This window comes from Hyla sarda, chromosome 3, assembly GCF_029499605.1.
Source record: "Hyla sarda isolate aHylSar1 chromosome 3, aHylSar1.hap1, whole genome shotgun sequence".
NCBI lineage: Eukaryota > Metazoa > Chordata > Amphibia > Anura > Hylidae > Hyla > Hyla sarda.
In genome coordinates, this window is record NC_079191.1 from 67,629,054 (window position 1) to 67,773,232 (window position 144,179).

Below are 144,179 nucleotides of genomic sequence, written 5' to 3' on the forward strand. Positions count from 1 at the left end.
CCTTGTGACTTCACACCCGCCCCTTCAACGAAAGGGGGCGGGCGTGATGTCACGAGGGGGCGGCCTTGAACACGGAAGCCCGCACACAGCGTTCGGAGTAATAAACTGCCGGACACTGCGAGCGGAGCTCCGGAAGGTAGGGCAGTGGAGAACCTCTTTAATAATAGAATAGGAATCCTTGTGTGTACCTGGTATCTACATAACACCTATGGTTGATGAGGCATTTATGATTACCCATGTTATAGATGCTTTGTATATCCTATTAAATCCAACCATTTTTGCTTCCATGAGAATATTGGTATATTTTGCAAATTAGAAGCAAAAAGCTTGATTGTAAAATACTGGATTGTGCTTGTGTTTGACTTATTCAGCACCACAGGGGTTAATGGAGCTGACATGTTATTAGATTCCTATCATTGTATGTCATCTTCGCTGCTTGTTTCTCACAGTAAGGTGCTTATTTTATCTTCTAATTCTCCCCACTTCAGCTTGAATGTAGAAAGTGGGTGTGTTAGGGATCTGTCTAAAGGCTGATAATACAGATAATCCAATGATTTCATTACTCTGCATTTTGACAGATATCTGCAAAATAAAGAGACCTCCGTGCTGCCTATAGAAGGGAACAACATATTAAATATAGATGCTAAAAGCTGTACAAGTTCTGCAACCCCAAGCAGTGACACCCAGTTTTCTTCATGTACCAACTAAAAATACTTACAGATTTGTCATATTGGTTATAAATAAATAGAATACTGGTTAGCACAGGGACTTGTGTATACTGGGTACCAGCTAAGCAGCAGCACTCAATGTCAGGCAGCACCTGCAAAAGGACATACAATAAAAGTGTACATAAAAACTTACAATCCAAACGTAATATCGCCATATAAATAGTTCTACCTCATTTTGTATATCTCTGCAAATGTTGAATGTGTTCACAGCTTATAATGGGCCTGACCAGAAGGCCACACAAAATATTGACACTTTGAGGGGCATTTATCCAATGTGAACTTGCTTTTTGCTCACTTAAAGGGGAACTCCCGTGGAAAACTTTTTTTTTTTTTTAATCAACTGGTGCCAGAAAGTTAAACAGATGTGTAAATCACTTCTATTAAAAAATCTTAATCCTTCCAGTACTTTTTAGGGGCTGTATACTAAAGAGAAATCCAAAAAAGAAATGCATTTCCTCTGATGTCATGACCACAGTGCTCTCTGCTGACCTCTGCTGTCCATTTTAGGAACTGTCCAGAGCAGCATATGTTTGCTATGGGGATTTTCTCCTGGTCTGGACACTTCCTAAAATGGACAGCAGAGGTCAGCAGAGAGCACTGTAGTCATGACATCAGAGGAAATGCATTTCTTTTTTGGTTTTCTCTTTAGTATACAATTGTATCAAAAGTCGCACGGACCTTAATACAATTGTCGCATGGAGTAATATAGGGCAGGGTTAAAAATGCCCTGTGATTTCTTCTATTTCTGCACTGTAAGACGTTTTTGCGACTGCACAAAGTAATCTAAAACAGATCACTTTGTGGTCATAAAAATTAAACAGTCTAAATGAAATGTAGCAGGAAAAGTTGCACGGGACAACCTGCAACAAATTTAGACGAAAAAAGCCGTCTAAATTGTTTGATAAATTCCCCTCTTTGAACCCAATTTGGACATTTCACTCACTTTTGTTTCCAAGGTTTAGACATGTTTAATGGTTGCGTGTTGAGTTATTTTGAGGGGACATGACGTTAAAGTGGTACTACAGTACTAGACATCTTATCCCCTATTCACAGGATATGGGTAAGATGCCTGATATGGCGGGGGGGGGGGGGGGGGTCTATTTGCCAAGACCTGTACGGTCTCCCGCCCGACACCCTGAAGTTCCAAACATCTATGTTCGGATCACTGGCTGTGCAAATTTACGGTGAGGCCATGATCGACAAGCCCCCTCCATTCATGTCTATGGGAGAGACGGAGATACAGCATTCGTGTATCTTCATAGAGACATATATGGGGGAGGTGTATTGATCACAGCTTCGGGCTGTGTTGTAGAAAGTAATCCGGCACAGAGCGGAGATCACTCCATGCATGCGAATTACCGGGGTGCTGGGTAAGAGATTGCAGGGGGTCCCAGCGGCCGGAAAAAGATGTCTAGAACCAGAGTACCCATTTAAACATTGTCATACAGGCTGTGTGTGGTGAGGGTGGAGTGAGGGCAGATGGAATTACCCTAGGGGCAGATGGTAATAACCCCTTGTGTTCGTGACGCCTGGGCTTGGTTTATCCTCTACACCACCAGAAGGTATACCGCTGGATCCTGGGCTAGGCACGGGGGCAAATAATGACTCTGATGCCAAGTTACGGAACAACGGCCGCCTTACTGAATCAGACAGGTGAAGCAGTTTTAACAGCTTGGCTAGGCCCAAGGAGTTTACCAGTGACTTCAGAGACCACAGGACTTGTTTGGACTTATAGTGGACTTGGGCAATTTGATTCATGGCCATGCTGACTTGAGACAGGTTGACTTGGACTGACGTGACTGAGACTGACTATGACAGACTTCATCTCGTTTGTAGCTTACCAGGTTTTGACTTTCACCTGTGGGGTAGTAGACTTATGGATTTGTGGCTTTGTGGTAAACTTTAGGCCTCCTTAGGACACCAGACACTCTCTCAGTACTTGACCTCACTGTAGCTCAGCAAAGACTCAAAGAGAAAGAGGAAGCTCCAACCAGGGCTTATATGGAGGAGATTCTGGAGGAGTCCCTTAGGTCTGTAGGTCACATGGTCACTGGTACCTTCCCTGGTTACAATCACGTGACAATAATATTTAAAGGTATGCAACAATAAATGTACATTACACTATATAACATAGGCACTTAAGATGATACATAAGACACAAGTACAGGGGGGGGGGGGGGCAGAGGTCACTGACATGGAGTCTGCCTGACAGGGCAGCAAGGGTATAAGAGCGCAACTCCTGTACTGGGCCACCACAAACTCCCCCTCTTAACAACAGCCGTCCTCTGCCCCTAATCCTGGAGGGCGGACAACATGGAGTGGCCACTGAGGCCTAATGATTGCAATGAACACTTCCAGGGGCATTTTACAAATGTCCTTCTCAGGGCTGGTAAACAAACAAACTGGGGAAGAGTCCATGTGGCATTGCTCTTAATCTCCTTACATGCTCAATTGAAACAGGTGAGATTTTTAGGACTTGCAACTGCATACTAGAGAATAAGGATGAGTTCAGATCGGGCAGCCGGAGGCTTTCTACCCATATGCCTTTGCTAATGGGGCCCTTTGGCTACAGCTACTTCTCCCCATAATATTATGTAAATAGTAAATATACATTTTCTGACAACACTTGACAATATTACCTATACACAGTAGCTCTGCCACTGTACGTGTTACTTAGACTTCCAGGAGAACTTTCTGGCCACAAGAGTACCCTGTACACAATGGACTGGAAAATGGTTAGACATTAGGCATTACATGACTTTTTATGGACTGACTATTTAGACTGGTTAGCTACAGTCCTGACTAGACATGACATTTGACTAGTTTAGATACACAAAATGCAATTTACACTACCGACTTATCTGTACAGGAAATGACACTAGAATTATGTATTCTATATCTATTTATTGATAACTTTTATACAAATGTACTACTACTCCCTGTACCTGGCTGGTAACTGTCCCTGTGTGGACCTTTGGGATCTTTTAGGATCCTTTGGAATCTTCCACTTCTGGAGAATCTGGAGTCACCGGAACTTCAGGAACTTCAACAGGCTCTCCTTCAGCGAACTCAGGAGCTGGAATCTGTTCAGGACTTGCTGGCATTTGTACTGGAGAAGTAAGGATTGGTTCTCTGGAAACAGGTGTATAAGCGGGAGCCAACGGAGACAGTGCAGGGATTGGTGTGTTGACTAACGTTGATTGGATTAGTCCCTGGGTTGGAGGCAAACAGAAGAATGCTGGCTGACTTGGTGAGAACATAGGGAAATCCATGGGTGGGTAGATCCCTGACATCTGGGGGAGGCAGTGACGGAACTACTGGCAAATTTTCTTTAAGACGGATCTTGATGCGATTTCGGTGGACAACTTGTGGCTCACACCCAGGCTTCTGAACTTCGTACACATTGAACTCGGGACCGTATAGAGTTCTGTCTCCCAGATGGAATCTAATAGCTGTGTACTGTATTTTTGTAAATCTCCAGTAACTTGGGCAATAGCCTGGGCCATTCTTCTTATCTTGACACAGAGGCGGCTTGCAGCATATGGATAAAGAATTTGTTGATGAGCTCACAGAGTTCATTCCCCTGAGGGGGATAGGCGGTGGTTCGGAGTTTCTTACAGCCGTGGAATTGACATAGCTCTTGGAAGAGTTGGGCCTCAAAGGCTGTTCCACGGTCAGTTAGGACAGACTTAGGACATCCAAGGGTTTGTACCCATCTAGAGTAGAACATCTGGGCCATTATTTTGGCTGTGAGATCTTTGACAGGTACCACGACAAACCACTTGGAGTAATGATCCACATGGTGAGAGCATAGGTATACCCGGACCAGGTAGGAGACAATTTCACATGGTCTAGTGCGACCAACTGATTGGGTCTGTCACTATGGATGCAATAGAGGGGTGCTCTTGCTACAGATTTTACAGACAGAACATTCACTGCACCATTTCCTAATGTTGCTCCGCATTCTAATCCAATAGAATCTTCACCTGATGGTGGCTTCAGTATTATGGGCTCCAAAGTGTCCCGACTGGTCATGATATGCTTGAGGACCATCATCACATCTCTTCGGAGAACCAGAATCTGATAAAATTGTTCACCAGAGACCAGATCCAAAGAATTTCGGTACAAATTGTGCACAAATTGTCGCTTCCTCTGTCGCCACAGACATTTCAACTCGTAGTCACACTGGGCCCGGCGTAGACAGGTGTGTACCTTTTTCCCCAGAAGGTAGTCAAGCAGATCCCCCATAACTCGACTTTCATCTTGAAAGTCTTCCAGGTGTACAGGTCTTCTCAAACCTTTTTGGATCTGGGTTCACCGTCCACGAGGGCGGTCACAACATTCTGGTTCACAAACCAGGGCTCTGGGGGGGTTAGCACTGGATCCATCAGTAACTTGAGCTGCATGCTGTCGGACCACCAGACGTTCTTTCACAATGTCTTTTGACTCTAGGAGGTACAACTGAGTCACTGGAGTGTATTTGGGTAAGACAGTGGCAGAATCAGACAGGTTTACTAACCGCATCGGGACTCTCCCGCTGGTGACAGTGACGAGACTTCTCGCAGCTCGGAAGAGAGGATGATCTTCCAATTACATAGGTTCCAGCAGGGCCTGATAGTCCCTATTCTTGACTCCAGGACATGCTCGACACCAGATGATGGTCTCCGTGTTGGGTTGTAAAGTCACCGACCTGATGTCTTGAGCTTGTACTCACAAATTTCACCTTGCTTGTTGGCAAAGAGCTGCTCCACCTGTAGAACTTTCAAGTGGTGCTGCGCAGCCCGCTGGTCTGAAGGGGACATATGGGGAAGAGAGGCATGCAAAAATATCTCAGTGAAACAGTTTTTCATAATGTTCATCCCCAATATTAACTTAGCAGACCCCTTATCTGTCACATTAGTTACAATCACTCCCTGCCCGGTAAGTACATGCTCTCCCAACTGAATGGTTGGCTCCCAGTATCCATTTCTGGGGATTGGTTGCCCATTACCTGCAACTACTCTGAAATTAACATCATCAGGCTCACACAATACACTAGCATCCCAATGTTGGTAGAAAACACTTTTAGACATGATAGACACTTGTGACCCTGTATCTATTAACGCCTCTAAAGGTACACCTTCCACAATAACTTTCACACAGGGGCAGAAGGCGACATAAAGTGAGAGTCCTGATTTATGTCATTCAGGGGTTGGAACTGGTGACTGTTTTCCTGAGGGCCGGTCCTCGACCTCAGGGTGAATACGTTTAAATCACTTGGATAGCCATTCTTTTAAAGGGGTACTCCGGTGGAAAACTTTTTTTTTTTAAATGAACTAGTGCCAGAAAATTAAACAGATTTGTAAATTACTTCTATATAAAAAATCTTAACCCCTTAAGGAACAGAGCGTTTTTTGAACATCTGACCACTGTCACTTTAAACATTAATAACTCTGGAATGCTTTTAGTTATCATTCTGATTCCGAGATAGTTTTTTCGTGACATATTCTACTTTAACATGGTGGTAAATTTTTGTGGCAACTTGCATCCTTTCTTGGTAAAAAAATCCCCAAATTTTATGAAAAAATTGAACATTTTGCATTTTTCTAACTTTGAGGCTCTCTGCTTGTAAGGAAAATGGATATTCCAAATAAAATTTTTATTCACATTTCCAGTATGTGTACTTTATGTTTGCATCATAAAATTGACAAGTTTTTACTTTTGGAAGACACCAGAGGGCTTCAAAGTTCAGCAGCAATTTTCCAATTTTTCACAAAATTTTCAAACTCACTATTTTTCAGGGACCATTTCAGGTTTGAAGTGGATTTGAAGTGTCTTCATATTAGAAATACCCCATAAAATACCCCATTATTAAAACTGCACCCCCAAAGTATTAAAAATGACATTCAGTCAGCGTTTTAATCCTTTAGGTGTTTCACAGGAATAGCAGCAAAGTGAAGGAGAAAATTAACAATCTTCATTTTTTAACACTTGCATGTTCTTGTAGACCCAATTTTTGAATTTTTCCAAGGGACAAAAGGAGAAAATGTATACTTGTATTTGTAGCCCAATTTCTCTCGAGTAAGCACATACCTCATATGTCTATGTAAAGTGTTCGGCGGGCGCAGTAGAGGGCTCAGAAGCGAAGGAGCGACAAGGGGATTTTGGAGAGTACGTTTTTCTGAAATGGTTTTTGGGGGGCATGTTGCATTTAGGAAGCCCCTATGGTGCCAGAACAACAAAAAAAAACACATGGCATACCATTTTGGAAACTAGACCTCTTGAGGAACATAACAAGGAATAAAGTGAGCCTTAATACCCCACAGGGGTTTCACGACTTTTGCATATACATTTTTTTTAAATTTTTTTCACAAAAATTTGTTTTTCCCCCCAAATTTCACATTTTTGCAAGGGTTAATAGCAGAAAATACCCCCCCAAAATTTGTAACCCCATCTCTTCTGAGTATGGAGGTACCCTATAAGTTGACCTGAAGTGCACTATGGGCGAACTACAATGCTCAGAAGAGAAGGAGTCATATTTGGCTTTTTGACAGCAAATTTTGCTCGGGGGGCATGTCGCATTTAGGAAGCCCCTATGGTGCCAGAACAGCAAAGAAAAAACACATGACATACCATTTTGGAAACTAGACCCCTTGAGGAACGTAACAAGGAATAAAGTGAGCCTTAATACCCCACAGGGGTTTCACGACTTTTGCATATGAAAAAAAAATATTTTTTTTCACTAAAATGTGTTTCCCCCCAAATTTCACATTTTTGCAAGGGTTAATAGCAGAAAATACCCCCCAAATTTTGTAACCCCATCTCTTCTGAGTATGGAGGTACCCCATAAGTTGACCTGAAGTGCACTACGGGCGAACTACAATGCTCAGAAGAAAAGGAGTCATATTTGGCTTTTTGAGAGCAAATTTTGCTCGGGGGGCATGTCGCATTTAGGAAGCCCCTATGGTGCCAGAACAGCAACCCCCCCCCACATGGCATACCATTTTGGAAACTAGACCCCTTGAGGAACGTAACAAGGAATAAAGTGAGCCTTAATACCCCACAGGGTTTCACGACTTTTGCATATGTAAAAAAAATATATTTTTTTTCACTAAATTGTGTTTCCCCCAAAATTTCCCATTTTTGCAAGGGTTAATAGCAGAAAATACCCCCCCTAAAATTTGTAACCCCATCCCTTCTGAGTATGGAAGTACCCCATAAGTGGACGTCAAATGCACTACGGGAGCGCTACAATGCTCACAAGAGAAGGAGTCACATTTGCAAATTTTGCTGAAATGGGGGGGGGGGGGGACGACATGTCGCATTTAGGAAGCGCCTATGGTGCCAGGACAGCAAAAAAAAAAAAAAACACATGGCATACCATTAATACCCCACAGGGGTTTCCCGACTTTTGCATATGTAAAAAAAAATTCGCAAAAATGTGGGTTTTCCCCAAAATTTTACATTTTTACAAGGTTTAATAGCAGAAAAGACCCCCCACAATTTGTAAATACATTTCTTTGGAGTAAGGACATACCTGATTTTTGGATGATTTTGGCTCCGCTGGTGCACACCAGGTCTTGGTATAGGCATGAGGTCAGTAAGGGGCCTTGAGCTTTTGATAGCAGAGGATGTGGGACTCCCCTCAAGGAGCATTAATGGGGGGAGCACTAAGCCTTAAATAGGGGATCACTATGAAGGACTACGGTCCGTAACTGGGGTATACAGGTGGGGTACAGAGGCCCGTAATATGGGGTACAGTGGGCCAGAAAATTATAAATTATAATAAAAAAGGATATCTTCCCAGAATGATGACCCAGAGCATAGCCAAAACTAAAAAAAATATGCCCACCCCAAACCCTATGCTCCGAGTCATCATTCTGGGAATGTGATGTGTGTGTGGCTGTCCCAAACCTGTTGCCTCAAATGCCCACCCGCTCAGGTGGAGAGAGCGCTGCGCATTTGAGGCAACATAAAAAAGTCCCGATGATAGTGACTCAGTGACCTATGACCCATTTTTGAAAAAACACCCCCAGAGGTCTTATCAGGTATTTATTTTTCAGTTTTTTTGGGGCAATTTAGTGGTTTTAGGAGGTTGACAATTTGGAATGTACTCTGGACTTGGTACATTGGTCAAATTATGGAAAATTTAACTGAAAAGGGAAAATTTGGTACTCCATGGAAGTGTGATACTCCCTGAAGCAGCCTGTGCAGAGGCCCGGATTATCTGGGCAAGTGTCGCACTGATACGTGGTGTCCTTCCATATCCCCCTCCTGCTACACACTCTGCATCTTTTCTGGGTTCGTCCCTTCTTTCCATTGTGGGGGATCACACCTGGAAAGTGCTGGCCTGGTACGATCCTGGGGCCTATAACTCCAGACCCATGGGAAGTCCGGCCTGATCTTTCCCGGTCGCCAAAGATCAGGAACCTTAGGACTTCTTCTTGGTACTGGAGGAATGTCCCTGTGTTGCCAGTGTACTGGGATAGTACAAAAGCGTTTTAAATGGCAACCTGTACCAAGTACACCACAACTTTTTTGTACCATGCCCGTGTTTTCTGCATGGCGTTATATGGCTTAAGGACTTGATCTGAGAGATCAACTCCCCCCATATACCGATTGTAGTCCAGAATACAATCGGGCTTGAGGACCGATCCCGCGGTACCTCGCACAGGGACAAGGGTGCTGCCGTTCCCATGAATAGTGGTGAGCATAAAGACATCCCTCTTATCCTTATACTTCACCAACAACAGGTTATCATGGGTCAGGGCACGGGAATCACCCTTGGGGATAGGCGTCTGGACCAAATTTAGAGGGAGGCCTCTCTGGTTCTTCCGCACGGTCCCACAAGCGGACGTGGATCTGGCGGAAAGGGATTTGAACAGAGGGATGCTGATATAAAAGTTATCCACGTATACGTGGAAACCCTTATCCAGCAATGGGTGCACAAGGTCCCAAACGAGTTTCCCGCTAACACCCAGAGTGGGGGGACATTCTGGGGGTTCAATACGGGAATCTCGTGCCTCATACACTATAAACTTGTAAGTGTACCCGGAGGTACTCTCACAAAGTTTATAGAGCTTCACGCCATACCGCGCCCGCTTCGCGGGAATATACTGGTGGAAGATGAGTCTCCCCTTAAAACTGATGAGAGGCTAATCTACTGAGAGGTCCCTGAGCGGTACGTAGGCCTTCAAAAATTTGGCCCCAAAGTGATCGATGACCGGCCTCACTTTGTAAAGCCGATCATGGGCGGGATCACCTCGGGGCGGACATGCCGCATTATCTGCATAATGCAGGCATTTCCGAATGGCCTCGAACCGCCTCCGTGTCATCGCCATACTGTAAAGCGAGGTCTGGTAGAGGACGTCCCGCTCCAGTAATGCCGAGCACTTGGTTTTTAGTCCAGGCCCATATGCAGCTAGAGACTCCAAAATGTTCTCATTTCCGCTGCATCAATGGAGCGCCATTCATTGGGCCTGGCCAAAAGCAAATCGGGGTGGTGGGCAATGAACTGCTGGGCATACAAGTTTGTTTGCTCCACCAAGTGATTGACCAGGCTGTCACTGAAAAAAAACTTTAAAAAGTCCAGATCAGTGAACCCAGCCGTGTCAATCCGGATTCCTGACAAACTCAGGAATCCGTGGCTGATAACCCTCAGGGGGCTCCAGACAGGGTCACCGGAAGGGGGCTCCGGTGCACTTGTCTGGGGGGCCGGACTCCTATTACGACCGCATTGCGGTACTAGTGTCGGCCACTGGGTCACGCTCATGGGGGGGTGTGGCCTCGCCTGGCGGCGCCTCCGCCGCTGTGCAGGGGGCTCATCATCACTGCTAGATGATGAGGAGGGCGATGAAGAACACAAAAATGTAGGATCTTCCTTGTCGTCACTGGCAGATTCGAAGTCGGAGGCTAAAAAAGCGTAAGCCTCCGCTGCCGAAAATGCCCGGCGGGCCAACGCCTTTTTTCTACGGTGGCGGGGGGGAGGGCAGTGGCAGAGGGGAGGGGGTGTGTGCGGGGGGGGGGGGGTGGGCGCAAAAGTATGTAGTGTGTGTTACTTGGTGTAAAAAGTGTAATAACAGTAATAGAAAAAGCTGCGACCAAAAAAAAAAAGGATGGCTTACGCAGCTCCCCGAACCCCTATTAGGACCCGGGGTTGGGGATCAGACCCTAATAGGACCCTTGGGGACCTATTAGGGGGTCGGGGGGGAGTTTTTTTTTAAAACTTTTTTTTTACTTTTTTTACTTTATTAACTCCTACTTGTCCCTGCAATCCACTGTCCCTATTCTAAGGCTCCTGAGGGGGCTCCGGAGCTCTGAGGGGGGATCCACGGTCTTCTCCTCACTGCTGCACCCTCTGACTGAACACAGAGAGCGGGTGCAGCAGCGGGATGGGACCGTTAACTCCTCCTCTGCTGCACTGCTATTGGCTGGACGATCGCCAGCCAATAGTAGCGTTGCTGGGGAGGTGACAGTATTGTCACCTCTCCCCAGCAACGGCAGGTGATTGGCGGTGTATCGTACACCGCCGATCACCATCTAGTTCCGGGTCATCGGGTCACCACTGGCCCGAATGACCGGAATCACCGCAGATCGCCCGCGCAATTTTGCGGATGATCTACGGCGATCGCTGATATGTGGGGGTCCCTGGACCCCCCTCGGCGTTTGCCTCGGACGCCTGCTGAACGATTTCAGCAGAAGTCCGGTTTCGCAACCCTCCCGGGGCGCGGCGGGATGCGAAATTCCCACAGACGTATGAGTACGTGCCTGGTCCTTAAGACCCAGGGCGCAGGGATGTACTCATATGTGCTTAGTCCTTAAGGGGTTAATCCTTCCAGTACTTATTAGCTGCTGAATACTACAGAGGATTTTTTTCTTTTTGGAACACAGAGCTCTCTGCTGAATCACGAGCACAGCGCTCTCTGCTGACATCTCTGTCCATTTTAGGAATTGTCCAGAGTAGGAAAAAGTCCCCATAGCAAACATATGCTGCTCTGGACAGTTACTAAAATGGACAGAGATGTCAGCAGAGAGCACTGTGCTCGTGATGACAGCAGAGAGCAATGTTTTCCAAAAAGAAAATAATTTCCTCTGTAGTATTTCGCAGCTAATAACTACAGGAAGGATTAAGATTTTTTTAATGGAAGCAATTTACAAATCTGTTTAACTTTCTGGCATCAGCTGATTTAAAAAAAAAAAAAAATTTCCACCGGAGTACCCCTTTAGAGGCAGGAAATGACATGTGGGGGTTTTGGACTGCCAACATTCTCAATTGGGCCTTGTCCCACTTGTTATGGGCTCCGTCAATAAATCTATCCATTAACACTTTGTTGCCCTGCTCGGGAGTTATACCATCTACATTCTGGACAATCTCTAGGGCATTCTGTAGGACTAAAGCATACGCTCTCAAGATCTCACCTTGCTTCTGTCGCCTTTCATACAGCCAGAGACATACCTCTGATGGAGAATGTGACTCAAATACCTGGTACAGTCCTTCAAAGATCTGTTCCACAGTCGCCTTCTCAGATGCTGGCCAGGTGCGGACTTCCTCTAGTGCTAGTCCCTGAAGTTGTCCTGTTAGCAGTTGCACCTGTTGGTTAGGAGGGAAAGAGTAAAAAACATACAAACTCTGTTAGAAATCCCTCAGGGTGAAGGGGTCTCCATTGTAGATGGGAAGGACAGGATTCACTGTGAATACCGATGCTGTCGCTGGAACACCAGGATTGTTGATGCTTCAGGGGCCGGAGCAGGTGATGACCTTGCCGCTGCAGATGAAGGGGCACTGGCACCCGGTTGGAATGTGGTGCTGGGTTCAGACATCCTGTTGATTTTTGAGTGTACTGTCGCTTTAAGAAGAATGAGGTTTCAGGTTAAGAGAACTGATGAAGTGCTGCAGCGGCTCCGGTTTGAATGATGGGGGGGTACTACAGTTGGCACTCCCCTTCTATTTTGCAGGTACCCTGTGATGAGCAGCCTTGTGACCAGACTTGCGGACAATTCAGGAGACAGTAATAATAAATTCCGACACCGGAGACTTTGTACTGGTGCTCGGCGGTGTTTGCAGAGCCTACGATGCAGCGTGGACATTGTAGGTGACAGTTGGAGACGAACGCAGCAGCTGGAACCTCCAATATGGCTGTGCCCAGGGAACATCCTGTTTAGGTCCGGTCAGAAAAATCTTCCCCTGTGCAACATAGGGAGGCTCTTTGGTTCCTCCTCACTGGATTGAAGAGGCATCAGCGCTGGGGGCAAAGCTGCGACCGCTCACGCACGTGGCAGACACTGGACTAGATTAACTCTTACAGGTACAGACTTTACACAGTTCAAAATGGAAGATAACAGACTTTTCTTCACCTCCCCCTCTATTTCATAAGTGATAAACACTTTTCACTGACAAAGTCCTATACACTTTCTGGCGGAAGTTTCTTTCGCATTTGCGTGCGAATTATCGGCAATACTGGACCGGGGGGTTCTTTTTGCATAAGGCGCACACCCGTATCCTGTTGGTGATGCCAAAAGTTGTGGTGAGGGTGTGATGAAGGCAGATGGATTTACCATAGGGGCAGATGGCATTAACCCCTTGTGTTCGTGACGCCAGGGCATGGTTTATTCTCTACACCACCCGAAGGTATAAAGCTGGATCCTGGATAGAAGAAAATATTTTCAAAAAATGTGAGGAGTGTACTCACTTATGGGAGATACTGTATATATAATGTGAGGGGTGGACTCACTTATGGGAGATACTGTATATAATGTGAGGGGTGGACTCACTACTAATGTGAGATACTGTATATTCAATGTGAGGGGTGGACTCACTTAAGGGAGATAGTGTATATATAATGTGAGGGGGGGACTCACTTATGGGAGATACTGTATATATAATGTGAGGGGTGGACTCACTTATGGGAGATACTGTATATATAATATGAGGGGGGACTCACTTATGGGAGATACTGTATATATAATGTGAGGGGTGGACTGACTTATAGGAGATACTGTATATAATGTGAGGGGTGGCCTCACTAATGTGAGATACTGTATATATAATGTGAGGGGTAGGCTCACTTATGGGAGATACTGTATATAATGTGAGGGTTGAACTTACTTATGGGAGGTACTGTATATAATGTGAGGGGTGGAATCACTTATGGGAGATACTGTATATATAATGGGAGGGGTGGACTCACTTATGGGACATACTGTATATATAATGTGAGGGGTGGACTCACTTATGGGAGATACTGTATATATAATGTGAGGGGTGGACTCACTTATGGGAGATACTGTATATAATGTGAGGGGTGGACTCACTTATGGGATATACTGTATATATAATGTGAGGGGTGGCCTCACTTATGGGAGATACTGTATATATAATGTGAGGGGTGGACTCACTTATGGGAGATACTGCATATAATATGAGGGGTGGACTCACTTATGGGAGATACTGTATATAATGTGAGGGGTGGACTCACTTATGGGAGATACTGTATATATAATGTGAGGGGTGGACTCACTTATGGGAGATACTGTATATATAATGTGAGGGGTGGTCTCACTTATGGGAGATGCTGTATATATAATGTGAGGGGTGGACTCACTTATGAGAGATACTATATATAATGTGAGGGGTGGACTCACTTATGGGAAATGCTGTATATATAATGTGAGGGGTGGACTCACTTATGGGAGATACTATATATAATGTGAGGGGTGGACTTCACTTATGGGAGATACTGTATATATAATGTGAGGGGTGGACTCACTTATGGGAGATACTGCATATAATATGAGGGGTGGACTCACTTATGGGAGATACTGTATATATAATGTGAGGGGTGGACTCACTTATGGGAGATACTGTATATATAATGTGAGGGGTGGACTCACTTATGAGAGATACTATATATAATGTGAGGGGTGGACTTCACTTATGTGAGATACTGTATATATAATGTGAGGGGTGGAGTCACTTATGGGATATACTGTATATATAATGTGAGGGGTGGACTCACTTATAGGAGATACTGTATATATAATGTGAGGGGTGGACTCACTTATGGGAGATACTGTATATATAATGTGAGGGGTGGACTCACTTATGAGACATACTATATATAATGTGAGGGGTGGACTCACTTATGGGAGATACGGTATATATAATGTGAGGGGTGGACTCACTTATGGGATATACTGTATATATAATGTGAGGGGTGGACTCACTTATGGGAGATACTGTATATAATATGAGGGGTGGACTCACTTATGGGAGATACTGTATATGTAATGTGAGGGGTGGTCTCACTTATGGGAGATGCTGTATATATAATGTGAGGGGTGGACTCACTTATGAGAGATACTATATATAATGTGAGGGGTGGACTCACATATGGGAGATACTGTATATAATGTGAGGGGTGGACTCACTTATGGGAGATACTGTATATATAATGTGAGGGGTGGACTCACTTATGGGATATACTGTATATATAATGTGAGGGGTGGACTCACTTATGGGAGATACTGTATATAATATGAGGGGTGGACTCACTTATGGGAGATACTGTATATGTAATGTGAGGGGTGGTCTCACTTATGGGAGATGCTGTATATATAATGTGAGGGGTGGACTCACTTATGAGAGATACTATATATAATGTGAGGGGTGGACTTCACTTATGTGAGATACTGTATATAATGTGAGGGGTGGAGTCACTTATAGGAGATACTGTATATAATGTGAGGGGTGGTCTCACTTATGGGAGATGCTGTATATATAATGTGAGGGGTGGACTCACTTATGGGAGATACTGTATATATAATGTGAGGGGTGGACTCACTTATGGGAGATACTGTATATATAATGTGAGGGGTGGACTCACTTATGGGAGATGCTGTATATATAATGTGAGGGGTGGACTCACTTATGGGAGATACTATATATAATGTGAGGGGTGGACTTCACTTATGGGATATACTGTATATATAATGTGAGGGGTGGACTCACTTATGGGATATACTGTATATAATGTGAGGGGTGGACTCACTTATAGGAGATACTGTATATATAATGTGAGGGGTGGACTCACTTATGGGAGATACTGTATATAATGTGAGGGGTGGACTCACTTATGGGAGATACTGTATATAATGTGAGGGGTGGACTCACTTATGGGAGATACTGTATATATAATGTGAGGGGTGGACTCACTTATGGGATATACTGTATATATAATGTGAGGGGTGGACTCACTTATGGGAGATACTGTATATAATGTGAGGGGTGGACTCACTTATGGGAGACACTGTATATAATGTGAGGGGTGGACTCACTTATGGGAGACACTGTATATAATGTGAGGGGTGGACTCACTTATGGGAGATACTATATAAATAATGTGAGAGGGGGACTAACTTATGTGAGATACTGTATATAATGTGAGGGGTGGACTCACTTATAGGAGATACTGTATATATATTGTGAGGGGTGGACTCACTTATGGGAGATATTGTATATATAATGTGAGGGATGGACTCACTTATGGGAGATACTGTATATAATGTGAGGGGTGGACTCACTTATGGGAGATATTGTATATATAATGTGAGGGATGGACTCACTTATGGGAGATACTGTATATATAATGTGAGGGGGGACTCACTTATGGGATATACTGTATATATAATGTGAGGGGTGGACTCACTTATGGGAGATACTGTATATATAATGTGAGGGGTGGACTCACTTATGGGAGATACTGTATATATAATGTGAGGGGTGGACTCACTTATGGGATATACTGTATATAATGTGAGGGGTGGAGTCACTTATGGGAGATACTGTATATATAATGTGAGGGGTGGACTCACTTATGGGAGATACTGTATATATAATGTGAGGGGTGGACTCACTTATGGGAGATACTGTATATATAATGTGAGGGGTGGACTCACTTATGGGAGATACTGTATATAATGTGAGGGGTGGACTCACTTATGGGATATACTGTATATAATGTGAGGGGTGGAGTCACTTATGGGAGATACTGTATATAATGTGAGGGGTGGAGTCACTTATGGGATATACTGTATATATAATGTGAGGGGTGGAGTCACTTATGGGAGATACTGTATATAATGTGAGGGGTGGACTCACTTATAAGGGATATACTATATATATAATGTGAGAGGGGGACTAACTTATGTGAGATGTTGTATATAATGTGAGGGGTGGACTCCCTTATGGGAGATACTGTATATAATGTGAGGGGTGGACTCACTTATGGGATATACTGTATATAATGTGAGGGGTGGACTCACTTATGGGAGATACTGTATATATAATGTAAGGGGTGGACTCACATATGGGAGATACTGTATATATAATGTGAGGGGTGGACTCACTTATAAGGGATATACTATATATATAATGTGAGAGGGGGACTAACTTATGTGAGATGTTGTATATAATGTGAGGGTGTGATGCGAGAATATGACTTTCTTCTAGATCCAGGACACAGATGAACTGTTCTTTTTTAATAGATCTTCTAAAGTTGAAAGCTTCAATTAGGAAAAAAAAACTCCTAATCCTAGAATATCCCTGACTGCTCATTATGGTTATGTTCACTGAGCTGTGCCCGTTATAGGGTTGGCATAAGAGACAGGAGGTTGAAATGCCTGTTTATTTATTGACTTTATTTTGGGCGCTTGGGAATATGGAATGTTCTAAAATAACAAATGTTTTCAATGATTTATGGCTTCTGCAGTTCAGAAAACTGAAAACAATGAAGAGTTCACAGTTTAGCTGTGTACAAGGAATCTGCTTTCAAAGAGTTCTGCAGGATTAGAAAAACATGGCTGCTCCCTTCTAGAAACAGCACCACACCTGTCCATGGTCCACGGGTGGGTTCAGTCACAAGTAAGTTATAGATAAATGCAATGTAGCTAAATTAGTAACACACAAACATATGTACTGTTCATGTCCTTTACTGAGCGAACTGAGTAAACACCCACAGTGCAGGATGAAAAGTAAGCCAGCCCATGAATTTAGTAACCTGTAGATTCCTCTTTATCATCAACTACCTCCACTAAGGGGGAGATTTATCAAAACCTTGCAAAAGAAAAGTGGTGCAATTGCCTACAGCAACCAATCAGATTTTAAGAAAGACCTTTATAAAATGAAAGAAGTGATCTCATTGGCCGCTTTGGGAAACTGCACCACTTTTCCTCTGCACAGGTTTTGATAAATTTCCCCCTATGTGTTGTCTTTTTCTGCAAATAAAATTGCACAAAGTTTAGGGGTAATTTTAGAGCAATTCTGCAAATCTGTTTTAATTCATCAATATTTCTAGGGTGTCTTCCCCCTCCAGGTTTTGCCACAAGACTCTGTCTAACCACGGCCAGATAAAGAGGATTGGCTGAGGATTTTGATGGGCCTACAAGTGGCCATGACCCAACAGCTGGGTTGCAGCCATTTGTGGGTTGCAGTGCGACTTAGTTTTCTAACATTATCTGCAACACGTACAATACCCAGAATGACATAGGTAGGTAGCCAGGTAAGTAGCTTGCTAGGTAGGTTGTTAGGCAGCTAGGTAGATAGCCAGACAGCTAGGTAGGTATGCAGCTAGGTAGGTAGCACTCACATCCCCTGCACACAATGCCCGTGGCACGGACCTCTCCAGTTCCAGCAGGTGATCACTACCGCCCGATGCTGTCCTGCCTGCAGGAGATGGGGCTGACTGTAGAGAAGGGAGCACTAGGAAGGCTCCATTCTGCCTGCCACTTCCCCATTGTGCTGCCTGTGTCCAAAAATGAAATGCTGCCCCCGCCCCCTGCTATAAGATAAAACCAACCAAAATACCCCCACATCCATTATTTTATATCATTAAATAGACTAGTAACACTTGGGTCCCCCGGACCAAATAAAGCAAGGCCCCCCTGTGAGACTCTACTCCTGCTCCACTTATCTGCCCTGCCCCTATTCCACTCAATATATATATATATATATATATATATATATATATATATGCAGGGTGTGATGAGGGCAGATGTTGTTACCCTAGGGGCAGATGGCATTAACCCCTTGTATTCATGATGCCTGGGCGTGGTATAGCATAAAACCACCCGAAGGTATATGCTGGATCTTGGGCTAGGCATGGGTGCTCGGGAGCTATACCATCTAGTTTTTGGACAGTCTCTAGGGCATTCTGTAGGGCTACGGCATATGCTCTTAAGGTCTCACCTGGCTTCATACAGCCAGAGATGTACCTCTAATGGAGAATGTGACTCAAATACCTGATACAGTCCTTCAAAAGTCTGCTCTACAGTTGCCTTCTCGGAGGCTGGCCAGGTGTGCACTTCCTCTAGCACTGGTCCCTGGAGTTGTCCTCTGAGCAATTGCACCTGTTGATTAGGAGGGAAAGAGTAAAAGACAAACAAACTCTGGATCCTCTCTTTGAAATCCCTCAGGGTGAAGGGGTCTAAATTGTAGGTAGGGAGAACAGGGTTCCCCAGGAATACCGGTGCAGACGTTGGAACGCCAGGACTGTTGATGCTGAGCTGGCAAGATCCTGGCTGCTGGGGCAGGTGATGACCTCGCTGCTGGAGATGAAGAGGCGCCGTCGCCTGGTTGATCTGAGAGCTGGGTTCTGACATCTTGTTGAATTTTGAGTGCGATATCGCTTTAAGAAGAATAAGGTGCTTTTCCCATTAAGATTATTGCTAAAGTGCTGCAGCAGCTTGTAATGGATGCCTCCTCTCTATTTTGCAGGCACCCGGTTGTAATCCGTCTTGCAACCAGACTTGCAGGTATTAATGTCTTAATGCTAGCAGGTACTGACACCGGAGACTTAATACTGACAATTGTTGGTGTTTGCAGAGTCTGCAATGCAGTGGGTGCTTAACGGCAGAGCCGGACGCAGCAGCCGAAACCTACAATATGGCTGCGCCCCGGGAACTTCCTGTTTTGGTCCGATCAGCAAAATCTTCCCCTGTGCAACACATGGCGGCTCTTTGGTTCCTCCTTGCTTGGTTGAAGAGGCATCACTGCTGGGGACTGACGGGGCGGAGCAGCGACCGCTCGCAGGCGCGGGAAGCACCGGACCAACTTAACCCTTTCAGGTACTACCTCTGTGTAGTTTTCTTCACCTCCTCCTCTTTTTCACAAACGCCACGAGTAAACCACTTTTCATTTGCAAAGTCCCATACACTTTCTGGCACAGACTTAAAATCGCATGGGCATGTGGTTTTTGCAGACAATATTGGACACAGTTCAGACTAGGGGAGGACTTGTGGCATAAGGCGCACACCCGTGTCCTGTTCGTGACACCAAAAGTTGTGGTAGCGGGCTGTGATGAAGGCAGATGTCGTTACCCTAGGGGCAGATGGCATAGACCTTGTATTCGTGACGCCAGGGAGTGGTTTAACCTAAAACCACCTGAAGCTATACAGCTGGATCCTGGGCTAGGCACGGGGCGATAAAGACTCCGACGCCAAGTTACGGACAACGGTAGCTTTACTGAGGGTAGACAGTTGGTAAAGTCTATACTGTTCAGCCAGGGCCCAAGGAGGTGAAAAGTGACGCAGAGACCTTAAGGGCTTGCTGGGACTTGTAGTAGGACTGGACAATTGAATGTAGACCCAGGGCCGCCATCAGGGGGTACAGCCAGTACCCCAGTAAGGGGCCCAGGCACCAAGGGGGACCCGGGGCCCTAGGGCTGCTACATGCTGGGACCGGTGCTGGACTTCATTATGTATGGTGGCCGTGTCAGGGGACTTTATAATGTATGGGGGCCATGTCAGGGGACTTTATTATGTATGGGGGCCATGTCAGGGGGCTTTATTATGTATGGGGCCATGTCAGGGGGCTTTATTATGTATGGGGTCTATGTCAGGGGCTTAAATATGTATGGGGGCCATGTCAGGGGGCTTTATCATGTATGGGGGCCATGTCAGGGGCTTTATTATGTATGGGGGCCATGTCAGGGGCTTTATTATGTATGGGGGCCATGTCAGGGGCTTTATTATGTATGGGGGCAATGTCAGGGGGCTTTATTATGTATGGGGACCATGTCAGGGGACTTTTTATGCATGGGGCCATGTCAGTGGCTTTATTATTTATGGGGCCATGTCAGGGGCTTTATTATGTATGGGGCCATGTCAGGGGGCTTTATTATGTATGGGGGCCATGATGGGGGCTTTATTATGTATAGGGGCCATGTCAGGGGACTTTTTATGTATGGGGCCATGTCAGTGGCTTTATTATGTATGGGGGCCATGATGGGGGCTTAATTATGTATAGGGGCCATGTCAGGAGACTTTATTATGTATGGGATCCATGTCAGGGGGCTTTATTATTTATGGGGGTCATGTCAGGGGGCAAGTGAGTAGGTAGGTAGGCAGCCAGGTGGGTAAGTGAGTAGGTAGACAGTCAGCTAGGTTGTTATGCAGTCAGGTGGGTAGGTATACAGCCTATTAGTTAGGCAGGTAGGTAGGGAGCCAGGGGAGTAGGTAGGCAGCCAGGTGGGTAGGTAGACAGCAAGTAGGTAGGTAGCCAGGTCCCCCACCCTCAGCCCCAGCACAACCTAACAAACATAGATAGTTACCTAGTCCCACACAGTTCAGCCTGGAGGCGTCTTTCCTGCTCTGCTCAGCTGCGTCCTCTCTCCTCCACAGGCGCCAATGATGTCATCGGCACCTGCATCAGGGCACGGCCTGCTTGACTGGCATGCAGCTTTCAACTATAGGCGGGTGCATACAGTTGAAAGTGGAACTCGCTCGTCTGGGGATCAGGGACAGATGCCCTGGATTCCCATTAGCGAACGAGTGCAGGCAGAATAAATAAAAATATTTTTTTTTTTAGTCTGACTGGACCTATTTTAATGTAGGGGTCTGGAGCTACAGCTACATTCGCCCTTACGTTAATCGGGTCCTGTGTCTAACTATGAATTAATGTACAATACAGTACTTTTATATGCTGCTTTTCTGAGGTATTCTGAAACTTCTTTGCTTTGAGGCATAGGTAACACTAACCAATATTTCTTTCTTAACCCCGGACCAAGCCCATTTTCACCTTAAGGACCAGGCCAATTTTTATTTTTGCGTATTCGTTTTTTCCTCCTCGCCTTCTAAAATCCATAACTCTTTTATATTTCCATCTACAGACCCATATAAGGGCTTGTTTTTTGCGTGACCAATTGTACTTTGTAATGAAACCTCTCATTTTACCATAAAATGTACGGCGAACCCCCCAAAAAAAAAATTTAGGGAGGAAATTTTAATAAAACCCAAATTTTGAGCATTTTGGAGGGTTTCGTTTTCACACTGTACAATTTATGGTAAAAATGACATGTGTTCATTATTCTGTGGATCAATACAATTAAAATGATACCCATGGCTAGATACTTTTATATTTTTGTACCGCTTTAAAAAAAAACTAAAACTTTTTGTACAAAATTAGTGTTACGCCGAGCGCTCCGGGTCCCCGCTCCTCCCCGGAGCGCTCGCAGCGTTCTCTCATTCGCAGCGCCCCGGTCAGACCTGCTGACCGGGTGCGCTGCGATATTACTCCCAGCCGGGATGCGATTCGCGATGCGGGACGCGCCCGCTCGCGATGCGCATCTCGGCTCCCGTACCTGACCCGTTCCCCGTCTGTGTTGTCCCGGCGCGCGCGGCCCCGCTCCTTAGGGCGCGCGCGCGCCGGGTCTCTGCCATTTAAAGGGCCGCTGCGCCACTGATTGGCGCAGCAGGCCTAATCAGCATTCTCACCTGTGCACTCCCTACTTATACCTCACTTCCCCTGCACTCCCTCGCCGGATCTTGTTGCCATTGTGCCAGTGAAAGCGTTCCCTTGTGTGTTCCTAGCCTGTGTTCCAGACCTCCTGCCGTTGCCCCTGACTACGATCCTTGCTGCCTGCCCTGACCTTCTGCTACGTCCGACCTTGCTCTTGTCTTCTCCCTTGTACCGCGCCTATCTTTAGCAGTCAGAGAGGTTGAGCCGTTGCTGGTGGATACGACCTGGTTGCTACCGACGCTGCAAGACCATCCCGCTTTGAGGCGGGCTCTGGTGAATACCAGTAGCAACTTAGAAACGGTCCACCAGCACGGTCCACGCCAATCCTTCTCTGGCACAGAGGATCCACCTCCAGCCAGCCGAGTCGTGACAGTAGATCCGGCCATGGATCCCGCTGAAGTCCCACTGCCAGTTGTCGCCGACCTCACCACGGTGCAGTCGCAACAGATAGCGCAACAAGGTCACCAGCTGTCTCAACTGACCGTGATGCTACAGCAGCTATTACCACAGCTCCAGCAACAATCTCCTCCGCCAGCTCCTGCACCTCCTCCGCAGCGAGTGGCCGCTTCCGGCTTACGATTATCCTTGCCGGATAAATTTGATGGGGACTCTAAGTTTTGCCGTGGCTTTCTTTCGCAATGTTCCCTGCACTTGGAGATGATGTTGGACCAGTTTCCAACTGAAAGGTCTAAGGTGGCTTTCGTAGTCAGCCTTCTGTCTGGGAAAGCTCTGTCATGGGCCACACCGCTCTGGGACCGCAATGATCCTGTCACTGCCTCTGTACACTCCTTCTTCACGGAGATCCGAAGTGTCTTTGAGGAACCTGCCCGAGCCTCTTCTGCTGAGACTGCCCTGCTGAACCTGGTCCAGGGTAATTCTTCTGTTGGCGAGTACGCCATCCAATTCCGTACTCTTGCCTCCGAATTATCCTGGAATAATGAGGCCCTCTGCGCGACCTTTAAAAAAGGCCTATCCAGCAACATTAAAGATGTGCTGGCCGCACGAGAAATTCCTGCTAACCTGCATGAACTTATTCATCTTGCCACCCGCATTGACATGCGTTTTTCCGAAAGGCGTCAGGAGCTCCACCAGGATATGGACTTTGTTCGCACGAGGCGGTTTCTCTCCCCGGCTCCTCTCTCCTCTGGTCCTCTGCAATCCGTTCCTGTGCCTCCCGCCGTGGAGGCTATGCAAGTTGACCGGTCTCGCTTGACACCTCAAGAGAGGACACGACGCCGCATGGAGAACCTATGCCTGTACTGTGCCGGTACCGAACACTTCTTGAAAGATTGTCCTATCCGTCCTCCCCGCCTGGAAAGACGTATGCTGACTCCACACAAAGATGAGACAGTTCTTGATGTCTACTCTGCTTCTCCACGCCTTACTGTGCCTGTGCGGATATCTTCCTCTACCTTCTCCTTCTCTGCTACGGCCTTCTTGGATTCCGGATCTGCAGGAAATTTTATTTTGGCCTCTCTCATCAACAGGTTCAACATCCCGGTGACCAGTCTCGCCAATTCTGTTAACAATGAAAGATTGGACTGTACCGTGCGTTACCGCACGGAACCTATCCTAATGTGCATCGGACCTCATCACGAAAAAATTGAATTTTTGGTCCTCTCCAACTGCACTTCTGAAATTCTTCTTGGATTACCGTGGCTTCAACGCCATTCCCCAACCCTTGATTGGTCCACAGGAGAAATCAAGAACTGGGGTACTTCTTGTCACAAGGACTGTCTTAAATCGGTGCCCAGTACTCCTTGCCGTGACCCTGTGGTTCCCCCTGTATCCGGTCTTCCTAAGGCTTATATGGACTATTCTGACGTTTTCTGCAAAAAGCAAGCTGAGACTTTGCCTCCTCACAGGCCTTATGACTGTCCTATTGACCTCCTCCCGGGTACTACCCCACCCCGGGGCAGAATCTATCCTCTTTCTGCTCCAGAGACTCTTGCCATGTCGGAGTACATCCAGGAGAATTTAAAAAAGGGGTTTATCCGCAAGTCCTCCTCTCCTGCCGGAGCTGGATTTTTTTTTGTGTCCAAAAAAGATGGCTCCCTACGTCCTTGTATTGATTACCGCGGACTTAATAAAATCACGGTAAAAAAACGCTACCCCTTACCTCTTATCTCGGAACTCTTTGATCGCTTACAAGGTGCCCACATCTTTACCAAACTGGACTTAAGAGGTGCTTATAATGTCATCCGCATCAGGGAGGGGGACGAATGGAAGACCGCATTTAACACCAGAGATGGACACTTTGAGTATCTGGTCATGCCCTTTGGCCTATGCAACGCCCCTGCCGTCTTCCAAGACTTTGTTAATGAAATTTTTCGTGATCTCCTATATTCCTGTGTTGTGGTTTATCTGGACGATATTCAGATTTTTTCTGCCAACTTAGAAGAACACCGCCAGCATGTCCGCATGGTTCTTCAGAGACTTCGTGACAATCAACTTTATGCCAAAATGGAGAAATGTCTCTTTGAATGTCAATCTCTTCCTTTCCTAGGATACTTGTTCTCTGGCCAGGGACTACAAATGGACCCAGATAAACTCTCTGCCGTCTTAGATTGGCCACGCCCCTCCGGACTCCGTGCTATCCAACGTTTTTTGGGGTTCGCCAATTATTACAGACAGTTTATTCCACACTTTTCCACTATTGTGGCTCCTATCGTGGCTTTAACCAAGAAAAATGCCAATCCCAAGTCCTGGTCCCCCCAAGCGGAAGACGCATTTAAACATCTCAAGTCTGCCTTTTCTTCCGCTCCCGTGCTCTCCAGACCTGACCCATCGAAACCATTCCTATTGGAGGTAGATGCCTCCTCAGTGGGAGCTGGAGCTGTCCTTCTACAAACAAATTCTTCCGGGCATGCTGTGACTTGTGTTTTTTTTTCTAGGACCTTCTCCCCGGCGGAGAGAAACTATTCCTTCGGGGATCGAGAACTACTGGCCATTAAATTGGAGCTTGAGGAATGGAGGCACCTGCTGGAGGGATTAAAATTTCCAGTTATCATATACACTGATCACAAGAATCTCTCCTACCTCCAGTCTGCCCAACGACTGAACCCTCGCCAGGCTAGGTGGTCGTTGTTCTTTGCCTGTTTTAACTTTGAAATCCATTTTCGCCCTGCTGACAAGAACATTAGGGCCGATGCCCTCTCTCGTTCTTCTGATGCCTCTGAAGTAGAGGTCTCTCCGCAACACATCATTCCTCCGGACTGTCTGATCTCCACTTCTCCAGCTTCCATCAGGCAAACTCCTCCAGGGAAGACCTTCGTTTCTCCACGCCAGCGTCTCGGGATTCTCAAATGGGGACACTCCTCCCACCTCGCAGGCCATGTGGGCATCAAAAAATCCTTGCAACTCATCTCTCGATTTTATTGGTGGCCGACTCTGGAGACTGATGTTATTGATTTCGTGCGGGCCTGTACTGTCTGTGCCCGGGATAAGACTCCTCGCCAGAAGCCTGCTGGTCTCCTTCATCCTCTGCCTGTTCCTGAACAGCCTTGGTCACAGATTGGTATGGACTTTATTACGGACTTGCCCTCATCCCGTGGCAACACAGTTGTTTGGGTGGTCGTTGATCGATTTTCCAAGATGGCACATTTTATTCCTCTTCCTGGTCTTCCTTCAGCGCCTCAGTTGGCAAAGCAATTTTTTGTACACATTTTTCGCCTTCATGGTTTGCCCACGCATATCGTCTCAGATAGAGGCGTCCAATTCGTGTCTAAATTCTGGAGGGCCCTCTGTAAACAGCTCAAGATTAAACTTCTCTTCTTCTTATCATCCCCAATCCAATGGGCAAGTAGAAAGAGTTAATCAGGTCCTGGGTGACTATTTACGGCATTTTGTTTCCTCCCGCCAGGATGACTGGGCAGATCTTCTACCATGGGCCGAATTCTCATACAACTTCAGAGTCTCCGAATCTTCTGCCAAGTCCCCATTTTTCGTGGTGTACGGCCGTCACCCTCTTCCCCCCCTCCCTACTCCCTTGCCCTCTGGTTTGCTCGCTGTGGATGAAGTGACTCGTGATCTTTCCACCATATGGAAAGAGACCCAAAATTCTCTTTTACAGGCTTCATCCCGGATGAAAAGATTTGCTGATAAAAAAAGAAGAACTCCCCCCATTTTTGCTCCCGGAGACAAGGTATGGCTCTCCGCTAAATATGTCCGCTTTCGTGTCCCCAGTTACAAACTGGGACCACGCTATCTTGGTCCTTTCAAAATCAAGTGCCAGATCAACCCTGTCTCTTACAAACTCCTTCTTCCTCCTTCTCTCCGTATTCCCAATGCCTTCCATGTCTCTCTCCTTAAACCACTCATCCTTAACCGCTTCTCTCCCAAAGTTGTTTCTCCCACTCCAGTTTCCGGATCTTCTGACGTCTTTTCTGTGAAGGAGATTCTAGCATCCAAAACGGTCAGAGGTAAAAGATTCTTCTTGGTCGACTGGGAGAATTGCGGCCCTGAGGAGAGATCCTGGGAACCTGAGGACAACATCCTGGACAAGAGTCTTGTCCTCAGGTTCTCAGGCTCCAAAAAGAGGGGGAGACCCAAGGGGGGGGGGTACTGTTACGCCGAGCGCTCCGGGTCCCCGCTCCTCCCCGGAGCGCTCGCAGCGTTCTCTCATTCGCAGCGCCCCGGTCAGACCTGCTGACCGGGTGCGCTGCGATATTACTCCCAGCCGGGATGCGATTCGCGATGCGGGACGCGCCCGCTCGCGATGCGCATCTCGGCTCCAGTACCTGACCCGTTCCCCATCTGTGTTGTCCCGGCGCGCGCGGCCCCGCTCCTTAGGGCGCGCGCGCGCCGGGTCTCTGCCATTTAAAGGGCTGCTGCGCCACTGATTGGCGCAGCAGGCCTAATCAGTATTCTCACCTGTGCACTCCCTACTTATACCTCACTTCCCCTGCACTCCCTCGCCGGATCTTGTTGCCATTGTGCCAGTGAAAGCGTTCCCTTGTGTGTTCCTAGCCTGTGTTCCAGACCTCCTGCCGTTGCCCCTGACTACGATCCTTGCTGCCTGCCCTGACCTTCTGCTACGTCCGACCTTGCTCTTGTCTTCTCCCTTGTACCGCGCCTATCTTCAGCAGTCAGAGAGGTTGAGCCGTTGCTGGTGGATACGACCTGGTTGCTACCGCCGCTGCAAGACCATCCCGCTTTGCGGCGGGCTCTGGTGAATACCAGTAGCAACTTAGAACCGGTCCACCAGCACGGTCCACGCCAATCCCTCTCTGGCACAGAGGATCCACCTCCAGCCAGCCGAGTCGTGACAATTAGTAATCTAAAATCGCCCTATTTTGACCACCTATAACTTTTTCATTTTTTGAGGGCTCTTTTTTTGCGCCGTCATATGTACTTTTTATCGATACCACATTTGCATATATAAAACTTTTAGATAATTTTTTATTAAAAAAATTTGGAATAAAATGTGACAAAAAAAGCAGCATTTTTGGGCTTTTCTTATTTTTTTACGTTTACGCCGTTCACCGTACAGGATCATTAACATTATATTTTGATAGTTTGGACATTTGTGTATGCAGCGACACCAAATATGTTTATTAAAAAAAAACTTACGCTTTTTGGGGGTAAAATGGGAAAAACTGACAATTTTCATTTTTATTGGGGGAGGGGATTTTTCACTTTTTTTAAACTCTTTCTATTTCCCCATAGCGGACTATCTATAGCAATCATCTGATTGCAGAAGACACGGGGAGACGGCCGGAGGCAGGTGAGGTGACCACCGTCCGCCATTACGGATGCTCGGATCGCCGCTGCAGCGCTGCGGGCGATCCGATCATCTATATTAACATGCGCATTGCCACAGATACCGTGATCTGTACTGATCACAGCATCTGAGGGGTTAATGGCGGACATCCGCGCGATTGCGGATGTCTGCCATTACCGGCGGGTAACAGGCTGCTGATAGCAGCCGGAACCTGTCGTGTATGATGCGAGCACCGCTCCGATGCTCGCGGTCATTCACAGGATGAAAATGTTTGTCCTGGTGCCCAAAGTACCGCCAAACCAGGACGTACATTTACGTCCGTGGTTGTTAAGGGGTTAAAGGAGTTGTCCTACTTGTATGACTTATCCCTAATCCATAGGATAGGGGATCAATGTATCATCATGGAAGACCGATTGTTGGTACCAAATACAGTTCTTGGCCATCTCAATGAATGATACAGTGATGCACATCTGTTCTGATAGAGACAATGGCCCATATTTCTCAATCAGCCTGAAACCCTATGTCTGGTTTTTCCCATACCAACCAATCATAGCTCAACGTTTACTTTACAAGAGCTTGTTAAAGGAGTACTCTGGAGCAAAATATTTGTTGCACATTGTAAAGCTAGCCCAAAGTTATATAATATCCTAAATTACCTCCGTTGCGCTAACTGCACGCTTATACGACTTTTCGGAAAACCGGAAGTGCAGCCAGTATCTCACAATTATGAATTTCGTTCCCCAGTATTCACCCTGCCGCGGCCATCTTCGTTACGAAACGTCATCACTGTAAAGGTCCTCCCCCGCTCCCATATTTTACATATTCATATATTTCTCGTTTGCGACAGCCGTCATTGGCTGGACTGCGCAAACGACTCTGAATGCCTCCCGCCTATCACATGAAGGTGAGCGCGCCGGCGCACTCAGCATTTCCCCGGGACCGAACATGTGACCACTCCTGGCCAATTATATCCCGGTTAGTTACGCTGCCGTAACTAACAGGGATATTCTTCAAACAAGTTACACATGATTTCAATGTGTAAAGTTTCAAAGGGGCGGGTTTAATATAATTACTAGGGAGGGGAAAGGATGAGGTAGAGGAGGGGGTGAGAAGGACTGAAGCACGGAGGGACTGGAAGCTGGAGCAAGGCAGCATTGGGGATGACGATTTTTACGTCATCCTCCACACCACCATAACCCGGAAGAACCGAGAAATTTGCGGCGCTGCAGCGGGAAAACGGCCAGACCGACTTCTGAAAGAAGGACATTGATAGAATGGTACAGCCGCGGGGAGCATTTTGGGCTAAAAGAATTGTGCACCATAGTACTCCTTTAAGATATAAAAGTTTTTGAGATTGAGCAGTGAAGTCCCAGCAGTTGGACTACGTGGGATCATACACATATCCCCAAACACATCTGACCACCTATGCATCTTCACTAAGCCCTAAGGAAGCTATGGTGAGAGCTAAAATAGCGACTTCCTTAGAATTGAAAAGAGACCGTCACACACACATCTGAGCACCTATGCACCACTGTGTGACTGGTTAGTGTGGTGGCTCAGTACGGGATGGTGTTTTCCCATACCCTTCTCCTGCCCTGTCAGGCAGAGTTCCTTTATGCCCCCAGGGCCCCCTGCGGTATTATCCCCTATGCACATATCTTATTTGTTAAAAGTGTAATGCTTCTTTAAAGGGGTACTCCGGTGAAAATCTTTTTTCTTTTAAATCAACTGGTGGCAGAAAGTTAAACATATTTGTAAATTACTTCTATTAAAAAATCTTAATCCTTCCTGTACTTCTTAGCTGCTGAATACTACAGAGGAAATTCTTTTTTTTTTTTGGAATGCTCTCTGATGACATCACGACCACAGTTCTCTCTGCTGACGTTATTATAATAATAATGCTTTATTTATTGTTGCCCTTAGTGGGATTTGAACCCAAGTCCCCAGCACTGCAAGGCAGCAGTGCTAACCACTGAGCCACCATGCTGCCCTTAGCATACATCTGCTATGCATGGTTGTTAAAATGGACAGAGATGTCAGCAGAGAGCACTGTGTTCGTGATGTCATCAGTGTTCCAAAAAGAAAGGAATTTCCTCTGTAGCATTCAGCAGCTAATAAGTACTGGAAGGATTAAGATTTCTTTTTTTCTTTTTTTCTTTCTTTCTTTTCTCTTTTTTCTTTCCATTTTAATTTTTGTTTTTTATTTTTACTCACTTAGCACTGTACATTTTTTATTCAAAATCACTAATATTTCTCTCTTTGTATTCATTCTTTCCTTTTCTTTCTCCTTTTTTCACTACTTCTTGAGGACTGGTTATATAATTATTTCTTATTATATATTTCCTTTTGTCGATTACTGGGTCTTTTGGGGTTTTTAGACCTACCAGTTAACCTCGGAGTAGATGGTAGATTGAGCTGCACTGCCTCTTTGTCATAATTTGCAAATATGTTTAACTTTCTGCCACCAGTTGATTTAAAAGAAAAAAGGTTTTCACCGGAGTACCCCTTTAATTACTGTGACCATGTGCTTGTTACCCAGGAGGCACTAGTGACCAGGTGACTAGTGACCTATAAAAACCAGGGGTGCAGCTACAATATTTCTCTTCCGGCATTCTTGCTTCTGCTGAGGTCCAGTGCAGTCATCTCAGTGTGTGTGTCCAGAGCATTGGAGGCCTCAAGCCTAAAGTCTGCAGCCTCAAGTCAGCTCAAGTAAGCTCAAAGTCATCTTCATGTCAATTGTCAAGTCAGTCAAGTCAAGTCTTCTATATAGTCACCGTAGCCTGCACTAAAGTGTCTCTACATACTGAAAATCCCAGCAAGCCTGCGAGGTCCCCCTGTGTCACTGCAGTGAGGACAAGCATGGCTCTGTGCACTGAGGATAAGCAGGGCTCTGTGCACTGAGGACAAGCAGGGCTCTGTACACTGAGGACAAGCAGGTTTCTGCAGTGAGGACAAGCAGGGCTCTGTACACTGAGGACAAGCAGGGCTCTGTACACTGAGGACAAGCAGGGCTCTGTACACTGAGGACAAGCTGGGCTCTGTACACTGAGGACAAGCAGGGCTTTGTACAGCACACACGGCAGGCTGATTGACAAGCCAGGAGCCTGCACAGAGCCCTGCTTGTGAACCCACGCTTCCTGTATTTTGAATCCTCACAGAGATACACGGACAACAGCTGCTTATACATCTAATGCTATTATCTACATCATATAAAAAGTTTTAGCAAAAAACAGGTACACTTTGACACTGTGCCACTTGGTCATAAAGAACCAATATGCTCAAATAATACGGTATGAAAGTGTGTGTGGTGTTCCAGCTCCTGCTACTGATCACTATATCAAAGTGATCTTATAAAGCACTCAGTCATTGTAGCCGCTGCCCCACCCGCAGATAGCATTACTAATCCCTCCACAGAGCTCTACACGCCTCATTTCCTCTCTTTCCCTCGATCAGCCTCTTTTTACAGATTTTCTCTGGAACAGTAACCTGGAGGACATAGTGATGAAGACATAATGTTAAAGGGGTTCTCCAGCATAAGGTGATTTTAGTACGTACCTGTCAGACAGTAATGGACATGCTTAGGAAGGATTTGCGCTTGTTTTGGGGATAAATGGCTATATTGTGAGATCACCATAACACTGTGGCTATCTTTTTGTGAACTAGTATTTCCTGTTTGACGTTTCTTTTTTTGACTACAAATCCCACAATTCCATTTTCCTCCCTCCCACACATCAGCCATCCCACTCATTGAAACATAAATGAGCTGCATCCATTCAAATCAGTGTGGTTTTCAATCAGGGTGCCTACAGCTGTTGCATTAGTTGCAGATTGATCCCTCCACCCATTGAAGCAGACAGGCTCTCTGTCATCAGCTGACATGAGTCAGGTCTCGGCCGCTTTGCAAGCTGGGAAAAATCTGAGACAATAGTATTTTTGTATGCTGTTAAAAATAAATATTGGAATGAAAATCACAGAAGAATTGGGAGAAAACCGTCACACACAGGAACAAACACTATTATGAACTACACTAACTTTACAGCACCTGTAGCATAGTCAAATAAAAAAAAATCCTGGAATACCCCTTTAAAGGGGTACTCCACCCCTAGACATCTTATCCCCTATCCAAAGGATAGGGGATAAGATGTCTGATCGCGGAGCTCCCGCCGCTGGGGACCTCCTGCAATATAGCATGCAGCACCCACCATATCTGCTTCTGGTAATGCTGGAAGTTCTGGCTCCCAACCACGGGGACGGAAGATTGTGACGTCACGACTCCGCCCCCGTGTGACGTCACGTCCCGCCCCCTCAATGCAAGTCTATGGGAGGGAGCGTGACTCATTGCAGGCTGCAGGCTGATTGGATGAGAACATCGGTATGCCCATTGATGGATGGATTCCCTCTCATGGCACATATTCCCTCATGGGTCTAGCAGCTATGGGAGCAGGAGGAGGAGGTTCTGGTAGGTCCTCTCTGAGGCACAATTTGATTCTATTCCGATGAACCACCTGCGGTTCAAATCCAGTCTTCTGGACCTCGTAGACATCTGAGTCCGGGTATGGCATGGCGGTTACTGTGTAAGGTTACGTCTCCCAGATGGAATACAACTTGTGTGTCCTGGGAAATTTCCTTAGCTAAACTCTGTCTCCCAGTTGTAATGGCTTAGCAGAGGCATGGTGGTTGTAATCTCTCTGCTGTCTATCTTGGGCATCGCCCATCTTCTTCCCCACAATCTCCATTGGCTTCCTGAATTCTCCTCTGATGATCAGAAACCCAGTCTTGCGAGGCTTGGGGAGAGTTGTTGAAGGGTGCTTGTAACCCAATCGCTCGGTCTTTTGGAAGTTGTCCATGCCATCCCATCATTAGGAAAAAGGCAGTGTACCCTGTGGAGCAGTGGATGGTATTGTTGTATATCTCCAACAGTTCAGGCAATAGCCGAGGCCACTCTTCGTGCTTGGATACTGACGCTGCTCGCAGCATATTTATGAAGACCTGGTTGATGCGCTCACATAATCCATTCCCCTGGGGGTGGTAAGCTGTGGTCCAGAGCTTCTAGCAGTCATGAAACTGACACAATTCCTGGAACAATTGGGCTTCAAAGGCTGTTCCCCGGTCCGTGAGGACCGACTCCGGACATCCCAGGGTCTGGACAAAATTTATAAAATGGTGCAGCTCACAATTATGCACTGAACGGGCAAGACCGATGTGGATTGGGCAATTTTGGAGTAGAACATCTGCGCAGCAGTCTTCGCTGTGAGGTGCTTGACAGGTACTACCACCACCCACTTGGAGTAGTGATCTACCATGGTGAGGGCGTAGGTGTATCCAGACCGAGTAGAGGACAACGTGACATGGTCCAAGGCAACCAGCTGGTTAGGCCTTTCAGTTTGGATGGAATGAAGGGGTGCTCTTGCATTCTTCTGGAGATTCCTTCAAGTGGTCCAGATGCTCTTAGTAGGTCTTGGAGTAGACTATGACATCATCCAAATATAAAGCACGCTTTGGAAGTTGAGATGTCCTAGGCATCGCTCCATTAATCGTTGAAAGGTGGCAGGGGCATTGCATAGCCCAAAGGGCATACTCTTGAACTCGTATAACCCCATCGGAGTCACAAAAGCCGTCTTCTCCCTGTCTTCTTCAGCCATCGGCACTTTCCAATATCCACTGGTCAAGTCCAGAGTAGAGAAGTATGCGGCTGATCCCAGTGCAGTCAGGGACTCTTCAATCCGAGGTAGAGGGTAGGCATCTTTGTGTGTGACGTTATTCAGCTTCCGGTAGTCCACACAGAAGGGGATGGTCCCGTCTTTTTTCTTGATGAGGACCAAAGGAGCAGCCCAGGGACTTTGGCTCTCCCGAATGACGTCAGCCTCCTTCATCTCGGTCAGCATTTTCTTGACTGTCTGGTACATACCCGAGGCCACCGGGCGATGCCTTTCCTTGATTGGAGGAATATAACCTGCTAGGATCCGATGCTGGATCATCGTGGTCTGGCCAAAATCGGTGGGGTGCTTGCTGAAGGCCTCCTGGTATTGTTTGCCACTTGGATGACTCTGACAACTTGATCTATGGGGGTATTCTCATCCCCAATTTGCAACTGGGTGCACCATGGTTCTGAATGGCTGCGGTCGGCTCCATGGGCTGTCTGAGCGGTCCACTGTCGGGCTACTTGCGAGTTGGTCAGAACGTCCTTGGGCCCCAGATGGTATAGCTGAGCAACAGGAGTATACTTTGGTAGCCGGGTGGCAACATCAGACAAGTTGACTACTCGGACCGGGACCCTTCCGTTAGACACTTTTACTAGGCTCCTCGCTGCACTGACCAAAGGATAGTCTTCTAGCTGGATGGGCTGTTTGGGGAATCCAGCCTGCTACATGGGAGCCAGGAGGTCAGGCAGGAGCTGCAAGTCTCAGGGACCACCCCAGAAGCCTCCAGTCCCGATCTCCAACTTCTTCAGCCTGCTAGCGGGGCTCGCTGAGCAGCCGGGCCTGATGCTGGGGCAGTCCAAGATGATGCAGGAGCCTCCTGCAGAGGCCGCGCCCACCCCTTCTCCCCCGGCCACCAGACAGAGTGCTGTGCTGCACCAGAAACATCTCCCAAAACTGATGGATCTCCCAACGAGGATGCAGGAGCGGGCTCATGCGGCGCCGCCGGGCTCACCTGCAGCACTCTGCTCATCACCGCTCTACCCCGCTGTCAGCCCTGAGGGACAGATGGAGCGAACAGAGCCTTTTAAACTGACCCCTGCTGGAACTGAGGTAAGGGTAAAGAAAGACACTGCCCAGCTACCCTTGTTGGTGTTGCGCCGAGCGCTCCGGGTCCCCGCTCCTCCCCGGAGCGCTCACAGCGTTCTCTTATTCACTGCGCCCCGGTCAGACCTGCCTACCAGGTGCGCTGCGATAATGCTCCCAGCCGGGATGCGATTCGCGATGCGGGATGCGCCTGCTCGCGATGCGCATCTCGATTCCCTTACCAGACCCGTTCCCCGTCTGTGCTGTCCCGGCGCGCGCGGCCCCGCTCCTTAGGGCCGGTGCGCCACTGATTGGCGCAGCAGGTTTTAATCAGTACCTTCACCTGTGCACTTCCCTACTTATACCTCACTTCCCCTGCACTCCCTCGCCGGATCTTGTTGCCATTGTGCCAGTGAAAGCGTTTCCTTGTGTGTTCCTAGCCTGTGTTCCAGACCTCCTGCCGTTGCCCCTGACTACGATCCTTGCTGCCTGCCCTGACCTTCTGCTACGTCCGACCTTGCTCTTGTCTACTCCCTTGTACCGCGCTTATCTCAGCAGTCAGAGAGGTTGAGCCGTTGCTAGTGGATACGACCTGGTTGCTACCGCCGCTGCAAGACCATCCCGCTTTGCGGCGGGCTCTGGTGAATACCAGTAGCAACTTAGAACCGGTCCACCAACACGGTCCACGCCAATCCCTCTCTGGCACAGAGGATCCACCTCCAGCCAGCCGAATCGTGACAGTAGATCCGGCCATGGATCCCGCTGAGGTCCCGCTGCCAGTTGTCGCCGACCTCACCACGGTGGTCGCCCAGCAGTCGCAACAAGGCCACCAGCTGTCTCAACTGACCGTGATGCTACAATAGCTACTACCACAGCTTCAACAATCATCTCCTCCGCCAGCTCCTGCACCTCCTCCGCAGCGAGTGGCCGCATCCAGCCTCCGATTATCTTTGCCGGATAAATTTGATGGGGACTCTAAATTTTGCCGTGGTTTTCTTTCGCAATGTTTCCTGCATTTGGAGATGATTTCGGACCAGTTTCCAACTGAAAGGTCAAAGGTGGCTTTCGTAGTCAGCCTTCTGTCTGGGAAAGCCCTGTCATGGGCCACACCGCTCTGGGACCGCAATGATCCTGTCACTGCCTCTGTACACTCCTTCTTCACGGAGATTCGAAGTGTCTTTGAGGAACCTGCCCGAGCCTCTTCTGCCGAGACTCTGGTCCACTGCAATCCGTTCCTGTGCCTTCCGCCGTGGATCCTATGCAAGTTGACCGGTCTCGCTTGACACCTCAAGAGAGGACACAACGCTGCATGGAGAACCTTTGCCTGTACTGTGCCAGTACCGAACATTTCTTGAAGGATTGTCCTATCCGACCTCCTCGCCAGGAAAGACGCACGCTGACTCCACACAAAGGTGAGACAGCTCTTGATGTGAACTCTGCTTCTCCTTGTCTTACTGTGCCTGTGCGGATTTCTTCTTCTACCTTCTCCTTCTCAGCTATGGCCTTCTTGGATTCCGGATCTGCAGGAAATTTTATTTTGGCCTCTCTCATCAACAGGTTCAACATCCCGGTGACCAGTCTCGCCAGACCCCTCTACATCGACTCTGTTAATAATGAAAGATTGGACTGTACTGTGCGTTACCGCACGGAACCTCTCTTAATGTGCATCGGACCCCATCACGAAAAAATTGAATTTTTGGTCCTCTCTAACTGCACTTCAGAAATTCTTCTTGGATTACCGTGGCTTCAACGCCATTCCCCAACCCTTGATTGGACCACCGGGGAAATCAAGAACTGGGGTACTTCTTGCCACAAGGACTGTCTTAAACCGGCTCCCTGTACTCTCAGTCAAGACCCTGTGGTTCCCCCGTTATCTTGTCTTCCCAAGGCCTATCTGGATTATGCTGATGTTTTTTGCAAAAAACAAGCAGAGACTTTGCCTCCTCACAGGCCTTATGACTGTCCTATTGACCTCCTCCCTGGTACTACTCCACCCCGGGGCAGAATCTATCCTCTGTCTGCTCCGGAAACTCAAGCCATGTCGGAGTACATCCAAGAGAACTTAAAAAAGGTGTTTATCCGCAAGTCCTCCTCCCCTGCCGGAGCTGGATTTTTTTTTCGTTTCCAAAAAAGACGGCTCCCTACGCCCTTGCATTGATTACCGCAGACTTAATAAAATCACTGTAAAAAAACGCTACCCCCTACCTCTTATCTCGGTACTCTTTGACCGCCTACAAGTCGCCCACATCTTTACCAAGCTGGACTTAAGAGGTGCTTATAATCTCATCCGCATCAGGGAGGGGGACGAATGGAAGACTGTATTTAACACCAGAGATGGACACTTTGAATATCTGGTTATGCCCTTTGGCCTTTGCAACGCCCCTGCCGTCTTCCAAGACTTTGTAAATGAAATTTTTCGTGATCTTCTATATACCTGTGTTGTGGTTTACCTAGACGATATTCAGATTTTTTCTGCTAACCTAGAAGAACACCGCCAGCATGTCCGCATGGTTCTTCAGAGACTTCGGGACAATCAATGATATGCCAAAATGGAAAAATGTCTCTTTGAATGTCAGTCTCTTCTCTTCCTAGGATACTTAGTCTCTGGCCAGAGACTACAAATGGACCCAGATAAACTATCTGCCGTATTGGATTGGCCACGCCCCTCCGGACTCCGTGCTATCCAACGTTTTTTGGGGTTCGCCAATTATTACAGACAATTTATCCCACACTTTTCCACTATTGTGGCTCCTATCGTGGCTCTAACCAAGAAAAACGCCAACCCTAAGTCCTGGCCTCCTCAAGCGGAAGACGCATTCAAACATCTCAAGACTGCCTTTTCTTCTGCTCCCGTACTCACCAGACCTGACCCATCTAAACCCTTCTCATTGGAGGTAGACGCCTCCTCGGTGGGAGCTGGAGCAGTTCTCCTACAAAAAAATTCTTCCGAGCATGCTGTTACTTGTGGGTTTTTTTCTAGGACCTTCTCTCCGGCGGAGAAAAACGACTCCATTGGTGATCGAGAACTACTGGCCATAAAATTGTCGCTTGAGGAATGGAGGCACCTGCTGGAAGGATCCAAATATCCAGTTATTATATACACTGACCACAAGAATCTCTCTTATGTCCAGTCTGCCCAACGGCTGAACCCTCGCCAGGCTAGGTGGTCGTTGTTCTTTGCCCGTTTTAACTTTGAAATTCATTTTCGCCCTGCTGACAAGAACATTAGGGCTGATGCCCTCTCTCGTTCATCAGATGCCTCTGAAGTGGAAGCTTCCCCGCAACACATTATTCCTCCGGACTGTCTGATCTCCACTTCTCCAGCTTCCATCAGACAAACTCCTCCAGGGAAGACCTTCGTCTCTCCACGCCAGCACCTCAGGATTCTCAAGTGGGGACACTCCTCTCACCTCGCAGGCCATGCTGGCATCAAAAAATCCATCCAACTCATCTCTCGATTTTATTGGTGGCCTACCCTGGAGACTGATGTTGTTGATTTCATGCAGGCTTGTACAGTCTGTGCCCGGGACAAGACCCCTCGCCAGAAACCTGCTGGTCTCCTCCATCCTCTGCCTGTTCCTGAACGACCTTGGTCTCAGATTGGTATGGACTTTATTACTGACTTACCTTTATCCCATGGCAACACAGTTGTTTGGGTGGTCGTTGATCGATTCTCCAAGATGGCACATTTTATCCCTCTTCCAGGTCTTCCTTCGGCGCCTCAGTTGGCGAAGCAATTTTTTATACACATTTTTCGCCTTCACGGGTTGCCCACGCATATCGTCTCGGATAGAGGCGTTCAATTTGTGTCTAAATTCTGGAGGGCCCTCTGTAATCAGCTCAAAATCAAATTAAACTTCTCTTCTTCTTATCATCCTCAATCCAATGGGCAAGTAGAAAGAATTAATCAGGTCCTGGGTGACTATTTACGACATTTTGTTTCCTCCCGCCAGGATGACTGGGCAGATCTTCTACCATGGGCCGAATTCTCGTATAATTTCAGAGTCTCCGAATCCTCTGCTAAATCCCCATTCTTCGTGGTGTTTGGCCGTCACCCTCTTCCCCCCCTCCCCACTCCCATGCCCTCTGGTTTGCCCGCTGTTGATGAAGTGACTTGAGACCTCTCCACCATATGGAAAGAGACTCAAAATTCTCTTTCACAGGCTTCATCCCGGATGAAAAAATATGCTGATAAGAAAAGAAGAATTCCCCCCATTTTTTCTCCCGGAGACAAGGTATGGCTCTCCGCCCAGTATGTCCGCTTTCGTGTCCCCAGTAATAAACTGGGACCACGTTATCTTGGTCCTTTCAAAGTCAAGTGCCAGATCAACCCTGTCTTTTACAAACTCCTTCTTCCTCCTTCTCTCCGTATTCCCAATGCTTTCCATGTCTCTCTCCTTAAACCACTCATCCTTAACCGCTTCTCTCCCAAAGTTGTTTCTCCCACTCCAGTTTCCGGGTCCTCTGACGTCTTTTCAGTGAAGGAAATTCTAGCATCCAAGACGGTCAGAGGTAAAAAATTCTTTTTGGTTGACTTGGAGAATTGCGGCCCAGAGGAGAGATCTTGGGAACCTGAGGACAACATCCTGGACAAGAGTCTTATCCTCAGGTTCTCAGGCTCCAAAAAGAGGGGGAGACCCGAGGGGGGGTACTGTTACGCCGAGCGCTCCGGGTCCCCGCTCCTCCCCGGAGTGCTCACAGCGTTCTCTTACTCACAGCACCCCGGTCAGACCTGCCGACCGGGTGCGCTGCGATAATGCTTCCAGCCGGGATGCGATTCGCGATGCGGGACGCGCCCGCTCGCGATGCGCATCTCGATTCCCTTACCAGACCTGTTCCCCGTCTGTGTTGTCCCGGCACGCGCGGCCCCGCTCCTTAGGGCTTGCGCGCGCCGGGTCTTTGCGATTTAAAGGACCGGTGCGCCACTGATTGGCGCAGCAGGTTTTAATCAGTACCTTCACCTGTGCACTTCCCTACTTATACCTCACTTCCCCTGCACTCCCTCGCCGGATCTTGTTGCCATTGTGCCAGTGAAAGCGTTTCTTTGTGTGTTCCTAGCCTGTGTTCCAGACCTCCTGCCGTTGCCCCTGACTACGATCCTTGCTGCCTGTCCTTACCTTCTGCTACGTCCGACCTTGCTCTTGTCTACTCCCTTGTACCGCGCTTATCTCAGCAGTCAGAGAGGTTGAGCCATTGCCGGTGGATACGACCTGGTTGCTACCGCCGCTGCAAGACCATCCCGCTTTGCGGCGGGCTCTGGTGAGTACCAGTGGCAACTTAGAACCGGTCCACCGACACGGTCCACGCCAATCCCTCTCTGGCACAGAGGATCCACCTCCAGCCAGCCGAATCGTGACAGTTGGACTGGGAGCTGCCCTCCTCACCTGATGCCTTTGGGGACCGAGCCATGTCACCCTCCCAGAGCTTCCCCCCACTCTTTAGGAGCCCGGAAGGCTTTCCCACCACCCAGCTGTCCCCCTCAATGTGTGACCAAGCCCCAGGGGATATGGAGCAAGAACAGTGACTTCCCTCATCAAGGACTTCTCCTCCAGAGGTGCTGGGGGCCAGGTGCTCACCTGCCCTGATCTCATACCCTGACCCTGCTGCACAGCCCGCTCATGGGGTGCCTGACCATGCTCATGAGCTTCGTTTGCCTTGGAGCTCTGTTACTTCTCCACCAATTATTCATCATCAAGGCTCACCTGAGGGGGTGAGTGACCCACTATCCCCCTCCCAGCCCCTGCTCAAGCTGTTGCTCTTCTTAAAGGTCATCCGGAACTTCAGGTGCTCCTAGCGCTTCTTCCGACTAAGAGTGATATGTCTGCCCTGGCTTTGGATCTGAAACATGCCTGGCGCCAAGACCTCTAGCCAGACAAGCAAGATGTGGCGGACCTGCAGGGCAGAGTAAGGGCAATAGACAACTTTCAAGTTACAGTTCTAGACTCTGTGAGGGATCTGCAATCAATGATGTGTTCCCAGACTTCCATGCAACAAGCTTTGGCGGACAACCTGGATGATGTTGAAAATAAGTGCCGCACATAACATCCAACAATAACATCCACATCTGGCTCTCTCTCGTCCTCAATACTCATCTGCAGTGGAACGCACCAGGGCATTCCTGGATGCTTTTGCCCTTAATTTTCTGCCCCTGTCGGCGACCTTTAGAGAAAGACCTCACAAAGTGGTCGGCCAGCACCTTTTCCTGGCTCAGTAGGGCCAATATCTTCAAAATGAATGTCCTCCCACGCTTACTCTATTTTTTTCAAGCAGTCCCTGTTACCATCCCCCCTCCTTTTTTCATAAGCTAGACAAATTGGTCCGCTCTTTTTTTTTGGCGGTGCGGCCATCGAGACTTTCCAGGCAGGTTTTAACGAGATGGAAGCATCCATGCCGGTTCCTGACTGCCGTGCCTATTATATCGCAGCTACTCTGACTAGATGTTTGGATTCTTTCCATTGCCGCCTCTTGAAGCGATGGGTGGCAGTGGAACTCTACGAAGCTGGCTTTGAACTCACAGCCTATCCTTGGCTTCCTCAGGGGGTGCTCACATCTTGTAAACTTAATGCCCTGCCGTTGGTGTCTAGAGAATTGGTCATTGGCCTCTCAGGTCCCCCTGCCCTCCCTTTACAGGGCCTCCTTGAGGGAACGCTATTGCGCCCTTATGTGGACCTAGTGCCGACGCCGGCTAGACATATGCAGTATCTTCAACTCCGTCACTTTGTGGAGACAACGGGTCGAAATCTACTACTTGCTAGACCTCTTCTCCCCTTTGAGGAACTGTGTGCTTCCTTCTCCTCAGCCGTCAGAGCGGTCTCTCAAATCTATGGCCTTCTCCTAGAGAAGGCAGCTCAGCACACTCCAGCATTCGTGGCTGCATACAGTATGAGGCAGAATTACACACCACTTTTGCTCCGACAGATTGGTCGGCGGCCTTTCTCCTGTATCATAAATCTATTTCCTGCAGAGCACTGGAAACTAATTACAAGATTCTCTCCAGGTGGTACAGGGTACCCGTCTTGTTACACAGGATGTTCCCGTCAGTCACTGAGATGTGCTGGCGCTGCGGGGGGGTACCATGTCTCACATCTGGTGGTCCTGCCCATTTCTTCTCTCCTTCTGCAGGGTTGTGGTATCACGCATCGAGACCATAACTGGTGTGTAATTTGCTAATTATCTGAAGGTGCTTATTTTGTCTATCATGCCAGTGACTAGGAAATCCCCTTCTAATTCTGGCTCACTTTATGTTGATGGCAGCGAGGACAGTGATCCCTAAACGCTGGAAAGACACCCTCCCCCCTACTACCTAGGAATGGTATACTGAGGTCCTATTCATATGTCGTATGGAGAAGCTGATGGCCGACTCCTCTGGCCGTAACGACAGGTACGGTATATAGCGATCTGGCGGCGTTGGCTAGCCTTCCTTGAGACTCCGCTAGAGAAGGGTAGCCTCCTTTTTTCTACTGTAGATTACCTCTTTTCCAGTTTCATCATTTCTGACCGCAGAGCATTGGACAGTGGCTGAAATTGTGCTGGTGGTGGCTGGTGAGGTACAAGTCAGTTATTTTCACCTGTTTATTTTCATCCCTTCTTCCCCCTTTTTTCCCTTCTTCTTTTTTCTTCGACTAACTCCCTCCCTTCTCCCCTGTTCCTCTCTCCCCCGTCTCATCACATTTTCATACTCCCCTGATTTTCTCTCCTGCTTCCCCCTCCGATGCTGTTTTAAAGTAGGACTATGCATAGTTCTGTTGTGACATTTGACATCAACATAACCGAGACATTTTCTAATTGATCTCTTTTGTTTTCTGTGGAAGGTCATGCATTGTCTTTTAGTTTAGGCAGTAGCCGTAATGCCTAAATGTATGTCTGCATTTTCCACTGCACTGGAATTATCTCACCCGTGGTTTGTACTACCCTGTTTTTGCTAAATAAACTTTATTTTGAATGTAAAAAAAACTGCAGTCTACCACGTTTTTTCGTCTTGTTCTGTCCTGTTTTGTGTCCTTTATTAAGGGTTTTGTGTCCTTTATTAAAAAAAAGTATACAGTTTTTATGACATTGTAGTCAATGCAAATTGTATCAGCACACAATTGCATACAGTTTTGTCAGTTTTTGAGTTACATGTCCCCCCCCCCCCCCAAAACAACTGATTCAAAACAGTATGGCAAAATTGTGATGTGAATGTAGCCTAACCCACTTTAGTGACAACGTGTTTTTAGGTTCCCATTGCTGTTACAAAACCCCTTCATGGTGCACAGCTATCTCTCATTCACTCCTTTTCAGGGACAAGACCAGATCTGGGCAGTACGCCAGCAGTGCACGTACATGGACATCCTTACCCTTAATTTTTCTTACCAATCAAAGCACATACAGGGGTCCCTCAAGTTACAATATTAATTGGTCCCAGGACAACCATTGTATGTTGAAACCATTGTATGATGAGACCATAACTCTATGGAAACCTGATCATTGGTTCTGAAGCCCCAAAATGTCATGTAAAAATAGGAAAAAGTGAGGATTAAACAAAAATAAGTAGATAACTAATATAGATAAATATCTATAGATATAAAAGTAAGCTGCTGGAAGCTGTAAATCACTGTCTATGTAGAGGACAGGAGCTTCTTCAAAGTCCTGTACAGTACACGCAGTATCCCAAAACAGTAAAATGGAGCTGCTCTCACCTGGTGTCCAAAGTAGCAGCTACCCCTGACACAAATAAAGAGTAGTACAGAACATGTAGTACCTCCCGGTACTGTAGGGAGGCGCTACCAGACAGCCAGTCAGTGCATACACACTATAGTAATACAGGTGTTTTATCAGTGAATGTCCATTCTGTTTCGCAGATCTGGACTGTCCGTAGCATTGTATGTTGAGTCTGGTTTCAAGTTACAAATGTCCAGAAAAGACCTTTGTATGTTGAAACTATTGTATGTTGAGGCCATTGTAAGTTGAGGGATCACTGTACTCCTCTCAGCTTTGCCATGACATAGTACATAACTCCCCTGATTATAATGATATTGGCATAGTTTTTCCCTATTATCTACCTTCAATTACATAAAATTAATTCCATACCATGAAAACTTTAGCTCACTCTCTCACTCATTCAACCCTATTTGGTTGTCACATATCCTTTAGGCAATCAGTAATCCAAAGCAATTCACATTCATTCAAGCAATGACACACATATGGGCACTCTCAAACTCACCATCACCCTCTTAAGCATTAGTTGAGGTGAAGGCTCAAACTTGGGCAGTCTCTCAACCACTCACATATTATTTACAAGGATGAAGCACTTGGTTATTCACCAACACAAGTGCTTACACAGGCACCCAGTCAGTGTTCACTAACGCACTAAGAAGGTACTCCGCTCTCTAAGGTATTTACACTCTGGAAATTAGTAAAAAGCACAAAAAAAATTATAAATAAATAAATTGAGGTCATTTTACCTCCAAGGCACTAGATATTCATCCAAACAGTCTAAAAGTTGAACTTAAAAAAACAACATGTCACTAAAAACAAAAGATAGTGAAACGCCGGATATCACCTCTATTTGATCGTGTTATTCACACACTCCATCTCCGACTATTTTGTGATGTCATCATGTTAGACGTACTATATAGTCCTACTATACAGATGAATTTTTGATCTTCATGTTGCATACATTCTGCAAATCTGTATGTAGGTTGCAATCATCCACTTTAGTCCCTGTCCCAAGTGCGGCAGACTACGTAGACACCTAGGCATAGTACCGTACATACAGTTGTGGCTCTGCAACTTGTTGCAGTTTAATGGATTGTCAGATTTTCACAGATTAAATACTGGTGGTTGATCTTAAAGAGAATTTCACAGCTAGTTCACCTGCACTAAAGCCATATACTGGGTTATAGTTCTAGTGAAGAGCTGTAAAATTAGGGGTTATTCACAGAAATCCGATGGTTAGGTGCTGCGTTATGCTTGTAATTCATTATATTCCTAATGTGCATTGGAGGCAAGGACTCCAATGCACATTATATTCACCCGTTGGCTCCGCCTCCTTCATTATTATGCTATTGAAGGACACGGGTGAGCGCACCCAGAGCAGACGGTGGAATATGAAGGGCATGAAGGGCAGGGCAAACGGGGGAATATGAAGGAGACAGGGGAGCTCGGCCAGCTGGCTCCCTGCCTCCAATAGGCACAGGGGCGCTTTTTGAATAAAAGTATTTACTAGCATAACGCAGCACCTGAATGTATTTTAGTCAGTAACCCCTCATTTCACAGCTCTTTAGCCGCACTATTACCCAGTATACTGGGTTTAGTGTGGGCGAACTAGCTGTCAGATCTCTTTAAGGATAGGCTATCAAAATTGAAGCCTTGAAGAATACCCCTTTCCAAAATAGCCAAACTGTAGATTCTCTCATGCATTTTAAGGGTTAAACAATGTTAATTATACATTATAATAATTCCTGTGTACTGGATCCGCTGTTTTCCATCATCACTTTGCTCCCTAACACCTCTTTTATAGCTTCATTACTTATTTTCTTAAAGCTTCAGCTCCACCATTTTATAGCTGTCAGAAAACTGTTGTGAATTAGTTTCACATAGTGCCATGTCTCGGTGTTATTTGTGTTTGCACAGTATACGCGGTGTGAGAATATTATTACCATGGGGTCAGCGCTCGCACAGGTCTCTGAACTGCCATAAATGAGGAATATCACATTAATTTACACATTGTATCCATCGGTTATTAATCTTAAAAACACTGCAGCTGTGTCTGGGCCGTGCGGCTGCTGTTCCATGGGAAGCGAGCGGCGCTTTTATTTACAGTGGAGTCTACAGTCACTCCGTGGTCGCAGCCATGATCACATGTAGCTGCAGATGTTCATAGACTTGTTTCTAAGCACATGAGTATATACCCCAACAAGAGGGTTAGCAAGATTGTAACCTCCGGGTCACAGTAAATACATTATGCACATAATCTCCCTGCATAAAGGGAATTTACCTGGCTATGGCTTCCAGATAGAGGAGATCTCTGGGTTACATATGGCGGCACAGTCAGTGGCGTACATAGAAAAAAGGGGGGTCCCATAGCAACTATCGAAATGGGCCTCTTATCATGACATTGTGGTTAGGGTGTGATGAGGGCAGATGTTTTTACCCTAGGGGCAGATGGCATTAACCCCTTGTATTTTTGATGCTAGGGCATGGTTTTACCTCTACACCACCCAAAGTTATACCACTGGATCCTTGGCTAGGAATGGGGCAAATAACGAATCCGACGCCAAGTTACGGAACAACAGCAGCTTTACTGAGTCAGACAGGTGTAATAGTCTATACAGCTTGGCTGGGCCCAAGGAGGTGACCAGTGACTTCAGAGACCACACGGCTTGCTGGGACTTATAGTGGACTTGGACAATTTGATGCAGGGCCACGCTGACTTGAGACAGACTTGACTTGGACTGACTTGACTGAGACTGACTATGACAGACTTCACCCCATTTGTAGCCTACCAGGTTTTCACTTTCACCTGTGGGGTAGTAGACTTGTGGATTTGTGGCTTCGTGGTACACTTGGCCTTCCTAGGACACCAGACACTCTCTCAGGACTTGACCTGTAGCTCAGCAAAGACTCAAAGAGAAATTGGAAGCTCCACCCAGGGCTTATATCGGGGAGACTCTGGAGGGGTCCCATAGGTCACTCTGTAGGTCACATGGTCACTGGTACCTTCCTTGGTTACAATCACATGACAATAATACTTAAAGGCATATGGCAAATGATGTACATTACATTAGATAACATGGATGTTTAATACTAAACACGAAGTATAAGTACAGGTGGGGCCCAGGGGTCACGGAATGGAGTCTACCTGACAGGGCAGCAAGGGAATAGGGGTGCAACTCCTGTACTGGGCCACCACAGCATCTAAATTTTGACCCCAGGAAAAAACGATCTAGGAGGAGATTTATCAAAACCTGTCCAGAGGAAAAGTTGCTGAGTTGCCCACAGCAACCAATCAGCTTGCTGGTTTTGTTTTTAAAAAGTCCTCTGAAAAATTAAAGAAGCAATCTGATTGGTTGCTATAGGCAACTCGGCAACTTTTCCTCTGGACAGGTTTTGATAAATCTCCCCCTAGTGTTTAGTTCCCCTTGGTTTCCATGACCCATTAGTCGACAGCCCCTCGATTAATTTTCTGACAATGTATTTCCCTGGACAGAGTAGTTCTGAACAGTTTCTTACCAATAGAAAAAGGAATGGGACCAACCAAACAGGGCAACCTCTCTCCAAGGGCCCAATGGCAGCCACATGGTCTGCCACCCTGGTAGATACATCCTTGGGCACAGTAGATTTCGGGAGGACACATATGGTTACCCAGCATAATTTTCGGACATGTGTCGTATGGTATATTTTTAGGACACAGTATTAGTGGTCCTATATGTCACTGTAATTACTGAATGGTCACATTATTGCCCTTTTACTATTGGGATGTCACTGTATGGACATTAGACCTGTGACCCTGGAGTGCAGCATAAAATAAAGTGATCAGTTTTCTGTGGATCAGCACCATTGTAAATCCCGATTAGATGGAAAAATCCGATGATCTGAGAGATTTGGAACGAGGCCTTGTCATCAGTGCTAGACCTGGATTTCCCAGACAGAAAATTTTGTTGTGTTATCTTGTGCAACAGTGATGATAGGTCAAAATGTGACACAAGCAGCAAAAATCAATGAATCCTTCCTCTTAGGTGTCAATAGATCATGTTGGTAGGGATGGCGTAATGATGTACACAATAATTGGCACAGCCTGGGTCCTTTGTTTATTGTGTTCGACCTACTGTATGTTCACCCCTTTATTGAAGCTGTTTACCCTATAGCGAAAGGACACGTACAGAAGGACAATGCATCATGCCAATAGAATTGTATAGTCAAGGTTTGGTTCCAGTAACATGACCGTGAATTTTCCTTGCTTCACTGATTTCCGTAACTCAATAGAGCTTTTCTGAGTGTGGTAGAACAGGCTGCTCAGAGCATGTTAGGACCTCTGTCTAATGTGAAGCAAGATAAGAAACAATCCTGTCCACAATGGCCAATATTCCTATAGAATGATTTTACCACCTAGAGGAATCTATGCCAAGATGAAATGAGGTAATAGGAGAGCCACCACATTACTTGATGGGCATCTCTAATTGGAAATTAACTGAATATGTGAAGGGCGCAGTATTGGTGGCACTATACGTTTCTTGGACACTACACATATCTCTGGGGCACAGTTTATGTCTATCGGGCTCAGTTTTGGTGGATGCTCCAGGAAAAGGCACATGCTGCAAATGTAATTTCCAACATTAGGGCTGGGGCAAGGAGTAGGCAGGGTAGGCAGCTTCCTAAGGCACCACAAGAAGAAGGAGGGAGCACAGATGTTTGGAAAAAAAATGCAATCAGCTATGGCACTCTCCACTTATTTCTGCCACTTGCACCTCATATTCTGGTGTGCCACGAGTGTGTGGTGAGGTAGGTGTAAGGGGCAGATGGTGTTGCCCAGGCGTGGATGGTATTAACCACTTCATTTTTGTGATGCCAGGGCATGGTTTTCCTATATGACCACCCAAAGGTAGTACCACTAGTACTAAGTCAGGCAGGGGCAATAAAGAGTCCAAGGCCAGGTTAAGGGTAACAGTAGCTTTTACTGAAGTTAGACAGATGGTACAGTCTATACAGTTCAGACAATATCCAAGAGAGGTGGCAAGTGACACAGAGGGACCTTGCAGGCTTGCTGGGACTTGCAGTAAGTAGACTGACTATAATGCAGGTCACGTTGACTAGACAGTAGACTTGACTTGACTGACTTGATGACTGACAATTAGTTGACTTTAGCTTACTTGCAATTGACAGGTGGCTGCAGACTTTAGGCTTGAGGCCTCAATGCTCTGGACACACTCTGTAAGACGTCTTGACTGCACTTGACCTCAGGAACAAGAGAGATGAAAAAGAGAGACTGCAGCTCCTCTGTATCTTATATAGGGGGGCTGTGCCAGGAGCCCATAGGTCACTTGGGAGGTCACCTGGTTTTTCTGGGTAACACTCATATGACTTGAACATGTGACTTAAACATAATCATGTGGTACAAATGTGGTAGCCCTTGGGGGGTGTATGGTAGGGATGGTATGGTGTTGATATATGAGGGGTTAATGTTAAAACCATAGAGTTCACCTTGTCACATGACCCGCAGGTCCTGCAACGCAAATAGAAACAGGCAATTAACCATTTATATACAGAAATAATACTATATACATTATTCTATGGACAAATTAGAAATCTATATACTATAATAGAGGCGACTAGGGGCGGACTGACTAACAGAGATTACTAAGTCCTAGGGACTCTGGCTACTGGGACCCATAGATAAATAAGTACCGAATGAAATGCGGTACTGGGACACCACACAAATATAATCATGTGACAAACAATAAAGGTCCTTTACTCTTTATGTAAAACCTATGTACACAGGGGGAGATACTGCAGGAGAGACAGGGACTCAACCTGATGGGACAGAAGGACCATACGGGACCATATCCTGTACTGGGACACCAAAATATCATCACCAGTCAATAACTACTGACAATGCATACATGATCACGGTTGTCAGTGTCAATGAGGGAGACTGGCGCTGCAAACTATTATATAGAAGTAAATAACCATGCATAGAAAATTGTCTTCTCTTGGATATAATACAAGAATATGGGTGCACTACTGTGGTAGATGTAAACAATACATTGGCTATCCCTCAACACTGATGTTAAAATTGAGACATTCGCCAGTGTATCCTTATATGAAGGATATGCCAGGATGCCAATCTACTATGGGCTGGGAAGGGGCAGATGAAGTTTAACACAGATAAATTTAAGTTTATTATTTAAGTTTATGTATTAAATGGGAAAACACTGGGGACGACTGACATGAAAAAGAACTTAGGAGCTTTATTCGACAGTAAATTTACCTGTAGCGACCAGTGTCAGGCAACTGTACAAATCACTAGTCAGACCACACATAGAATACTGTGTACAGTACTGGGCACCAGTGTACAAGAAAGATATAGTGGAGCTGGAGAGGGTTCAAAGACGGGCAACCAGAGTAATACGGGGAATGGGAGGACTACAGTACCCAGAAAGATTATCAGAATTGGGGTTATTTCGTTTAGAAAAAAGAAGGCTTAGGGGCAACCTAATAACTATGTATAAATATATCAGGGGACAGTACAGAGATCTCTCCCATGATCTATTCATACCCAGGACTGTATCTATAACAAGGGGGCATCCTCTACGTCTAGAGGAAAGAAGGTTTCTACACCAGCACAGACGGGGGTTCTTTACTGTAAGAGCAGTGAGACTGTGGAATTCTCTCCCGGAGGAGGTGGTCATGGGGAACTCAACAAAAGATTAAGGACGTGTTTCTGGAGAGTAATATTATTACAGGTTATGTATATTAGATTTATAGGGACAGAACGTTGACCCAGGGATTTATTCTGATGCCATATTTGGAGTCAGGTAGGAATTTTTCCTCTGGTATGGGGCAACTGGCATCAGCCTCATAAGGGTTTTTGCCTTTCTCTGGATCAACTCAGTAGGAACACAGTAGGGATACAGGTTGAGCTTAATGGACTCTGGTCTTTTTTAACCTTAGGAAGTATGTAACTATTGTCTTTCCTGCCTAGTGCACCAACATACCTTGTCCCGGGCCCTGCCCAACATATTGTATGATATACTGATACATCAGCCCCATGTATAAAAGCAGTATTCTTTTTTGTAATGTCCACTTTGTGGCATCTGTCATACACAGACTCCTATGTTGTTGAGAGTATTTTCTATAAAATAACACAGAGGTCTGCATATTCCATTCAGCAGAAAAGGGAAAACCCTGACAAAGAACACCAAAATAAAAATGATTTTTTTGGCCATCATCAGGTGGTTGGGGTCTAAATACTTTTGCTGGGATGTCCCAATTTGGTGGCGGATGAGAGGATAAAGTCTTGTGGGGTGTAGGGTAGTTAGGGTGTTGCTGTTCAGGATAGTTAAGGGCGCTGTTAACCCTTGTCACTCGTGACGCCAGGGTGAGGTTTAAATGCTGTGTTTCTTGATAGGCCTATAGCCACCCTTCCCAAGAGCAATAGGTGATGCAGAAATAAAGGATTGTCCACAACCGCTGTTAACTGAAAACTTGCTGGAACTTTTACTGAAGAATTTCTGTACATGCAGCAATAGTAACAGTCCAGATAACAGAGTCTCTATAGATATAGCTTGAGCAGCGAATGACAGTCGGTTGGGATCAGATAAGCTCAATTTAGTTTCTTAAAGATTGTATAGCAGAGATCCGCTGGATTTAGGGGAGTATTTAGGTCCAATGATCTAGCGCTGAGTAGCGGGAATTGCTTAGTCTATCCACTATGTTAGAGGCCTAGGCCGCAAGGCTTTGGCCTAGTAAATCGTCTTGTAAGCTGCGGAGGTCCTACCTCTTCCAGAGTCAGCAACCCAATGGAGCGATCAAGATGGCGCAGGTCCCTTATATGGGCAGGGGCCAGCCGTTTTGGATTGGTCCGTAACGACTGTCACTAACCGTTACAGTGCATTGTGGGTGAACACGTCATGGGAACCTCCAAAGGTCCTGTAGCAAAACCATAGAGTTCTAACCTAATCACGTGACCCGCAGGTCCTGCTACGCTTTGAACAGGTAGACAACCAAATATATACATATCTATACTTATACTTATATTTATATTGATAAGAACTGCTATATAGTCATCGACTAAATGAGAAGTGACAAGGGGAAAACTACAAAAGAGGGACCCCGACGTCCTAGGGACTCTGACTATGGGGACATCTATACAGGTAACGTATACAACACGGTAGCGGGACACCACACCAATATATACAGCAAAGAAATACCACATATGTGTCGTGAAATGAACCGTACCTACCTGACAGATGCCAAAAATTACACTTTTATGGGTCCATAGGGGTATGTAGGGCTTTATGGATACATTAAACATATGCACCGAATATACCGTATTTTTCGTCATATAAGACGCTCCGGCATACGCACCTAATTTTATAGGATAAAAATCTAGAAAATAATGATTCTGAACCAAATACAATGTAAAGTATAGGACAGTATAGGCTGTCCGGGCATACTGGGAGTTGTACTTTTACAACATCTGGAGGTCCGCAGGTTGAAGACCACTGGTATAGGAGGTGGTACTCACGTGTCCCCGCCGCTCCGGACCCGCCACCGCTTGTCACCGCTGCCCTGGATGTTGCCCTCCATCGCTGTCGCCGTGTCCCCGTCACTCCGGAACGTCTCTGCTGCCCGGTATCCTTGCTCTCCGTCGCCGCCATGACATCGCTACACACGCCGCTATGCACGCCGCTCCTATTGGATGGCGGGACTGCGTGTGCGATGACGTGATGGCGACGAAGGAGAGCGCCGGCCATGCAGGGGATCCCGGCACGGAGCAGACAGCGAGGAGGCAGGTAAGGTCCCTCCCAGTGTCCTGTAAGCTGTTCGGGACACCGTGATTTCACCGCGGCGGTCCCGAACAGCCCGACTGGGTTAGTGTTATTTTCGCTTCAGACGCGGCAGTCAGCTTTGATCGCCGCGTCTGAAGGGTTAATACAGGGCATCACCGCGATCGGTGATGTCCTGTATTAGCCGCGGGTCCCGGCCGTTGATGGCCGCAGGGACCGCCTCGATAGGTGTGTATTCGCCTTATAAGACGCACCAACTTTTCCCCCCCAGTTTTGGGGAAGAAAAGGTGCGTCTTATACGGCAAAAAATACGGTACATTTGGAACATGGTATGTTTAGAACCTGTCCCAGACATTCGTTGTGCTCAGTCCAAAGTGTCCCCCTGACTGCTCAGGATACTCAGGACTCACTAGGAACCATTTGTTTGCTTCATATGTAGAGCAAATAAGCTGGACAATATTTCATCAAATTCTCTATGGAACATAACTGAGCACTTCATCCGAGGTAAGAAAAAAGCATTGTACTCACCGTTTCTTTTGTATATTTATTAAAGATCACTTCATATTCAGATCAACAAAATTCGGTGTAGGACATCAAGTGAGGGGTGGTGCGGGTGCAGGGTCATATGCAAAAGAAACGGTGAGTGCAATGCTTTTTTCTTACCTCGGATGAAGTGCTTTATGACCCATATGTACCCCGTACATTGTATCGGTTGTCAGACAGATAAAGTGGCGAGGACCAAGCTTGAAATATTCCATTCACTTGTAGTACCGTGAGCTATCTATACTGGCTGCATGACTGAGAACACCAAGAATAAATGTGACTGAATAAACTAGATCTTACATCCTCATTTACCCTTATATATTGAGCTTTTTTTTTTTTTTTTTGCAGCATTTTTTCTAGCTCCGATCCACTGAAGCCCCTTTTACAGCCAGCAAACTCTAACTGCTTAAAGGGACAGATAAACTAGAGCCAGGTGTGACCTGAATGCGCGGGTCACATCTCATACACATTGTCCAGTTTCCTTTCGGTGCCATTATGAGATGAATTAGGGATAAGATTGCATGTAAGTGATGTTTTCTTATTTGATATTGTTCTGGGAAGAATTTTGCCAAAACATAAATGTTTCCCTATACAATATGAGATCCGTGTACACGCTGTTTGCTCAAGGCTAAGGGTTTAGATTATTTCTGATGTATTGTATCATGTTCCTGATTATTTAATGACTTCCATCTGCTTGGCTACCTTCTGCTTGTTCATGGCCTGCTTCTAAGACCTTATCTGATACATTGAATTTCTGCATATCCAATACATCTTTATTGTTCTGAATGACGGTTTAGATTGTGCTGTACATGACCCCGTGCACATGTTGTGAAGATCTGTGATAAAGATTCCCTTAGTGCCAACTTCAGGTGTGTGCTCATTAGGGGTATTACCTGTCACTACTGAAGGGGCACTAATGGTCTACATCTGTTGGGCACCCAGACTTTGCCTCCTCTACCCTATACTTCAAATACAGATCCAAGGAAGGCAGCTATACAGAATGACTATTGGCATTGCCTTCCACTTGGCACTCCCAGTCATCTTCAGGGCACAATTTTAAACTCAGATGGAGCAGAGAACCTAAGGCATTGTGTCAATTGCGCTTGTAAGCTGTAGGCTGCATTAGGCCTATAGAATATGTCTGTCTGCACAGGTGGTACTGCATTAAGCCATCTGCACCAGGGAGAGGTAAGTTTTTCTTTTATTTATAGCACCAAGTTGGGCATTTATTATTGGGGGCACCAAAGGCAGCCCGATTATAGTGTAGGGGCACAGAAGAGGGCTAATTATAATGTGGAGGCAGAGAAGAGAAGTACTTATAGTGTAGGGGCACAGAAGAGAAGTGCTTATAGTGTAGGGGCACAGAAGAGGGGTTATCTATAGTGTGGGGACACAAAAGGGAGACCATTTATATTATGGGGCACAGAAGGAGGTCATTATTGTGTTCTGGCACCAAAGGGGCTAATTTTAGTGTAGGGACACAGAATGGGGCTATTTATAGAGTGGTGGAAAAGAAGCAGAGCTAATTATAGTAAAGGGGCATAATAATAATGTGGGGGCAAAAACGGGACTGATTATCATGTGGGCACAGAAGGGTGACTAATTATAGAAGGTCTGATTATAGTATTGTAGTATCACAGTAGCCTCGTAACCCTTGACAAAGCTGATTCGTCAGCGAAACGTCGGGGAAGCCTACCGTCTAATGTTTTAGTTGGCGAGGATATTGGGGATCAATCACAATAAAAGAGTCAGGGACAACGGTGTCATAGCAGACACTGGAATAACCAGTGGTCCGCAGTGTGTACATGAATGAAACACTGCAGTCCTGTCCTGGACTCGTTCTCAGAGTTTGAGCTCACCCACACTCCAGCACTTTGATATCCCCACACCACAGCAAATTTTAACACGTTTGGGGTCTTATATTTTAATAAAGTTTAATAAAGTGATATTTTAGAGGGAGGGTTCTAGTAAGGGTTTTTCCCTGCAAGGGGGTCACCCCTTAAAGGTTGTTATTGTGATTATAGTATTGGGCACGATAGGAGGCTAATTATGCTATGGTGGCATAGAGGGGGTAATTAAAGTATGGGGCACAGTAGGAAGGCTAAATATAGTTGGGGTACAAAGAAAGTTTAACCCCTTAAGGACCTAGCATTTTTCTGTTTTTGCACTTTAGTTTTTTTCCTCCTTAGCTTTTAAAAATCATAAGCCTTTCAATTTTGCACCTAAAAACCATATGATGGCTTATTTTTTGCACCACTAATTCTACTTTGTAATCACATCAGTCATTTTACCCAAAAATCTATGGCAAAATGGAAAAAAAAAATATTTTAAGACAAAATTGAAGAGAAAAAGCCATTTTGTAAATTTGGGGGGCGTCCGTTTCTATGCAGTAAATTTTTCGGTAAAAACTACATTTTATCTTTATTCTGTAGGTCCATACGATTAAAATGATACCCTACTTATATAGGTTTGATTTTGTCGTCTGGAAAAAATCATAACTGCATGCAGGAAACTTAATACGGTTAAAATTGTCCTCTTCTGACCCCTCTAACGTTTTTATTTGTTCATGTATGGGGCCGTATGAGGACTCATATTTTGCGTCGTGATCTGACGTTTTTATTGGTACCATTTTTGTTTTGATCACTTTTTGATCGTATTTTAGTTATTTTTTTATGGTTTAAAAAGTGACAAAAAATACGCTCTTTTGGACTTTGGAATTTTTTTGTGCATACACCTTTGATCGTGTGGTTTAATTAATGATATATTTTTATAGTTCGGACATTTACACATGCAGCGATATCACAGACATAGTTCGGACATTTATACCTCGGCAATATGTTTAAACTTTTAATAAGGAAGGGGTTAATGTGTGGGTTCTTAAACTTTTTTTAACTTTTTTTTTTTTTACACCTTTAGTCCCCTTAGGGGACTTTTAGGAGGAATCATTTTAGTCTTCATACAGATCAATGTGATTCCATAGAACCACATTGATCTGTGTGCTCTGCGCTCGATTGATAAAGCCTGGTCCAGCTACAGGAATCAGATGGGGGCCGGCCGGTATGACGCGGGCTCGAGTTGGAAGCATGCGCCATACCTGGTTAACGGCAAATGGACGAGCATAGACATCCATGGTCATTAACCGGGTAACAATAAAGTGGGGGCACAAAAGGAGCAGAAGTATAGCATAGTACACAGAACAGGTTTAAAGGGAATCTGTCAGCTTAAATGCGTAATCCTTTTCTTTCCCATCATCAGTCAGAAAAGAGTCAAGAGACCCCCATACACTTTACACTATCAGCCATTCCCACAGAAGTCATTGGTTTGGGCAACTTTAGAGTTTTGGGGCATTTATCACTGTATTAAAATCAGGGTGGCACATGCTGTGTGGCAGGTCTTCATTTGGATGGGCCTAGGTAGTCACAAAGGTTGATAAGTATGATCCATGGCATCCTGGGGTGTAGATGAGCACAGCTGTCTGCCAGGTGGGCAGAGATTATTAGGGATGTTTTTTTAGGGAGTTCTACTAAGGGGTTGTGGTGACCCATGGCTGTATGGCGGGACCACAGGTGTAGTGGTGTGAGTGGTGGGATCAGATGGCATTAACCCCGGGGGGAATTTGTTGTTAACCCATAGTGTTCATGACGCCAGTGTGGTTTTAGGGTTCCGGAACACCGCATGCCTGGTTTCTCCGCTATCCCAGTTGCTAGTAGTGAAATGAGAGTCCACAACCAGTTATATTAAAATGGAGGCTTTACTGAGTATAAGACAGATGGAATTATCTTCACAGCTAAGGCCATATTTCCCAGAGAGGTGGCCAGGACCCAGAAGGATCTCACAGCTTGCTGGACCAATATACTTGTAATTAACTTGACTTGAGATTGGACTTGACTTGGCTATATGCAGGACTTGACTAGTTTCAGTGACAGCAGACATAGACTTGAGACTTACTGGAATGACTGTAGCTTTTGGGGTCTTCCAGATGCTGATTACTTGCACTGAGATCTCTGGTGTTAACTGTTCCTCAGCAAAGATCATAAGAGAGTGAATTGTAATGGCCGCCCCTAGCCCATTGGTCAAGCTGTAGGTCATAGGTTAAGCTGGTGCTCTCTGGGAGAACATGTGACAACAAATCATGTGACTGCATAACATAACATGTGACAGACTTACACAGGTCCTTGAGACCTCCCATACGTCCTTTGTACTACCTATACATAAAGACACTGTCTAGGCATTAAAGCAGTATACACAACATTCTGGAAACAACGGGGAGACCCTGCAGGGGAGCCCCAGGTCACTGAGGGTCTCAACCTGACAGGGCCTAAGGGTAGTACAGGACCATGTCCTGTACTGGGACATTACAGGGTTGTGCATTGAAAAGTAACTTATGCCCAGATCACGGGGATCGGACTGCTGGTACCCCTTGTGGTCTCCAGGACACAGGACCCTGGCCCTCTGAGAGGAGCACATGCTGGAGACGGCACGCAATCCATTCATTTTCTATGGGACTGTCAAAGTGGCTCGAGTGCTGTAATCTGGCATCTTGGACTCCAGCACATGCTCCTCTCATAGAGCCGGGTCCCGTGCAGGAAAGGGGGGGGGGGGGGGGAATGAGGGTATAAGTTACTGCACAACCCTTGCAAACTGAGGATCTGACATAGAGAGAATATACAATTTGGGCACTTTTTAAACTCTTACAGAAATTGACCGTCACAAAATTTTTAATATTCTCCTTTTCAGATTACCCCTACTCAAATGTTTATGTAATAGATAAGGTTAGGTGGGAGGTCATGAGTAGAAGACCCTGCCCATTACCCCCTAACCTCCCATTAACTGCAGCTGAGATCAAACTATTTTCCCATGCTGGCAGATGAAAGCCAGCCATAGGCATACTTTTATATTTAATATTTGTATTTGGTTGTTGTGCTGCCTATTTTTCGATGTGTTATTTACATGGTTAGTGAGGGCTAGTGGCAACCCTCCATAGCCATGCACTTTCTACATGGAGGTTTTTTAAATTGATATGGATCGTGCATGTCACCCAGTCAGAGGCTATTAGCCCAGAAGAGGTGGGTATATTGAGTGTGTTAGGGTCCTATCTGCAGTGTGGTCACATCCACGTAGTGAATGGGGGACACGTTTTGATGTGTTCTAAGAGCCTCAGTTTTACTTTTCTGATTAAATACAGAGTGCGGCTGCTATCTTCTTTATGGGCATACATTTCTGTATGTGCTAGTAGGCTCCAATGTCTGTTTTCTCCCAGGTAGAAAAGACGATCAATACTTTTCGGGCAAGCTTGAGAATGTAACTACTGCTAAATGACAGTACACATATGGGGAGATTTATCAAAACCTGCCCAGAGGAAAAGTTGACCAGTTGCCGATAGCAACCAATCAGATGGCTTCTTTTATCTTTCAGAAGTCTTTGCCGAAATGAAAGAAGCGATCTGATTGGTTACTATGGGAAACTCAGCAACTTTTCCTCTAGACAGGTTTTGATAAATTTCCCCCATAGGGCCTATTCACGAAGCAGAATGTCCGAATGGAATATCACTTGAAAATTCCACTCGGAAAGTCCGCTACATGAAGTTAACATTATGGTCAGGGTGGCTCTAGCACCAATGGATTTCGGCAGCGATATCATATCTCTGAGCGGATATTCTATAGTGTAGATTTAGCCATAGAGTAAGGCTAACCTTTCTGTAGAGATTTTGGATAACACTTAAAGGCCAATTTAGTTTTTCTTGCCAACTGTTGGTGCGAAGAGAAAAACTGATCTATGAAAAGTTTCTTTATCTCATCCATACAATCCCAGGTGACGGAGAGAAAAGACATCTTTGTCAGGGTGCAGAAGTACCAGTTGCCCCCAGGTAGCTGAGGGGGGCAGATTCATTAATTTACCATAATTTTATTTCCTGTTGCTTATGTAGTACCAACATATTCCATAGCAATTTACAGAGACTGTCATCACACAGTCAGTCCCGTTCCCAAATGGTGCTCACAATCTATCTCACATTGGGGACAATTTCACAGGAAACCACGAGTTTTTGGAGTGCGGGAGGAAAGTGATGCAAGCCCGGAGGAAACTCAAACACACAACAGCATAGACATGCAACGTCAAATGTTGCAGCTGGTTGGATTCAGCCCAAGACACTAGCGCTACATGGCAACTCTGCTAAACCTTGAACCATGGTGCTGACCAAGTCTATTGCAAATGTAACCATTCTTAACCACAGAGCCCTGTCGATTATCTATGAGAGATGTGTGGTGTCCCGGTACCGTATTACATACCGTACCTTGGTAGGGGTCCGCAAAGTCAGAGTTCCTAGGAACCGTGGGGTCCTCAGGTCTAGTCCTCCCCTAGTCACCCCTTAAATAGTTAATATATTGTTAGAGTAAATGTAAATAAATGTATATAAAAAGTGTACTTACCTTGCGCTGGCGTCGCAGGACCTGCGGGTCACGTGACGATGTTCTAGTCTCTATGGGAGTTAAAAAGGACCTTTGGAGGTTCATGGGACATGTGATACCCACAATGCCTTGTAAAGCTGATTGACAGATGGTGAGGACCAATCCTAAAATGGCCAGCCCCTGCCCATATAAGGGAGCTGCGGCCATTATTCTCTCTCTTGGGTTGCTGTCACTGAATGAGGTAGGACCTCCGCAACTTACAACGACAATTACTGGGCCAAAGCCTTGCGGCCTCGGCTGAATTACACAGTGAGTTCTTCTAAATTCTCCGCAATTATCGGCAAGGACCCTGGACCTAAACATAACCCTAAATCCAGTGGATCTGCGCATACTAAATCCCTACAAGAACTTACTAAAAGTCCCAACCAACGGTCAATCTCAGCTAAGCTGTTCATGGACTCTGTACAAAGACTGTTCTTATATTCGCATGTTACAGAAAATCTTCAGTAAAGTTTACGCAAGTTTTCAGCGAAGCTCTGGTTGTGGACAATACTTTATTCTGCAAACACCTATCGTCCATGGGAAGGGTGGTGATAGGCCAAGTCATACAGTATTTAACCCTCACCCTGGCGTCACGACTGACAAGGGTTAATAGCACCCTTTATAACCTGCACAGCAATATCCCAATCACCATTCACACCCACAAGGCACCACAGATGCTCATTGGCAGACTATTATTTCTGCATGAGAATGAGTAGCTTAGTTACCATAATAGTCGAGCTCTTCTATAAGTCATTCTAAGTCCAAACATACATAATCTCTTTATTCATTTTATTTAAAGGGGCACTCCTTAGAAAAAAAATTGTTATCAAATCAACTGGTGCCAGGAAGTTATACAGATTTGTAAATTACATAGTTACATAATTTATAAGGTTGAAAAAAGACAATAGTCCATCAAGTTCAACCTAAAGCCCTATTGTATTGATCCAGAGGAAGGCAAAAAAAACCTTGAGGCTAATGCCAATTGCCCCATGTGAGGAAAAATTCCTTCCCGGCTCCAATATGGCATCACAATAAGTCTCTGGATCAACATCCTATCCCCGTAAATCTAGTATCCATAACCTGTAATATTATAGTTTTCTAGAAAAACATCCAGTCCCCCCTTGAACTTATTTACTGAGTCAGACATCACAACATCATATAGCAGTAAAGAATCTCTGTCTGTGATGATGGTGAAGATGATGATAAAAATGACTTCTATTTAAGGAAAACTCAAGCCTTCTAGTTCTTATCAGCTGCTGTATGCCCTGAAGGAAGTTATGTAGTCTTTGCAGTCAGATATGAAGCTCCCTCTTGCCATCTCAGTCGGAGGTTTGCTATGGGGATTTTCTACTGATTTAGATAGTTCCTGACATGGACAAACGCAGAAAGTAGCATTATATCTGACTAGAAAGACTGCATAACGTCTTTCAGGGCATACAGCAGCTGATAAGTACTGGAAGGGTTGATGTTTTTTTTTTTTTTTACTTGATTTTTATTACAAATGTATATAATTTTCTGAAACCAATTTTTTCCCCCATTTTAATACCCCTTTAAAGTGCACAGAAGGCCATTGACTGTGCCCACAGTAGGAAAATACAGCAGAGTCATATGCGAAAAATTGGCAGAATGTCCACCCTGAAAACATGGGTGGACATTCTGCAAAAACCGGCACGCTAGGACTACTCGGAAATGCGCCGTTTCCATAGATGGTAAAGAATTTCCAAGCCAATTCCGCTGCAAGAATTGACATGTTCATTCTTCGGCCACAGAAATTCCATCATGTGCATGATGCAGCAGAATCTTTTGGAAAACAATGGGACTCTGCTGCAAAGGAGTTTCCGAGCAGAATTTTTCGGCCAGATTCTGCTCAGAAATTCTGTCGTGTGAAGATGGCCATAGCTAAACTTCCCTTCACCCATTTACTGCCCTAGTCCTGTATCTTAGGGGTGCTACAGTGGAATTACATTAGCGTGATCTAAGGTGATACAAGGTGCTCAACCCCAAGTGCAGTTGTGCACCTACATTGGAGTGGAGAACCTGCACCTATGGATCACAATATGGATTCACAACTGTGGCAGATGTAAACAATGACATTGGCTAACCCTCAAAACTGATGTAAAATTGAGACATTAGCCAGTATATCCTTATATCTGAGCCCGCACACCAACGCCAAGTTTTCTTAAGTGGTGCGGGACCTATCAACCAACCTACCTGGCCAGATACATAAAACCAGGAACCGATTTACAGCAGCCTTAGGTCCGACTTGCAGATTGATCCCCAGTTATCTCCAGTGTGAACTGAGCAAACAAACAATGGGAGGGGGGACACAGGCTACAAGCCCCACCCCTGGTTGGTTCATTTATAGCTGGCCTCACAGGTGAAGCCTTAACCCCTTAACGACGCAGGACGTATATTTACGTCCTGCGCCGACTCCCGCGATATGAAGCGGGATCGCGCCGCGATCCCGCATCATATCGCATCGGTCCCGGCGCTCATCAACGGCCAGGACCCGCGGCTAATACCACACATCGCCGATCGCCGGGAGGGCCCTTACCTGCCTCCTCGGTGTCCGATCAGCGGATGACTGCTCCGTGCCTGAGATCCAGGCAGGAGCAGTCAAGCACCGATAACACTGATCACAGGCGTGTTAATACACGCCTGTGATCTGTGTAAAAGATCAGTGTGTGCAGTGTTATAGGTCCCTATGGGACCTATAACACTGCAAAAAAAAAGTTAAAAAAAAGTGTTAATAAAGGTCATTTAACCCCTTCCCTAATAAAAATTTGAATCACCCCCCTTTTCCCATAATAAAAATAAAACAGTGTAAAAAAATAAATAAATAAACATATGTGGTATCGCCGCATGCGTAAATGTCCAAACTATAAAAATATTTCATTAATTAAACCGCACGGTCAATGGCGTACGCGCAAAAAAATTCCAAAGTCCAAAAAAGCGCATTTTTGGTCACTTTTTATACCATTAAAAAATGAATAAAAAGTGATCAAAAAGTCAGATCAAAACAAAAATCATACTGATAAAAACGTCAGATCACGGTGCAAAAAATGAGCCCTCATACCACCCTGTACGTGGAAAAATAAAAAAGTTATAGGGTTCAGAAGATGAAATTTTTTAACATATAAATTTTCCTGCATGTAGTTATGATTTTTTCCAGAAATACGACAATATCCAACCTATATAAGTAGGGTACCATTTTAACCGTATGGACATACAGAATAATGATAAGGTGTAATTTTTACCGAAATATGCACTGCGTAGAAACGGAAGCCCCCAAAAGTTACAAAATGGTGCTTTTTCTTCGATTTTGTCGCACAATGATTTTTTTTCCATTTCGCCGTGCATTTTTGGGTAAAATGACTAATGTCACTACAAAGTAGAATTGGAGACGCAAAAAATAAGCCATAATATGGATTTTTAGGTGGAAAATTGAAAGGGTTATGATTTTTAAAAAGTAAGGAGGAAAAAACGAAAGTGCAAAAACTGAAAAACCCTGAGTCCTTAAGGGGTTAATGCTACCCAATAAGATAAAAGGGTGCATTAGTATAAGCCTTGAGCAAAGAATTGTCTGCTTATATTTGCATGAACGTGGTTTTAGCAAGAAACTCAACCCCAAGTGCCGTTGTGCACCTTTGCTGGGGTGGAGATCCTGCACTTGTGAGCCGTTCCACTACGGTGGAAAACAAATTTTTTTAAATCAACTGGTGCCAGAAAGTTAAACAGTTTTGTAAATTACTTCTACTTACAAATCATAATCCTTACAGTACTTGTCAGCTGCTTTATGCTCCACAGGAAGTTGTATTTCTTTCTGGAATTCTTTTATGTCTGTCCACAGTGCTCTCTGCTGACACCTCTGTCCATGTCAGGAACTGTCCAGAGTATGAACAGTTCCCCATAGCAAACCTCTCCTACTCTGGACAGTTCCTGACATGGACAGAGGTGTCAGCAGAGAGCAGTGTAGACAGACAGAAAATAAATTCAAAAAGAAAATAATTTTCTCTGTAGTATACAGCAGCTGGAAGCAATTTACAAATCTGTAAAAATCAGTACTGGAAGCAATTTACAAATCTGTTTAACTTTCTGGCATCAGTTGATTTAAAAAAAAATATTTCACCGGAGTACCCCTTTAATATCCCAGCTATTGTAGAATGGCCTATTGGCCACCTCCTTGGCATCTAGCACTCAGAGCCTATGACACACCAGGCCCCCCTAGCTAAAATATATACCATATCTACTACAATATTCTGACTATTGTGATGTCCCAGTATGGGATATCATCCTACAGTCCCATCAGCTTGAGTCCCTGTACGCCCTCAGGGCCCACCTGCAGTGTTCCCCCATAAAGTGTATAGGTTGTACATAAAGTGTAAAGGACCTTTGATATGGTCAGATGGTTATTAGTCACATGATATTGGTTGTCATATGTTAAAGTCACATGTTTTATTACCCAGAGAGCACCAGGTGACCAGATGACCCGCAGCTAGCCTATGGGCTCCTTGCACAGCCCCCCTTTATAAGAGGGGGAGGTACTATAATCACTCTCTTAGATCCTGAGGTCAAGTTCAGTCCAGACGTCTCAGGGTCAGTGTCCAGCACATCTGGAGGCCTCAAGCCTAAATTGCAGCCACAAGTCAGTAAGTCAAGTCATCTATGTCTGCTGTCCCTATCAAGTCAAATCAATTATAGCCAACGTGGCTGTGTTAAAGTCTGTCAAGTCCCTGCAAATCCCAGCAAGCTGTGAGGTCCCCTGTGTTACTGGTCACCTCTCTGGGATCCTGGCCTAGCTGTAAAGACTGTACCATCTGTCTACCTCAGTAAAAGCTACCGCTCTGGCCTTTGACTATTATTTGCCCTGCCTAACCTAGGACTAGCGATGCTAACTTTGGGTGGTTATATAGGCAAACCACACCCTAGCGTCACGAACACTAAGGGTTTCACACCATCTACCCCTGGGTAACACCATATGCCCCTATACCTCACATCACACTATTTCATCCACATTTATAGAACATTAATTAAATGAATGCAGACCACGATCAGCCCGGGACACGCTCTATAGCCGTGGTCTCAAACTGTGGCCCTCCAGATGTTGCAAAACTTTTTTGCAACTTCTGGAGGGCCACAGTTTGAGACCACTGGTCTATAGGGTAGAGGTAGCTCAGAACGTCTCAGACCTTCAACAGGAAGTAGTTAAGGCCTTGATATAAATGCCAAGAGTGCGCATTAGCTGATGTTGATGAGTTGCAGACCCTCAGGAAGAGAAGGAGCTAATAACCTTTGATCACATAGGCCTGGACTCCTAACAGATCAATCACAGGCGGCTGTTATGACACGGTATCAAGCTGTCTCCTTATACAAAGAGAGTGTCAGTCTATCTCATTACCCAGACCTCAGCACATGCTGATCCTCTCTGTCAAGGCCTGTTCCCTTCAGGATGTCAATTACACTTTAGATACAATACGTGATCATTTTTTTGTTATCTGAAGTGTCACCATGCCTGCATTATATATATATATATATATATATATATATATATATATATATATATATATAGGAAAAGTAGGGTGGGCTGCACCTCAAAGGAGTGTGAAGATAGGTGCACGCAGCGGTTGGTCCCAGGTCCCGGGTCCTTATCGCTAGAAGAACAGATTTGCTGCAGCACACAGAGTAGTGACAAGTGGTTTATTTCATTACAATTGCTACGTTTCAACCGCACATGCGGCCTTTTTCAAGCACAAGTGAACAGTGACCATAGAACAAGTTATATATGGTGTTCAATAAAACATCAATTACATAATTAAGTGTTACAAATGTATAGAAAAACTTACAATAAAAGTGTACAGGAGATACAGTACATATGGTATCATAATTAAGTGGGTATATAATATATGTACCCATAAAGTGCATAACAGTGTACCGTATTTATCGGCGTATAACACGCACTTTTTAGGCGAAAATTTTTAGCCTGAAGTCTGTGTGCGTGTTATACGCCGATACACCCCAGGAAAGGCAGGGGGAGAGAGGCCGTCGCTGCCCGCTTCTCTCCCCCTGCCTTTCCTGGGGTCTAGAGCGCTGCTGTCGGCCCTTTTCACCCCCTGGTTATCGGCGCCGCTGCCCGTTCTTTCCCCCTGACTCCTGCCAGGGAGAGAGAAGCGGCGCCGACAGCCAGGGGGAGAGAAGGGGCAGCGGCACCCATTGCCGGCGCCGCTGCGCCGTTGCCTCCCCCCATCCCCGGTGGCATAATTACCTGAGTCCGGTCCGCGCTGCTCCGCTGCTCCAGGCCTCCGTCGTGCGTCCCCGGCGTCATTGCTATGCACTGAACGGCGCGGCGCATGACGTCAGTGCGCCGCGCCGCGCATAGCAACGACGCTGGAGACGCACGACAGAGGCCTGGAGCAGCGCGGACCGGACTCAGGTAATTATGCCACCGGGGATGGGGGGAGGCAACGGGGCAGCGGCGCCAGCAATGGGTGCCGCTGCCCCTTCTCTCCCCCTGGCTGTCGGCGCCGCTTCTCTCCCCCTGGCTATCGGCGTCGGCACCGATAGTCAGGGGGACAGAACGGGCAGCGGCGCCGATAACCAGGGGGTGAGAAGGGCCGACAGCAGCGCTCTAGACCCCAGGAAAGGCAGGGGGAGAGAAGCGGGCAGCGACGGCCTCTCTCCCCCTGCCTTTCCTGGGGGTATATCGGGGTATACACGCGCACACACGCACCCTCATTTTTTCATGGATATTTGGGTAAAAAACTTTTTTTACCCAAATATCCGTGGTAAAATGAGGGTGCGTGTTATAGGCCGGTGCGTGGTATACCCCGATAAATATGGTATATAAAATATACATATAAAGTGCATAATAAGTTAAATAGTGCACCAGGTGAAAAATAATTAATCAAACAAATGCAGGAAGGAGAGTAGGCGGAATCTCGAGGCACTCACCCAATCAGAAAGAAGAACGTATAGATATCCTATAGACATCATCACACCCGCATATGAAGCGGCGTGGTATAATGTATGTACAGCAGCATTGCGACGCAGCAGCAGCGCGCGCTTGTCGCTGTACTTCCGGGAATAGGGCGGCAGCCAATGGAATAACGCCACGTAGGGCCACATGGTCAAAAGAAGGATGACGCCCCATAGAGTCACGTGACTAGAGAGATGTTCACGTGACATACACGGACGCGCCTGCGCACAGTAAAGAAAAAAGAGCCTAAATCTAGTAAGTAAACAGGCGCCATCTTGTAAATGGGCAAAAGTAAGGGCAAAATAGAATTACTAAAAAATAAAAAATTAATAAATAAATAAAATGTGGAGGGATGATATAAGTTATATATAAAGTAAAGGGGGTCAGCGCTTTAAATGCAGACATAGTAAAGCAACAGTCATTCCTGCACATAAGCCCAAAATATCCCGTGGGACTAACACTCCCAGCACACCTCGTCATCTACTTACATGGCGACAAATGTGTCACCCGTCGGACCCCCCCAGGTCAACTTAATGTACGGCAGGACAGTCCAACAGGTGGGAGAGAGTACCACACCTGGGACAAAAGCAATCTTAAGGGCAGTGCAAATGCAGAATCAGTCACACACACAATAGCGCGTAGACCCAGTAGTTGACTTATCAAGCCAGAGAGTATCTTTATTGGGAACAAGTATTACTCCACATGAAAGGAGAGAAAATAAAAAAATTAGGGAAAAAAATAAAAAAAAAATTTAAAAAATAAAAAAGTTTTTTGAAAAAAAAATTTCAAAAACATTTTTTGTGGCTCAAACGCGGGAAAACCATTGGCTGTCGTACATAATCCGGAAGTAATGAGTAAAGAACTACAATATGGTTTTAAACAGAGTGAGGAATACGGGTGGTGTCTTCTTAATCCGTCGACTCTCCATTACTGCAAAATAAAAAGAAACAGAAAAAGTATTAATACAAAGCAAAAAAAAGGTCACATTGTACTGATTCAAATAAAAGGTAGCCGTACTATAATATGACAGGGAGAGTTTATCTAGCATTATAAATGTCATTAGAAACGGTATAGTCTACATTGAGGCCAGTTGGACATAAAGATTTTAATTTAAAAATCCATTCCAATTCTTTCCGTTTTAGTTTGCCCACTCGATCACCCCCTCTTTTTAATGGGGGGATGTGGTCGAGTAGGGCAAACTTGAGGTCTCTTTCTGTATGGTGAGCCTCCGTAAAATGTCTAGAGACAGGAAGATCAAGTCTCTGCTTTCGTATTGTGTATCTGTGGTGATTGAAGCGTGTCTTAAAGTCCCATGTCGTCTCCCCCACATAGAGGAGGCGACATGGGCACATCAAGACATACACCACAAAGTCTGAAGTACACGTAAGGTAATGGCGCAGTTTAAAAGTCTGGTTAGTTGTGGGGTGTACAAAGGTCGGACCCTTGAGCATATGAACACAATTTATGCATCGGCAACAAGGGTATGATCCTTTATTCTGAACAGATAAATATTTCTGGGTAGGTCTACATAAAGATACATCTGATTTCACAAGTTTGTCACGCAAATTACCAGCTCTGCGGTATGAAAGAAGAGGGGGACAATGAAATTCAGGTATGTCTGGATGACTACGTGTTAGTAATTTCCAGTGTTTGTTGAGAACACTGGAAATGCGGCCGGACATATTTCCAAAGGTGGATACAAAGGCAATGCGTGAAGAGGTATTACGTAATCTCTTGTCATAAATCAACGAATGTCTATCCATAGTAAGTACTTTCTTTTTACTTTCTTGAAGAAGGGGCAAGGGATAGCCCCTCCTACGAAAGTTGTTAACCATCGTGTTCAAAGTTGGTTCCAAGTCGTCAGTCTCAGAGATGATGCGCCTTGCCCGAATCATCTGACTCGTGGGCAAGGACCGCACCATCGATCGAGGGTGGCAACTGGTATAGTGGAGTACAGAGTTAGTATCAGTCGGTTTTACATAGAGACCGGTGGTCAGTCTACCATCCCTAACGTAGACCATTCTGTCTAAAAATTGGACATTGGAGGTTGAGGAGGTAAGAGTAAATTTGATATGGGGGGAAATAGAATTCAAATAATCAAAAAAAGCCTGTAACTCAAGATCAGAACCAGTCCAAATCAAAAAAATGTCGTCTATGTATCTCCACCACCCCAGCAAAAAACTGGAGTGGTGGGACACATAGACGAACTGTTCCTCGAGCACGTGCCCATGGCCGTGCCCGAGGTTTGTAAATAATAAACATCATTGAACAAAAAATAGTTGTTGCGTAAAATTAAATTAATCAATGTAATAACAAAATCAACCTTGTGAGGGGATAATACACCAGTGATGGTGGACCTGACTGCCTCCACACCTCCATCGTGTGGGATGGAGGTGTAGAGGCTAGTCACGTCCAGGGTAGCAATAATAGTATGGTCAGGTACCTGTATGGTGGCAATTTTCTGCAGAAAATCAGAAGTATCCCTCAGATATGATTTAGCTTGAATGGCAAAGGGGCGTAAAACCTGATCTGCGAAGATAGAAAGCCGACTGGTGACAGAACCCCTCCCGGAGACAATAGGGGTTGTTATCTGAAGTGTCACCATGCCTGCATTATATATATATATATATATATATATATATATATATATACTTATACATATGTAGTAGGCCTCTGGGGTAGGGGTAGTGTAGTCAGGGTTTTGCTTCAGTATATCAGGGGTTAAGGTTTACCCTATTGTTCGTGACGCCAGGCTGAGGGCTAGTATGCTGAGGTAATTCTCCGGCCTATCGCCGCCCTTCCCAGTAATGATAGGTGCATGCAAATAATGACTGAAGGTCCACAAGGTAGTTGAACTTGAACTTGGATAAACTTTGCTTAAAGACTTGCGGTACATCCAATGAACAGTAACAGTCTCATTCAAACAGTCTCCCTACACTTCAGTGACTGACAGTTGTTGCGGACCTTGACTTTTGATATAATTCTTAGAGTTTAGGGTAATTTGCAAAGATCCGTCCGGATTTAGGGGTTAGATACGGTCCGGTGATCTTGCAGAGTGCTTAGGGATTGATTACACTCCCGGTTTTGTAAAGATCAGCCGTCGCCGCAAGGCTCGGGCCTAACTCACTGATGACAGCAGCGCAGATCCTTCCCTGTCAACAGCCCACGAGGAAAGAGAGTGAGCAATGGCCGCCGCTCCCTTATATGGGCAGGGCAGGGCCGTTTTGGATTGGTCCAAGTCAGCTGTCACTCACCGTTACATAGCCTGATGGGTAAACACCTGACTTCCTCCAAAGGTCCTTGAACTACAAACCATAGAGTCTTTGGAACGCATCAGGTGACCCGCAGGTCCTGCGACGCTAACTAGGTAAGTACAGTTACGATATAAATATATACATTAAATCTAAATAATTTTAATTACAAAAGGGGTGACAAGGGGCTAGCTAAGGATGAGGACCCCACCAACACCTAGGGACTCTGACTTTGAGGACCCCACCACAAGGCAACGGAGGCAATCCGGTGCCGGGACACCACATACAGATATATATATGCCTGTGCTAATCCCCAAATCCCTCTCCTCAAATCACTTTACAGGGATGCCGAAAGCTGAGATATGAGGGGCTGTTTGAAGCGGCCCTAATACCATTGAGATGATTTAAAGGGGTATTCCAGGATTTTATTTTTCATTTGACTATGCCACAGGGGCTGTAAAGTTAGTGTAGTTCATAATATAGGGGGAGATTTATCAAACCTGTTCAGAGAAAAAGTTGCTGAGTTGCCCATAGCAACCAATCAGATCGCTTCTTTCATTTTTGCCAAGACCTCTCAAAAATATGATCTGATTAGTTGCTATGGGCGACGCAGCAACTTTTCTTCTAGACAGGTTTCGATAAATCTCCCCCATAGTGTCTGTGCCTGTGTGGGATGCTGGTCTCGCAATTCTTCCATGATTTTTGACCCTACATTTAATTTTAACAGCGTACAAAATGAGTGTCGTCTCAGGTTTTTCCAGGTTGCAGTGCGGCATGAGACATTACATCATTAGTCAGGTGTTCAGAGGGAGCCTGTCTTTGCTTCAATGGGTGGAGCGACAGCTGGCGGAGAGATCATTCTGCAAGAATTTGTAACAGCTGAAGACACCCTGGTCAGAAAACACTGGTCTGTTGCCTTGAAGGCAGCACAGGTGTGATTCAATGGGTGAGGTGGCTGATGTATGGGAGGAAGAAAAATTACCTCAGGCTTACATAAAAAAGGAAGTATGGGATTTTTAGTTTGAGAGAATGAACTCCAACAGGAAATAGCCAGTTCACAAAGAGATATGTACTATATGTATAGTCAGTATAAAGTTATGCATTTTGTATATAAGATGTTAAGGACCTGTGGAGGTCACATGATATGTTCACATGATGTTATCACGTTACCCAGAGAGCACCAGCTTAACACATGACCCGCAGCTTGACCTATGGGCTTCTAGTTCAGCCCCCCCCTTATAAGGAAGGTGCTGAAATCTTTTTCTTTTTCCTCTCTTCTCTTCCTACTGGGGTACAGTCAAGACCAGTAGTCTCAGTGCTATTGTCCAGCTACCTGGAAGGCCTCAAATCTACCATCACTTCCAGTAAGTCAAGTCTATGTCTGCTGTCACTACCTACAGTCCAGTCAAGCCTAAAGTCAATGATCTAAAGTTTATTACAAGTATAATTGGTCCCAGCAAGCTGTGAGGTCCTTCTGTGTTCCTGGCCACCTCTCTGGGATTCTGGCCTAGCTGTAGAGAGAGACTAAAACTTGAATTTATAGGTTGTATGTGGATCTAGATGGCAGCTCAATTTACAGGGTTTGTAATTTTTAAAGGGGGTTTTCAGTTACAGATATTGATGGCCAATATTTGCAGACACCTGGCCCTCCATCAGCGGTTTGGAAGAGCCATGACAGCCGGTGATGTGTCACATAATCATCCCCATCAGTAAGTCGGTGTTACGTCACTTCAAGTGACACAAAACGGGCTGGTAAGGCTAGACAAGCACACATGCCTTCTGTGTTCGGCAAAAACTGACATCACTTGCAGGCAGAAGCAATCGATGGCCATTCTGTCCATTGTGCTTCTTATAACAGAGATGCTCTTGCCCTCCTAGTGCTAAACGCAAGTGTATAAGATTTGGTTTAGGGTTGACTATTAACTACTCCTAACCCTAAACAAAAACTCTTACCCACAAGCCTGGGCACTAACCCTAACTGTAAACAAACATCAACCTAACATTAACCCCTACCCCTAAACCTAATCCACTCCTAAAGTGTAAATCTAGATTCTAACCCTATACTCTAACCCTAGTTGCATTTAACCCTAGGCAGACAAGAGCAGCTCTGTCACTGAAGCATGATGAGCAGAATGGCCATCGCTTGCTTCTGCCTGAAGAGAAATGTTCCCAAGCAGCTGATGAGAAATGCTGAGTCAGCAAAGCCACTGTGATTGGCTGTGGCGCACACACCCGCCCCATTCTATTGATTGTTGGGGGGGGGGGGGTGCAGTCTCGCCCTGCTCACTATGTTGCAGACAGGGAACATTTCTCTTCAGCCACAGGGAACAATTCTCTACAAAACATTTCTCTACATCCTCCCTCCCTGAAGCTCTCACAGTGGCTTTGCTGACTCAGCATTTCTCCTGGTCCCGGTGTTTAAAACGGGGTCTCGCTGTGCCCCGCATCACACCGGGTCGGTCCCGGGACTCTGGGCTAATAGCGCGCGGCACCAATTGTTGTGCCGCACGCCATTAACCCTTCAGACGCGGCGATCAAAGTTGATCGCCGCGCTGAAAATGAAATTAAATGCTTCCCAGCAGCTCATTCGGGCTGATCGGGACTATCGTGATAAAATCATGATGTCCCGATCAGCTAGGATGCGAGCGGAGGTCCCCTTACCTTGCTCCGTCACATCCGATCGGCGTTTGATTGCTCCAAGCCTGAGCTACAGGCTTGAGCAATCAAGCCCCTATCTCGCTGATTCATGCAAAGCTATGGCTTTGCAGGGATCAGGGTAAAGGATCAGTGTGTGCAGTGTTATAGGTCCCTATGGGAGCTATAACACTGCAAAAAAAAGTGAAAAAAAAAGTTAACAATAAAAGTTAACTAATAAAATTTTGAAGCACCGCCCTTTTCCCATAGAAAAAAAACCTGTGTAAATAAAGATAAACATATGTGGTAACTGTTCATTTTCCTGCATGTAGTTATGATTTTTTTCAGAAGTACGACAAAAATCAAACCTATACAAGTAGGGTATCATTTTAACCGTATGGACCTACAGAATAAAGATAAGGTGTCATTTTCCCCCAAAAAAATGCACTGCGTAGAAACGGAAGCCCCAAAAATTACAAAATTACATTTTTTTCTTCATTTTTGTCGCACAATTAATTTTTTTTTACGTTTCGCCGTGGATTTTTTGGTAAAAGAACTAATGTCACTGCAAAGTAGAATTGGTGGCGCAAAAAATAAGCCCTCATATGGAATTTTATGTGCAAAATTGAAAGCTAAATGGTTTTTAGAAGGTGATGAGGAAAAAATGAAAATGCAAAAACGGAAAAACGCTGAGTCCTTAAAGGGGGAGTACCCCTTTAAGGACTCAGCGTTTTTCCGTTTTTGCATTCCAAAGGATAGGGGATATGATGTCAGATCGCCGCGGTACCGCTGATGGGGACCCAGGGGATCGCCGCTGCGGCACCGCGCTCTCATTACAGCACAGAGCGAGTTCACTCTGTGTGTAATGACGGGTGATACAGGAGACGGAGCAGCGTGACAACATGGCTCCGCCCCTCATGACATCACGGCCCGTCCCCTTAATGCAAGTCTATGGCAGGGGGCGTGACGACCGCCACACCGCCTCCCATAGACTTGTATTGACGGGGGCGGGCCGCGACGTCACGACGGGCGGAGCCGTGACGTAACAATGCTCCGGCTCTCTTTTGCCCGTCATTACGTGCAGAGCGATCTTGATCTGCGCAGTAATGATAGCGAGGTGCTGCACCGGTGATCCCCGGGGTCCCCAGCAGCGGGGATCTGACATCTTATCTCCTATCCTTTGAATAGGGGATAAGATGTCTAGGGGCGGAGTACCCCTTTAAGGGGTTAAAGGACAAGTCTCATGCTCACAAACTTTTCCCCTATCTGAAGGATAGGGGATAAGTTTTAGATCCCGGGGGGTCCAAGCAACTGTTTGGAGTATCAGTTATTTTAAAAAAAAAAAGTTTTCAACCGGAGTACCCCTCAACTATATAGAGGGGACGTGGTGGCCTCCACTTCGGGCAGGGGTCATGACACACTCCTGTACTAGTGCATCCGGGCTCCAAACAGGAGATCACGGGGGGCCCCAGCGCTCGGATCTCCCGCTATCTAAAACTTATTCCCTATGTTTTTGAGCATGAGACTTATCCTTTAACCCCTTAAGGACTTAGCCCATTTTGGCCTTAAGGACAATTACATTTTTACGTTTTCATTTTTTCCTCCTCGCCTTCTAAAAATCATAACTCTTTTATATTTTCATCCACAGACTAATATGAGGGCTTGTTTTTTGCGTGACCAGTTGTCCTTTGTAATGACATAACTCATTACATCATAAAATGTATGGCGCAACCAAAAAAAACTATTTTTGTGGGGAAATTAAAAAGAAAAACGCAATTTTGCTAATTTTGGAAGGTTTCGTTTTCACGCCGTACAATTTACGGTAAAAATTACGTGTGTTCTTTATTCTGAGGGTCAATACGATTAAAATGATACCCATTATTATATACTTTTATATTATTGTTGTGCTTGAAAAAAATCACAAACTTTTTAACCAAATTAGTACGTTTATAATCCCTTTATTTTTATGACCTCTAACTTTTTTATTTTTCCGTATAAGCGGCGGTATGAGGGCTCATTTTTTGCGCCATGATCTGTACTTTTTTTATACCACATTTGCATATAAAAAACTTTTAATAAATTTTTTGTAATTTTTTTTAATAAAATGTATTAAAAAGGTAGCAATTTTGGACTTTTTTTTTTTTTTTTTTTTACGTTCACGCCGTTCACCGTACGGGATCATTAACATTTTATTTTAATAGTTCGGACATTTACCCATGCGGCGATACCAAATATGTCTATAAAATTTATTTTTTACGCTTTTTGGGGGTAAAATAGGAAAAATGGACGTTTTACTTTTTTATTGGGGGAGGGGATTTTTCACTTTTTTTTTACTTTAACTTTTACTTTTTTTTTTACACTTGAATAGTCCCCATAGGGGACTATTCATAGCAATACCATGATTGCTAATACTGATCTGTTCTATGTATAGGACATAGAACAGATCAGTGTTTTCGGTCATCTTCTGTTCTGGTCTGCTCGATCTCAGACCAGAGCAGGAGACGCCGGGAGCCGGAAGGAGGAAGGAGAGGGGACCTCCGTGTGGCGTTCTGAATGATCGGATCCCCGCAGCAGCGCTGCGGGCGATCCGATCGTTCATTGAAATTCCGCACTGTCGCAGATGCCGGGATCTGTATTGATCCCGGCACCTAAGGGGTTAATGGCGGACGCCCGCGAGATCGCGGGCGTCGGCCATTGCCGGCGGGTCCCTGGCTGCGATCAGCAGCCGGGATCAGCCGCGCATGACACGGGCATCGCTCTGATGCCCGAGGTTATGCACAAGACGTAAATGTACGTCCTGGTGCGTTAAGTACCACCGCACCAGGACATACATTTACGTCCTGCGTCCTTAAGGGGTTAAAGGGGCACTCCGGTAGAAAACTTTTTTTTTTTTTTATTAACTGATGCCAGAAAGTTAAACAGATTTGTAAATTAATTCTATTAAAAAAATCTTAATCCTTCCAGTACTTATTAGCTGCTGTATACTTTTCTTTTTGAATTTCTTTTCTGTCACGGCAACAGTGCTCTCTGCTGACACCTCTGTCCATGTCAGGAACTGTCCAGAGAAGGAACAATTCCCCATAGCACACATACAGTGGGGATCAAAAGTTTGGGCACCCCAGATTAGCGGCTGTATACTACAAAGGAAATTCTTTTCTTTTGGGATTTATTTTCTGTCACAACCACATTACTCTCTACTGACACCTCTGTCAATTTTAGGAAATGTCCAGAGCAGCATACAGTGGGGATAAAAAGTTTGGGCACCCCAGGTAAAAATTTGTATTAATGTGCATAAAAAAGCCAAGGAAAGATGGAAAAATCTCTAAAAGGCATCACATTACAGATTAGACATTCTTATAATATGTTAACAAAAGTTAGATTTTATTTCCATCATTTACACTTTCAAAATAACAGAAAAAAAAAATGGCATCTGCAAAAGTTTGGGCACCCTGCAGAATTTATAGCATGCACTGCCCCCTTTACAAAGCCAAGACCTGCCAGTGTCATGGATTGTTCTCAATCATTATCTGGGAAGACCAGGTAATGTCAATCTCAAAGGTTTTAAATGCCCAGACTCATCTGACCTTGCCCCAACAATCAGCACCATGGGTTCTTCTTAGCAGTTGTCTAGAAATCGGAAACTGAAAATAGTTGACGCTCACAAAGCCAGAGAAGGCTGTAAGAAGATAGCAAAACATTTTCAGATGTCAATATCCTCTGTTCGGAATGTAATTAAGAAATGTCAGTCATCAGGGACAGTGGAAGTTAAAGCAAGATTTGGAAGACCAAGAAAAATATCAGACAGAACAGCTCGCAGGATTGTGAGAAAAATAATTAAAAACCCACGTTTGACTGCACAATCCCTCCAGAAAGATCTGGCAGACACTGGAGTTGTGTACACTATTCCACTATAAAGAGATACTTGTACAAATATGGTCTTCATGGAAGAGTCATCAGAAGAAAACCTCTTCTACGTCCTCACCAGAAAAATCAGAGTTTGAACTTTGCAAATGAACATATAGACAAGCCTGGTGCATTTTTGGAAACAAGTTCTGTGAGGTTAAAATTGAACTTTTTGGCCGGAATGAGCAAAGGTACGTTTGGAGAAGGGGAACAGAATTTTATGAAAAGAACCTCTGTCCAACTGTTAAGCATGGGGTGGATCAATCATGCTTTGGGGTTGTATTGCAGCCAGTGGCACAGGGAACATCTCATGTGTAGAAGGAAAAATGGATTCAATAAAATTTCAGCAAATTCTGGATACTAACTTGATGCCATCTGTGAAAAAGCTGAAGTTAAAGAGAGGATGGCTTCTACAAATGGATAATGATCCTAAACACACCTCGAAATCCACGGGGGATTACATCAAGAGGCGTAAACTGAAGGTTTTGTCATGGCCTTCACAATCTCCTGACCTCATCATAATTGAAAATCTATGGATAGACCTTAAAAGAGCAGTGCGTGACAGACAGCCCAGAAATCTCAAAGAACTGGAAGACTTTTGTAAGGAAGAATTGGCAAAGATACCTCAAACAAGAATTGAAAGACTCTTGGCTGGCTACAAAAAGCGTTTACAAGCTGTGATACTTGCCAAAGGGGGCAGTACAAGATATTAACTCTGCAGGGTGCCCAAACTTTTGCAGATGTCATTTTTTCGTTTTCTGATATTTTGAAAGTGTAAATGATGGAAATAAAATCTGACTTTTGTTGACATATTATAAGAATGTCTAGTCTGTAATTAGATGCCTTTTGGAGATTTTTCCATCTTTCCTTGGCTTCTTTATGCACATTAATACAAATTTTTACCTGGGGTGCCCAAACTTTTGATCCCCACTGTATGCTGCTCTGGACATTTCCTAAAATTGACAGAGGTGTCAGTAGAGAGTACTGTGGTTGTGACAGAAAATAAATCCCAAAAGAAAAGAATTTCCTTTGTAGTATACAGCCGCTAATAAGTACTGGAAGGATTCATATTTTTTAATAGAAGTAATTTACAAATCTGTTTAACTTTCTGGCACCAGTTGATGTAAAAAAAAAAAAAGAGTTTTCCACGGGAGTACTCCTTTTTAAGGTTGATGACCAGTCATGATATATAATCCAATATCGTTTTGCTGTCTCTTCATATCTTGATTTATGATGTTTTACTAATTTCTTTTGTTGGGGAAAAAATCCATTATCCTACGCGAAAGCCAACGACATTTTTGTAGTTAATGAAGTTAGAAGATATTCCATGACTTCATCAGATGTGGCCTAGATATGTTTAGCTGTAATTAAAAGTTCAGCGCGGCCAGGATCCCTGCCAGCGCAATATACAGTGTATATATATATAGACGACGTATCTGCTTTATTATGGCCCCGCACATGAAAAGTGCTGATGTTTTTGTTTGCAAGAATATTGAGGCTTTTGTTTCCCAAACCGTGCGCTTGAACTGGTTCCAATCCCAGTAAATGCCAGTTAATTAAATCAGATGCATGGCTCCGAAATGTGCCTGCAGCGGATCTCTCCCTATAAAAGAAAGGGGAAAGTTTATTTGTTTAAGAGTGGATTAGCGTCACCCGACCTGTTATTTCCTAATGGCATCTTTTGATACATTAAATATTACATAGAGTGCACCAGACGGGGGGACTCTATCTATATACACGTGTATATGAGGAACAGTATGGGTTCTGTTACTGAGAATGTGGCCATGTTGTGTATGGTATTTATGGGGGCAGGTAGCTAATTGCTGTGTGTTATCTGACATATAGCTCATATAATGTAACATTAAATGTAATTCTGTGACACCGTGACCTTCCCTGGGGCTCCATGGACCTGGATGTCAGAAAACAGTGAACAGAGATGAAAAGCAGAAATGCTGAGTCAGGGTGGTAAGAATTCACACCTGACAACTGGACGGATTCTTCTTTATTCCTTTAGGATGCCAAGGCCACGGTAAATCTCATCCAATAGAGCAGTGGTCTCCAACCTGTGGACCTCCAGATGTTGCAAAACTACAACTCCCAGCATGCCCGGACAGCCGTTGGCTGTCCGGGCATGCTGGGAGTTGTAGTTTTGCAACATCTGGAGGTCCGCAGGTTGAAGACCACTGCAATAGAGGAATAGGGGGTACCATTAAAGTAGTATTGTACATAGAAGAAGTATTATAGTAGTTATCTTCTTGTACATAGGAGTAGTATTATAGTAGTTATATTCTTGTATATAGGAGCAGTATTATAGTAGTTATATTCTTGTACATAGGAGCAGTATTATAGTAGTTATATTCTTGTACATGGGGCAGTATTATAGTAGTTATATTCTTGTATATAGGAGCAGTATTATAGTAGTTATCTTCTTGTACATAGGAGCAGTATAATAGTAGTCATATTCTTGTATATAGGAGCAGTATTATAGTAGTTATATTCCTGTATATAGGAGCAGTATTATAGTAGTTATATTCTTGTATATAGGAGTATTATAGTAGTTATATTCTTGTATATAGGAGCAGTATTATAGTAGTTATATTCTTGTATATAGGAGCAGTATTATAGTAGTTATCTTCTTGTACATAGGAGCAGTATTATAGTAGTCATATTCTTGTATATAGGAGCAGTATTATAGTAGTTATATTCCTGTATATAGGAGCAGTATTATAGTAGTTATATTCTTGTATATAGGAGGAGTATTATAGTAGTTATATTCTTGTATATAGGAGCAGTATTATAGTAGTTATCTTCTTGTACATAGGAGCAGTATTATAGTAGTTATATTCTTGTATATAGGAGCAGTATTATAGTAGTTATATTATTGTACATAGGAGACAGTATTATAGTAGATATATTTTTGTACATAGGAGCAGTATTTTAGTAGTTATTTTCTTGTATATAGGAGCAGTATTATAGTAGTTATATTCTTGTACATAGGAGCAGTATTATAGCAGTTATATTCTTGTATATAGGAGCAGTATTATAGCAGTTATATTCTTGTACATAGGAGCAGTATTTTAGTAGTTATTTTCTTGTATATAGGAGCAGTATTATAGTAGTTATATTCTTGTATATAGGAGCATTATTTTAGTAGTTATTTTCTTGTATATAGGAGCAGTATTATAGTAGTTATATTCTTGTATATAGGAGCAGTATTATAGTAGTTATATTCTTGTATATAGGAGCAGTATTATAGTAGTTATATTCTTGTATATAGGAGGCAGTATTATAGTAGTTATATTCTTGTATATAGGAGCAGTATTATAGTAGTTATATTCTTGTACATAGGAGCAGTATTATAGTAGTTATATTCTTGTATATAGGGGCAGTATTTTAGTAGTTATATTCTTGTATATAGGGGCAGTATTATAGTAGTTATATTCTTGTATATAGGGAGCAGTATTATAGTAGTTATATTCTTGTACATAGGATGCAGTATTTTAGTTGTTATTTTCTTGTATATAGGAGCAGTATTATAGTAGTTATCTTCTTGTATATAGGAGCAGTATTATAGTAGTTATCTTCTTGTATATAGGAGCAGTATTTTAGTAGTTATTTTCTTGTATATAGGAGCAGTATTATAGTAGTTATCTTCTTGTACATAGGAGGCAGTATTTTAGTAGTTATTTTCTTGTATATAGGGGGAAGTATTATAGTAGTTATATTCTTGCATTGTGAAAATCTTTGTAAATAAAGTTTGAAAAAAAAGTAGTTATATTCTTGTATCTAGAAGCGGTATTATAGTAGTTATATTTTTGTACATAAGAGCAGTGATATAGTAGTTATATTCTTGTATATAGGGAGCAGTATTATAGTAGTTATATTCTTGTATATAGGGGTAGTATTATAGGAGTTGTGTTCTTGTACATAGGGAGCAGTATTATAGTAGTTATATTCTTGTATATAGGGGTAGTATTATAGGATTTGTGTTCTTGTACATAGGGAGCAGTATGATATTAGTTATCTTCTTGTACATAGGAGCAGTATTATAGGAGTTATATTTTTGTACATAGGAACAGTTTTATAGTAGTTATATTCTTGTATATAGGGAGAAGTATTATAGTAGTTATCTTCTTGTACATAGGAGCAGTATTATAGTAGTTATATTTTTGTACATAGGAACAGTATTATAGATGTTATATTCTTGTATATAGGGAGCAGTATTAAAGTAGTTATATAAATCCATAGAGAGATGAGGAAAAACCGCACTCACCCACTGAGGGATGCTGCAACCAAGAAAGTTCTTTATTCAACCAGGTAAAAGGACAGGTGGAGGATGTGGAGGAAAAAGGGAATGCAACTAGTTGCGCTCCCTAGAGAGCTTTATCCAGCTAATTTGCCACAAATGGGGAGAAAGTGGGATCTTTATACCGCCCAGGATGGCTGGCATAACATATGCAAACTAAGATAATGAAACACATGTGAGCATACATCACTAGTTAGAGAAAAAAAAAAGAAATTAGGTCGGGTATGTAAATATCACAAAAAATACAACAAAGAATAAAGGAAGGGGTTTGAATTCGAAAAACTATCTAAAAATTTATAAATGTTCAACGTGGAGATAAGCAAAGAAAGAAAGAATAAATTCTATAAAAATATAAGAAATTATGGAAAATTCAAAAATGAAAAAGTAAAAATAGTATATAGTGGTATAATAATGTCCTGGGTTTGAAAAGAAGAGAGAAGAATACAATGCCGCAAAAATTATTATTTTCTTTCATTTTTTCTTCTTGTCCTGGTCATTATTAAAAAACAATGCTGAGATCTTGACGGCTGTTCAGACCTAGTCCTTCAAGAGCTCGCGTGCGCATGATCCACCTTTCTTCAGCACGGAGCAGAGTCTTATGTTTGTCAATTCCAGGTGAGCTTTCTTTAACACGTTTTATCCCGAAGAATTTCAATACTTCAGCATTGCTGTTGTGTGGGGATCTTACGTGATCGATTAACCGCATGCACCCATGCCCGGTGTGAATTGACCGGAGGTGTTCTCGAAACCTTATTTTTAATGGGCGGATAGTAGAGCCTATATAGGTTTGCAAGGACATATTACCGCATAGATAACGTACTCTGTACGGCAACTGATGAAATCCTTTATGCGGATTTAAGTGCCTCCTAGGGAAAAACTTTTTTCAGGTATAAAAAACTTACAATGTGAACAGTGTCCGCATTTAAAGTTGCCTATGGGAGTGGAGGAGGAGGAGGAGGAGAGCCATCCTTTATTTTTATTGTCTGTAGGTAAGGTGCTTCGGACTAGACTATTGCTCAAACTTTTACTGTCTCTGAATGAAATAAGTGGTTTTTCGCAGGCATATTCACGAAAAAAATTGATCTTCTTCGATTATAAACCAATTGTTTTTAATAACTTGGTGGATGGTATCAGCCATAATGTTATATTGGAATGAGAAAACAAATTTATGTGTGTCTTTTTTTCTCTTTTTCTGATTTTGGTATTTTTTAGTGACTAGATCGGTCCTGGAAATTTTTTTTTGCTTTTTCTAGAGCTACATTTAGTTATTTTTCGGGATAGCCATGGGAGATGAAGCGCTGATATAGTTCTTGGGCTTGTATTTCAAAATTGACTTCTGTTTTATTTATTTTTCTTAATCAAATAGCAAATAATTATAATAAAAATTGACTATATGGTAGTGCAATCTTTGTGTAGTGGGGATGAAAACTGTTGTGGTGCAAAAGATTTTTAGACGCTGTTGGTTTTCTATAACCTTTATTAAGAAGTTGATTATTTTCAATAATCAGAAGAACGTCCATGAATTCGAGTTGGGTCGTACTAAATTTACTTGTGAACTTCATATTCTTGCTGTTGTTACTAATGTATCTGATGAATTGTTGAAATTGTTCAGGGGTACCGTTCCACACAATCAGAATATCATCTACATAGCGAAAATATTTTACAATATGAGATGAAAATGGATTTTCTTGGCAATGAATATATAATTTCTCAAAAATAGCCAAAAATATAATTGCGAATGAACATGCATCAGGGGCCCCCATCGCCATCCCCGTACATTGGGCGAACCATTTATTTTGAAAAGTGAACAGTTATTCTGTAAGATAAGCTTGAGTGCCTTGCATACAAAAGACATGAAAATATCTTCTTGTGCAGTATCCTCTAAAAATTGTTGTACCGCTTGAACCCCCATTTTGGGGGGAATTCTGGTGTACAAACCTTCAACATCAATCGATGTTAAAACGTAGGAATCCTGCCATTGCAAAGGTTCCAAGGATAAAAGAAGATCGTCGGTGTCTTTGACATAGGATGGTATTGTGGGTAAAAAGGAATGTAGTAACCATTCATTGTGATAGTGCTTAAGTTACTGCTCCAATGCCTGCTCCAATGGGGCGGCTGGGGGGGGGGGGGGTGCTTCAATATTTTTATGTGTTTTTGGCAAGAAATACCAACGAGGGTTGAAAGGATGTAAAGTAAGTAGTTTTTCCACTTCTTTTTTCTTAAAAAAAAAATTTCTATGTATTTTCTCAAAAGTTTTCTGATCTTATTTGAATTTTTGGTGTGGGATCGGTTGCTAAAGGTTGATAGGTTGTAGGATCTTGCAGCTGTCTTTTTGCTTCATTTAAATAATATTCTTTTGTCATGAATAGTGTTGCTCGCGAATATTCGCATTGCAAATTTTATTCGCGAATATCGCATATTCGCGAATTCGCGAATATTCGCGAATATAGCACTATATATTCGTAATTACGAATATTCATTTTTATTTTTTTTTTCACAGTACTCATCACAGTGATCATCCCTCTCTGCTTCCAGCTTGTGTGGTGTAAAGAAGGCTCTAATACTACTGTGTGAGACTGGTGTGCACACTTTCGCATATGCGAATTTTTTATATGCTAATTTTCGTATATGTTAATTTTCGCATTCGCGAATTTTCACTTATGCAAAAATAAAACGAGAATATGCGAATATTCGCGAATATATGACGAATATTCGTCCATATATTCGCGAATAGTCGCGAATTCGAATATGGCCTATGCCGCTCAACACTAGTCATGATAACCACGTTTTGTCCTTTGCCTTTTTGATGACCCAATCTTTACGTTCCTGTAATTTTTTTAGTGCTGTTTCTTCTTCTTTGGTTAAATTAAAAATAGCTTAAGGGTAAATTAATGCTTTCATTTGCTTCAAGATCTGTTTAGAAAAAATGTCTAGGCTGCTCCCATACTGTAAGGGGGGTTGAAAGTGGATTTCACCTCTCCAGTGAAGAACTTTTTTTGAGGTTTTTCATATTTGTCTTCTTCTTTGTCAGCTGGGATATCTTCATCCATAAGACTGAGAAGAGTGACAGTTTCCCAATCAGTGTCGGGAGGAGTATTTTTGTGCAAAAAAGCCCAGGTTACCAATTTTAGTATGTTTAAATTATTTTCTTTTTTTACATAGATTTTGTCAGACGATTTGTTTTCCTTTTTTTTTTATTGAAGCGGAATAAATTAATTTTCTTTATGTTCTTGTATAAATCAATTTCAAAACCTATAGGATCAAATGCAGTAGGAATGCAAAAATTTAAACCTTTACTTAAAACTTGCAAAGTTGGGGGATCGAGTGGTTCATTCGTAAGATTAATGACAGTGAGCTCTTCTATTCCTGAGGATACCATTTGACTTGCTTGCGTTTTCTGCATTTTTTGGGATTTGCTGGCTCTCCCTCTTCTAATGCTTCTAATGCGTCTTCAAAAGGGTCTATAGTAGTTATATTCTTGTACATAGGAGCAGTATTAAAGTAGCTATATACGTAGTTATAGTAGTAGTTATATACGTAGTTGTAGATAAATTGACTAATCGCACTCCCCCTCTGTAGTTGCAATAATGAAGAAACTTTATTCCAAAGGTGTACATCTGGAAATGACAGGCATTAGATGCGGAGGAGTCCTCGAGTAAACAACTAGTTTAACACCTCGTGGTGCTTCTTCTGGTTAGTGGACAACACCGGGGAGGAGGAGGTGGGATTTGTATTCCCCGCGTTTGATGACGTAGCCTGCTAAGTGTCACGACTGGTAGTGGCTCCTCTGGACCAGAGAGGCGATGGCGCAGGCTGTACTGGAGGACCGGTTCTAAGCAGTTACTGGTCTTCACCAGAGCCCGCCACAAAACGGTATGGATTTGCTGCGGCGGTAACTACCAGGTAACGTAAGCGGGAGCCAGCCGGCACGCCAGCCGCGTCTCTGAAGCTGTGGAACTCGCACTCCCGGTCAGTGTGTCTGAACGAGAGACCCCGGGACTGAGGGCTGAGGCAGCGGGCGTTCCGGTCCGGAGGTGATGACTGGAGCGATCGCTGTGACAGTACCCCCCCCCTTAGGTCTCCCCCTCTTTTTGGCACCAAGAAAGTTGAGGATGAGACTGCGGTCCAAGATGTTATTCTCAGGCTCCCAAGACCTCTCCTCAGGACCGCAGCCCTCCCAGTCGACCAAAAAAAAATCTTTTCCCCCGAACGACCTTGTTAGCTAGGATTTCTTTGACCGAAAAAATATCTGAGGTACCAGTGACAGGGGTGGGAGAAAGAAGTTTAGGAGAGAAGCGATTAAAGAAAGCAGGTTTGAGAAGGGAGACATGGAAAGATTTATGAATTCTGAGGGAGGGAGGAAGATGGAGCTGGTAGGACACCGGATTAATGCGGCTCTTGACTCTGAAGGGACCCAAGTAACGAGGGCCCAGCTTGTAACTTGGTACCTTAAATCTGATGTATTTCGAGGAGAGCCACACCTTGTCACCGGGAGCTCTAAGAGTTTTATCGACCTGGAATTTCATACGGGCCGAGGCCTTGAGGAGGGCTGAGTGGGTTTCTCGCCAAATAGAAGAGTCCTGAAGGAGGTCCTCTACAGCTGGTACAGAAGAGGGGGCGGAGGTCCGAGGTAGAGGTGGCAGAGGATGACGACCATAAACCACAAAAAATGGAGACTTATTGGAGGCGGAAGATTGTTTGAAATTATAAGAGAACTCTGCCCAAGGGAGTAAGTCTGACCAATCATCTTGGCGGGAGGACACAAAATGGCGTAGATAATCTCCCAGAATCTGGTTCACCCGTTCTACTTGGCCATTGGACTGAGGGTGATACGAGGAAGAAAAGTCCAGCTTGACCCCGAGCTGACCACAGAGAGCCCTCCAAAATCTGGAAACGAACTGCACCCCATGGTCAGAGATGATGTGTCTGGGAAGACCGCGGAGGCAGAAGATGTGTAGAAAAAACTGTTTGGCCAACTGAGGTGCGGACGGGAGACCAGGCAGGGACACAAAGTGAGCCATCTTTGAAAATCGGTCCACCACGACCCAAATGACCGTCATACCATGGGAGGAGGGAAGATCAGTGATAAAGTCCATGGCGATGTGCGACAAAGGGGTCTCCAGGACAGGAAGGGGCAGAAGAAGACCCGCAGGTTTCTGACGAGGAGTCTTGTCACGGGCGCAGATCGCACAGGACTGGACGAATTCTGTGACGTCTCTCTCCAGCGAGGGCCACCAATATCTTTGGGAAATTAATTGAAGAGACTTCTTAACCCCAGGATGACCGGCAAAGAGGGAAGCGTGACCCCACTTGAGAACTTGTAACTGCTGACGAGGAGGAACATAGGTCTTATCGGGGGGAAGAAGCCGCAAGTCCACAGGTGCAACCGAGATGAGACATTCTGGCGGGATAATGTGTTGAGGAGTGGGTACTTCGCCCACCACATCTGAAGAGCGAGAAAGGGCATCTGCCCTGATGTTCTTGGTAGTGGGGTGGAAATGAGTCTGGAAATTGAAGCGGGCGAAGAAGATGGACCAACGGGCTTGGCGGGGATTTAGTCTCTGAGCTGACTGGAGGTAGGCTAGGTTCTTATGGTCCGAGAAAATGGTCACAGGGTGAGGAGCACCCTCGAGAAGATGTCTCCACTCCTCCAAGGCTAATTTAATTGCCAACAGTTCTCTGTCCCAATAGAACAAAAAATTCCAGAGTCTCTGTATGAAACACTCCAATGTCCATCCGTAGGGGCTGGGTACGGTATTGTACCGTAGCAGAGAGTCTCTCCCTGTTGACCGTAGAAATGAGGATCGGCTTGGGCAGACGGATTATAGGAATTTGATACTTGTCGACCAAGGAGGGGTGGATGAAGTTGCCGGCTGACCCGGAGTCCAAGAAGGCTGCAGCAGAGAAGAAGGACTTGGACGAAAGGAACAACTGCACGGATATAATGAGAAGTGGAGGGGAAGAATCCACATATAGTAATGCCTCTCCCACATTCACTAGGTGCGAGCGTTTCCCGAACATGGGGGACGAAGAGGACAGTCCTTAAGGAAGTGCTCGGTACTAGCACAGTACAAACACAGGTTCTCATCTCTACGACGGCTTCGTTCTTGCGGGGTCAGGCGAGACCGGTCCACCTGCATGGCCTCTACAGAGGAAGACCCAGAGACAGGTTGAGGTGGACGCTGGAATGCAGGAGCCAGACAAGGGAAGCGTTTAGGACGAGCTTTCCTTTGCAAGATGGAGTTCCTCTTGTCTCTCGGAGAAACGTTTATCGATCCTTGTGACCAGCCAGATGAGGTCACTCAGGGTAGTAGGCAGGTCACGTGCAGCAAGGACATCCTTAATGTCACAATTGAGTCCCTTCTTAAAAGTGGCACAAAGAGCTTCATTGTTCCAGTTCAGCTCGGAGGCAAGGGTGCAGAACTGGATGGCATAGTCACCCACGGTAGAACTTCCTTGGGACAAGTTTAGCAAAGCAGTCTCTGCGGAGGTAACCTGGGCAGGTTCCTCGAAAACATTACGAAACTCCTGACAAAAACTCTGGACAGATGCGGTGGCTGGATCCGCGCGGTCCCAAAGTGGTGTAGCCCAGGCCAGGGCCCTCCCAGAGAGCAGACTGAGGATGAAGGCTACCTTGGCTCGCTCAGACGGAAACTGGTCAGACAGTAGCTCGAGGTGAAGAGAGCACTGAGACAGGAACCCTCGGCACAACTTCGGATCTCTGTCGTATTTGTCTGGTAGGGACAAACAGATTCTGGATCCGGTGGCAACTGCAGGCGGAGGTGATGCAGTAGGTGCAGACGGAGGAGCTGGCTGTTGCTGAGAAGGCAGGAGCTGCTGCAACATAGTGGTCAACTGGGCCAGCTGTTGATCCTGCTGGGCCACAATGGTGGTGAGGTCCGCTAGACTTGGCAGGGGAACATCAGCGGGATCCATGGCCGGATCTTACTGTCATGAACCGGCAGGACTGGTAGTGGATCCTCTGGACCAGAGAGGCGATGGTGCGGGCTGTACTGGAGGACCGGTTCTAAGCAGTTACTGGTCTTCACCAGAGCCCACAGCAAAGCGGGATGGATTTGCTGCAGCGGTAAGTACCAGGTCGTGTCCCCCAGTAACAACTTGACCTCTCTGGCAGCTGATATAGCATGGTACACAGGTCAGGCGGCAAAGGTTCTCAGGCAAGTAGACGGTAGCAACTGGTACGGCAACTGGCAAGGCAAACTAACACAGTAGGGAATGTGGATGCTGGAGTGCATCGAGCCATGCGCCGAGGATCAGGTGAGCCGGGCGCGTGAGCGGGAACTAGTCGGCACATCAGCCGCGTCTCTGAAGCTGTGGAACCCGCGCTCCTGGTCAGTGCGTCTGACCGAGAGACGCCGGGTCCCCGGGACTCGCTGTGACACTAAGACTGACGGGACTGTGATAGATATAAGTAACAAAATACAAAAATTAGTGCAAAAATATAAATAACAATAACGGGAGAGCAATCATCTGGAACAGAGGGAAAAATTAAGATACTTCAGATAAGAAAACTGAAAAAGAGAAAAGAGATAGCATAAAACAGTTAGAAAAAGGATAAGTCAAGAATAAAAAATGGAAAAGGAATAAGAAAAGGAGGAATAAGTAGAGAGTAGTGTTATAAGAACACACTCAGATCTTGTCGGTCGTTTAGACCCAGTCCATTTATGCACTAATTTTTGTATTTAGCTACTTATATCTATCACAGTCCCATCAGTTTTAGCAGGCTAAGTCATCAAACGCGGGGATTACAAATCCCACCTCCTCCTCCCCCGCGTTGTCCTCTAACCAGAAGAAGCACCACCTGGTGTGAAACTAGTTGTTTACTCGAGGACTCCATTTTCAGATGTACACCTTTGGAATAAAGTTTCTTCATTATTGCAACTACAGAGAGTGAGTGTGAATTATTTTCTGCATCCTGGTACACAAATCTGCACCCCCTGGTATTGCATCAGTACTCACTACCTCCCCCTGAAATTTGTCCGAATTTATTATAATACACGCTGTCTTCCATTTCTATATTATTGAAGTTATATTCTTGTATATAGGGAGCAGTTTTATAGTAGTTATATTCTTGCACATAGGTATTAGGGTACGTTCACACGAGCGGATCACCAGCACGTATTACGCTGCGGATCTGCCGCTGAAGGACCGCTGTATGCTGCCTTTACAGGTGCCTGCTTGGAGCGGGCAATGCGCCGCTACAAGCAGACACACTGAAGCGTGTATTATAGTGGTTATAAGAGTGTAAAAAAAAATAAACATATGTGCTATCGACGCGTGCGTAAATGTCATAACTGTAAAAATATATCGTTAATTAAACCGCATGGTCAATGGCGTACGCGCAAAAAAAATCCAAAGTCCGAAATAGCGTATTTTTGGTCACTTTCTATATCATAAAAAATTTATAAAAAGCGATCAAAAAGTCCGATCAATGCAAAAATGGTACCGATAAAAACTTCAGAACACGGCGCAAAAAATTAGCCCTCATACCGGCCCATATGCAGAAAAATAAAACAGTTATAGGAGTCAGAAGATGACAATTTTTAAATGTATAAATTTTCCTGCATGTAGTTATGATTTGACAAAATCAAACCTATATAAGTAGGGTATAATTTTAATAGTATGGACCTACAGAATAAAGATAAGGTGTCATTTTTACCAAATCATGCACTGCGGAAGCCCCCAAAAGTTACAAAATGACATTTTTTCTTCAATTTTGTCACACAATGATTTTTTTTTTTCCGTTTTGTCGTGGATTTTTTGGTAAAATGACTAATGTCACTGCAAAGTAGAATTGGTGGCGCAAAAAATAAGCCATAATATGGAATTTTATGTGCAAAATTGAAAGCCTTATGATTTTTAGAAGGTGATGAGGAAAAAATGAAAACGCTGAGTCCTTAAGGGGTTAAACATAGGGTGAGATATTATAGTAGGTATATTCTTGAACAAAGGGTGTGATATTTTACAGTATTAGTTATACTCTTGTACATGGAAAACAGTATTATTTTTCACTAAAGGGGGTGAAAATGTAGTAGTTACATTTTTGTCCATAGGAGGCAGTATTATATCTTTTATTATATCTTCTACTTTATTTTCATCCATTTTGCATCCTATTATTCTTTACACTCCATTTTTCCATGGTTACTCAAACTGTAACCTTTTCAGTGTAACCAGGCATTTGGGGAATGTCATGTTAATCTATATAATCCTTTATTTTTGGCTTGTCCTGGGAGGTCACAATGATCAGCTTAATCGCAAAATAGTATACACAACAGCAGAATACAGTTTATCATCTTTTGGAAAACTTGCTAATATTTATATCATTTCCAAATGTATATGTAAACTTTCTCTACATAGGTTTGCGGATTTGTTGGGACCCCACCAATTCTGAGAATGAGAGAAGTGGTGCCTGTTCCTTGTGAACGGACAGCCACACATTTCAGACACTTTCCAAGACATTGGAGCCTGTCCACTGGACTGTATCCACACACATTATAATGGATGGAAAACTCATCCAAGAATTGGCATGGATCACTGTTCTTGGCATAAGTGGGGCTCAAAAATAATAATAAAAAAAATTAAATAAAAAAGAGGCTCCTTTTCTAATCTAATTTTTAAATGGGTTATCCAGGCAAAAACTTTTTTGAATATATCAACTGGCTCCGGAAAGTTAAACAGATTTGTAAATTACTTCTATTAAAAAATCTTAATCCTTCCAATAGTTATTAGCTTCTGAAGTTTTCTGTCTAACTGCTCAATGGATGATGTCACATCCCAAGAGCTGTGCATGATGGGAGAATATCCCCATAGGAACTGCACAGCTCCTGGGACGTGAGTCATCAGAAAGCAGTTAGGCTGGGTTCACACCACGTTTTCTTAAATACGGTTCCCGTATACGGTTGGGAGGAGGGGGGCGGTGCTTAATCGCGGCGCCCGCACTCAGCCGTATTCGGGAACCGTATTTAATGCAAGTCTATGAGCTGACCGGAGTGAACCGCAGCCTCCGGTCGGCTTCGTTTTCCGCCGTATGCGGTTTCCAGAGCGCAGGCAAAAATGTGGTCGACCACGTTTTTGCCTGCGGTCGGGAAACTGCATACGGCCGAAAACAAAGCCGACCGGAGGCTGCGGTTCACTCCGGTCAGCTATTAGACTTGCATTAAATACGGTTCCCGAATACGGCTGAGTGCGGGCGCCGCGATTAAGCACCGCCCCCCTCCTCCCAACCGTATACGGGAACCGTATTTAAGAAAACGTGGTGTGAACCCAGCCTTAGATAGAAAACAGCAACTCAACTTCAGAAGCTAATAACTATTGGAAGGATTAAGATTTTTTAATAGAAGTAATTTACAAATCTGTTTAACTTTCCGGAGCCAGTTGATATATAAAAAAAAGTTTTAGCCTGGAATACCCCTTTAAGACATATCTGGATGAAATACCATGAAGGCCTTTGGTAAACAGGGTTAAAACAATTTTGGTTGCATTTTGATGCCACTATAGATCTACTGTACAACCCAAACATCTAGAAAGTCCAAAATTGCCCACCTGACCATAACCTCTTTCTAGGGTCCAAATAAACAGCAACAAACACTTATGGCTGGGGGTTTATTGTCACAGTTATACAAAACCTCGATTTGTTACTAATTATATATATATATATATATATATATATATATACACACACACACACACACACACACACACACACACAATGAATATAAATATGTTATTAATTCTTTCTCCCAAGCCTGGAGCTTAAATTTTTTGTGTGGTTTGGGATAACAGTTCCCAACTAAGTCCAACAATATTATTTCCAGCCCACAATGGTTTCAACCTTTTTTACTTCAAGCAGCTATAATAAAGGAATCAGTGCCCAGGATGCCATTTCATGGCACCTTGAGGGGTGCAAATATGGGGGCACAAATGTTGAAAACTTGATCAAAACCCCTGTAGAATCAAGTAGCGAAGCATGAAATAAAAATCATTGGCTGGACCCATTGAAAACAATTCTAGACAAGGAATGAAGGCAGGTAGAGGTACGTGCATTGTTTGTAGTCAGGAATTTTTGTTGGGCAATCCTGGAATGAATAGACACGGGGCTTAAAGCAGGTTTAATCCTTTAGGGGATTTCCGACTGTCCAGATTAGGAGAACGTTTTTCTGAATGGAGCTTTAATAGAAATAGAAGTTATTTACCGTACACAGTTTTCAGATACATAATAAATAATGAAGTATTCTAGGGGAAAATCTAATAATCCATAAAGATCAGAAAATACATGGTAATACAAAAACACCGCATTCTGGGTTTCGACAACCACAGCAAAAGCTAATGATGAATGAAAAGAGCCAGGGGTGTGCCTCGTGTTTCCACCGCCTAAGGAGACAATTTACAGGGCGCCTTTCTATGAAGTAGAATAGGGACGGTTCTGTAATACATAAAGTAAAAGTCATAAACAACAATTTAATCAAAAGTCTCTAAAGCCATCCTTTTATATTAAAGGGTTACTCCCCAGAAAAATATTTTTTATTAAATCAATTGTTGCCAGAAAGTTGAACAGATTTGTAAATTATTTCTATTAAAAAATCTTAAGCCTTCCAGCACTAATCAGCTGCTGTATGTTCCACAGTATGTTCTTTTCTTTTTGAATCTGCATCTCCACCATTGAAAAAGGGGAGGTGGCTCCCCGAAACGCGTTTGGTCCAAGACTGCCTGTTGCACGAGAAGTCAGGACTAATTGGGACATTTTGCCACTGCAGTATTGGTTTTCCACTGCCCTCTCATCTTCTCCCTGCGCCGTCGGGGTAGAGAGGGATCTAATACTAAGGACCTCCAGCGCTGCCATACGCTACAGATTACTACTACCTTCTCAGAGGACCCGGCATTATTCAACAGTGCCGGACCTTTTCATCTCTCTCACACCTTAACTGTGCTGCCGGGGCAGAGAGGCACCGATCCGGAAGATCTACAAGCGCTGCCATGCGCATATGACTGTTTTTCGCCGGAGCCAGTAAGAGGCACTAAGTGCCTGACTTTCATCTATTACCCTCTTGTACTGTGTCCCTGTGCCGTCGGGGTATAGAGGATATATCTTCAGCGCTACTGCGCACATAAGTAATCTTAGTGGGCTCGGAATCGTGAGGCTCCAGTGCTACCAAAAACAGTTTATTGGACATACCAATCCATCTATCTGGAACCCATACCCCTCTTTTCCATCGGATTAGTCCAATTAAAACTGCTCTTCACGTGCACAGAAACACAGACCCCCTACCATTGTCCCATTCACTAAGTGCAAAATCATTTTACCGTCATGTTTTATATTTTAAATGTTATGTTACTAATATTTTTAGCGGGTAGTCTGCGGCAAGGGCCCTGCCTCAGACCTCACAGTACCATTTAATAAATGTAATCTTATTTATATCTATGTTTTAGACACTACTTTTCTTCTTATTTATATTCTGACTTATTCTAATTATCTTCCTAGCCTAGTAGGACTGCCACTTTTTCTTTTTTTTTTGTATGATGAATCTATTTTCTGTCTGACCACAGTGCTCTCTGCTGACATCTCTGTCCATTTTAGGAACTGTCCGGAGCAGGATATGTTTGCTATGGGGATTTGCTCCTACTCAGTTCCTGACATGGACAGAGGTGTCAGCAGAGAGCACTGTGGTCATACAGAAAAGAAATTCAAAAATAAAAGAACTTACTATGTATTATACAGCAGCTGATAAATACTGGAAGGATTAAGATTTTTAATTAGAAGTAATTAAGTAATTAATTAGCTGCAGTAAAGTTCTAAACTGCTGACACTGTTAGATAGCTGTTTCTACATGGAGACACATGGTACCTTTTATATATCTGTCTTTGCTTCCATAACATAGAAATGCTTTTATTCTCCTGTGCAAAGTGCCTAAGTGGCATTCCCAACCCTCAGAAGTGTTGCATGCTGGAACATTTAGCTACTCTGCACTTACTCCAACCGTAGCTCACTGAAAGGGTTAGTGTAAGCAGAGGGGTCCTTGTTCAGCTTTCTTCTCTGAGTTATCGATAATGCTTAATAAAACTGGAAACTCACAGTGCCGTGATCTGTCTCAGGTGGTATGATACATACAAATTGAACAGGGCTGGCGTCTAGCTTCAAGCAGGCTTTACTTAAACATAAAATACAGGACACTGAAGACACTTGAACTTGTCCCAGGAGGTACAATTACCTAGAGGTTACCTCTCTTTCCTTGCCTGAGCTACCTGTATGTTTGTCTAGCACAGTGTTTCCCAACCACTGAATCACTGATTACTCCTGCAGTGACAACACTTCAGAGGAAGCAGCAGGGACCAGGAGTCATCGGACTGGCAGCTGCATAGGATTGGGAAAGGTGTATTTTCTTTTTTATTTCTTCATTTTGCAAAAATGAAACATCAAGGAAGTGTAACAAAAATCTTATTTTATGTTTGCTAACTGTATAATCTATTAAAAAGGCACATTGTCCACAGCATTGCATATGGATGGTCTATGTACAGTTCCTATGGGTCTATATTAAATCTTATAATTTCCACTTCTTTAGTGATTTTCGGTGTCACCCTAGCAGTTCTTTCTATTGTGAGCATGTTGCTGGATCAGCTAATGATAATGGCATTAATCTTCTTAGGCTAAAAACAAAGTGCAAAACTTGAAGCATTTTCTGCCTTATGTGATAGCTTTGTTGTTTGGTTGTTATAGCAATGGCTTTATTAGTTTTTCCATTACAGGCACCATCCTGCTTGCCACATTAATGCAGATAAGGAAGAACGCTCACGATTTGAACATTACCAAACAGCTGCCAGACCTTTATCTATAAGATTGATATGTTACCTGTCCAAAAATTGGAACGCTTAAAACATAAAATAAATGTGTTCTTGATCCTGATGTTTTAGTAATCCAGCCCCTAATGCCCAGAGGTGGAATCCTGTTTATTCTCCATTGTTCAACCAAACTAGCGGTAAAAATCAGAGCTGCTGTACTGACCCAAGAAGAAGCTATGTAGAGCCCTGCACAGGACTGTTTTGTTAATCCTGCTTCTTCCTGTTCCTGCTAGATTTCTGACCATTGCCGCCCGCTTCCAGGGCTGCCATCAGTAGTATATAGTTATAGGCCCCTTTGTGCCCCCATAGTTAGTTATAGGCCCCCTTTTGTGCCCCCATAGGTAGCTATAGGCCCCCTGTACCCCATTAGTAATTATAGGCCCCATGTGCCTCCACAGACATACTGCCTCCAGCCATACACAGTATATGGCTGGAAGCATTGTGTCTGTGCTCCGACCACTGCTCCTCCTCCTGGTCTGGGGCCAATGGGTCAGAGCAATAGGCCCCTGGACTGGAGGAGCACTGATCGGAGCATTGAAGGCTGCCTGCTATGGTTACCTTCCTGGCCAGCCAGTCGGTCACCTGGCTGCTACTCCGCTCCACCTCTTCTTCAGGGTGCCTCTCTCCTCTGATTTCAGGGCATGTTAGTAACTCCCAGCAACCACTGCTGCTCTAAAGTGGCAGCGGCCGCCAGGCTCAGACGTATGTGTGGCCGGGACAGTGTGACTGATTGGCTGTCAGTCAGTGTAAAATGATGCTATCCCCCCCCCCCCCCCCCATCAGTCAGTGAGTGACAGCCACTCACTGACTGACAAGAAATAAAAAAATTAAATAAAAAAGTACCCCCCTGATGGCGGCCCTGCTCGTTTCTGCAAGGTGTGTGTTCCACTTCCGCTACATGTGTCCAATCCCACCCAATCCCTCAATTTTGTCACAGCTTTTAGAAACAGTACATCTATGCCATTAAAAAAAAAGACCAAGTTAAACTTATTTGGTTCAGATGCTGTCAAGCGGCAACCAGGTGAGGAGTACAAAGACAAGTATGCCTTTCCTACAGTCAATCATGGTGGTGAGAGTGTCATGGTCTGGGCCTGTACGAGTGCTGCTGGCACTGGGGAGCTACAACTTATTGAGAAAACCATGAATTGTGACATAATGAAGCAGAGCATGAACCCCGCCCTTCAGAGACTGGGCCACAGGACAGTATTCACATGATACTGACCCAAAACACACCTTTAAGACCACCACTGCCTTCCTAAAGAAGCTGATGAGGTGATGGACTGGCCAAGCATGTTTCCAGACCTAAACTCTATTGAGCATCTGTGGAGCATGCTCAAACAGAAGGTGGGGAACACAAGGTCTCTAACATTCACCAGTTCTGTAATGTCATCATGGAGGAGGGGAAGAGGACTCCAGTGCCAACCTGTGAAGTTCTGGTGAACTCCATACCCAAGAGGCTTAACCCTTTAAGGACTCAGCATTTTTCAGTTTTTGCATGCCATAGCATTGTATTGATCAATGTTTTCAGTGGTTGATTGCTCAAGCCTGGATCTCAGGCTTAGAGCAATCAATCGCTGATCGGATGTGCAGGACTGAGCTGCTGGGAAACATATTTTTTAACTTTAGATGCGGCGATCAACTTTGATCTCCGCGTCTAAAGGGTTACATTAGCTACCGGGACATTAGCCACTGGGACTAACCTGATATGACCCAGGCTCATAGCGTGACTCTGTGTTATATCGAGGGAGCAGGCGCAGGACGTACAGGTACACCCTGCGTCCTTAAGAGGTTAAGGAAATGCTAGAAAATAATGGTGGCCACACAAAATTTTGACACTTTGGGCCCAATTTGGACATTTCCACCTAAGAGTGTTTTGTTGCCAAGGTTTAGACATTAATGGCTGTGATTTGAGTTACTTTGAAGGGACACAATATTAAACACTGTTATACAGGCTGTGCACTCATTGCTTTACTTTGTAGCAGAGGGTCATTCCATCAGTGTTGTCACATGAAAAGATATAAGAAAATATTAACAAAAATGGAAGGTGTGGAGTTACTTATGGGAGATACTGTATATGTGTGTGTATATATATATATATATATATATATATATATATATATATTGTGAGAAGGTAAAAGCTATGGTAGTTGATGGGCGATATGTGTCACCAAGGCTTCTGGCCTTGGTGAAGTAAGAGCCGGTATTTATTCAGTGTCTGTGCTGCGATGCAGACTGACACTGTGGCCGTAGTATGACTGGAGGGCGAATCCGGGACGGCTCTTACTGGGAATGGTCAAGTGTAGGGTGGGGGCCATTCCTCACAATCCAGGCCATCTTTTGTTGGCCTTAAAGCTAGGCTGCCTCACCAGCTGAGGGGGGATTTTGCTAGTTGCATCTCACACTGCCAGACAGAGCTGAGAGTGCAGTTTGTCCCTGAGAGCTTGGAAGCTGGTGAGCAGACTGCCTGCAGGCCTGGAAAAGACTTGCTTGATGTCGCATGGCATGAACTCAGGTGTGAACAAACACCTAGGAAACGCAGGTGGACTTTCTGTTACTTTTTCCTTTGTTCGGCATTTAAGACTGTTTGCTGTGTGCCAAGTGTGAATAAAACATTGAACTTTGATATGAAAAGCCTGTTTCCGTGCCTCTATACTGCAACTGCACCTATATGCAAAAGCGAGTCATCACAATATATATGTGAGGGGTGGACTCACTTACAGTGGGGATCAAAAGTTTGGGCAACCCAGGTAAAAATGTGTATTAATGTGCATAAAGAAGCCAAGGAAAGATGGAAAAATCTCCAAAAGGCATCAGATTACAGATTAGACATTCTTATAATATGTCAACAAAAGTTAGATTTTATTTCAATCATTTACACTTTCAAAATAACAGAAAACAAAAAAATGGCACCTGCAAAAGTTTGGGCACCCTGAAGAATTTATAGCATGCACTGCCCCTTTGCAAAGCTGAGACCTGCCAGTGTCATGGATTGTTCTCAATCATCATCTGGGAAGACCAGGTGATGTCAATCCCAAAGGTTTTGAATGCCCAGACTCATCTGACCTTGCCCCAACAATCAGCACCATGGGTTCTTCTAAGCAGTTGTCTAGAAATCTGAAACTGAAAATAGTTGACGCTCACAAAGCTGGAGAAGGCTTTAAGAAGATAGCAAAAGGTTTTCAGGTGTAAATATCCTCTGTTCGGAATGTAATTAAGAAATGGCAGTCATCAGGAACAGTGGAAGTTAAAGCAAGATCTGGAAGACCAAGAAAAATCTTAGACAGAACCGCTCGCAGGATTGGGAGAAAAACAATTCAAAACCCACGTTTGACTGCACCATCCCTCCAGAAAGATCTGTCAGACACTGGAGTTGTGGTACACTGTTCCACTATAAAGAGATACTTGTACAAATGTGGTCTTCATGGAAGAGTCATCAGAAGAAAACCTTTTCTACGTTCTCACCACAAAAATCGGCGTTTGAACTTTGCAAATGAACATATAGACAAGCCTGATGCATTTTGGAAACAAGTTCTGTGGACCGATGAGGTTAAAATTGAACTTTTTGGCCGGAATGAGCAAAGGTACGTTTGGAGAAGAAGGGGAACAGAATATAATGAAAATAACCTCTGTCCAACTGTTAAGCATGGGGGTGGATCAATCATGCTTGGGGGTTGTATTGCAGCCAGTGGCACAGGGAACATCTCACGAGTAGAAGGAAAAATGGATTCAATAAAATTTTGGATGCTAACTTGATGCCATCTGTGAAAAAGCTGAAGTTAAAAAGAGGATGGCTTCTACAAATGGATAATGATCCAAAACACACCTCAAAATCCACAGGGGATTACATCAAGAGGCGTAAACTGAAGGTTTTGCCATGGCCTTCACAATCTCCTGACCTCAACATAATTGAAAATCTATGGATAGACCTTAAAAGAGCAGTGCATGACAGATAGCCCAGAAATCTCAAAGAACTGGAAGACTTTTGCAAGGAAGAATGGTCAAAGATACCTCAAACAAGAATTGAAAGACTCTTTGGTGGCTACAAAAAGCATTTACAAGCTGTGATACTTGCCAAAGGGGGCAGTACAAGATATTAACTCTGCAGGGTGCCCAAACTTTTGCAGATGCCATTTTTTTGTTTTCTGTTATTTTGAAAGTGTAAATGATGGAAATAAAATCTAACTTTTGTTGACATATTATAAGAATGTCTAATCTGTAATGTGATGTCTTTTGGAGATTTTTCCATCTTTCCTTGGCTTCTTTATGCACATTAATACAAATTTTTACCTGGGGTGGCCAAACTTTTGATTCCCACTGTATGTATATATATAAAACTCAACGTGTGTGTGTGTGTGTGTATGTATGTATATATGTATGTGTGTATGTTCCACAAAAACTTCCAAACGGCTAAAGATATTAACATGAAACTTGGCACACATGTTACTTATATGTCAACAACAAACATAGGATAGGTGATTTAACCCTTACTCACCCCCATTTGCCAGGGGCGGGGTTTATGTTTAAAGTCCCAAACAAGTCTATGGGAAATATATGTTAAAGCATAACTTCCGTATGGCTGGAGATATTTCGATAATACTTGGTCACATGTTACTTATATGTCCACTTAAAATATAGAATAGTTAATTTAACCCTTAACTACCCCCAATTGTGAGGGTCGGGGTTTTTGTTTAAAGTCCCTGCAAATCAATGGAAAATGTATGTTCCCACATAACTTCTGTACGGCTGGAGATATTTCAATACCTGGTGCACATATTACTGGTTGGGATTGGAGGTCGGGATAGGAGGTCGAGTGAGGAGGACGGGATGGTCGGGATAGGAGGTCGAGTTAGGAGGTCGGGATATGAGGACGGGATAGGCGGAGGGGATAGGAGGTTGGGATAGGAGGTCGCGATAGGAAGTCGAGATAGGAGGACGGGATAGGAGGTTGAAATAGGAGGTTGGGATAGGAGGTCAGGATAGGAGGTGGAGATAGGAGGACGGGATAGGGGGTTGAGATAGGAGGACGGGATAGGAGGTCGGGATAGGAGGACGGGATAGGAGGTCGAGATAGGAGGACGGGATAGGAGGACGGGATAGAAGGGCGGGTTAGAAGAACGAGATAGGGGGTCGGTATAAGAGGTCGGGATAGGAGGATGGGATAGGAGGATGGGATAGGAGGTCGAGATAGGAGGATGAGATAGGAGGTTGGGATAGGAGGTCGGGATAGGAGGTCAGGATAGGAGGTCGAGATAGAAAAACGGGGTAGGAGGTTGAGATAGGAGGATGGGATAGGAGGTCGGGATAGGAGGACGGGATAGGAGGTCGAGATAGGAGGTCGGGATAGGAGGTCGAGATAGGAGGATAGGATAGGAGGACTGGATAGGAGGACGGGATAGGAGGACGGGATAGGAGGTCGGGATAGGAGGTCGAGATAGGAGGTCGAGATAGGAGGTCGAGATAGGAGGATGAGTTAGGAGGATGGGATAGGAGGACGGGATAGGAGGACGGGATAGGAGGACAGGATAGGAGGACAGGATAGGAGGACTGGATAGGAGGTCGGGGTATGAGGATAGGATAGGAGGACGGGATAGGAGGTCAGGATAGGACAACAATATATGGGGATGGGATTTGAAGTCAAAAGCTTCCTCCTTTGTTGATTTTCCTCCCCAACAAGGATGAGGAAAGAAAAACCGGGCAACGCCGGGTACTCAGCTAGTAGATAGATAAAACTCAACGTGTTTGTGTATGTATGTGTGTATGTATGTGTGTATGTTCCAGCATCACGTCCAAACGGCTAAAGATATTAACATGAAACTTGGCACACATGTTACTTATATGTCAACAACAAACAAAGGATAGGTAATTTAACCCTTACTCACCCCCATTTGCCAGGGGCGGGGTTTATGTTTAAAGTCCCATATAAGTCAATGGGAAATACATGTTACAGCATAACTTCCAAACGGCTGGAGATATTTTGATAATACTTGGTCACATGTTACTTATATGTCCACTTAAAATATAGTAATAGTTAATTTAACCCTTAACTACCCCCATTTGAGAGGGTCGGGGTTTTTGTTCAAAGTCCCATTCAAATCAATGGGAAATGTTTGTTCCCACATAACTTCCGTACGGCTGGAGATATTTCAATACCTGGTACACATATCACGGGTCGGGATAGGAGGTCGAGATATGAGGACGGGATAGGAGGTCGGGATAGGAGGTCGGGATAGGAGGATGGGATAGGAGGAGGGGATAGGAGGAGGGCGATAGGAGGTCGAGATAGGAGGTCGGGATAGGAGGACGGGATAGGAGATCAGGATAGGAGGACAGGATAGGAGGACTGGATAGGAGGTCGAGATAGGAGGACGGGATAGGAGGTCAGGATAGGAGGTCGTGATAGGAGGTCGAGATAGGAGGACTAGATATGAGGACGGGATAGGAGGTCGGGATAGGAGGTCAGGATAGGAGGTCGATATAGGAGGTCGGGATAGGAGGTCGAGATAGGAGAACGGGATAGGAGGTCAGGATAGGAGGTTGAGATAGAAGGTTGAGATAGCAGGTCAAGATAGAAGGACGGGTAAGGAGGTTGGGATAGGAGTTCGGGATAGGAGGTCGGGATAGGAGGTTGGGATATGGGGACGTGATATGAAGTCAAAAGCTTCCTCCTTTGTTTATTTTCCTCCCCATCAAGGATTAGGAAGGAAAAACCGGGCAATGCCGGGTATTCAGCTAGTGTACATATATATATAAATATATAAACATATTTATATATATACATATATATATATATATATATTATAATATAATATAGAATAGTAAAGGCAGAGGTGGAGCTAAGCAAAGTTTGCAATCACACGCAGGCCTGATGCCTGAGGGAACAAGTACAGGAAAATCTGTATTAGTATGAGCAAATATGGTGTTTGGAATCAACCCAAAGATCACAGAAATCAAATTGTCTTGTCCCAGAGTGTGGTTGTGCTTAATAGCAATGAGAGAGTCTCTTGTCTGTTTGTATGCCCCCTGAAGAGGTTCCCTGGGTATGTTGCCAGTAGGGTATTTACAATTAGGCCAACAAGGCCTAGGACGGTAAATAAGGGGGGCGGGCGGCAGAAATGGTGCCTAAATAATTCACTGTTGTCCATTTTAGTGCTTTCTGCAACTGCCTGTGCCAAGTGGGTGTGCATACCTTGCCACAGGGGAAGAAGGGGTTTGGGTGGGGGCTTAAGGGTGGAGAAATGGAAGCTGTAAGTGTTGCCTCCAACTCTGCTACATTTCCAGAATCTGATGGCGCTGATCTATTGTCTAGATGGCTGCAAAGATGATCTTTTGTCATGGCACCTGTGATACTGATCTCCTGTCTCGGCACACATGGCGCTAATCTCCTGTCATGGCGGCCACAATCACATACGCCCTGCTGCCAGGACAACGATTATAAGCAGGTAAGGAGGGTGAGGAGATCGGGGATGCAGAGACCGGGTGGGGGATGCACGGCCATAGAGGCTCCATCATAACTGCTATACCAGGAGCCTGTACATGGATGTCAGTCAAACCTCCATCATAGGTACACGGTACATCAGTTATACACAGTGTCTGACTGATCTGACTGGTACAGTCTACCTCTGTATGATGGATGTGTGTATGACTGATGTGCAGTATATGTATGCATGTATGATAGATGTGTACCAATGGTGACAGCAAAGAGAAAAGTTTAACCCTTGCTAATTCTGCAACTCCCTAATTCCTCAACAATGCAACAACTATATACTTCAGCAGCTGGAAGATGGTACTTGGATACTGCAATGTTATGATTACCTCCATTTAACATTATAGCTTCATAAACGAACTAACACAACCATAACATAACCAATCATGTTTTAAGATCCTTTAAAGGGGTACTCCACTGCTCAGCCTTTGGAACAAACTGTGGAGCTAGTGCCCCGGGAGCTTGTGACGTCATAGCCCCCCCCCCTCATGATGTCACACCCGCCCCCTTAATGCAAGTCTTTGGGAGGGGGCATGACAACCACCATGCCCCCTCCCATAGACTTGCAACGAGGGGGCGGGGTGTGACATCATGAGCTCCCGGCTCGTTTGTTCCAAACACTGAGCAGCGGAGTACCCCTTTAAGGGTCAACCAATTAATGGGAAGCTACCTCCAGTAGGTGGCACTGTAAGGCAAGTTCTTTTGGGAGGAGTGCTGTTTGCATATTTTTTCCCAAGAAGCATTGTATGTCTTGCAACACTCCATACTCCAGTTGGTGGTCTCCTCAATAATATACATCACAATATACCCTAGTATTGCAATATTCCCATACATAACATTTCCTATCTGTGGGTTGAACATTTAAATTTTCTGCTTGATTAAAATGGGTTGCCATTAGGTCACCATATGTCCTTCCACCATTGTTGTTTGGAGGTATACACCAAATATCAAAAGGTCATGGCAGGAAACTGGCAAATACAAGTATCTAGAGATAGCTAACTACTGAAACAATTGGGTGGTCCTAGCTAATATCTGAATATTAGTCCCAAATGAGAAAGAATATATAGGACAAATGGATGTGGGAGAAAGAAGGTTTAGGACAAGCTAAGATTCTCCGCATCACCCTTCCTCATGGTTTTGTGAAGCTGCCCAAGGCCTCCATCTTCTTCATCCTACAATGTTCTACAAGACAGTATTAGGTCTTGATTCATGAAATGGGGTAAGAAGGTTGTGAACCAACAAAACTAGGTGGACCTGTTTGCATTTTCCCTTTTCTTATTGTACATATGCACTGACCAATGGGTAAAACCAAAAGAGGAAATATCTCTGATCCCTTGAGACACGATCTCCTTGACTGCTTTACATAGAAACTCTTTAACTTTACTAGTTAATGAATTGGCTTCAGTTCCTTGCGAATCAAAGTGTAGCATGCAGACTCTTCTCCCCTTCCAGGTCCCTTCACATATAAACATGAAAGCAGCTGTTTGATGTTGTGAAAAGTCTACGATTTGTGTGGATTCCTTACATAAAGAACTCTTGTGGTGGCCAAATGTTACGTTCTCTACCACTTCGCTGCCACAAACATTACCAGGTGATACAAAAATACACCATGTTTATTTTAGTTATAGAACTGACCAAGGCTATTATGGATCAGTATTTACCAGGGAACACATTGGCTATTAACTCTCATTCCATCAAAGCTTCTTTCATCACGATTAGCTTCTCCATACAAACCTACATCTATGTGTGAAATTCTGTAAGGCAATGCTGTATCCATCCAAAATATTCTCAGAGAATTATTAGTTACAGCATACTCCCCCCTTCATAATCTTACTAGAATCCTGCACTCTTACTGGTATTATGTGTTACAATCAGCCTAAGATATGGGAAATGTACCAGAAGACATCGACTTGTAATAGGAAAGACATAAATACCTGGGCATGGTCAGCAACATGGAAAACAGGATGACTGGACTCACCTAGATTTGTATATGGCCGAACTTGGCCTTCCAATGATTCATGCCTTCATGCCTGCCTATGAATTTAGCACTTACCTGTGATATTAATTTAATGTACATTTTTCACAGGAACTTTTATTGTTCCAGAGGATAAAAATCAGCCCTGATCATGTGATGGACATATTATTGGGTAACCTTAACATTCTGCTGGATTTTTACAGATAGCTTGTGCCTGAGTAACAGTGGATCTATGGGTCTCTAGGAGGCTACCCCCTACCAAAGCTTGCCCTGCTTAATGGAGATATCCAGTGGTGAAAAACTTATCCCCTATCCTAAGGATAGGGGATACGTTTCAGATCATGGGGGGTCCAACCGCTGGGGGCCCCCCGAAATCTCCTCTATGGGGCCTCGACAGACTGCGGGAAGGGGGCGTGTTGACCACCGCATGAAGTGGCGGCTGACATGCCCCCTCAATACAACTCTATAGCAGAGCCGGAGCTTTGCCTTCAGCAATCTCCGGCTCTGCCATAGAGTTGTATTGAGGGAGCGTGTCGGCCGCTGCTTCGTGCAGTGGTCAACACGCGCTATCTGGCCAGCGAGCCAGGGCCCCGTACAGGAGATCGTGGGGGGCCCCAGCGGTCGGACCCCCCGCGATCTGAACTTATCCCCTATCCTTAGGATAGGGGATAAGTTTTTCACCACTGGACTACTTCTTTAAAGGGGTACTCCGCCCCTAGACATCTTATCCCCTATCCAAAGGATAGGGGATAAGATGTCATATTGCCGGAGTCCCGCTGCTGGGGACCCCCGGGATCTCCGTTGCGGCACCACGCTATCATTACTGCACAGAGCGAGTTTGCTCTGTCCGTAATGACGGACGATACAGGGGACGCAGCAGCGTGATGTCATGGCTCTGCCCCTTCTGACATAACGACCCGCCCCCTTAATGCAAGTCTATGGCAGGGGGCGTAACGACCGCCACACCCCTCCCATAGACTTGTATTGAGGGGGCGGGCCGTGACGTCACAAGGGGGCAGAGCCGTGACGTCACGATTCTCCAGCCCCTGTATTGCCCGTCATTACGTGCAGAGGGAACTCGCTCTGTGCAGTAATGATAGGACGGTGCCACAGAGGAGATCCCGGGGGTCCCCAGCAGCGGGACCTCTGCAATCTGACATCTTATCCCCTATCCTTTGGATAGGGGATAAGATGTCTAGGGGCGGAGTACCCCTTTAAGTATTTTTTATGGGATTGCACCATCCCCTTGATTATGATTACCTTGATGAAGAGATTCCTCCTGACCACCCATAGTTGTGAATGCACATGTTGCCAACAATTGTATTTCCAGCTAGATTGTGCTCCCAGGTAACAATATGGTTAATATATTTGGATTCCAAATCTTTGTAAGTAGCACCACTTTCAACAAATGTTGCACAATGTGGAGTAATGAAGAATTCAACTCAAGTTACATTATGTTTTGATAATAAAGAATATAATATCAGGCAGTACATAAACTGCAACACAGCATACGTAATCTATGTGTTCACTTGTACCAAATGCTGTCTCCAATATGTTGGATGCACCGCCAATCCTCTTAAAGTGCGCACATGAAAGCACCTATCAGATGTTGCTCACTTTAATTCGAGACACGTCTCCATGGTCTCCAAGCACTGCGCGGAGTACCATGGAGGCGATATCTCCACTCTCATGTTACAGGGGTTGGAACGTGTCGCTGTTCCCTTGAGCGGAGGAAATATTAGGCACAAACTGCTTTATCGTGAGATTCACTGGATCTTGAAATTAGGGAACCGTGTCCTGCATGGTTGAAATAAATGATTAGACACAGTGATACATTATTAGGTTATATATATATATATATATATAGGTTTGTATACCTTGACTCTGTATTAGTTCTCTACGTGCTGACAATTTTGTTCTCTTGAATATATGCTGCTATATATGTAAGATGACATTGCACACCCACTGTTTGTTACCCTGTTTAATGACTTTGTATTTTATTCCGGTTGCTTCCCGAACTGTTTCCTTTTTATGCAATCTTTTGATTTCACAATAAAATTGATATGTTTGTTACTAAATATGAGGTTTGGCATGTTATCATCTTTTTCTCTTATTCTAATTTTCATTATATTTCTCTTTTTTTTCTATTTATGACATTCATATGGATTTCTACTTTTTCTCTGTTTTTCTCTGTTGTATGCATCTATATCATAAGAGAATGCATGATGATAGAATATTACTCATACTGAGTTGAGTCTATGCAATTTTATGTGTTTTTTATGCATAATGATAGAACAATATTCACACTGAGTTGAGTTTATATTATTTACTCATGCATTTTCTATGTTTCTGCTTTTTGTCATGGGAGCTACACACACACACACATATATATATATATATATATATATATATATACTTGAGTGTTATTAGCTGCCTTGACTCCTTTTGCTGACGCTTAGGCTAGGTTCAGACTACGGAATTTCCGACAGAAATTCAGTCGTAAAATTTCCGTCAGAAATTCCGCTTGCTAAAATGTATAGTGTAGTGAATGGTTTTCCATTCACAAATTCACACTTCGGAATTTGTGAAGCGGAAAATCCGCTTAGTAAATCCGCTTAGAAATTTGCGCCTGAAGAAAGGCGGTGCTCTTTCTTCAGGCGGAATTCCTCACGGAACACATTGCAGTCTATGGGAGACTGCAGTGTCCGCGCGGTCCTAGCGCCGACTTATTCATTCGGCGCAGGCGGAACTCAGAATCTCCGGGCGGAAATTTTCTGCCCGGAGATTCCGTAGTCTGAACCTAGCCTTAGTCTGCTGTTCATGTATTGTAGTTGATTTTAACTAAGCTTTTAGGCTAGGTTCACACTACGGAATTTCCGCCTGCAAATTGCAGGCGGAAATTCCGCTTGCTAAAATGTATAGTGCATGAATTTGTGAAGCGGAATTTGTGAATGGAAAATCCGCTTGGAAATTTTCGCCTGAAGAAAGGGGTTGCTCTTTCTTCAGGCGGAAATCCATGCGGAACACATTGCAGTCAGCGCTGGCTGCACTCGGAATCTCCAGGTGGAAATTTTCTGCCTGGAGATTCCGTAGTCTGAACCTAGACTTATAATCAGCTGTTACGCCGAGCGCTCCGGGTCCCTGCTCCTCCCCGGAGCGCTCACGGCGTCTCTCTCCCTGCAGCGCCCCGGTCGGTCCCGCTGACCGGGAGCGCTGCACTGACATGGCTGTCGGGGATGCGATTCGCACAGCGGGACGCACCCGCTCGCGAATCGCATCCCAAGTCACTTACCCGTCCCGGTCCCCTGCTGTCATGTGCTGGCGCACGCGGCTCCGCTCTCTAGGGCGCACGCGCGCCGGCTCTCTGAGACTTAAAGGGCCAGTGCACCAATGATTGGTGCCTGGCCCAATTAGCTTAATTGGCTTCCACCTGCTCCCTGGCTATATCACATCACTTCCCCTGCACTCCCTTGCCGGATCTTGTTGCCTTGTGCCAGTGAAAGCGTTTAGTGTTGTCCAAAGCCTGTGTTACCTGAACTCCTGCTATCCATCTTGACTACGAACCTTGCCGCCTGCCCCGACCTTCTGCTACGTCTGACCTTGCCTCTGCCTAGTCCTTCTGTCCCACGCCTTCTCAGCAGTCAGCGAGGTTGAGCCGTTGCTAGTGGATACGACCTGGTTGCTACTGCCGCAGCAAGACCATCCCGCTTTGCGGCGGGCTCTGGTGAACACCAATAGCCTCTTAGAACCGGTCCACCAGCACGGTCCACGCCAATCCCTCGCTGACACAGAGGATCCACAACCTGTAGCCGAATCGTGACAGTAGATCCGGCCATGGATCCCGCTGAGGTGCCGCTGCCAAGTCTCGCTGACCTTACCACGGTGGTCGCTCAGCAATCGCAGCAGATTGCCCAACAAGGACAGCAGCTGTCGCAGTTGACCGCCACGTTACAGCAACTTCTGCCTCTGCTACAGCAGCAACCATCTCCTCCGCCAGCTCCTGCACCTCCTCCGCAGCGAGTGGCCGCTCCTAGCCTCCGCTTGTCCCTGCCGGACAAATTTGATGGGGACTCTAGACTCTGCCGTGGATTTCTGTCTCAATGTTCCCTGCATATGGAGATGTTGTCGGACTTGTTTCCTACAGAACGGTCTAAGGTGGCGTTCGTAGTGAGCCTTCTTTCAGGAAAGGCCTTGTCTTGGGCCACACCGCTCTGGGACCGCAATGATCCTGCCACAGCCACAGTCCAGTCCTTCTTCGCTGAAGTCCGTAGTGTCTTCGAGGAACCAGCCCGAGCTTCTTCTGCCGAGACTGCCCTGCTGAATCTGGTCCAGGGTAATTCTTCAGTGGGCGAGTACGCCATCCAATTTCGTACTCTTGCTTCCGAATTATCATGGAATAACGAGGCTCTCTGCGCGACCTTTAAAAAAGGCCTATCCAGTAGCATCAAGGATGTGCTGGCCGCACGAGAGATTCCTGCCAACCTGCAAGAACTTATCCATTTGGCCACCCGCATTGACATGCGTTTTTCTGAGAGACATCAGGAGCTCCGCCAGGAAAAAGACTTAGATCTCTGGGCACCTCTCCCACAGCATCCTTTGCAATCTACGCCTGGGCCTCCCGCCGAGGAGGCCATGCAAGTGGATCGGTCTCGCCTGACCCAGGAAGAGAGGAATCGCCGTAGGGAAGAAAATCTTTGTCTGTACTGTGCCAGTACCGAGCATTTCTTGGTGGATTGCCCTATTCGTCCTCCACGTCTAGGAAACGCACGCACGCACCCAGCTCACGTGGGTGTGGCGTCTCTTGGTTCAAAGTCTGCTTCTCCACGTCTCACGGTGCCCGTGCGGATTTCTCCTTCAGCCAACTCCTCCCTCTCAGCCGTGGCCTGCTTGGACTCTGGTGCTTATGGGAATTTCATTTTGGAGTCTTTGGTGAATAAATTCTGCATCCCGGTGACCCGTCTCGTCAAGCCGCTCTACATTTCCGCGGTCAACGGAGTCAGATTGGATTGCACCGTGCGTTACCGCACAGAACCCCTCTTGATGTGTATTGGACCCCATCACGAAGTGATTGAGTTCTTCGTCCTTCCCAACTGTACCTCTGAGGTCCTCCTCGGTCTGCCATGGCTCCGGCTTCATTCTCCCACCCTTGACTGGACCACCGGGAAGATCAAGAACTGGGACTCTGCTTGCCATAGGAAGTGCCTCTCCCCCCCTCCCAGTCCCGTCAGGCAAGCCTCAGTGCCTCCTCATGGCCCCCGTCCTGGTGACACACTGCCCCGTGCCAGGCTTCGCCCTCTGCCCTCCCTCCCCATTCCCACTCCTGCTGTACTGCCTGCCTTTGAGGAAACCCTCCATTCACTCCCGGTGTCCTCGTCCCAGGTAAAGCAGTTGTCGGACAAAAAAAGGGGGAGACCTAAGGGGGGGGTACTGTTACGCCGAGCGCTCAGGGTCCCTGCTCCTCCCCGGAGCGCTCACGGCGTCTCTCTCCCTGCAGCGCCCCGGTCGGTCCCGCTGACCGGGAGCGCTGCACTGACATGGCTGTCGGGGATGCGATTCGCACAGCGGGACGCACCCGCTCGCGAATCGCATCCCAAGTCACTTACCCGTCCCGGTCCCCTGCTGTCATGTGCTGGCGCGCGCGGCTCCGCTCTCTAGGGCGCACGCGTGCCGGCTCTCTGAGACTTAAAGGGCCAGTGCACCAATGATTGGTGCCTGGCCCAATTAGCTTAATTGGCTTCCACCTGCTCCCTGGCTATATCACATCACTTCCCCTGCACTCCCTTGCCGGATCTTGTTGCCTTGTGCCAGTGAAAGCGTTTAGTGTTGTCCAAAGCCTGTGTTACCTGAACTTCTGCTATCCATCTTGACTACGAACCTTGCCGCCTGCCCCGACCTTCTGCTACGTCTGACCTTGCCTCTGCCTAGTCCTTCCGTCCCACGCCTTCTCAGCAGTCAGCGAGGTTGAGCCGTTGCTAGTGGATACGACCTGGTTGCTACTGCCGCAGCAAGACCATCCCGCTTTGCGGCGGGCTCTGGTGAACACCAGTAGCCTCTTAGAACCGGTCCACCAGCACGGTCCACGCCAATCCCTGCTGACACAGAGGATCCACAACCTGTAGCCGAATCGTGACATCAGCATTTAAGGAATTAAGCTGCCGGCCCTTCACAGGTGTTGGAGAGACGTCAGCTTGCCCTCCCTATATAAGGTTATGCTTTTAAATGTATTGTGATATGACTAAGGTCCGGTGATCGGACCGAAACGCGTCACCTGTTACCTGTCCTGTGTGTTGGATTATATTAATTAAGTCTGACGTTCGCAAGTGCCGTGCTGGAAACCTTTGTTCTTTTTATAAATGTTGCACAATGGTAATACAGAACTGAAATAATCTGAGTTAACAACAAAAGTTCCCATTAACTGCAGAGACCTTAAAAAGTGTGAGGAACTCATACGGGAAGTATTGGAAAACTGTATATCCTCATACCTCCCAACTTTTGCTAAGAGAAAAGAGGGACAAGGCACGCCCCTGACTGCACCTTCAGCCACACCCCCTAACCACTCCCTCAGCCATGCCCTTAACCACACCTGCACACGCGGAATGGGAATACATATTTAACAGTAATAATGTCAGTCATCTGATCTCAGGAGGTGGTGCCATACACAGGTGACTGACTACAACCCCCATCATTACCACTACAGATCATATAAGTGTTTACATACAGTTATATCAGGTAACTGACTACAACCCCCATCATTACCACTACAGACCATATAAGTGTTTACATACAGTTATATCAGGTGACTGACTACAACCCCCATCATTACCACTACAGACCATATAAGTGTTTACATACAGTTATATCAGGTAACTGACTACAACCCCCATCATTACCACTGCAGACCGTATACAGTAAGTGATAACATACAGTTACATCAGATGACTAACTACAACCCCCATCATTACCACTACAGACCATATACAGTAATGTAGATAGATGCCCCCCCCCCACCCCCGTAGGTAGCAGTCCCCCTGTAGAGAGAGCCCAAATGCTAGTAGCAGGACGGCGCTGTACACAGGTGGCGCTCGTGAATCAAAACGGTATCAAAAGTAAAAAGTAAGGATCCCAGCACTCGTAGATTGCTAAATAATCTTTATCTTTTTATTTTAGCTTCTTAGCAGAAACACTTTAGCGGAACGAGTTACGGCTATGACAGCCTTTCTCACCCCTGTACTGTAGATAGATGCCACTCCACCCCCCCATTGGTAGCTGTCCCCCTGTAAATAGATGCCCCCCCCCCACACACACACTGTTGGTAGCAGTCCCCCTGTAGAGAGATGCCCCTTCTTTGTAGGTAGCAGACCCTTTGTGGATAGATGCGCTCCCCCCTCCTCTCCCCTTTCCTTCCTGTAGGCAGCAGACCCCCTTAGAATTGAATATACAGTACTTTCCTATGCCCCTTTGCTTGTCCGGTCCGGGACCTACTTCTATGGTAGCAGTGGAGCACAGAAGCTGCAGATACCTGCAAATGACGCTGTGGCAGGGCCAGCTAGACTCCTCCTCCTCCTCCAGCTGTTGTGCCGCTGCCTCTCCTGACGGCTGTGTATGTAGCACGGGGTGTGCCTGCGCACTGCACATCCCAATATGCTGCATCCCGACAGCCATTACTCTTAAGTGGCAGTGGCTGCAAGCCACAGCAGATCTTCATTGGCCATCATATGTGAGTAATCAAATACGGGACATGGGGGGGGGGGCATTCCGGGATGGCGGGACAGATCTGTGGTGTCCCGGTACTGTATTACATACCGTACCTAGTGTAGAGGTCCCCAAAGTCAGAGTAACTACGCTCAGGTAGGGTCCCTCGGGTGGGACAGCCCCTAGTCGCCTCTCCTTAAGTCTAATTCTCTAATGTTAATACATGTATATATTTGATAATAATGTATATTTAAATAATGTATAGTGCTTACCTTGTTTAGTGTTGCAGGACCTTTGGTCATGTGAGCATGGTAACATCTTCTATGGTATGTTAGAGGACCCTTGCTAGCGTGAATACTGGACCACAACTAAATCCCCTAAATCCAGTGGAACAGTGCTTAATACTTAAAGACTCTAAATTGCTAAAGTCCCAACCTTTGTCAATCTCCAGAGAAAGCAGTTGTATGCATAGAGACTGTTCAGTTTATGAAGCTTGTGGAAAATCTTCACTAAAAGTTATACCTGTTTCAGAAAACTCTCCGGTTGTGGACATTCAATTATTATCTATCTCCCTATCGCTCTTGGGAAGAGTGGAGGTAGGACAAGCATTACTGAGGAGCCCTGGCGTCACGAATAGCAAGGGTTAACAAGCACCCTTTAATCACCGCACAGCTACACTCCCCATACCCTACATCCCCTAGGCTATCACAGATCAGATCTCCGTCAGATCACGGACGGTTAGGAGGTGCTGTGAATGCATCCCAACATATGTAATACATGTGGGGGATGTGGGGCCATCCAATATAGGCACAACCTTTGCAAAGGAGATGATGTCCGCGAGCTCCTTCAAATGAGGAAAGAGGAGAGGCCTGGCCATGTCCTTAGGCCTATTGGTATCAAGTGGGGTTTAAAGAGACAACATGCACATGAACAACTTGTGACTTTTACTGCTAAATTGGCATAAACTGCAGATGAGAATGATGGTAACAATTTATCCCAAAAAGGACGGACACTACTTAAACAGTTGCAACAAATTTCTTCGAAACACAACATGTTAGGTTTCTATCCCATGGCCACTCACAATCACTCCATTAGGTCAATGCACTTTACCTTATAGTCTATTGTTAGATTGTTGCGTTGAATAGGAAAGTCCTTGTTACATAGCTTCTGCATACAAACTAGGAAATGCTTCCTCTGTTACACTCCAACACCTATGTCTCCTGACCAGGTGGAGCCTGAGCTCTACCCCTCATGCAATCCTTTACATAATCGGCGCAGGACCCTCTCTCTGGCTACTGCAGGTGAATAAGCTACTCAGGCACAGAGGCTTGTAAAATCCTTGTGTGCCACCAAATGTGGCACATGGACCTACCGCCTGCAATGGCCACAGCAGCAGTGGTCTCTTATCATGACAACCACTGATAGGCAGAGTAGGCACAGCAACTACACCGGTCAAGATATACTTTGTACGTGCACAGACTTTACCCCAATAAAACACATATCATTATACACAAATACTATCATAGTCCAATCATTACAGTGCCTGCCCTGACACGTCAATAAAGTGCAACTTTTCTAGTATATTGTTTCTCAAATCTTCTAAAGGCATGATTGAATTGCACATAATCATCTTAGGGCCATTCACCCTTTGGAATTTCTTTCCAATAAGAGAAAGAAATGAAGGCACTCACCATAAGTGGCATATAAGCTTTTTTTATTCAGTCATCTAGAACAGAAGACTGAAGAGCCGGCACACTCCAGCAAGCAACATCCGTTTCAGTTCTTCCTTCCAGATAGCTGAATAAAAGAAGCTTATATGTCACTTATGGTGAGTGCCTTCAATTGTTTCTCTTATAAGAAGTATTGTTGCATCTCTGCTGTATATTTGAGTGAGCACCACCGTAAAAGTAAGCTAAAGCAGGAACAATAAGACAGGGCTAGCTCTGCCTATTGGCAAAATAGGCAGCCGCCTAGAGTGGCCTCTCGAGGGGGGCGCCTCTCTGCCTGCCACAACACACTCAACCAGCAAGCTTTTCAACCACCCGATCAGCCAGTGCAGCCCTGGTAGCAACTGGGTGTCAATGGGTGGTGTCAAGGGAGTGGCATAATTAGCTTTCACCTATGGTGGCAAATGTCCTTACACCAGCCCTGAATAAGACCTAGGCTAGTGGTGTACATATCCAAAGAAGCTTTAAAGGGGTGCTCCGCCCCTAGACATCTTATCCCCTATCCAAAGGATAGGGGAGAAGATGTCAGATCGAGGAGGTCCCGCTGCTGGGGACCCCCGGGATCTCGGCTGCAGCACCCACCTGTTGCGGCTTCCGGAAACGCTGGAGGCTTCGGCTCCCGACCACGGTGACGTGAGATCGTGACAGCACTACTCCGCCCCCGTGTGATGTCATGCCCCGCCCCTCAATGCAAGTCTATGGGAGGGGGCGTGACAGCTGTCACGCCCCCTCCATTAGACTTGAATTGAGGGGCGGGGTGTGATGTCACACGGGGCGAAGTCGTGACGTCACGATCTCACGTCACCATGGTCGGGAGGCGTTAGGATGAGAGCCTCCAGCGCTGCCGGAAGCCGCAACAGGTGGGTCCTGCAGCCGAGATCCCGGGGGTCCCCAGCGGCGGGACCCCCTCGATCTGACATCTTCTCCCCTATCCTTTCGATAGGGGATAAGATGTCTAGGGGCGGAGTACTCCTTTAAGGCTGGGACTTGTAGTGTCGACCCTCACACTCACGGAATTTCAGGGGGAAAGAAAAGTACCATTGAGTAAATGGCATTCTGCCCTGGAATTTCACTGAAAGAATGAAGACTCTAATTGCAGAATTTCAGCAGTGGAAATTCCAGCGCGGAAATTCTGCAGCGTGAACTAGGCAGCAGAATTCCATTGAAATCAATGGGAGACTGCTGCCAGAAGAATTTGCCCTGAATTTATTCTTGGAAATTCTGGTCGGAATTTCTTTAGTGTTAAAGGGGTATTCTGTTCATAGACATCTTATCCCCTATCCAAAGGATAGAAGTGTTAGGCCATGTTCACACAATGGAATCTCCAAGTGGAATCCCGCTGAAAAATTCCACTCAAAAGTTCCGCAGCAGCAGAGTCCCATTGTTCTTGGATTCTGCTTCACTGTGAACATGGCAGAATTTCCACGGCAGATGTTTCTGCCACAGTAATTCCAACTCTGGTCTTCGCCAAAAGAACTGACGTCAATTATTTCCATGGAATTCATGCAGAAATGCACTGCCGTCTATGAAGACAGAGCATTTCTAAGCAGTCTTAGAGCCAGGATATTCTGCCAGTGCCCACATTCCGCACAATGTCCGCCGTGTGAACATGGCCTTAAGGGTCTAACAAGTACACAGGATGGCAATTGCCATCATCCTTGGTAAACAACTTTTGAATAAAAACTCTGGCTCAAAGAGGTAATACAATTTGGTATAAGGGCTCATTAACATTACATAATCTCCGGGCACAGATTCCGTGAGCAGCTGATGCTGGCAGAACAAGCTGGTAGTTGATGCTGGCAGAACAAGCTGGCGCTAGGACCGCTCGGAAATACGTCAGCTTCATAGATGGCAATGCATACCGGAGCAGATTCTACCAAAAGAATGAACATGTTCCATGATGGCATGTACGCTCAAAAATATGTAGAGTGAATAGGCCATTAGAAATATACGAGAGGCCCCATTGAAATAATATGCAGCATTAATATGTAAACCATATACTTTGGTAAAGGGATGCCAGTCCTGACTGAGCTATGATGGACTGTGTAGGGCAGTGTTTCCCAAACAGGGTGCTTCCAGCTGTTGCAAAACTACAATTCCCAGCATGCTTAGACAGCCTTTGCCCCATTCCTAAAGTAAATGGAGCAATTCCTTACACCATTGTTTTCCAACCAGGGAGCCTCCAGCTGTTGCAAAACTACTACTCCCAGCATACTTAGACAGCCTTTGCCCCATTCCTAAAGTAAATGGAGCAATTCCTTACACCATTGTTCCCCAACCAGGGAGCCTCCAGCTGTTGCAAAACTACTACTCCCAACATGCCCGGACAGCCTTTGGCTGTCCGGGCATGCTGGGAGTAGTAGTTTTGCAACAGCTGGAGTCGCCCTGATTGGAAAACACTGGTGTAGGGACTTGCCCTATTGACATTGTGAATGGTACCATCCAGTTGTGAACTTATTTAACATTTCCAGGAGAAACAACAGGGGAACAGTCCAATTAACTAATGTTTCATCTTTCACTGATATTCTCGCACCCTCCTTTTCATAGCCAAATAATTCTGGGAAGAGAATTAGAAGAAAGTTCTCTAATTTAAATAAAGGGGTACTCCGCTGCAAAAAAAAAAATTCCTAAATCAACTGATGCCAGAAAGTTAAACAGATTTGTAAATTACTTCTATTTAAAAATCTTAACCCTTCCAGTACTTATCAGCTGCTGTATGCTACACAGGAAGTTCTTTTCTTTTTGAATGTCTTTTCAGTCTGACCACAGTGCTCTCTACTGACACCCCTGTCCATGTCAGGAACTGTCTAGAGCAGGAGAGGTTTCCTATGGGGATTTGCACCTACTCTGGACAGTTCCTGACATGGACAGAGGTGTCAGCAGAGAGCACTGTGGTCAGACTGAAAAGAAAAACTCAACTTCCTCTGGAGCATCCCGCAGCTGATAAGTACTGGAAGGATTAAGATTTTTAAATAGAATTAAGTTACGAATCTGTTTAACTTTCTGGCATCAGTTGATTTAAAAAAAATGTTTTCCAGTGGAGTACCCCTTTAACTAATGTTTCATTTTTTACTGATATTCTCACATCCTCCTTTTCATAGCCAAATAATTCTGGGAAGAGAATTAAAAGAAAATTCTCTAATTTAAAGGGGTTATCCAGGGAAAAACTTTTTTATATATATCAACTGGCTCCAGAAAGTTAAACAGATTTGTATATTACTTCTATTAAAAAATCTTAATCCTTTCAGTACTTATGAGCTTCTGAAGTTCAGGTTGTTCTTTTCTGTCTAAGTGCTCTCTGATGACACGTGTCTCGGGAACTGCCCAGTTTAAAAGCAAATCCCGATAGCAAACCTCTCCTAAACTGGGCGTTTCCCGAGACACGTGTCATCAGAGAGCACTTAGACGGAAAAGAACAACCTTAACTTCAGAAGCTCATAAGTACTGAAAGGATTAAGATTTTTAAATAGAAGTAATTTACAAATCTGTTTAACTTTCTGGAGCCAGTTGATATATAAAAAAAAAGTTTTTTCCTGGAGTACCCCTTTAATGACACGATATGACTATCTCACAGAAGCTCAGAACCCTGCACAACAACACCGTCAATTAGGAAACTCTTGTGCCTAACGTTATTTTGTGATGTGTCAGCTGACTAGGACACATATATTGTACATCCAAACAGTGAACAGTGAATTATGCCCAAGCAGTGAACAATACAATGTGCTATTATAGCAGAGCCGGGTGAGTTCCAGCTCCACTTTTATCCAGGTTAATAATACTGCTTTCAGATCTTGTACAAAACATATCCTGTTTAGTGTGCGGAGAACCTTCGGGGAACTGGCAGCAGGAAGACTTCCGCCCTTATTGACAGTAACGCTGACATATAATGATGAATTATGCCACTGTCTCCTCTGGGCTTGGATTCTGCCAGAAAATTACATACTTGGAAAAGGTTGGGATCCCTACCTGAACATTTGCTGCTGCCAACATGTGGCGGATTGTTTATTCTGCTCAGTGGGTGGCTGTTTGCAACCCGAGCGAACTCAATACAGGTGCATTGTACGAAAGTAGAACTCTGATCAAAAAGTTAAATTGTACCTGTCGTTAATAAAAAAAAAAAAAAAACTATTGATATAATGGAGATAATACCGTTATAGGCTCCTGGATTGTCAATCATTCTGCTGTGTGAGCCAGGAGCATGTCAGCATGTCCAACCATGGAGCCTCAGTGCACAGAGCCCTGCTTGTCCTCAGTGTACAGAACCCTGCTTGTCCTCAGTGTACAGAGCCCTGCTTGTCCTCAGCGTAGAGCCCTGCTTGTCCACAGTGTACAGAGCCCTGCATGTCCACAGTGTACAGAGCCCTGCTTGTCCTCAGTGTACAGAACCCTGCTTGTCCTCAGTGTACAGAGCCCTGCTTGTCCTCAGTGCACAGAGCTCTGCTTGTTCTCAGTGTACAGAGCCCTGCTTGTCCTCAGTGTAGAGCCCTGCTTGTCCTCAGTGCACAGAGCCCAGCTTATCCTCAGTGCACAGAGCTCTGCTTGTCCTCAATGTACAGAGCCCTGCTTGTCCCCCAGTGTACAGAGCCCTGCCTGTCCTCGGTGCACAGAGCCCCGCATGTCCTCAGTGTACAGAGCCCTGCTTATCCTCAGTGCACAGAGCCCAGCTTATCCTCAGTGCACAGAGCCCTGCTTGTCCTCCGTGTACAGAGCCCTGCTTGTCCTCAATGTACAGAGCCCTGCTTGTCCCCCAGTGTATAGAGCCCTGCCTGTCCTTGGTGTACAGAGCCCTGCTTGTCCTCAGTGTACAGAGCTCAGCTTCTCCTCACTGCACAGAAAACTGCTTGTCCTCAGTGTACAGAGCCCTGCCTGTCCTCAGTGCACAGAGCCCTACTTGTCCTCAGTGTACAGAGCCCTGCTTCTCCTTAGTGTACAGAGCCCTGCTTATCCTCAGTGTACAGAGCCCTGCTTATCCTCAGTGCAAAGAGCCCTGCTTGTCCCCAGTGTACAGAGCCCTGCTTATCCTCAGTGCACAGAGCCCTGCATGTCCTCAGTGTACAGCACCCTGCTTGTCCCCAGTGTACAGAGCCCTGCATGTCCCCAGTGTACAGAGCCCTGTTTGTCCTCAGTGTACAGAGCCCTGCTTGTCCTCAGTGCACAGAGACCTGCTTGTCCTCAGTGCACAGAGCTCTGCTTGTCCTCAGTGCACAGAGCCCTGCTTGTCCTCAGTGTACAGAGCTCTGCTTGTCCTCAGTGCACAGAGCCCTGCTTGTCCTCAGTGTACAGAGCCCTGCTTGTCCTCAGTGTACAGAGCTCTGCTTGTCCTCAGTGCACAGAGCTCTGCTGGTCCTAAGTGTACAGAGCCCTTCTTGTCCTCAGTGTACAGAGCCCTGCTTGTCCTCAGTGCACAGAGCCCTGCTTGTCCTCAGTGTACAGAGCTCTGCTTGTTCTCAGTGTACAGAGCCCTTCTTGTCCTCAGTGCACAGAGCCCTGCTTGTCCTCAGTGTACAGAGCCCTGCTTGTCCTCAGTGTACAAAGCTCTGCTTGTCCTCAGTGTACAGAGCCCTTCTTGTCCTCAGTGTACAGAGCCCTGCTTGTCCTGCACTTCCTGTATTTGGACTACTCACAGAGATGCAAACAATAGCTGTAGGGTCAAAAATACACATATTTTTTTAACCAATGTATATTACAAATATACATATAATGGTATTATCTACATTATATAAAAAGTTTTTGTTAATGACAATACGTGCTGCAGACAAATCCATGGTGGTATGTGATAGCCTGGGGGAGTTAGGTGTAGGGAGTGTAGCTGTGCGGTTACTAAAGGGTGTCTGGTTAACCCTTGCTATTCATGACGCCAGGGTGGGGGCTCCTCTGTAATGCTTGTCCTACCGTCACCCTTCCCAAGAGCGATAGGGAGGTATAGAATAATTGAATGTCCACTGGACAGTTTGCTGAAAACAGTTGGAACTTTTACTGAAGATTTTATGCAAGCTTCACAACAGGAGCAGTCTCTAAAAATGCAAATTCTCTTGGAGATTCACAAAGGTTGGGACCTTAAGCAATTTTGAGTCCTTAGACTGATATGCGCTGTTCCACTGGATTTAGGGGAATTAGTTGCGGTCCAGTAGTCACAGCCCACAGTCGGCGCATGAGCTCTATGCAAGGAGCAGAGCGCTCAGGTGACCAGCGACTCCATGACACTAGGTCGTGGAGTCACGTACTATGAATATGTAAATTGGGCTGGCAGGGTCCCCGCCTCTAGCATGCAATTCAAGGAATAAAGCAGAGGATTTTCTGATGGACATATCTCTGGACCTACCAGACGTATTTTAGTAAGTGACCCCTCATTGGTCTCCTGTTCACACTATAACCCAGTGTATTGGGTTTAGTGTGGGTGAACAGGCTAAACGTTTTCCTTTAAAACCACAAGGTCATAAGATATGGCAAATTGTTAATAGAAGTTTTGTTAATGTTTCTATAATGTGGGATATTCAGAGATGTCCAATGGGTACTATTTTACTTAGTTGGCTAGCATTCCATACTATACAAACTCCCTGTTCCTATCCCCAATCATGGCACTTTTCATAACCATGCTGTTAAAAAGTGTGTCACAACTAGACCTCCCCAACTTTTCGCCGGATACAACTGACTTTGTCAAGGGCAGAGGTGCATCATAACTCAATTTGAAATATAAGCATGCAGGTTTACAGGGGTTTTGCAATGAGATTGCATTGTTTTAGCATTTTGCATAGTTCATAAGGTTAAAAAAAAAGTCCATCAAGTTCAATCTAAATCCCTATTGTGCCCCTACTGTGTTCATCCAGAGAAAGTCAAAAAACCTTTTGAGGCTGATACCAATTTCCCCATACCAGGGAAAATATTCTTTTCTGACTCCCTTATGGCATCACAATAAATCTCTGGATCAACATTCTATCCCCATAAGTCTAGTAACCCTAACCTGTAATATTATTACTGTCCAGAAATGTGTCCAGGCCCCTTTTGAATCAACTTTATTTTATATGTTTCAATTGTGGCACCTACAGGAATGATGTGCCTTATGCTGCAGGCTATTCGGGAGTAATAGTGCTTCAGATATGTCACGTAGCAAGGTGGTGTAACTAACCTGATGTTCCCCTGTGTGTCCAACAACCCATATATCAATTGAGTTATTCCCGTTTTGAAAAGTGCTGGCGTGAGACTTCTGGACACTAGATTACAGGATACGACTTTAACGATTTACTGAAACTTGTGTGCAAATCCAATGCAATGAAGCTGCTTCAGCACAGCATAGTACAGTTTTTGGTGAAGATAAATTTGCATTTTGTCACTGTCCCTTTAAAGGTTGTTTTTGCAGCAGATTTACTGAGAAAGCATGTAAGTGTATTAACTATATACTTGAATGTAGCTGCAGATGCAGACAAGATACAGATGTTACACAATCCAATTTGCTTGTTCTCTTTTCATGAAAATCTACACAGGTTGGCTCACTGTGGTGCAATACTTGTACTTTCTGTACTCACTGTTGCAGCACGATACCCGGAGGGACATACACAAGAAACTTTTGATTATGTTATAGCCCCTCCCCCCACTTACTCCAACCCAAGGTCACAAAAGAGATTAGTGTATGCAGAGGGACCCTAGTTCAGCGCTATTGTCCTCTGGCTCAGATGTAAATCCCTCTTGGAGCTGGAACTTGAGCACTTTATCCTCACAGAGTGGACTGGAACAGGACAGCGGCTTCTTTTAGTAGGTTCTTAGGACTAAGCTTTGAAGTAACACTTTTTAGGCCTAGGGGTAAATATGTCTAGCAGAAGGAGAGCCAGACCTTGACTGATTTTGGGTCTACCTCCCTCCTAGTAAAGGAGGCCGGACTGGGGATTCTTTCCACAGCCCTTCTTGAAGTTTCCATGCAGAAAGATCTAGTCTAGGGTTGACCAAGCCATCATTCATCCGATACAATTTTCCACACATCTGTGAAAACTATGTGGCCAATATGTGGCCAATAACCCCGTAGCATCACGCAAGTCATATCTCATGTCATCGCGTCAAGTAAAATCTCATCCAGTGTTTGCATATCCATTCATGGTCCATTCACATGACCAGTGTTCATCGTATCTAGTCAGGAGTAGAAACCCAGTGAAAAACAGTTCAAATGACATCTTCTCACATATATTTTTTAAGGGGTACTCCGCCCCTAGACATCTTATCCCCTATCCAAAGCATAGGGGATAAGATGTCTGATGTCATGGTCATGCCCCCTCAATGCAAGTCTATGGGAGGGGGCGTGGCAGCCGCCACGCCCCCTCCCATAGACTTGCATTGAGGGGGCGTGACGTGATGTCACAAGAGCATGGCTGTGATGTCACGACCCCCTCCACTTGCATTGAGAACAAAATGTTCCAAACGATGGGGCAGCGGAGTACCCTTTAAATCCTGCCCCAAGGAGAAAAAAACAAAATAGAAAAAATGAAGATAGACTTAAAGGGGCTGTTCAATACTAGTACACCAGAAGCAGCACCAAATGTGTCCACAGGTTCTATGTGGTACAGCAACTTGGTCCCTTTCAATTCAATTGCGCAGAGCTGCAATACCACACACAACCTGCGGACTGGTAGGGCACTGTTTCTGTTCTTCTAATTTTAGACATCCACCTTACCATGTGGCTGACACATAGAGAAGAAATATGCTGTCAGGGGCCAGAATAAGAGGTAACTCTTGTCCTGACCATTTAATAATGAAGGCCACAGCATCTAGGTGGTTAGATACAGCTTTACAGACAAATCTAAACAGCAAATCAGGCGTTAAACGTACAAGGCCGTATTTACAGATGGTGCTGCACTGAGACTGAATTCTAGGGATCGACCGATTATCGGTTTGGCCGATATTATCAGCCGATATTCACGATTTTGGACATTATCGTATCGGCAATTACCTTGCCTATATGCCGATAATGCCCCATTGCCTCCCCAGCCAGAGACCATTGCCGCCGCTGCCCCATTGCCTCCCCCACCCCTGGTTTTGTAATTACCTGTTTCCGGGGCACAGGGTCCGCGCTACTTCTGGCTCCAGCGGCGTCCTGTGTGCTGCGCAATGACGAGTGACGTCCTCAACGCAACATCATCGTCAGTGCGCACAGTGACAGCTCTGGACGCGGCTGGAGCCAGAAGTAGCGTGGACCCTGGGAACAGGTAATTATAATTATTACTGGATTAGGGAGGACCCCAGGACAGGTGTTACGCCGAGCGCTCCGGGTCCCTGCTCCTCCCCGAAGCGCTCACGGCGTTTCTCTCCCTGCAGCGCCCCGGTCAGACCCGCTGACCGGGAGCGCTGCACTGACATGGCCTGCGGGGATGCGATTCGCATCGCGGGACGCGCCCGCCCGCGAATCGCACCCCAGGTCACTTACCTGTCCCGGTCCCCGGCTGTCATGCTCTGGCGCGCGGCTCCGCTCCCTAGGGCGCGCGCGCGCCAGCGCTCTAAGATTTAAAGGGCCAGTGCACCAATGATGGTGCCTGGCCCAATCACCCTGATTAGCTTGCACCTGTTCCTTGCCCTACTTATACCTCACTTCCTCTGCACTCCCTTGCCGGATCTTGTTGCCTTGTGCCTTGAGAAAGCTTTACTGTGTTACCGATACTGTGTTCCTGACCTGCTATTCCACCATTGACTACGAACCTTGCCGCCTGTCCCGACCTTCTGCTACGTCTGACCTTGCTCTTGTCTACTCCCTTGTACCGCGCTTATCTCAGCAGTCAGAGAGGTTGAGCCGTTGCCAGTGGATACGACCTGGTTGCTACCGCCGCTGCAAGACCATCCCGCTTTGCGGCGGGCTCTGGTGAATACCAGTAGCAACTTAGAACCGGTCCACTGACACGGTCCAAGCCAATCCCTCTCTGGCACAGAGGATCCACCTCCAGCCTGCCGAATCGTGACAGTAGATCCGGCCATGAATCCCGCTGAGGTTCCCCTGCCAGTTGTCTCTGACCTCACCACGGTGATCGCCCAGCAATCCCAACAGATCGCCCATCTAAGTCACCAGCTGTCGGAAGTGTCCACCATGGTAAAGCAACTTCAGTCGCAGCTACAGCATCTGCAACAGCAGCTACCATCTCCTCCAACGGCTCCTGCACCTCCTTCGCAGCGAGTGGCTGCTCCTAACCTCCGCTTGTCCCTGCCGGACAAATTTGATGGTGACTCTAGACTCTGCCGTGGTTTTCTATCACAATGTTCCCTTCATTTGGAGATGTTGTCGGACCAATTTCCTACAGAACGGTCGAAGGTGGCTTTCGTGGTCAGTCTCCTGTCTGGGAAGGCTTTGTCTTGGGCCACACCGCTCTGGGACTGTGATGACCCTGTCACCGCCTCTGTACACTCCTTCTTCTCTGAGGTTCGCAGTGTCTTCGAGGAACCAGCCCGAGCTTCTTCTGCCGAGACTGCCCTGCTGAACCTGGTCCAGGGTAATTCTTCAGTAGGCGAGTACGCCATCCGATTTCGTACTCTCGCTTCCGAATTATCTTGGAACAACGAGGCTCTCTGCGCGACCTTTAAAAAAGGCCTATCCAGTAACATCAAAGATGTGCTGGCCGCACGAGAGATTCCTGCCAACCTGCATGAACTTATCCATTTGGCCACCCGCATTGACATGCGTTTTTCAGAAAGACACCAGGAACTCCGCCAGGAAAAAGACCTTAATCCCTGGGCACCTCTCTCACGGTATCCCTTGCAATCTACCCCTGTGCCTCCCGCCGAGGAGCCTATGCAAGTAGATCGGTCTCGCCTGACTATTGAAGAGAGGTCTCGCCGTAGGGATAAAAATCTATGTCTGTACTGCGCTAGTACCGAACATTTCTTGGTGAATTGCCCTATTCGTCCTCCACGTCTGGAAAATGCACACACGCAACCTGCTCATGTGGGCCTGGCGTCTCTGGGTACGGAGTCTGCTTCTCCATCTCTCTCTGTGCCCGTACGGATTTCTCCTTCTGCCAACTCCTCCTTCTCTGCTGTGGCCGTCTTGGACTCTGGTTCTTCTGGAAATTTTATTCTGGCCTCTTTGCTTGATACGTACTGCATCCCGGTGACCCGTCTCATCAAGCCGCTCTATATTTCTTCGGTCAACGGGGTCAAGCTGCACTGCACTGTGCGTTATCGCACAGTGCCCCTGCTTATGAACATTGGACCACATCTCGAGGAAATTGAATTTTTGGTTTTTCCCGGCTGTACCTCTGAAATCCTCCTCGGTCTGCCATGGCTCCAGCACCATTCTCCTACCCTTGACTGGACCACCGGGGAGATCAAGAATTGGGGTCCTGCTTGCCGCAAAGACTGCCTCACGTCTGCTCCCAGTCCCGTCTGTCGGTCCCTTAGTGTCTCCTCCTGTGCCTGGTCTCCCCAAGGCCTGTCAGGACTGTGCCGTGCCCCCTCATAGTCCCCGTCCTGGTGACACTCTGCCCCGTGCCAAGCCTCACCCTCTGCCCCCCCTTCCCATTCCCACTCCTTCTGACCGGTCTGCCATTCATGTTAAAACCCAGGACTTCACTGTCCCCCAGAAGGAGACTCTACAATCGCTCCCGATGTCCTCGTCCTCTGTGGAGCGACATCCCGACAAAAAGAGGGGGAGACCTAAGGGGGGGGGTACTGTTACGCCGAGCGCTCCGGGTCCCTGCTCCTCCCCGAAGCGCTCGCGGCGTTTCTCTCCCTGCAGCGCCCCGGTCAGACCCGCTGACCGGGAGCGCTGCACTGACATGGCCTGCGGGGATGCGATTCGCATCGCGGGACGCGCCCGCCCGCTAATCGCACCCCAGGTCACTTACCTGTCCCGGTCCCCGGGTGTCATGCTCTGGCGTGCGCGGCTCCGCTCTCTAGGGCGCGCGCGCGCCAGCGCTCTAAGATTTAAAGGGCCAGTGCACCAATGATGGTGCCTGGCCCAATCACCCTGATTAGCTTGCACCTGTTCCTTGCCCTACTTATACCTCACTTCCCCTGCACTCCCTTGCCGGATCTTGTTGCCTTGTGCCTTGAGAAAGCTTTACTGTGTTACCCATACTGTGTTCCTGACCTCCTGCTATTCCACCATTGACTACGAACCTTGCCGCCTGTCCCGACCTTCTGCTACGTCTGACCTTGCTCTTGTCTACTCCCTTGTACCGCGCTTATCTCAGCAGTCAGAGAGGTTGAGCCGTTGCCAGTGGATACGACCTGGTTGCTACCGCCGCTGCAAGACCATCCCGCTTTGCGGCGGGCTCTGGTGAATACCAGTAGCAACTTAGAACCGGTCCACTGACACGGTCTACGCCAATCCCTCTCTGGCACAGAGGATCCACCTCCAGCCTGCCGAATCGTGACAACAGGCAGGGGGAGAGAAGCGGGCAGTGGCGCTCTGTGGCCCCGCAAAAGCCGCTGAAGTTCATTGATTTAAAGCACCCACTTTTTTTTTTAGGGCGGATAACTTACACCGGAATATCGGAACATCGGTATAAATTATCGGCTATCGGCCTGAAAGGTCACAGATTATCGGTATCGGCCCTAAAAAATACCCGATAATTTATACCAGAATATCGGTATAAGTTATCAGCTATTGGCCTGAAAGGTCACAGATTACTGGTATCGGCCCTAAAAAATCGATATCGGTCGATCCCTACTGAATTCTCCCCATTAGGGTGAATACACAAGCATCAACATTTTTTCATAAAGATCTTTCACAAGTATGCAGCAAAAACCGCACGAGTTACAAGTGGATTATGTTGCAGATTCATAAGGGATCTCACCCCATAAACATAGAAAGTGCCTACATGGGAGTTTTGTGTATGCCTTCCTAGAGAGTCTGGTTCTAGTTCTGGTTTTAGATGTTTTTTGTGACCTGTGTACACTTGACCCTCTCCATCTGCCAATAGTGATTGCTGCCAGAATAAATTCTCCAAGTGGGGTCAGAACAGGCACAAGGGGGCAGATTCATCAAGACCTGTCCAGAGGAAAAGTTGCCAGGTTGACCATAGCGACCAATCAGATTGCTTCTTTTATTTTTCAGAGGCCTTTTCAAAAATGATAGAAGCGATCTGATTGGTTTCTATGGGCAATTTTTCCTCTGCATAAGTTTTATGAATCTCTCCCAAGGTTTCTATTCACAGAGCTGGAGCTGTCATACAGACCTGGCATTTACCATTGCAGTTTATAAGAGGCGTCTCTAAAACCGCTCTGCTTAGGATCTGTAGGAGATGTTTCACCCTAATCCTCCAGGTGACAGACAATTTTTCATCGTGTTCCTTTCCTTGTACAAACCATGCTAAGTGTCAGATGTATAACGTGCACATACCTGTCCGCTCAGGATTCACAATGTGCAGAAGAAATTCTATCACATAGTTTCTTTTGGTTACTGTCATCAGATCCTGTGTAAACCAAATGCTACAACTACATGATAAACTGATTATGTCCCATCTACAGGCCTAGTCTGCCATAAATGCTTTTTCCATACTGTAGACTAGAGAATTAATTGTCTAGCACAGTGTTTCCCAAGCAAAGTCCTCAAGCACCTTCAATAGGTCATGTTTTCTGGATTTCCTAAGTATTTAACAGGTGATATAATTGTGGTGAGGCCCGATGCACTGACCATAACTAAATCACCTGTAAAGCTTAAAGGGGTTCTCCGGTGCTTAAACATCTTATCCCCTATCCAAAGGATAGGGGATAAGATGCCTGATCATGGGAGTCCCGCAGCTGGGGACCCCTGGGATCATGCACACGGCACCCCGTATGTAATCAGTGCCCGGAGTGTGTTCGCTCCGGGACTGATTACCGGCGATCGCAGGGCCGGTGGTGTGTGACGTCACGCCTCCACCCCCGTGTGACGTTACGCTCCGCCCCTCAATGCAAGCCGACAGGAGGGGGCATGAAAGCTATCACGCCCCCTCCCGTAGGCTTGCATTGGGGGGCGGAGCGTGACGTCACACGGGGGCGGAGGCATGACGTCACACACCGCCCGCCCTGCGGTCGACCATAATCAGACCCGGAGCAAACACGCTCCGGGCACTGATTATAAACGGGGTGCCGCATGCATGATCCCGGGCGTCCCCAGCTGCGGGACACCCGCGATCAGGCATCTTATCCCCTATCCTTTGGATAGGGGATAAGATGTTTAAGCACCAGAGTACCCCTGAAATCCTGAAAACATGACCTGTTGGGGGTACTTGAGGACCGTGCTTGGGAAACACTGGTCTAGATCTTAGGTGCAGAAGTATTAGGGGTTGTCTGGTTTAAAAAACCCAATTTAAAACAATTACTATCAGTTGAATTAATAATGTCACCCAGTCAGAGGCTATATGCCCAGCAGAGGTGAGTGTTATGAGTGTTAGGCTCAGAATGTGTGTTAGGGTCCCATCCGAAATGAGGCCACCTCCGTGTGGTGGATGGGGGGACACATTTTGATCAAAAAGTGCACTAGGAACCTCCATTTTTTGACCAAGAGTGCTGTTGAAACCTTGTTTTTTTTGTATAGTTTACAAATCTATTTTACTTTCTAGCACCAGTTCATTTGAATAAAAAATAAATAATGTTTTCCACTGGAGTACCCCTTTAAGGAGTACCTGTCATGATCTTGTTAAATTATAATCCTCCCAGTTCACTTCCCCCTTCATCCATCATGATAAACCACCCCTGCCTTTTATTTTTATTTTTTTTTTGTCTTCATATTGCTCCGTGTTTTTTGCTCAGTCAGATTCACAGACATGGAAGGGGCGTTCCCCAGCAGGCGTGACATCAACTGAAGCCATACAGGGGAGAACTTCCTCCCTCACTCTGCTACACACAGCCCAGAGCAGTTTAGTGTGTGAAATGAGCTCTGATTGGATAAGGCTGCAGGATTTGGCGTTTCGCCCCCTCCCATAGACATGAATGGAGGGGGCGTGGCGTGACGTCACGACCACTGCCGCAGGAACCCAGTGTTTGTTTAGAACGCCAGGTGCTGCGGGAGATCGCGGGGGAGCCAGCAGCAGGACCCCCACAATCAGACATTTTATCCCTATCCTTTGGATAGGGGATAAGATGTCTAGCAGCGGAGTATCCCTATAACCAGGGCTCAAGTCCTGCAGGAACGCTCAGGAGCGGAGTTCCTGCACTTTTTCCAGAGCAGGAACACAGTTACCATTAGCAGGAGTCCTGCAGGACTAGCTCTTGATTGGAAATCACAGGTGAGTTCCCACACTTTTTTCCCCGGTACTTGACCCCTGCCTATAACTCAACTTACTCTATATGACCCTTGCACCAATTCCTAATCTGCTTGTTGACTAAAATGCAATAACTCTGAGAAGCATAGGACTGTGCCCTCGCTCTATGGGCCCTATGACAGTCACGTAATCTTCCTCTATGGTAGGTACACACCTGGCTAAGTGGCAATGTACCAGGGTACTAAAGTTTTGCTGTCTATGGAGAGTTGCACTTAACTATTAGTTTGTAAGGGTTGGGCACTGTGCCTCCAGGGATAGTTGGGACTTTGGCACACCTTAAGACCTTTTTTTGTTAAGCTAATAAAAAAGGATTATTATACTTTACTTTGTTAAAAAAAAATGCAGAACAGATCAGTGAGATTGGGTTTGGTCTATGTATCAGCCATGTCCACTACTTACACCAGTTTAGAAGAAAAACTTTTTGAGAATCAAAGAACTCACATATTTCCAACATAACCAGGAGTTGCAGTGTTGTGTGCCACGGGGGAGCGATGATGTGTATGGGGAAGATGTTGTAGCCCAGGGGCAGGTGTTATTAACCCCTAAATGTTCGTGACACCAGGGCGTGGTTCTCCTAAATAAGCACACAAAGGTAGCTCCGCTATCCCTAAGTTAGGCAGGGTAATAATAGTCCAAGATCAGGTTAGGTTAATGGTAGCTTTACTGAGGTAGACAGATGGTAACAGTCTTTACAGCTAGGCCAGGATCCCAGAGAGGTGACCAGTAACACAAGGGACCTCGCAGTTTGCTGGGACTTGCAGTGACTTTGACAGACTTTAGGACAGCCACGCCGACTATAATAGACTTGACTTGACTGAAGGTAGTAACAGAAGAGATGACTTGACTTACTGGCATGTGCTGTAGGTTAGGCTTGAGGCCTCCAGATGTGCTGGACACAGACTCTGAGATGTCTGGACTGAACTTGACCTCTGGATCTAAGAGAGTGATTGTAATGGCTCCCCCTCTTATAAAGGGGGGCTGAGCAAGGAGCCCATAGGTCAAGCTGCAAGTCACCTGGTTAGCTGGTGCTCTCTGGGTAACAAACATATCAATTGAACATGTGACCACATCACCATGCAACGAACTCTAAGGTCCTTAAAGGTCCTTTATACCTAATACATACATCACTATGGGGGGGGGGGGAGCTGCAGGAGAGACCCTAGGACACAGAAGGACTCAACCTGGCACAAGTACTGTACGGGACTATATACCGTACTGGGACATCACATCAATTTGAAGGATTTGATTTCATCTCTGCCCGGGCACAGATTAAGCCTAAACTCATGGAGCAAAGACAAGAAGCTGTTGTTCATGAGAGAAACACTTCAGAATTTTAGTCAAAAGGGTGGAAACCTTAGTCACTATTACCACGGTCTGTGCGTAAAGCTTTTTTTAAGCTTCTCTCATTTGAATCCAGTCGGCCAGTCGGGGCAGGTCTGAAGTTAATTTGAAGGAATATCAAAGTACAATAGCTCGCAGGAGTTAAACAAGTAACAGCCTGCTTAGGAAAGTGTTACAGCTAGGGCTGGCTCCTGATACGTTTCATAGAAACATTTCAAGCATGGTTGTATAAGCACAGCATGATAGGGATTGAGCAATGAGTCAGACAAACTTTTATTCAGTTTTATATGTGACTAATATATCTGGTATCAGCTTTCTGAAGGACCACCAGATACCCCATGGATTTATAAGTGTCGTTCCATTGGCATACAGATGAGTTATAGGTGAGTGGTTCCTCAACCGACTGCCCACCAACCCATTCAATAGAATCCATGTTGAGGATGGTGCAGTACACACACCTCTCCACTAACATTATGTAGGATCCTTACTGGTTGGTAAGGAATTGGTAAGTAGAAAAAGGGTGTTGGCTCTTCATTCTTGTAGAGAATCTCCTCTGTGGCCCTCACATAGAGTAAGACTTCCCCGAGTGTATGTAAGGTGGTCGGAGGTAGTGTTTGCAGGTGCAATGTAGTTTGCATATGACTTGTACAGGCTGATGTCTTGGCTGTTTGTGTCGCTACAAGGTGTAAGTGGACACCATGATGGCAGTGCAAGACCTGTTAAAGAGCAGACTGAACTGGACTTAGCCTCTGGACCCTATGACTTGGCCTCTGATGTTAATGTGGACATGCTATCCTCTTCAACCACGGGGACTAGAGACTCTTTAACAGGTCTCGCACTGCCGTCATGGTGTCCACTGTACTGGAAGTTATGACAGTGGTGTGAACAGAGCCTAAGCGTGGCCTGGACTGCTGAAGCGCTTGTGTTGCACTGTGGTGCAGTGGCATATTTTAAGATTACATTGTAATGCAACTAAATGGAGGAAATGTTTTTGATGGTTTTCCTACAGAAAGACACCACAACAAAAACTGCCATGCACTTAACTTGGTATTAAAAAATAGAAATAATAAAAGCTAAGTTTTAGCATTTTTTGTTTCACAGAGAGATTGGGAGTTTTGTTGCTGATATACTCCCTCAGAAAGACAGGACACAATTTAAAAAATGTATTGCAATGCAATGTATAATACTCCTACAACTACACCTCTTTACCAAGCAACGGAACACTCTTAAAGGGGTACTCCACCCCTAGACATCTTATCCCCTATCCAAAGGATAGGGGATAAGATGTCTGATCATGGGGGTCCTGCCACTGGCGACCCGTGCAATCTCTTTGCTATACCCGGCTATCGTTTAGAGCATTGGGTGCAGCGCCGGAGGCTGGTGACGTCACAGTCATGTCGCCTCAATGCAAGTCTACGGGAGGGGGCGTGATGGCTGTCACGCCCCCTCCCATAGACTTGCATTGAGGGGGCGTGGTCATGACAGAATGAGCAGGGCGTGGCCGTGACGGAACGAGCCTCCGCCCCGCGAGTCATCCGCCACTGAGTGAAATTTGCTCTTTGCATCGGATGTCTGGGGTGCCAAAGCCAAGATCGCGGTGGTCCCCCACAATCAGACATGTTATCCCCTATCCTTTGGATAGGGGCTGAGTATCCCCTTTAAGGGCATTGTCTACGTAGCCCAACAGGTTTTTTAATATTTCACTCCCATATAGGCATCTGGATTATGCTGCATATGGCTACCAGGCCGCTATATTTGAGTGGTCCCGGTGTGTGTGGCAGCTGGCCCAGTGGACCAAGAAACACTGGGGCAAACCACTGAAGGGTCAGGCAGAGACAAGTCCGGGTACAGGCCTAAGTGTAGATTTGGCAGCAGAGATGTGTAGTCAGAAACAAGCAAACAGGTCAGAACGGGCAGCACAGCTTTATAGTAAACAAGAGAGGCAATATGGTACAGGGGATCAAATAGGAACATGAAATGAGCAGAGACCGTACACTGACCTGACAAACTCACTTTCACTGGAATAATGTGAAACTTTTGGTATGGTAAGGGGGAGCAGGTGTGCTACCTGGGAAGAATTGGATACATGTATTGACCCTACTGACAAAGCCAGAGGAGCATAACCACAGCATGGCTCTAAAGAGAGAATGAGGGAAGTATGGTCCAGGCTAAATGGACTATAGGTAAGCTGGCGGCTGTGTATGCTGGGAGCTGCAGTACACCAGCAGGAATGGACTGACTGTGTTACAACCTCGGAGGGGGAGGGGTTACCCTGTGAGGCAAACCTGGAACATTTGCATTGGGTTCCAGGATCAAAGCTGTGGAAGTCCTATTATTTGTAAGCTTTATACATCAGTTTTTGCTGCTCTCTGGGATGAATTACAACAGACTTGTTTAACCATATAAAATGCAGATCTGTGTTCTCACTTGACCTGTATTATTGCAGCGTCCGTTTTATGTAATTGCTTTTATACGCTGTAATAACCGGTGTCAACCCTGAGGCCCATTAAGCAACTGCTGCTCCATTATAAGGCAGGAGTGGCCCATTATGTCATGAGATGGAGCAGCCCTCTATTACACTGTCAGCCGCAGTGACTGGAGTTATGAAATGTCTCATCTAAATCATGTTTAGTTACACGACGTCCCGCTTAACTTTACCGCTCTGAGAAGATTGCCTTACTGCCCTACAAATGGGGTTGATGGGGTTGGTATGGCCTAAATATTAGGTAAGCCTATGTAGTGTTGGCCATCTGAATAGTATATGTAATGGTGGCACTCCTTAATTTGGGTTTGTAGAACCAAAGGCGGTACTAGCGCCCCTTGTGCCCCTGTCGAGATGATATATCAGCGCCCCTCCCCTAAAAATAGAGTAAAAAAATTTGGAAGTGAAAAAGCCCCTTTCCCCAATGAAAATGTAAATGGACCCTTTTTCCCAATTTATCAGAAAAACATGTTAGACTGCATTTTTCCACCAGGGCTCTCCCCTCCTCAATCTTCCCCTCTATAGACCCACAAACTTTAATAATGCCCTCCTTGGAGTATTACACAGTAAATGGGCAGGTAGGTAGGTAGCCAAGTAAATAGGTAACTAGGTAGGTAGAGCAGGAAGCCAGATATGTAGGTAGGTGACTAGCCAGGTAGGTAGGTAGGTTGCTAGCTAGGTAGATACAGAAATCAGTAGCCGTGGCTACGGTAGAAAATGCAGGTGTGGTGAGGTGCTCTCCTCTGGATGGCTGGTCAGCCTCTTAGTCAGATGAAACGGACCCTATTTAGGGGTATAGTAAACTATTTTATCATAATAACAGAGATATTGGACAACACATTTCAAGGGGCGGAACCCCCTCTTCATCAGGTCCTCCCCTTGAAACACATTGTCCGATATCTCTGTTCTTATAATAAAATTGTTTACTATACCCCTAAACCGGGTCCATTTCATCTGACTAAGCGGCTGACCAGCCATCACGAGGAGAGCACCTCACTGCACCTGCATTTTCTACCATAGCCACGGCTACTGATTTCTGCATTTACAAGACCGTCCGGGAGGACTCCAGGATGGGGAGGTGCTGGCAGCACTACAGCGCTACATGGTGCTGGCAGCACTACAGCGCTACATGGTCCTGGCAGCAAGCGCTACATGGTGTTGTGCTCAAAGTTGTACAACACTCAAAGGTGAGCAAGACCATTCTCTGACACCAGATACATTGTTGCTAGGAGTAACAGCACATTGCTGTGCTTTGCAATTCTGTTTGCTTTTTTTCATATCCAGCTAGGTAGAAATGCAGCCATGTATGAAGGCCAGGTATGTACATAGTTAGGTAGCCAGGTATGTAGGTAGGTAGCAAGATATGTAGGTAGGTAGTTAGACAGTCAGGTATGTGTGTAACTAGATAGCCAGGTATGTAGGTAAGTAGTAAGGTATCCAGGTATAAAGTTAGGTCGCCAAGTTGTTAGTCAAGTAGGTAGCCAGCACCCCTCTTCACCTAGTGGCGGATCTAGAGTCTAGTCTAGAGTATTTTGTGTAAGCAGACAGAAATTAAGATGTTACTTACTGAAGTTACAAGTAGGTAGTATCCCCAGGACGTAGTGGCCCCTAGTAGATCATGCCCCCAAGTAGTTAATGTCCCCAGGAAGGTAGTCATGCCCCCTGTAGGTAAATCCCCCAGATAGCTGCCCCCTGTATGAAAACCCCCTATGTAGGTAGCCTTCCTATTAGTTTGGTAGTCCCCATATTAGCTAGGCAGGAACATAATAGATAGTCCCTCACATTAGGTGTAGACAGCAGAGTTCCCTCACATTAGGTGTAGGCAGCAGAGTTTCCCCACAGTAGGTGTAGGCAGCAGGGTCCCCCACAGTAGGTGTAGGCAGCAGAGTTCCCCCCACAGTAGGTATAGGCAGCAGAGTTTCCCCCCCCCCCCACAGTAGGTGTAGGCAGCAGAGTTCCCCCACAGTAGGTATAGGCAGCAGAGCCCCCCCCTCCCCCACAGTAGGTGTAGGCATCAGAGTTTTTCCCCCTCCCTTGGTAGGTGTATGCTGCAGAGTTTTCCCCCCTCCCATAGTAGGTGTAGGCAGCAGAGTTTCCCCCCCCCCCTCCTCCAGTGGGTGTAGGCAGCAGAGTTTCCCCCCTTTCCAGGTTGGAAAAAAAAAAGTATGCTCACCTGATTTCCCACACAGCAATCTTCTCCTTTGGAGTGCAGCAGGGCCAACGTCTTCTATCCTTCACACACAGTGCAGGCGCCGATGAGTGACATCATCGGCACCTCCACTGCATGCTGCGTGGGGGCAGAAGTCACGTCTCCTTTCTGTGTAGGCCGCAGATGCGGCTCACACAGAGAGGACCCCTTCTGCTGTATGTGCGTGTACCGCACACACAGCAGACAGCAGCACTGTCTGCCTGGGGATCCGGAACAAGTGTCCTGGATCCTCAGTAGCGGCGGGCTCTTTTTTTAGTCAGTAGTGGCCTGACTTGATCAGTTTTGCGGCCTGTGCCCCCTCCCAAATGGTGGGTACGCCACTGTATATAACATAGTGATAACTGTAGTGGCTGCTATGGCCTATGGGGAGTTCTATAGTTCATACATTTCTATCAGTGATATAAACTTTTGGATCACCGATCCATACAAAATTAATTAGCTTTTTAACCACCTGTGTGCCCTGAGTCCGGTCCGCTCCCTTTCTATAATGCGGGACCATAGCATGGCCCCGCATCATAGCGGGTCGGGCCCGGCCTCTAACAATGGCCGGGACCCGTGGCTAATAGCACTGATTGCGGTACCGTGTGCTATTAACCCTTTAGACGCTTAACCCCTTCCCTAATAAAAGTTTGAATCACCCCCTTTTCCCATTTAAAAAAAAAACTGTGTAAATAAAAATTTTAATAAACATATGTGGTATCGCCACGTGCAAAAAGGTCCAAATCATAAAAATATTTTGTTAATTAAACCGCACGGTCAATGGTGTATGCGCAAACAGAATTGCAAAGTCCAAAATAGCGTATTTTTGGTCACTTTATATCATGAAAAAATGAATAAAAAGCAATCAAAATGTCTGATCAATACAAAAATGGTACCAATAAAAACTTCAGATCACGGTACAATAATGAGCCCTCATACTGCCCCATACGTGGGAAAAAAAAACGTATAGGGGTCAGAAGAGGACAATTTTAAACGTATAAATTTTCCTGCATGTAGTTATGATTTTTTTCAGAAGTATGACAAATTCAAACCTATATAAGTAGGGTATCATTTTAATCATATGGACCTACAGAATAAAGAGAAGGTGTCATTTTCTAAGGAAACATGTACTGCTTAGAAACGGAAGCCCCCAAATTTACAAAATAGCATTTTTTCTTCAATTTTGTCTCACAAGGATTTTTTTTTCCATTTCGCCATAGATTTTTGGGTAAAATGACTGATGTCATTACAAAGTAGAATTGGTGGTGCAAAAAATAAGCCATCATATGGATTTTTAGGTGCAAAATTGAAAGAATTATGATTTTGTTAAAGTAAGGAGGAAAAAAACGAAATAGCAAAAACGGAAAAACCCCAGGTCCTTAAGGGGTTAAAAGTCAATAATAATTCCAGAAAAAGTTAAATAAAGATGGTTTGTCATTAAAATAGAACTGCGACACAAGACTTTTAACTCCCCCTGTGACTGGGCTGCAAAAAGTTAAAAAAACAAACTTTAAGCCACCTTCTTACGTTCCCCCATTGTGCCGATATCAGCGTCCCGTTCCTCTGGTGATGCTCTCCTTCCTGTTTCTTAGGCTCGGAACATCACACTGCAGTCAGCGTATCGCCAGCCGCAGCGATGTCCTGCCTCTGCTTGTGATAGGCTGAGCGCACTGTCATTGAGGTGCACTGTCAGGAGGAGCTTGGGCCCCGCCTACTCCCTGCTGCCCAGGCTCCTTATATGACAGTGCGCTCAGCCTATCACCAGCAGAGGCAGGACATCGCTGCGGTCGGTGATACACTGACTGCAGTGTGACGTTTCGAGCCTAAGAAGCAGGACGGAGAGCATCACCAGAGGAACAGGACGCTGATATCTGGGCATCCGATGTGTGTTTTGCCATAATGCTTCTTCTGTAGCATACAGACAAAACTCACGGTGGGCACGTAAGTCAGTATTTTACTTAAGTTTACATGGCCATTGTGCTCCAGTAAAGGAAGCTCCTTCCAGTCTTTTTCTTCTGCTCAACTCCCCTAAAATACCAGACACTCAACAGACCCCCTTCAAGTCAATGAGATACTTCAGGACCCCACGGTGTCAGTAGTGCTCCAACCCATTTAGGGTCCGGTCAGCACAATAGAAAGAAGCCAAACTGTCCCTGAACGGACCAGACCACAATGGTCTTGTGAACTTAGCTTTAATATACTACTGTATGGTTATTTATAGGACTGTAGAAGACTTTCGCTTTATGTACTTACTCCCTAGCAGGGATGGGCTAAGTATTGTATGTTTGGTATAGATAAAACACTTTGTTATCTTTACACCTCAATGATTCTCTATATTTATGTATCTCAGGTGGTGGTTATATGCATGTTCTATATTCAGCAATCCGCATAGTCTATTTATATGTGCAATCTGTGCTGCTCAATAGAGCGATGAATTCAAGGGAAACTGGTAGCCGATTCACCCCAACTAAAACCAATACACAGGGTTATAGGGGGGTATGTGTCAAACCTTTTACTCCATTATTTTGGCAGTAGTTTGTCTCTATTTTTGGTGCACTTGCTTTTTAGAGACAAATACAGGACATCACCAATCACGGTGATGCCCTATATTAACCTTCAGATGCGGCGATCAAAGCTGACCGCGCGTCTGAAGCGAAAATAACACTAACCCGGCTGCTCAGTTGGGCTGTTCGGGACAGCCACGGTGAAATCGCGGCGTCCCGAACAGCTTACAGGACACTGGGAGGGACCTTACCTGCCTCCTCAGTGTCTGCTCCGTGCCGGGATCCCCTGCATGGCCGGCGCTCCCCTTCATCGTCATCACGTCGTCGCGCACACCGTCCCGTCATCCAATAGGAGCAGCGTGCATAGCGACGTGATGGCGGCAACGGAGAGCGAGGATCCCGGGCAGCAGAGACATTCCAGAGCGACGGGGACACCCCGGGGACGCAGCGACAGCAATGGAGGGCGACATCCAGGGCAGCGGTGACGGGTCCGGAGCGGCGGGGACACGTGAGTATTACCTCCTATACCAGTGGTCTTCAACCTGCGGGCCTCCAGATGTTGCAAAACTACAACTCCTGGCATGCACGGACAGCCAACGGCTGTCCGGGCATGCTGGGAGTTGTAGTTTTGCTACATCTGGAGGTGCCCAGGTTGAAGATCACTGTCCTATACTTTACATTGTATTTGGTTCAGAATCTTTTTTTTCTAGATTTTCCTCCTTTAAAATTGTGTGCGTCTTATATGGCGGAAAATAGCAACAAACCAAATAGAAAATTTTGTATAAAGTGACATTGGAAGTCGTGATTTCAGTTGACATCATGCAGTGGTCAGGATTTTATGATTTGCGACTTTTCAGTTTGTCGCATATTTTGGCGCAACTACGCTTATTTAGGCACAATTCTACACCAGTCCTGACATGCCTTAGAAACTGGCTGTGGACAGCATTATTAAAAGTCGAACATTTTGTTGCGCGGGTTAAAAGTCGCAAACAAAGTCGCAGAGAAATTTGTTCAGCACCAGATTTAGCACATGCCCTGCGCCTTGTAATACATTTGGTGCAGTACACAGTTTTACACGTGAATTAATGGAGTGAAAAGTCATGCACCTCCTCCACTTTTCATACATACCCCTCATAGTGCTTACAACAAGGTATCACTTACCTGGATCCGCAGTCCGGTTCCAGTGATACCCGTTCTATTGGCCTCCATTGCTAAAACAAACCCCAGGACTTACCTTCCGTTGCTCCCCCGATACCTCTGGTATCCTTGCTCCTGGTCTCCAGCGCAGTCCTTTACCTGGTAGCCGAGGGTCGATGTACCAGACTCAGATAACTACAGGCAGCAGCAATGTCCCACCTCGGCCACCAGGAAGAAGAACGGGGCTTCCAACGAGGTTCCATATCTCACACTGCTGATAAGCCAATCACTGGCCTAGGTGGGACATCGCTGCAGCCGGCAATTAGGGGAGTTGCAGTCTGGTGCGTTGACCCCCTACAACAAGAAAAAGGCAGCAGAGGAGACTGGGAACAGGATACCAGAGGCACCTGGCAGTGGCAGAAGGTAAGTCCAGGTTTTTTTATTTTTTTTAAAGGGGTTCTCCGGTGCTTAGACATCTTATCTCCTATCCAAAGGATAGGAGATAAGATGCCTGATCGCGGGAGTCCCGCCGCTGGGGACCCCTGTGATCTTACATGCGGCACCCCAATGGCTTGCATTGAGGGGCGGAGCGTGATGTCACACGCCGCTGGCCCTGTGGTCGCCCGTAATCAGACCCGGAGCGAACACGCTCCAGGGACTGATTACAAATGGGGTACCGCGTGCAAGATCCCGGGGGTCCCCAGCGGTGGGACTCCCGTGATCAGGCCCCCCTATTCTTTGGATATGAGATAAGATGTCTAAGCACCGGAGAACCCCTTTAATGTTGGAATTCTGGGCATGATTTTTTGTGCCGCAGCAGAGATTCCTGGGGTCCCCAGTGGCAGGACCCCCGCAATCAGACATCTTATCCCCTATCCTTTGGATGGGGATAAGATGTCTAGGGGTGCGGAGTACCCCTTTAATAAATTTGAGCCAATATTTTTAACATGTTCAGGTGCAGATTTTTCTATAGTTGTTTAGGGTGGTTTCTAAGGCTAGGTTCAGACTACGGAATCTCCGGGCAGAAAATTTCCGCCCGGAGATTCCGAGTGCGGCCGGCGCTGACTGAATCAGTCGGTGCTAGGACCGCGCGGACACTGCAGTCTCCCATAGACTGCAATGTGTTCCGCGCGGCTTTCCGCCTGAAGAAAGAGCACCGCCATTCTTCAGGCGGAAATTTCCAAGCGGATTTCCCGTTCACAAATTCCGCTTCACAAATTCCGAAGTGTGAATTTGTGAACGGAAACCCATTCACTACACTATACATTTTAGCAAGCGGAATTTCTGCCTGCAATTTCAGAGAGGAATTGCAGGCGGTAATTCTGTAGTCTGAACCTACCCTTATTGAAGTCAATGGGGAAAATCCACAACAAATCTGCAGCATATCTGCAATATAAATTGACATCATGCTGTTGTTTTCTCAACGAGTGAATGCGATTTTATTTCATCATCATTGTTGCTGCAGTAAATGCTGCAAATCTTTCACAAGTTGTCCCCTAAAGGGGTTATCTAGTCAGACCCACAACTACTTTCAATATGTTTTGCCCTCGGGACAGTTAGTTGTATTTTGTTCCTAATGCTGTGACAACCAAATTGGCTGCCATCACAGCTCCCAAAGGTTGTGACACCAAGCTTTCCTAAGGTCCTGAAGAAGGAAATCTGCAACTCAGGAGCAGGGGATGGATCATTGCATAACTAGGCCGACTTACCATTCTGGAGCCTGAGAAAGCTGGAAGACAGGAGAGGCTGAATAGAACAATTTGACACAACTCAAGGACTTTTAATTGTTAATTTTTATTTGATTGTTTTTTTCAGTTTTATAGGTTTGTTTTTTTAAATGACAAGTATCTGAAATCACAGAGAGTAATAAAGATTAAGAAGATGAACTCACGTCACTTAGAGATACACAGCGGTTTCAGGCTGGAATTTTTGAAGCTATTGTTTTTAAGCTTTTTTCTCTGAGTTAAAACAATATTGCTCCAAAAAATTATAGCTAAAGTAATCCTGCCCTGAGGCCTAGAACAATAAAAACCTGCCCCAAATTATCTAAAACTAGTCCTATGTTACTAATAGGAAGTAACATTAAAGGGGTACTCCGGTGGAAACCTTTTTATATATATATATATATATATATATATATATATTTTTTTTTTTTTTTTTTTTTTTTTAAAGAACTGGTGCCAGAAAGTTAAACAGATTTGTAAATTACTTCTATTAAAAAATCTTTACCCATCCAGTACTTTTTAGCAGCTGTATGCTACAGAGGAAATTCTTTTCTTTTTGAATTTCTTTTTTTGTCTTGTCCACAGTGCTCTTTGCTGACACCTCTGTCCGTGTCAGGAACTGTCCAGAGCAGCAAAGGTTTGCTATGGGATTTTCTCCTGCTCTGGACAGTTCCTGATACGGACATCAGGTGTCAGCAGAGAGCACTGTGGACAGCACAAAAAAGAAATTCAAAAAAATAAAGATTTTCCTCTGTAGCAAACAGCTGCCAAAAAGTACTGAAAGGATTAAGATTTTATTTAATAGAAGTAATTTACAAATCTGTTTAACTTTCTGGCACCAGTTCATTTAAAAAAAAAAAAAAAAAAAAAAAGTTTTCCACCGGAGTACCCCTTTAACCCCTTAAGGACTGAGCCCTTTTTCACCTTAAGGACTCGGCCATTTTTTGCACATCTGACCCCTGTCACTTTAAACATTAATAACTCTGGAATGCTTTTAGTTATCATTCTGATTCCGAGATTGTTTTTTCGTGACATATTCTACTTTAACATAGTGGTAACATTTTGTGGTAACTTGCATCCTTTCTTGGTGAAAAATCCCAAAATTTGATGAAAAATTTGAAAATGTTGCATTTTTCTAACTTTGAAGCTCTCTGCTTGTAAGGAAAATGGATATTCCAAATAATTTTTTTTTTTATTCACATTTCCAATATGTCTACTTTATGTTTGCATCATAAAATTGACGTGTTTTTACTATTGGAAGACACCAGAGGGCTTCAAAGTTCAGCAGCAATTTTCCAATTTTTCACAAAATTTCAAACTCGCTATTTTTCATGGACCAGTTCAGGTTTGAAGTGGATTTGAAGGGTCTTCATATTAGAAATACCCCATAAATGACCCCATTATAAAAACTTCGCACACATCGTCCTCCTGCATCCTCCTGCGTGACCCCCCCTCTCCTCCCCCTCCCACTTGCGGCGCAGTGAGCCGAAAATGGTGCCTGACGGCGGAGTGAGCTGCATTTGCGCCGGACTGCCGTGGAACTGCAAGCTGCGCGGGCCAGTGTGAGGTGAAGGCTTGCTTAAGGTACCGTACCCTTTCCACCCCCCTGTTACCCCTTCTCAACCCTGTCCAAACCCCCCCACCGTCACCCAGGTCCATCCTCTGCCCCCCCCCCCCCCGTCACACATGTCCACCCCCCTGTTATCCATGTCCGCCTTGTCTACCTCCCTGTTCATCCCTGTCTCCCATGTCCTACCCCCCCATCACCCATGTCTACCCCCCCATCACCCATGTCTACCCCCCCCCCCCCGTCACCCATGTCTAGCCCCCCTCAAACCCCCGCCAGTCCAGTGTTTCCCAACCAGGGCTAAGTCTGTCCAGGCATGCTGGGAGTTGTAGTTTTGCAACAGCTGGAAGCACCCTGGTTGGGAAACACCGATCCAGTCCATACTCATCCCACATCATGGCCAGTTAGGATGTCAGGTGTGTACACTGTCCGTAATAATGTTATAATAACGTGTCCACCCCCCCTGTCACCCATGTTCACCCCCCCCAGTCACCCATGTCCACCCCCCTCGTCACCCATGTCCACCCCCCTGTCACCCATGTCCACCCTCCTGTCACCCATGTCCACCCTCCTATCATCTCGTCACTCATGTCCACCCTCCTGTCATCCATGTCCACCTTGTCCACTCCCCTGTCACCCATGTTTTACCCCCGTCTACCCCCCGTAGTCTACCCTGTCACCCATGTCCACCTTCCTGTTCACCCATCTGTCCCTTTGTTACCCCAGTCCACCCCTCTGTCACTCCTGGCCTTATTTTACCCCCTTGTCACCCTTGTCCACCCCTCTAACCCCCTGTCATCCATGTCCACCCCCCATCCAACCCTCTGTCACCCATGTACACCCTCCATTGTCAACCCCCCTGACCACATCCTTGTCATCCATGTTCACCCCTGTCCACCCCTCTGTTACCACCTTGTCACTCCTGTCCACCCCTCTGTCACCCCCTATGCCCCCCGTCACCCATGTACACTCCTCTACACCCCTCTGTCACCCATGTACACTCCTCTACACCCCTCTGTCACCCATGTACACTCCTCTACACCCCTCTGCCACCCATGTACACTCCTCTACACCCCTCTGTCACCCATGTACATTCCTCTACACCCCTCTGCCACCCATGTACACTCCTCTACACCCCTCTGTCACCCATGTACATTCCTCTACACCCCTCTGCCACCCATGTACACTCCTCTACACCCCTCTGTCACCCATGTACACTCCTCTACACCCCTCTGTCACCCATGTACACTCCTCTACATCCCTCTGTACACCCCTCTGTCACCCATGTACACTCCTCTACACCCCTTTGTCACCCATGTACACTCCTCTACACCCCTCTGTCACCCATGTACACTCCTCTACACCCCTCTGTCCCTCATGTACACTCCTCTACACCCCTCTGTCACCCATGTACACTCCTCTACGCCCCTCTATCACCCATGTACACTCCTCTACACCCCTCTTTCATCCATGTACACTCCTCTACACCCCTCTGTCACCCATGTACGTTCCTCTACACCCCTCTGTCACCCATGTACACTCCTCTACACCCCTCTGTCACCCATGTACACTCCTCTACACCCCTCTGTCACCCATGTACGTTCCTCTACACCCCTCTGTCACCCATGTACACTCCTCTACACCCCTCTGTCACCCATGTACACTCCTCTACATCCCTCTGTACACCCCTCTGTCACCCATGTACACTCCTCTACACCCCTCTGTCACCCATTTACACTCCTCTACACCCCTCTGTCACCCATGTACACTCCTCTACACCCCTCTGTCACCCATGTACACTCCTCTACACCCCTCTGTCACCCATGTACACTCCTCTACACCCCTCTGTCACCCATGTACACTCCTCTACACCCCTCTGTCATCCATGTACACTCCTCTACACCCCTCTGTTACCCATGTACCCATGCCCGTTTCTCACTACTGAAACTGCTAAAACTCTCATTATTGCTTTGATTCACTCCCGCCTCGACTACTGTAACTCTTTACTAATAGGCCTTCCTTTCTCCAAACTCTCTCCTCTCCAGTCCATCCTTAATGCCGCAGCCAGACTCATCTTCCTCTCCAGCCACTACACCGATGCCTCCTCCCTGTGCCAGTCACTACACTGGTTACCAATTCAGTCCAGAATACAGTACAAAATCCTCAGTCTCACACACAAAGCTCTCCACAATGCTGCACCTCCCTACATCTCCTCTCTCATCTCTGTCTACCATCCTACACGTTCTCTCCGATCTGCTAATGATCTCACACGAACATCTTCTTTAATCCGAACTTCTCACTCCCGTCTCCAAGACTTCACTCGTGCTGCACTGGTTCTCCGGAATGCTATCCCTCAATCCCTCAGACTCAACAACAACATCCATAGTTTCAAACGTGGCCTAAAAACACATCTCTTCAGACAAGCCTATAACATTCTTTAATTGGCCTCAACATATCCCCAACATATCCCCAACATATCCCCAACATATCCCCGCACCTCTTGTTTGAATAGTTATTGTGTAATATTTTGTCTGATACCTGTCTTTGTTTGTACCCCATAATTGTAAGCGCTGCGGAATCTGTAGGCGCTATATAAAATTATTATTATTATGTACACTCTTCTACACCCCCTCTGTCACCCATGAAAAAAAAAAAGTGCGAAGCCTAATAGGTTTGTTTTGCAGGTTTAACAGTGAAGAATTATGGGTGGAAGAAATCGTGATGATGGCCCAGACCAGACGGAGAAGAGAAGGCAACGACACAAATTAGAGAAGACGTCATTGGTGAGTTGCTGT

At 45.6% G+C, this 144,179-nt stretch overlaps 1 long non-coding RNA gene across 1 annotated transcript; it reads left to right on the top strand.

Moving 5' to 3' along the window:
- The first annotated feature begins 12,612 nt into the window (after positions 1-12,612).
- On the top strand, positions 12,613-94,403 carry LOC130361378 (uncharacterized). The gene is made up of 3 exons (XR_008890987.1): positions 12,613-13,012; positions 17,474-17,625; positions 94,254-94,403. It is a non-coding gene; the product is annotated as an uncharacterized LOC130361378 (long non-coding RNA).
- Positions 94,404-144,179: the final 49,776 nt, after the last annotated feature.